This window comes from Armigeres subalbatus, chromosome 2 (assembly GCF_024139115.2).
Source record: "Armigeres subalbatus isolate Guangzhou_Male chromosome 2, GZ_Asu_2, whole genome shotgun sequence".
NCBI lineage: Eukaryota > Metazoa > Arthropoda > Insecta > Diptera > Culicidae > Armigeres > Armigeres subalbatus.
In genome coordinates, this window is record NC_085140.1 from 95623446 (window position 1) to 95745341 (window position 121896).

Below are 121896 nucleotides of genomic sequence, written 5' to 3' on the forward strand. Positions count from 1 at the left end.
CACTGATTTAGAAATAACTCCGTAACGCAATCACCCATCTAGGTAAAAATAAATGTGAAACATTGCAGAATTGACGTGAAAATATTTTCGGCAACCTTCTAGTATGGAGCCACCCCATACGGTACGTGGTACGAGGGAAAATAAGCTAAAAATGCTAAAATAAAATACATATTACACCAAAGACGAAATTGCCCTCATAATGTAGGCAAAGAAATCAGGGAAAAAGCGAAAATTCAAATCCTTCACAAAAATTTACATTAAAGACCGCATTGTACTAAGTCTCATGCAAATCTTAACTTCTGTTGAAATGAAACCACCCGACTTGGACGTTAATTTACAATGTTATGATAACTCATATGTGAATATGTATGTTATGTGGAAGATATTGATTTGGAAAATGTATTGGAGGTAACCACTTTCCCTTCGATGGGACTCGAACCCATGACCCTACAGTACTGTTCATAACAAAAGAAAATTGTTAGCTGAAGGAATGAAGAAAATCCATCCAGCTGTTTTCAAATTATGCGGATACGAATAGGGGGAGATTTCCCAGCGCCAAACAGCTCCTAATACAGGCCACTTCTCAAAACCACACCCAAAAATCAAATCTGAAAATTATTGTATAAAATCTGGGCATATACAATTCTGTAGGCTTTTTATACAGATATTGAATTAAAATAATACAAATCTGTATTATTTCAATACAACAATTGTATTAAAATTTTCCGAAATTGTAAATGTCCAATTATTATACAGTTTCTGTAAGATTCTTATGCAGAACTATATCAAAAGCTGCCATCCGCTAGTTGGATGGAGACTTGGCATTAGTCATCAGTTCTCTGTACACTCCCTCAGGGTAGCCAACTGTTCGTGCTCTTAGGGCCAATTTCTTCACATCCGCTTAACTCTTAAGCGGTGCTTACCAATACGCTTAAATCTGGTTTAAGCACTAAGCGGAGGTGAAGAAATCGGCCCTTAGTCAACTATCTGCCACCCATTTTCAAATCGTATGAAGTAATGTATGCAGATGATCCGAAAATCTACCGAGTAGTGACATCTCTACTGGACTGCTGTGCTTTTCAGATGGACATGGATGCTTTGCTTGGTGCGTAACAAATGGGATGGAAGTAAACGTCATAATTGCAACAAAAATATTGATTAAAAATCTTGCTCGGGTAGTTTTTTTACCCAACTGTCTATATCGTTTAGTTGATGGCAGCGTCGCCCTCTTGATCGATTTTAGTTCCTACTTGCTGGTTTTCTTTAGAACTCATGAACACATAGGGGAAATTAAGGCATTGGCAGGTTTTGTTCTATTATTGTCAGGGGAATTTTTTTTGACTTAATTTTATGAAATTTGGCCACAATATTCTTTGATAAGTAAACCATGTTTAGGCCAAATTTGAGCATAATTAGTTAGTTAACCCCTGACAATAATAGAACAAAACCTGCCAAAGCCGTTATTCCCTGGCATTTTTAAATTAGTTCAACATTCAACAAAGCGTTTTTGGTTAAATTGCTCCCAATTTTTTTTTGTAAATATCATCTTTCGACTTCTTCTTCATGCAACCGTTATTGAGCAAAATTTATTTAGGTTAAATTAGGGTCTCGCCGACATTTCTCAGCAAAACGAACGCAGGTTCGTGGTTGCAAACAATCCCATTTGATTTTGCCGTGACAGCTGCTCGTGGTTGCAAACAAACCGAGAAAAAGTGTGAGTGAAACGTGCGTGTACGTACACGATCGCTGAAAGCCTAATAGATTCGAAAAATATTCTAAAACGACTAAATATAGAAAATTGGTAAATTTCTCAGAAACGGCAGCACTTAGAAAAAAAAATACCGTTGGAGATTCAAAGTACTTTTATCAAATCACGATGATAAAAGCGTAAAAAATATTTCGACCATTTTTTAGAAACCAACTCATTTTAAAAATTTATAACTTTTTTGTCCATTTTGTTCAAAATGACCTATAGCAAAATCTCGAAAATTTGTTTTTTGAGCTAATCGATTTTTAGTTCCATGATTGAACTTTTTTCACAGTGTATATTTTTCCCATAGCCCCATTCCATTGGCGTAACTAAGGAAAAATTCTAGGAGGGGGGGAGGCTAATTTTTTTTTAATGTTTCTATTTTACAGTCAACACACAGAAAAGCTACTATTTTCGCTTGTTGGCTTATCAAGCAGCTCTTTAAACACATATTATATACGACTTGAATATTACAAATGATGTTCATCGATGGTCAACCCTCATGGCATATAAAATCAAGTATTCTCGAAAATAACAAAGAAAAAAATCTGTTATGTTTTGGAAATCCTTCCGGAAGAATTCTAAGTTTTCTCTCATTTAATGGTTAGTTTTTCAAGCCCAGAAATTAATGGCAAAATCCCTAGCAAACTTTCTTAGACAAATCTGCAGAAAGAAAGTTAGAGAACAGACGTTGAAGCTGTTCTCGCTATGTTGTGATAACTGTTTACTGTTCATTTTGAAATAACTTGGTATGAAGCCGTTCTCTGTTATATAGAGTCATATAATAGGTTGTATTTGCGACAGTACTTTATTGGTTCTTACAATAGAACAACAGAGAGGAGGGGATTGCGGCCATGTTTCACTCAAACTATGGCAGATAGTAATTGGTTTTCCCATATAAGGGAAGAGCAGAATATGCCTCGACTTCGCGAATTTGGCTATCATATTTCCGAAAGTATTCCATTGATAGGCTAATTGAATCATTTGTTTGAGAAACTGCATAAGTCCATTTTACACTATTTCGAGAAAACAACAAAAAACTGTTTTTTAACAAATTTGCACCGAATCTTTCGATTTCTTCGATATAGATCAATAGTTTTTGGCAAAACTCAACACCCTGGGGCACTTTCAGTGCAAAAAATGTAAGCATTACTCCACAATTGCTCTTCAAAGTACGTGGACATATGTAGTTTCTCAAACAAACGAAGTTTTTTTCATACATTCCTGAACAAATTTTTTTTTTCGTATTTTTTGCCAGAATATGTATTTTTGGACGAGGATTCAGAATATATAAAAATCTCATTTTGGCCAAAAATGTTACATATGCAGTTTCTCAAAAAAAACGGTTCAATTGCTAACGACACCCTGGAAAAACTTAAAAATCTTAAAGGATTCACTTGCTCACTTGCTGATAAAATCTATTAAAAACTTAGGATTTGGTTGAATTTTTTCAGTTACCTAAACATTCTGTGTCTCTGTAAATCTTCAATATTTTTATAAAATTTTATCTTGTCTCAATATAAAGACCATAGCAGCCTTATATCAATATTAAGACCATATCAGCCGTGGAGCTAAAGCCCCCCCTAGCCCCTTTGTAGTTACGCCAATGTAATTACCTAAAACAAGCCATTTTCAAGCTTGTTTGTGCTTAAGGAGTTTTTGCTTAGGCCCTTGTCAAACGTTAGGCAAGAAGCGGGCTTAGTCATATGGCTACTGCTTCTGCCTCATACGCAGGAGGTCGTGGGTTCAATCCCAGGTCCGTTCCATTCTCCTACTTTGTATGTTTCTCTATATTTCTCATGTTCTAGCAATCGCTAGAACTGGAAATGGACTTCCATACCGTTTCCATTCTATTCCTATACCTTCAACTTTAGTATTCTAACAGTAATCTTCTACAATTGGAAATAAACTACAGAGCTCGTTTCCTACATCCAATTAGAAATTCCATCAGTTGCTTTCTCCTATCTATCACATTGGCAGCTCGTTAACCAAGACGGACCTCTGCCTCTCGAACCTAACCCAAAAATTCCAACAAATTCCGCATGAGTACGTGGGAAGTGCAGAGGTATATTCGGGCGAGTGATTGCATCATCATTTCCTTCCCTTCCCTTCATTGACTTGCATTCTGACGTGGCAGGCGCCAGTATGACCTAACAAATTAGATCACCAGTACTTGTACATTGAAGATGTGTGCTAGTCCCAAGCAAACATCTGTTCGTTCCCTGTGCAAGAACAGCTGATCTGGTCATAATGGAGTAGCAACTACAAGCAGTCAATCGAGCTCAAGCTCAAGCTCAAGGCCTTTGTCAAACGTTAGGCAAGCAGAGGCGCGGCCACGTTCGGAGACGTGGGAAGGACAAAAAATGAATCAAATTTATAAAATACTTTTAGAATTTCAGCGACTCCGGACATCCTCAGATAAGTTATAAAACTCCCTATGACTATTATAATATTGGTCATTTGAAGATAACAAGCATAATTTTAGATTCAATACAGACATATTTTTGTCCGTGTAATCCGGTGAAAATGGTTCTCGACAACGATCCGACAGGAACAAGAAGGCGAGGTGCGGGCAAGGTGGATCGATCTGGTGGAGGACGAGGAGGACTCCGGCCTTAGTCTGATGATAAAGAAATAAATAAATATTCCTGTCCGTGTGGGACAATTATTACATTTCCAGTGTTTATAGAACATATCCAGGGTTCGTACTTTTCATATCGATGAGACAAAAACAAGCGAATTTCGGGTCGGAGGAGAATTTTTTTCGGAGTTTGTAGTGATTAACATCCTTCTCCCACTCCTCTTTTCTCTAGAGCAAACCTAGAAGATAAACGAAAATCGTGCCTACTTGATGAATTCCTTTTTTCGTTTCATCACTTTTACGCCTCACTCACTTTTCTTTTCCCGCAAACCGATTTCTCGGCGAAAATCAGCGTGAGGGAGCATTCTCTGCTCGTGAGAATGAGTGAGAATTACGATCCCTGAACATATCTAATAAGCATGTCTTCAAACACTTTTACGAATTTCCATAATTTCCATGAAATCCATTATGGATTCCTGTAAATTTTATAAAATATTGGATGGTTTCAACAATTATCACTAACTTCTAGGAATTCGAACCATTAGAAATCTTCAGAAATTTCACTATGATCCAGTAAAGATTATGATCATCCAAGCATCTGTAAGGGCGCTCAGTACTATTTACGGGTTTTCAGCAATCTCAAGAACAATGTTACTTCGAATTTCAGACGTTTTTTTTCTAACTTCTCAAATTTCGCGCTAACGTAGGTATATTTTTGATTCCTACAGATTCCAATAAACTCTTAGAAGCTTTAAAAATTCTTCTTCTCATAGGCCTGCTACCAGACATCCGGATGTGCTACTATCATCATAAACTGCTTCATATTCGCATATTTCTGCGATTGTTCTCTCATAATCTTTGTCTAGTTTCTCAACTTTTGGAGATGAGTTCAGCATTCTAGTGACAACCGCTTCTGCCTTATAGATAGGAGGTCTGGCATAGAATACATCACTTTTCTAAGGGAATCCTTGATCTACATTTCTGTTCATCTACCTTACCGAGTTAACGGAATCTGCTTTCCGTGGTATTGTGGGGATGCAACGGTTTTCTCGGTCTCTAGTAGCAACAATAACTACACACTAACATTCCTCCCCTCTCACAACTGACTGAAGCCCTAGTTAGTAAATATCGAACTTTATTCATTTGGATCGTAGAGCAATTCACACCAGTTCTAACCAGTCACGGAGAAGCAAGCATTGACAAGTACAGTCAGTCTTAGCTAAGCAAAGCTAAGCTATATCCTTGTTTAGATATTCAACTTTTGATTAATTTACACTTAGCCTGCCTCCCTGAACTAGCAGAAATAATTACGTACTTCCACAAAGTTTTCAATAATTTTATGGAAGAGCAGATACTATTAGAAACTTCAAGACTTGTAATAGAAACTTCAAGAAAATTTCAATACATCATTACGCACTTTTTGGAATAAAGATTCCTCATAGACTCTGAAAAGTCTTTCGGAATCGATTTCTCCTTTACAATCCCTGAAAAACCTATACGATTGTCAGTTTAATCTCTGATAAACTTTCGAACCTCTGATTAACTTGGAAACGTTTTAATATTATCTTTATAAATCTAGAAATTGGAATAGTTAAGATAGTATTAGATCTTTTCGTTATCCATATAGTATGTTCTTACCAAAATCATGGGTAGGACAATGCTTTAACTGTCCTACCCAGGTATTTTCATGCGTAGGACATGTCCTACATGTCCCACCCACTCCCGGCGCCACTTGGTAAGAGTCAAAATGGCAAACCAATGATGCAAATTATGTTTTTAGATCATAAAGAATGAAAAATTTCAAAGAAATTAAATTAAACAAGATTGAAATCTTGAAAAAAATCATAATTTCCGGGAGAACTGCTCAGTTGCGGAAGGTTATACACAGGAATCTGTTTTTACACGATTTTTTTCGCGTGACTTCAATTTGTCACCAAAATATTTGCAATATGTTTCAAAAAATCCTAAATAATTTAAAGAAAAAGCACATGGTAATTAATATGCGTATTAATTTAGAATGGGTGCAAAATTCAGAAAAAGTAAATCGTGTAAAAATGTTTACTACTCCAAATGTAATAAACTTCTTCAAAATCAAACATTTATTCCTGCGCTGAAGAGGAAAATTAAATGTCATTGACGCAGGGCGTTCAAAAACTTGCTTTGCGGTTTGCCCATTAATTTAGTGCCCATTAATTTAGACATATAAATCTCTGTGCTATGACTGCTATCGAGAAACAGTTTGCCCAGAGGTTGGAACATACTCTCAACCAAGAGAATGTTTTTGGTGCTTCTCCTTTCTGTTACTATTTGCAATTAAAAAAGATAACTACCTTTCATCAGATCCCGAATAACCTTTATCTGTCCGATCACAGATCGATCATCATAATTGTTTGCTTTTATTCCTCAAACAAAACTTCTCTCAACAGAATTCATCCTACTGCAATGTTAGTCGAAGCAACATCCTTCTGCAATTCAATGGGTATTCGATCGTTTGCTGTGTATCGAAGGGGTTCTGATTGTATAGAGCCCGAGCTCTGCCTACCCATCGAACCAACCGTCAGAATTGGCGCGCGCGCACACATGACTTCAATTTATTTCGATTCGTCGTACCGGACGGGTGTAGTTCTTCGATTGCTCCGGGCCTTTAGTTTGGCGCTTGGCGCTCAAGGCATTGTGATCGTTTTTGAACCATTATTGTTTGCAGACCGGTGACCTTGAAATCCGAAAATGCATCCAAGATCGCGATTTGGGATCTGTTCTGCACTATTAGCCGTGTTGCTGACACGTGCAGCTACGGCTTGGAGAAGAACCGGCACGGATCATACCGAAAGTGAGTGAAAAGTGGTTGTCTGGTGGTGTAACACGTTCCATGCGTGATATATGTTAAAGGAAGAACACATTTGTTGGTGATGGTCTCAAGAAGTGCTTCAAATTCAAGAACCTAGATCAAGTGGCAGTGTGCTCAAGAGGTGGCATGACGTTAACGACGGTCACCAAGAAAGGCAAACAGGGTGTTCACGGTATCATTGAGAATTCCCAAGTCATTAACTGTGTTTACGTTTTCGTAAGGTCGAAACACCACTGTAGGTTCAACTGTTGATTACTTTTTCTCGTGCTGCATTATGAATAAGCCAACAAAAAAAAAGTTTCCTTATAAGTATTCGTATACCCTGTAATCAATTATTTTGCTGTGACAAGCATCGATATTGATGTATTATGAAGTTTATGGTGATATTGAAACAAGTAAGTTATAATCGAACTGACTGTCCTTCAAATGCTTAACAAATAAATAAAACCATATCCAAAGGCTAAATTTACACAAATTAAAGTCATTGGATTAACAAACTAGCCCTGTATGCCACAGCATATCGTGCTGCGTAAAAAGCTTTCAATTGCAAAAAGAATTATTATATTTCAATCTGCACATAAAGTTAAAAAAACACAACCCTAAAATAGTTTTAGCTAGCTGGCATGGACTTTATCGACAATGTTGGAAGGCTCGATGTATATATTGAAGGAATATAATATTTTTCAAATTAAATCTTCCACGTGCTGTGCATTAAAGTTCGTCGTGCATTCTTCTTCAATGAATCTACATCCTAACTGGAACTTAAAAATCTTTTCTATGCCCGCCAAATGCATGAATATATATCCGGTGTGGTATAAACAATTGATACACTCATGCCCAGGAAGCCGAGAATATTTCCCACCCGAAAACATCCTAGGCCATCTCCGGATTGGCAATTCTACACAATTGCTCGTTAGGCTATCTGGATACCCTTTGAAATAGATATATTGCGATCAATAATAGATTGTTTGTAGAAACCTCAGAACTGTAAACGTAGATAAATTTTGCAATTTCGTTCGTTATTTTATTTACTTATCTGATATCAACGCTTTCGAAATTCAACATATGTAGTTAAGCAAGTTTTTAAACACAGATATCAGAACGTTAGTATGTCCCGTTTTTTAGCTAAACGACAAACAATTCTCAGTAGATTTCTGCATAAAAATGAAAGCAAAAAATCGTGCTTCACCCTATCTGCAATCCAATACTGTAACGTTTCGGAAGGGTGAGTATTAGTTAACAAAATTTTGAGCTATATTTCAATCATTTGTTTGAGAAACTGCATACATTCATTTTACACAATTTCGAGAAAACAACAAAAAACTGTTTTTGAACAAATTGGCAACGAATCTTTCGATTTCTACGATATAGATCAATAGTTTTTGGCAAAACTCAACACTCTGGGGGATTGCCAGTGCAAAACCTGTAAACAGTACTTCATAATTGCTCTTCAAAGTGCGTGCACGTATTGTGCCTTACGACAAAATGACAACTTTCGTGATTATTTTCCAAGGCTCTCAAAGATAAATATGTAAAATTTATCCGTAGTACAAATAGCATGTGCTATCAAAGCATTCACCGTCAGAATGCATCACATGGCGACCAAATTTCCAAAAAATATCAAAGTAGCCTTTTTTCTGGAGGTATGTTTTTCTTAGGCGACTATCTGGCGCTTATTTTTCGTTACGACTAAAACTGGGCGGAAGAGCAGATTTTATTATGAGCAATGCAATATGTAGTTTCCCAAAAACACGAAATTTATTTCATACGTTCCGGAACATTTTGTTGCCAAGATACGTATGTTTGGACAAGGATTCAAAAATCTTATTTTGGTCAAAAATGTTACATGTGCAGTTTCTCAAACAAACGGTTTATTATTATGATATAAACAACTTTAAACAATAAGTAATAAATCTTCCTGCCTACCCATGCTACCTTACAACAGCAATGAACCTGATTTATTACACATTTTTCTTGAAGATGCCTCGTTACCACAAAAAATTATCAATATTAACACTGCAAGTACCAACCCCTGCAAAAAGCGTGGAACGGCAACTTTGCCCCGATATATCTCAGGTGTTTTAAGTCCAATTGAAATGATTCTTTCCAGTTACAAACTGTAGGATATCAGGATTTCGCAAGTGACTACAGATTGTAAATCCGTACTTTGGCCGCTGAGAACCAACCGGAATGTTCCGTTCCACGCTTTTTGCAACGTTTACAAGTCGCAATATGTTGCCCATCTATTGAAAAACACACAATCGAGGCGTGAATCTTCTTGCCTAACGTCCTGGTTGTGGGCGGCGACGAATTTAAGAACTAAATAACTTAGAGATTTAATAGTTTAGGAATTCATGAATCTAGAAACATGGGAATTCACGATATTAGAAATTTAGAAATTTGGGAATTTAGCAATTTAATTTCATAATTATTTCAGGATTCAGGAATTTATGAATTTAGGAATTCAGGAATTTGGGAATTTAGGAATTTGTGAGTTTAGGAGTTTAGGAATTTGGAAATTCAGGAACCCTCGTTGAATACCTTCTAGTGTTCTTCCAGAAACCCATCGTGGAGATCCTCTAGGATTCCATTCAGGAGAATCCCACAGAAATTACTCCTGCAGTTTTTAAATGATTTTTTTCTGGAGTTCAACCAGGAATTCCTCCTGAAATTCCTGAAGGAGCTATACATAAAGATCTTAGAGAATTTACACATAAATTTCTTCTGCAGATCCTCCACGAATATCTCCTGAAGTTCAGCTGATATCGCTGCTGATTTTTTTTTCTCTCATTTGTCACTAAAAGTTGTAACCGATGTTAGTTATTCCAAGAATTCATGAAATAAGAATTTCTGGAGGAACCCCTGGTAGAATTCTTGAAGGAACTCCAAAAAAAATCGTGAAAGAACTTCACAAGGAAACCGTGGAAAAGCTCATGAAAAATCAAAGGAGAAATATTTGTAAGAACAACAGGAGTATAAGAGTAATTTCTGGAGGAGCTCCCAAAAGCTTGAAGCTTGAAGCTTGAGGAAACTTTTTTTAACTTTATTAATGGCTTGAAGAAACTCCAGGAAGGAATCCTAGATGAGCTCCAAGAAGAATTCCTAAAATTCATCCTGAATTTCCCCAGGAATTCATTTTGAATTCCCCAGGAATTCATTCTGAACTTCCACAGGAATTTATTCTGAATTCCCTCAGAGATTAATCCTAAATTCCTCCAGAAAATCATTTTGAGCTCCTCTAGGAATTCATCCTGAATTTCCAGGGAATTCATTCTGAATTCTTCCAGGAATTAATTTTGCTTCCTGCCCGGAATTCAATCTGAACTTTCCCAGGAATTCACTCAGATTTCCTCCAGGAATTCATTCTGATTTCCCCCGGGATGCTTTCTGAATTTCCTCATGAATACATTCTGAATTCATTCAGAACTCCCCAGGAATTCTGCTCAAATTCCACCAGGAATTCATTTTGAATTCCCCCAGGAAATCATTCGGAATTCCCCTAGAAATTCATTCTGAACTCTCCAAGGAATTTCTCCAGGAGCTAGTTTAAGAATGCCTTGTTGGAGTTCCTTCAAGAAATCGCACAGGATTTTCTTCAAAAATTCTTCTTGAATTTCACCAGATATTCCTACTGGAGTTTCTCCAGGATTCCCTTCTGAGTTCACCAAGAAATTCCTCCTGGGATTCCTGCAGGGATTCTATATGGGGTTATCCAGGATATATTTTGGAATTCCTACTGGAATCCTTCCTGGAGTGTCTTCAAAAAATCTTCGTAGAGAAGAAATCACTCCTGGAGTTCCTCCGGGAATTCCTCCTAGAATTCCTGCAGGGATTCCACCAGGAGATCCTGAAGCATTTTTCAGGGATTCCGTCGAGTGTCTCTTCGGAAATTCTTTTTTCGTTTTCCTTCGGGAATTATTCTTAAAGTTCCACCTCTTGGTGTTTTTCTATGATATACTTTTGGGGTTCTTACGGGAATCTTTACTGATGTTCCTCTAGAGATTACTCCTGGAGTCCACCAGGATTTTCTTCCAAATATTTCTTCTTCAATTTTCAGGAGCTCTTTCAGGAATTGCTTCTAAAGGTTTTAAAGTTTCTTTTTGGAGTTCCTGCAACAATTCATCTCGGATTTGATCCAGTAATTTCTCGTGAAGCTCCTCATGGAGTTTCTTTAAATTATATTCATCTCTGGTCTCTCCAGAAACTTATCTTGGAGCTACTGCAGGAATAACTCACTCCTGTTGGAATTCAGAATTTATTCCTGGAAGAATTCAGAAAGACTTTTTGGGAAATTCAGGACGAATTCTTGGGGAAATTCAGAGTGAATTCCTGGAGGAATTGAGAATGGATTCCTGAAAGAATTCAAAATAAATTCTTGAAGGAATTCTAAATGAATTCCTTGGGGAACTCAGAATGAATTTCTGGAGGAAATCAGGGCGAATTCCTGGATGAGATCTTCAGAAGTAATTTCTGGAGGTGCACCAAGTAGAATTTTAGGAAATTCATCCTTAACTTTTTCCTGAAAATCCTCCAGCTATTCTTCTTCAAATTTCTCTGAGAGTTCCTCCTGGAATTCCTGAAGAAACTTTTCATGAAAATCCTGCTGGAATTTCTTTTGGAATTGCTGCAGAAATTCACAAATTTGTCCTGGAATTCCTTCAGGTATTCATCAACGAGTTCCTGTGGTGATTACTTCAGCAATATTTCCCAGGAATTCCTATTAGAATTCTACTAGGTTTCAGGAGCATCACTGAAAAATCCTCCTGCATCTTCAATGGGAATCCTTCCAAAAATTCAACTGAAAACTCTTTAGGATCCTCACTGGAAGCCCATCCTGTCTCAATAGAATAAATTCCCCATAATTTCAAAAGCAACACCCTCAGATCATAAGAACAAATAATAAACTCGCCAGAATTGTAGAAGAACCCCTCGGCCCTTAGAATTTACTTTATTTAATTAGAAGATTTTCTAAAATTACTTCAGGAATTCCGAGAATTCTTGTAGAAGCTTTTTGAATTTTGCTTTTCCGTGTTTTCAGTTTTTTGGGGAGTTTTGAGATAGGTACGCTCGAAGCAAAATTTAATGAAAATCCGGTGAGTGGAATTACAACAAGAACCCTTCAAATTTAACCCAGACTGATTATTCATGTGCAAATTATGGTATCTGGTAGCATTCAACAAATTATGTGCGTAGCAGCGTAGACGAGTTTGCTGTTTGAAATCGATAACTCTAGTGCAGGAATAGACATGACAATTAGACTTGGCTTCATTCGCGTGATGTAACTAAACGTAAGGTTACGAAGACATTGATTAATTGGAAAATGATAAAACAGCTTGGGCCCAACACAACATATAGGTTAAAGATCATCCAATTATAGAAAAAAAAAAAGAGATTTTGAATACAACAATTCCGCAAAATAAAGAAGGGAAAAAGATAGGTTGAAGAACACCCATTGATTAAAAGAAGGCAGGTTACGCTTTGGAATACATTAATTAGGTAAATGTCATTTTTATAGAAATGTGATTTTCGGGGAAATGTTATTTATATGCTACTAGCTATATGTACCCGGCTTTGCTCGGGACTGAAAAGTAAATTATGCAATTAAAATGTCCAATGCTGTAGCACGAAACCCACAGAGGTAGATCTACCGCGCATCGAATTGTATCCATGTATCGATCTATTTTTATATATTTCTATGGCCCTTTTACCTTTTCAATAAACATCTTTCAAAAATAGAGAATATGTGTACCAAATCTGGTTGGAATTGGTCCTGGGGGTTGGGAGTTACACTGAATTGCTCGTTTTCTAAAGACAACTCCTTACCTTTACCCTTCCCCTTTTCTCAATGACAATCCCACCCCCTTTGTTATCTTCTCCTTAGGATTAAGAATGTGTGTACCAAATTTGGTTGAAATCATTTAAGGGGTTCAGAATTTACTCTGAATTGCTTGTTTTCTTTGAAATTTGATTGAATTTCTCTAAGGCCAATAAGCGTCAAGACATAGAACAAGCAACCCGCGCGTTTTGACATTTATTGGCTGAGTAAAATATGAAAAACTAAAATTAAGATTTGCATGGAAATTTCACATGGGCAGTTCACAACGCGCATTGTCGCCTACTATGCAGGACCAACGTCTGCCGGGTCAACTAGTAACTTATATATAAAATCAAATATTTGATAACCTAGTTACGGAATAAATCCCAGATTGCCTGCTGTTCGGACGCCAAGCAACGAACCCTGAATCGATCTTTGCACCAAAGCACATTTATAGTGGGAAAAATATATTAAAAAACATTTATAGTATTTTTATCCCAGCCAGACGGTGGACCTTGGACGATCTTGTCCTGGGAGGAGTGTTGAGGATCATCCTCATAAACTTATTTTAAACACTCTGGAGTTTCAGATTATGAGTTTTTCTGCAGCTCTCCCGACCGGTATGCCGTATTCGATCACACGAAGGATGTTTTACTTGTGAACAGCAAGCTTTTTCTTCGGGGTCAAAGACGACCGACGGTTGATCAAAGGTACAATAGCTTCAACAAAACGTTACACTTCCTCACCGTTTTGTCAAGCTGTTGCCAAGGTAGTCGGGCATGTGGGGATTTTGAGTGGGGGAGATGATGACCTGGGCCTTCCCCGCGTTGATACAAATTTTCCTGCTGATGAGGTACTCTGTGAGGACATCCAAGTCTCATTTGGAGTCTTGCCATTAGCGACCTGATCACTCTACCTTTGTAGACGAGAAAGGTGCCATCTGCGAACAGAGACAGAATGCCGCCATCTGGTGGTTCTAGCTTGTCGGAGTTGAACAGATTAAAAAGCATGTGCCCGAGGATACTACCCTGGGGGACGCTTGTGATGATGTCCTGCACAAGCTTGTCAGCAGGCGATAGTCGATGTTGTAGCGAAGAGCGACGGGCACACCTCTCCTGGTCGAGTCGTATGATGCCTAAATCCGGTTCAACGCACCTCCGGTTTAAGGTGCGTTTCGGTGATAAACGCCATATCTATTCTCCTTCTCCTCAAGAAAATCCTTCAGCTCGATTGTTTTGCTCTTGAGCGAGCAAGCGTTCCAGTTGTCCAGGCCCACCCTAGCAGCCATTTTCAATGTAGAACATGCAAAGATCGAAGACCTGGTCGAAACCACGTAGCCGAACTGCGAGAAGATCAGCATCTGTTACTTCGGAGTGTAGAACGGAGCAGTTTCTTCCGGTGGGACAGCGAACCGAAAAACAGGCTGTCGACGGAATTCAGGAGGAGCGAGCGGGGGTCATTCGCTGAAGGATGGAGCCGCCCGGTGGTGCAGGAGCTTGGACCGACCCTCCAACTCAGCGATTAGCCCCTTCTCGTCAATGTCGTTGATGGATTGGTGATGGTCCTTATTGGCCGGCATCACTTTCACACCCTCGCTGCAGAGCTGAAAAGTACATTTTAGCTCCTTCGCGATCAGTTGGCGAATTTTCGGGCGCAAATCCTGCGGATCGCCCTTGATGAACACAGGCGACCTTCCGCTTTGGTTGCACCTGCGGCAACTGGAGCTGCTGCTTTTTGTACTATTTTTTCGGCGGATTTTTATTTATTTACTAGCAAAAGAAACCCAGCTTTGGCCGGGTGTTGGAAATGTCACAATGAACTATTTGCAGCACCGCACTCTAGATCAATTTCCGTGCGTTTGTTTTGTTTTCCTCAACAGCTGACCCAAAATAGCTTACCCCCGTTAAATTCACCAACTTTTTGTATATACAAACCTTGCGGTTCCCAAAACGAATCAATTAGGGAAAAAATATCGCAAATCGGTCAATCCGTTCGTAAGGTAAATCGTCAGGAAGGAAATCTCAACTCATTTTTATTGGCTGGCTGGCTGTGCACCTCGCCTTTTTGTTTCCGTCGGATCGTTGTCGATAACCATTTTCACCGAATTAGTGTCCGACATTCTGGCTACGTGACCGGCCCACCGCAGTCGTCCGATTTTCGCGGTGTGAACGATGGATGATTCTCCCAACAGCACGTCGTCCAGGCCTCGTATCTGTAGAGAACTACTGGTCTAGTGAGCGTTTTGTTTGGTACGGCGGGGAACTCTATTCGATCGGAACGTTTAGTGGAGTCCAAAGTATGGTTTCCTGCCATGATGCGTCTCCGAATTTCTCTGCTGGTATCGTTATCGGAGGTCACCAGTGAGCCAGTGAGTACACGAATTCTTCAACCAACTCGATTTCGTCACCACCAATACAAACTCGTGGTGGGTGGCTTACATTGACCTCTCTTGAGCCTCTTCCTATCATGTACTTCGTCTTCAACGTATTGATAACTAGTCCACACCGGTTAGCTTCCTTTTTCAGTCTGATGTAGGCTTTTTCCATCTTCTCAAAGTTACGTGCCATAATATCAATGTCGTCGTTGAATCCCAATTGCTGAACGGACTTTGTGCAAATTGTACCACTCGTATCAACCCTGGCCTTCATATTACTCCCTTCAAGGCGATGTTTAATAGCAGGCACGAAAGACCATTCCCTTGCCGTAACTTTCTGCGCGTTTCGAAGGGACTCAAAAATGCCCCTTAAACTCGAACTACGCACATCACTCGATTCATCATTGGTTTGACTAATCGTTACTAATAATTCATTAAATCTCAAGTTTTCATCAGGAAAGCTTTGCCGATAACTAGACTAACATGAGTTATTCGTCCAACATGAGTAACTAAATCAGGGTATCAGAAAGTGGGTATCAAAAGCAGAAGTGCCAAAAACTATTAGAGATAGCTTTCCAATGTACCGCGTATGATAGACGTTACTCTCTGCATGTGAATACAGGATTCATTACTCGATATTGGAAGTATCATCAAGTTAGGTAGGAAATCGATTTCAATTTTATCCTCCAAAAATACTTTCCCTCGATGGGATATCGACCTTGTTGGTAAAATCGAATCGTTTTGTTGCTAAAATCGATTGTTTTCAAAACTGAGTTCTTACAATATCTTAATCATGCTGACTGGAAATAAGTTACGCGTGGAGAACCAAATATCTTAACTCCAGAGATTTATTGGATGACCAAGAACGTATTCCAATGATTTTTTTTTCCATCACTAGAAAAGATTGACTACAAAGAAAACTTTTGCAAGACCTTACCGCAACATTGAAGTTTTCCAAAATTAATAAGCTACATGTTACACCCGGTTCTTTTTTACACGGGTGGGTTGATTACGACCTTTAGCGTTGGTGAAACTATGAGTTAACCCAATGAAATAACTCACAAAAAAGTCAAAGAAAATTCAGGTGGTATTTAAAAAGCTGTGAGAAATCAGGTTAACCGGGAAATTAAAGAATACCAACCGTGTAAAAAAAAGATTAGGTTGCATAGATTGCCTGTGGGGTGTAACGGTGTGTGTAATATGCACCATATGAAGTACATACATTTTACTCACCGAAATTTTATTTTGAAATGTTCGAAAACGCTCAAAAATGTCAAGCATTCATTAGAAAATTTGAAATTCCGAGTTTTGTACCGACCAATGACATTTGTATGTGATTGTTATTGATGTAACATGCTTTTTTAGTAAAATCATTGTAGCTTACAAATATATCAATTATTTTCCAACATTTTTATTTCGAATGTATAGATGCTTGGCCTATGCATACAATTCATAAACTAAAGTAATTGTTTTAAGCTTAGTTTCTTTACATGTTCGTTCTACCCACACACTATGTCCATTTCATCCGCATACTTTTAAACCGGGGTTTTTTCATCCTGATTTTCATTGTCATAAAAATCACAAAATCTGATTGTTTTCCACTAAATTGACTTCAAGCCATCGTAGTGCTTCAGTTTAAGATTCACGTAAGTGGTTTAGGTCCCCAATATTACAACGTTTTCCATGTGAAAATGACGCGATTCCTTATGATATCCATATTACCCCAGCCCCCTACTCAAATATGTATCGGTAATCATTGAAGGTTCATGCGTTTACAGGAAGGCACTATGCTTGAGTATTTCATGCAATATCGTATCGTTTCACTCATTCGCCTTTAAAATCATTTCACTACAGAAAGCGTTAAAAATCAATTGTAACCAAATGCATCGTATATGTACATGCAAAAATATCCATTGTTCTAGATGAAGAACATCAATTAACTCAACCGTCTAAGACGAGTTTAGTACTCTCCACTACGTTTTGTTATCTTACGCAGATACGTATTTCGACTTCAACTGTGAGGTCGAAATACGTATCTGCGTAAGATAACAAAACGTAGTGGAGAGTACTAAACTCGTCTTAGACGGTTGAATACATTGCACTAAAAAGAGCTTAAAATATTTTGTCTATCAATTAACTTTATTTAACAATTAAGAATTCATAAAAAAAACATACAACGATTGATACCGATGAATTAATTAGTGTCAGAGTTTTTGATCGATTAATCGGGCAGGTTTCAATTCGCGCTTGATATCGTTTATGAGTTTTGCGATTTTTTATTTCTCCCAGCTCCGATTGGAACGGTGCACCACATTGAGACGGTCAACAACTTTTTCGTAGTCATTGAAAACCAAATAAAGAGGCTGTTGAAATTCGTTGATCTTTCTTTTTTTCTAGAATCGCACAGCCGGTTAGAATTTAATCCCGGTTAAAATTGCTTTGCGTAAAACTTTGAGACCGACACCCAGCAACATAATGCCTCACCATCAGGTCACCTTGTTTACCTTAAACTAAGTTGCGTCGACAAAAATAGTTGCGTAGTCCTAGACTTGTTCGGTATTATGTTTTGGATGGCAGTTTTGATGTTTTTTTTTTAATGATGAGTAGCCTTGCGAGCAAAGTAGTAGGATTGCCAATCCGGATATGGCAAGTTCAATTCTCGGTCCGGTTTAGGATGTTTCGGATGGGATTAACATTTTCGACACCCTGGGCATAATGTATCCACTGTACTTGCCACACAAGATACATACTCATGCAATGGCGGGCATAGAAAAGCTTTCAATTAATAACTGAGAAAATGCTAATAGAATAATATGTTGGAAAGCAGGCCAAGTTTCAGTTGGAATGTAAAGCCATTGAAGAAGAAGAAGATGATGCGTATAACACGTCGCACCCACGGGCGGATTTTGCCCGAGGTGATGGTAGCTTAGCTGCACCTGGCTGGCACTTATAAAAGTTTTTCGAAGTATTCAAACCAATCAACCAACTTATTTTTGATGATTGATGCTTAAATTGGTCTGATTCGGTCACAAGTGTGTGAATTTGTATATCGAACAATTCGAGTGTTAGCCCACCGATTAGGTTAGATATCTCGTAAACTAAGAGGCTCGTCTCGTTCTAGTAAAGTGAATAAAGATGTTTTGTCCTACCCATGATTATGGTAAGAACATACAATATGGATAACTAAAAGATCTAATACTGTTTTATTTTTTAGTTAAACTGACAATCGTGGAGGTTTTCGGGATTGTAAAAGAGAAATTTATTCTGAAGGGCTCTTCAGAGTCTGTGAGTATTTTTTTTACTATTCCAAAAAAAAGCTCAATGATATAATGAGATTGTAGAAAATTTGCTGGAAATAAGTTATTATTTCTCGGCACGGCACGGCAAATACTGGGTAAAGCGTACCATTGGTACTTCGCGTACCTGAAGGAATAAAATAGAGCCCATCTCGCGGTCTTTAGCCTCTTACCCAGCAACTCCTGTCGCTATCTCCCCGTGGTGCTGGTCGGGATATGAGCAACCTTAGGGAAGATCGGGTAACCAACCCCGGTTGGGCCAGCAAGGGACTCTAAGTGAAACTTTGCACCATGGTCTACCGGGAATAAGGAGGAATGGTCCTCCGGAAATTTATTGGGTTTGATGTCAGGCCCTGCAAGCCAGCCATTAAAAATCATAAGCAACGAACAATCAACAAGAGAGTACGGACCGGAACCATCGGCGAAGACCACTGCGACGAAAAGGGACTAGCGATTGGAAACTCGGTTCGTGGAACTGCAAATCTCTCAACTTCATCGGGAGCACACGCATACTCTCCGATGTGCTCAAGGACCGTGGATTCGGCATCGTAGCGCTGCAGGAGGTTTGTTGGAAGGGATCAATGGTGCGAACGTTTAGAGGTAATCATACCATCTACCAGAGCTGCGGTAACACTAACAAGCTGGGAACAGCTTTCATAGTGATGGGCGATATGCAAAGGCGCGTGATCGGGTGGTGGCCGATCAATGAGAGAATGTGCAGGTTGAGGATCAAAGGCCGGTTCTTCAACTTCAGCATAATCAACGTCCATAGCCCACACTCCGGAAGCACTGATGATAATAAGGACGCATTCTACGCGCAGCTGGAACGTGAGTACGACAGCTGCCCAAGCCACGACGTCAAAATCATCATAGGAGATTTGAACGCTCAGGTTGGCCAAGAGGAGGAGTTTAGACCGACTATTGGAAAGTTCAGCGCTCACCGGCTGACGAACGAAAACGGCCTACGACTAATTGATTTCGCCGCCTCCAAGAATATGGCCATTCGCAGCACCTACTTCCAACACAGCCTCCCGTATCGGTACACCTGGAGATCACCACTGCAGACTGAATCACAAATCGACCATGTTCTGATTGATGGACGGCACTTCTCCGACATTATCGACGTCAGGACATATCGTGGCGCTAACATCGACTCTGACCACTATCTGGTGATGGTTAAACTGCGCCCAAAACTATCCGTCATCAACAATGTTCGGTACCGACGACCGCCGCGGTACGACCTAGAGCGACTGAAGCAACCTGATGTCGCCACTGCATACGTGCAGCATCTCGAGGCAGCGTTGCCGGAAGAGGGTGAGCTCGATAGGGCCCCTCTTGAGGACTGCTGGAATACAGTCAAAGCAGCCATTAACGACGCAGCGGAGAACAACGTCGGGTATATGGGTCGAAGTCGACGGAACGATTGGTTCGACGAAGAGTGCAGACAGATTCTGGAGGAGAAGGATGCAGCGCGGGCGGTCGCGCTGCAGCAAGGTACCCGGCAGAACGTGGAACGTTATAGACGGAATCGGAGATAGCAGACCCGCCTTTTTCAGGAGAAGAAACGCCGCCTGGAAGAAGCGGAGTGCGAGGAGATGGAACAGCTGTGCCGTTCTCAAGATACACGCAAGTTCTATCAGAAGCTCAATGCATCCCGCAAAGGCTTCGTGCCGCGAGCCGAAATGTGCCGAGATAAGGATGGGAGCTTCTTGACGGACGAACGTGTGGTGATCGAAAGGTGGAAGCAGCACAACGAGGAACATTTGAATGGCGCTGAAAGTACAGACAGTGAAAGTCAAGGCAGCGGAGGAGATGACTACGTCAGTTCAGCGGACGATGGAAGCCAACCAGCCCCCACCTTGAGGGAAGTTAAGGATGCCATCCAACAGCTAACGACCAATAAATCAGCAGGTAAGGGTGGCATCGGATAAACTGATACGGTTGATCAAGGCGACGATGGATCGGGTGATGTGCGTAGTTCGTGTTTCAGGGGCATTCTCGAGTCCCTTCGAAACCCGTAGAGGGTTACGGCAAGGTGATGGTCTTTCGTGTCTGCTATTCAACATCGCTTTGGAGGGAGTAATACGAAGGGCAGGGATTGACACGAGTGGTACGATTTTCACGAAGTCCATCCAGTTATTTGGTTTCGCCGACGACATTGATATCATGGCACGTAACTTTGAGAGGATGGAGGAAGCCTACATCAGACTGAAAAGCGAAGCTAAACGGATTGGACTAGTCATCAACACGTCGAAGACGAAGTACATGATAGGAAGAGGCTCAAGAGAGGTCAATGTGAGCCACCCACCACGAGTTTCAATCGGTGGTGACGAAATCGAGGTGGTTGAAGAATTCGTGTACTTGGGCTCACTGGTGACCGCCGATAACGATACCAGCAGAGAAATTCGGAGACGCATAGTGGCTGGAAATCGTGCGTACTTTGGACTCCGCAAGACGCTCCGATCGAATAGAGTTCGCCGCCGTACCAAACTGACTATCTACAAAACGCTTATAAGACCGGTAATTCTCTACGGACACGAGACCTGGACGATGCTCGTGGAGGACCAACGCGCACTGGGAGTTTTCGAAAGGAAAGTGTTGCGTACCATCTATGGTGGGTTGCAGATGGCGGACGGTACGTGGAGGAGGCGAATGAACCACGAGTTGCATCAGCTGTTGGGAGAACCATCCATCGTTCACACCGCGAAAATCGGAAGACTGCGGTGGGCCGGGCACGTAGCCAGAATGTCGGACAGTAATCCGGTGAAAATAGTTCTCGACAACGATCCGACGGGAACAAGAAGGCGAGGTGCACAGCGGGCAAGGTGGATCGATCAGGTGGAGGACGACTTGCGGACCCTCCGCAGACTGCGTGGTTGGCGAAGTGCAGCCATGAACCGAGCTGAATGGAGAAGTCTTTTATGTGCAGCACAGGCCACTCCGGCCTTAGTCTGATGATAAATAAATAAATAAGGGTGACATCGGAGCTGAGCTCATCAAGATGGGCCCGCAGAAGATAGCCATTTGCCTGTACAAATTGACAGTCAGAATCTGGGAAACTGCTCTCGGAGGAGTGGAAGGAAGGGGTTATATGCCCCATCTACAAGAAAGGCGACAAGCTGGAGAATAGGGTGGCTCAAATTAGTATGGGAAAAACTTTTTTCAATTTTTTGATGGGCCGCCATCTTATTCGGCTCTATTTGATGCCCTGATGCTCTGGACAAAATTTCAGCCAAATCGGTCAACGTTTGGGCGGTGCTAAACTCGTTGGAAGTTTATATGCAAAAATGTATGCAGAAACATCCAAAAACAGTGATTTGCAGTTGGACGGCACAATTTACGATGAAGAACCATGATACTCATTCAGATCTTGGAGAATTTAATACAAAATGTTATGCAGAAAACCGCGAGAAGATTAGAGTTTGCCCGGCTAAGTTATTAGCATTTCTCTGAAGTGGGGTTTGAGCAAATTTCGTTTCTTTTACCTTTGAAAAGAAATAAATTCACCCCTACAACACTAAAATGCTAACATCTTTGTCTAATAAACTCTAATCTTCTCGCGGTTTTCAGCATAACATTTTGTATTTAATTCTACAAGAACTGAATGAGTATCATGATTCTAGATTGTAAATTGTGCCGTCCAACTGCAAATCACTGTTTTTGGATGTTTCTGCATACATTTTTCCATATAGACTTCCAACGAGTTTAGCACCGCCCAAACGTTGACCGATTTGGCTGAAATTTTGTCCAGAGCATGAGGGCTTCAAATAGAACCCAATAAGAGGGCGGCCCATCAAAAAATTTGTAAAAGTGTTTTTTGAGCCACCCTACTGGAGAAGTTATCAATCCGGCTTCGTTGACGGCCGCTCGACAACGGACCAGATCTTTACTGTACGACAAATCCTTCAAAAATGCCGTGAATACCAGGTCCCAACGCACCATCTGTTCATTGATTTCAAGGCGGCATACGACAGTATAGACCGCATAGAGCTATGGAAAATTATGGACGAGAACAGCTTCCCTGGGAAGCTTACCAGACTGATCAAAGCAAATGTGGATGGTGTTCAAAACTGTGTGAAGATTTCGGGCGAACACTCCAGTTCGTTCGAATCGCGCCGGGTACTAAGACAAGGTGATGAACTTTCGTGCCTGTTGTTCAACATTGCGCTAGAAGGTGTCATGCGGAGAGCGGGGGTACGATTTTTAACAGATCCGGTCAATTCATTTGTTTCGCGGATGACATGGACATCGTCGGCCGAACATTTGCAAAGGTGGCAGAACTGTAAACGAGCCTGAAACGTGAAGCAACAATAGTTGGGCGGAACCGAGCGCGACGGCTGATAACAATGTTAGTCGTGAAATACGAAGGCGCATCATTTGTGGAAGTCGGGCCTACTACGGGCTCCAGAAGAAACTGCGGTCAAAAAAGATTCGCCACCGCACCAAATGTGTCATGTACAGACCGGTTGTCCTCTATGGACATGAAACATGGACAATGGAAAAAGTTGAATAAGGATATAGTTTAGATTTGATTAGCCTGACTGTACTTGTCCATGGTTGAAAGATCAGAATTGGTGTGAATTGCGCTACGATCCAAGGTTGGGATTTACCATCTATTCTGGATGTACACAATTCATCAGCACTCAATTATTGATTAATAACGGTGCCAGACAGTTGGGAAAGGAGTGTTATGAAATCTTAGAAATTGAAAAGAAAGAAGTCTAAAATACGGAGTAACATTATTCTTGAGATTTCTGAAAACCCATGAATCCTACTGTACTGTACTACACCTTGAAAGATTCTTGAACGATCATAAACTTTACTGGTAGATCGTAGCGATGTTTCTAAAGATTTCCGAATGTTCGAATTCTTAGAAGTTTGTGATAAATGCTTGAATTCATTAAATATTTTATTAAATTTACAGAAAACCTTAATCAATTCTGGAAATTCGTAAGGATGTTTGAAGACATACTTCTTGGAAATGTTTTATAAACTCTGGAAATACAATGATTGTCTTAATAGTCATAGTGAGTTTTATAACTAATCTGAGGATATCTGAAAAATCTCTTGAAACCCGAGAGGATCTCCGGAAAGTCTCTGAAACTCTCTAAAAGTATTCTATAGAAATAATATAGATTTTGTCCTAGCCACGTCTCGCCGCACCTCTGCCTTAATGAATACCTGGTTGGCTACAGCTTCGATACACCTATGCCTGGCGTATTGTAGATCTCCATAATCGTCGGTCTTGGGCGATGTTCCTCCAGTTTCCCCGAACGTTTAGGGTTCCCAGGACCGATTCCACCGTGTGCAGCCAGCGTGCTAGTGGCCTTTGGCCGATTCTCTGTAGACAATTTATCGCTATTCTTTCTTCCGACATTTGCAATAAGTGACTTGCCCCGCCGTATTTTATACGATTCACCCCAAGCTACCAAAAGTTCCTTCAAGAATACGTTTTTCACTTAAGCAGCTCAGTGAAGCTGATTATCAGGTATCAGGTATCAGAACGTCGGCTCAGGAGGCACGTTCCCCTCAATTTTGGAGATTTGTGCCATCGCCTTCATTGGCCTTTCTCATCATTTACCTGACGGAAAAGGAAGTGAAAGGGGGAAAGGAAAAGGAAGTGAAGTTGGAAAGGAGAATGGGACCATTTATAGGAAAGCCAATTATGTAGACTCACACGCATTCAGCTAGGGACTAAAGAGAGGTGTCACAAAAACATAGAGGACATAACAATGGACGAACGTCAAAGACGAAACACAGAGTGCACTGTGAAAAACGCATAATGCGAATCCATATAGGTGGCAATTTGTTGAAAACTTAGTAAAACACATATTCATAACCCCATTCTTATTGAACCTCACGTTGAGATTGAACAAGAGTAGCCGAACCCGAACGTCAAGAACGAAACACAGAGTACACTGTGAAAAACGTATAATGCGAATCCATATAGGTAACATACACAAAGTACATTGTAAAAAAAAACGCATAATGCGAATCCATATAGGTGACAATTTGTTGAAAACTAAGTAAAACACATATCCATAACCCCACTCTTATTTAACCTCACGTTGAGATTGAACAAGAGTAGCCAAAGCCGAACGTCAAGGACGAGACACAGAGTACACTGTGAAAAACGCATAATGCGAATCCATATAGGTAACATACATAAAGTACATTGTGAAAAACGCATAATGCGAATCCATATAGGTGACAATTTGTTAAAAACTAAGTAAAATACATATTCATAACCCCACTCTTATTTAACCTCGAGTTGAGATTGAACAAGAGTAGCCGAAGCCGAACGTCAAGGACGAGACACAGAGTACACTGGGAAAAACGCATAATGCGAATCCATAAAGGTAACATACACAAAGTACATTGTAAAAAAAAACGCATAATGCGAATCCATATAGGTGACAATTTGTTGGAAAAAACTAAGTAAAAAAACATTTTCATAACCCCACCCTTATTCAACCTCAAGTTGAGATTAAACAAGAGTAGCTGAAGCCAAACATCAAAGACGAAACACAGATTACACTTTGAAAAACGCATAATACGAATCCATATAGGTGACAAACACAAAGTACATTGTAAAAAAAAACATAATGCGAATCCATATAGGTGAAAATTTGTTGAAAAACTAAGTAAAAAAACATATTCATAACCCCGCCCTTATTCAACCTCGAGTTGAGATTAAACAAGAGTAGCTGAAGCCAAACGTCAAAGACGAAACACAGAGTACACTGTGAAAAGCGCATAATGCGAATCCATATAGGTGACAAACACAAAGTACATTGTAAAGAAAAGGAATAATGCGAATCCATATAGGTGAAAGTTTGTTGAAAAACTAAGTCACATATTCATAATCCCAAACTCACGTTGAGATTGAACAAGAGTAGCCAAAGCCGAACGTCAAAGACGAGACACAGAGTACACTGTAAAAAACGCATAATGCAAATCCATATAGGTGACAATTTGTTGAAAACTAAGTAAAACACATATTCATAACCCCACTCTTATTTAACCTCACGTTGAGATTGAACAAGAGTAGCCGCAGCCAAACGTCAAGGACGAGACATAGAGTACACTGTGAAAAAACGCATAATGCGAATCCATATAGGTAACATACACAAAGCACATTGTAAAAAACGCATAATGCGAATCCATATTGGTGACAATTTGTTGAAAACTAATTAAAACACATATTCATAACCCCACTCTTATTTAACCTCACGATGAGGTTGAATAAGAGTAGCCGATTGTCTTGGAGAAGTAAAAAGTCAACTACGCCATAGCTCCGGTTAGCGCAGCGAGGGCTAAAATACTGTGAAGGGGGCCCTGGTGCTTCACAGGCTCCGTTTGCGGTTAGGTTCTTATTAGACCCCCCTAACCATTCATTCGTAGGCACGGTAAGCATAAAGCCGCATCACACCGAGAATTAGGGGTCACCTGTATGGTGGACTTTTACCACTGGAACAGGCAATCCGTAATGTTATTCTTAGCCAGATAACCAGCTGCCGACACCACACGGCTATCTAGGCTGTTCGTGGAGAGAAGTTGACATTGACTTCACGTCAACTCTCAATGTGGCCGAACAGCCGTGACAATTTATCGCTATTTTTTCTTCCGACATTTGCAATAAGTGACTTGCCCCGCCGTATTTTATACGATTCACCCCAAGCTACCAAAAGTTCCTTCAAGAATACGTTTTTCACTTAAGCAGCTCAGTGAAGCTGATTAAGCGAAAAACGTACTCTTAAAGGAACTTTTGGTTGCTTGGGACAATATTTTCTTCTTTGTACACTTGATACATCTCGTGGTTCATATGTCTGCGCCAGTGTGATTCAATTTTCCAATTTTCGTCAGAGTATTGTACACAGCACTTTTTGCTAGAAAACACCGAAAGCTTTCCAGTTCGCCTTTTTCAAATATCTTTATTAAATCTTTAAGTTTTCTATTTATAATTATCTTGACTTTCAGCTTCTATCTACAGTCGTATGCCACCCGTGTACCACTACGAAGACAAACTTCAGTGTCTCCATGAAGAGCCCACTAACGTGTACTGCATATCCAGGACATTGGTAAAGCCGGACAGCTCTTCTGAAAACTGGAATCTAATCGAGGTTTGTTCAGGATATCTAAATTCATTACACATGGTGACAATAAATTCACATCTCTCAGAAAAACTCTGCCGAAGATACAGACTTTCAACGTTACGTGCTGGACCGCGGATTCTGCGTCAAAAGCTGTGAAACATTGGTAAACAGCTTGACCCAAGAACAACAGAACCAATATGACCACGAGCCGGTTTCTGTGGATACTCCGGTAAATTTACACGTCTCTCTATTTACTAAAACATATCAAAATTCTTATTTGGTACTTCCCTTACACAGCATACCTACGACTCCAGCTACATTCCCGGCATGGACAGATACAGACAAAAGTACAATCGGCTGACCAACATCTGCCACAACTACCAACTTCGCCATAGCTACAATCTGTCTGGTTATTCATTCATTGAGCATTGCATGGGCGCAGATGATCTAAGAAAACCCATGACCTTGTTCCACATCCTCTTCGTTGCCCTCTCCAGCATCATCTTCTTCTTGGTGGTTCGCGCCACATATTATGATACGATGGGTGTTCGTAACCAAAACAACAATCTTGTTACGGCTAAGGATCATATTTGGATGGAGTTCTCACTAAAGCGGAGTATTCGTCGTTTGTTCGTCACGCCGCAAACTACGCTACATCGGGACTTCGCGTTCGTGGAATCAGTTCGGGTCATTTCGGTACTACTAATCACTGCTGTTCACGTGCTAATGGCATTCGGAGCCAGCCCAATGGAGAACCCTGAATCTGTGGAGCTGCTCTTCCGGAATCCATTGATGCGGATGGCTTCAGCAGTGTTTCCATTCTTGGTGCACACGTTCTTCACCGTCGGTGGAATATTGCTTTCGGTGCATTTCCTGGACTTTATGGAATCTGGTTCGAAGTTTCGCTGGCAGTATTTCTTTATGGGAGTGGTCAACCGGTACCTTCGGCTGTTTCCAGTGTACTTCACCATGTGGCTGTACCAGGTTTCGTGGTTTGATCGATTGGGGGATGGAGCAACCGTGCACTCGCTGGTAGGTGTTGAAATGCAAATGTGCAAAGATAACGGATGGTCGAACTTCCTGTTTATAAACAACTATTATAAATTTGATAAAGAGGTATGTGAATATTTTTAAGTATTAAAGAATTTGTTATAATAGATGATTTATTGCAGTGCATGCAGCAAACCTGGTATTTGGCGGCCGATTTTCAATTCTTCTGTATCGGAATGCTTCTCATGATGATCTTGTGGCGGTTTCCACGATCCATAAAGCTGATGATTTATGCAATGATGACCATTTCGATTGTCGTTCCCATAGTTAACAACTATGCTTACAATTTTGTTGGCGTAGTCTTGCTCAACTTCAAGTCAGTCATATATTCTCCGAATATGTCTTCAAACGTAATATCTCTATTTCTCTAATTCAGGCACCTACGCTTCATGCTTTACTTCTACGAATGGGTCAAGCGTGATTACATTTTGCCCCATCCGCACACATGCAGTTACTTTTCCGGAATCATAGCAGGAATTGCTTACCATCAGTACCGAAAGGATCCTCAGTACCTTGAACGACTCCGAGTTTATCAGGTTTTGAAACGGCTGGCGCCGCTCATGGTTTTGCTGCTGTCGGCTCCGGCAACGTACTTCTACAACATCAGACCTGAGGAACCTTCGCTTTGGATGGCATTCTATGCATCCGCTCATCGGAATTTCTTTGGAATCATGTGTGGCGTGGGGCTTCTGTATGGGGCAACGGATGGAAGCGTGAGGCTTCCCGCTATTATGCGGCATCCAACTATGTTGGCCATTGGGAGGCTATCGTTCAGCGTCTACTTGGCACAGTTCAATGCTATTCGTTACGTCTTTATGGATGTCAAAGAGTACGGATTCTATTTGAATGTGTTCAATTATGTGAGATTTATAACACGATTTACGACTTTCTTTAATTCTAAATGATATTTTCATTTCAGCTGTATTCGTTTATTATGAGTTATGTGTTATCTTACGCAGCAGGACTGTTGTTATGTACTACAATTGAATTGCCAATGGCAGCTGTTATTAAACGATTGCAAGGTATGTATATGTATTTTAACGCTCAAACCAAATAGGTATGGGATCCCAAGACCCAACTGTATCTAGATATAGAGCATTAAAACATGATTTATTCACTTCTAGGCTCTAAAAAAACGATAAAGAACGATGACTCCAAGAATGATGAAAACGGTAACGTGAGACTCAAGGATTTGTAGAATTATTGCTCAATACGTATGTGCATTTGTACAGTTGATGTAAAATGGTTATTACCCATGTAAATTGTTAATATTTAAGCTACTGTCTGTCATACCCGTTTTATAAATTTTATGAATGTTTTAAATCGAACATAAAATTTAGTAACGCAAGGTCTCATAATGTTCAACAAATTTTGTAATGCCATCTTATTAAAGACTAACTTAAATAATTTAAAACACTTGATCATACATTGAAAGAAAAGTCATGCAAACATTATTCTCAAAATTGTGCTGAATATTATATTTTAACTCTGTGTAAGAAAACCGGTAGGATATTCGTTCCATAGTGAGGAAACGTCAAACTCGAGCAAAACTGTCTATTTGTCTGCGACTATTGTCACCCTAACAAATCTTCTACAGAAGACCCGAATCCCAATAATGGTAAAGTAAAATAGAGTATCAGATATCAGAACGTCGGCTCAGGAGGCACGTTCCCCTCACGTTTGGGAAGTTTGTGCCATCGCATTCACTGGCCTTTCTCATCATTTACCTTACGGAAAAGAAAGTGAAAAAGGAAAAGTTCTTCAATATTGTAGGAGATTGCGACTGGTAGAAGGGATGTTTTGTTGTTGGTTTTCTCAGTATAGATTAATAAAGATGGCTAGCTTGGCATAGCCAACGTCAACACTGAAAATTCTTTGGAATACCCGCAGGAGACTGCAAGAAGTTTTCAGGTTAAGTTAAGTCCATAATAAAACACTAGAGATCTAATCAAACATATCTCTTTTAGGCTCGCAATAGTCAGTAAGAGTCAAAAACAATTCGTGGTAGATCCTAAAGATTTTTTTTTAATTTTGCTAACAATGCTTGAAATAAGAATAAAGGTACTCGATAAATTCACTGTGGTTTGCTAATATTCCAGCAGCTTGTAAGCACTGCACTGGTGAAAAAGGGCACCTATCGCCCTTCCAGAACAGCCACGCTCCTGTGTAGCGGGCTACTCTCTTGCTATTAGAAACGTCCGCTAGGTAAACTTTGAAATGGCCTTGTTATTGACACCGCACCATATTTGTTGGAGTTGCTGGAACAGATCACTATCACAAGAACACATAAGGTACCCCGGGGCAAGTAGGACCTAAAAAAAACGCTAGTTAAGCAAAATTGTTAACGCATACTTAGAAAACAGGGTTTTACAGAACATTAACCACGGATACATCATTATATACTTCCTTTGTGGAAGTGTAGACGTGTTGGAAGCCATTTATTCAATTACAAAAAATATTGGTAGTGAAAGAAATAAATTCACCTGTAGGACCCACTTACCCCTTCAAATGGGGCAAATGGGACCTATTCTGCTTTATACTATCGAACGAAACTAATTAAAGGAATATATAATATTCATATTTATTTATGAGTCGTAGTATTTTTAGATCATGGATGTAGGTTGGTTGCTTGTTGGACTTGTGTTTTAGCTTTCTTGTTGCTTATAATGTTAGAATGTTGTAATAAAAACAGGACAACAGCCGACTCACTGTTCAATTGTCTTGTCTTGCTATCCAATACCTTACTTTTGTATTAAATGTTTTAGGTGGAAAGGAAAAGCAAATCTTTATTCACCATTCGAATTAATATTTCTCTGTTAGGAACACAATTTTTACATAAATCAGTACTTCAAAAGAAACGTTTTTTTCAGGCAATGCGCAGTGTTCTAAATTTGTAATAGAACGAAATTGCCAATTTATGTGTCAAGCACTTTATTCATCGGAAAATCTGTAAATCTGATGCAAAGTTTGAAAATAACAAAACACAAAACAAAACCTGCTGACCTATTGTAGAATAAATTAATTATATGAAACTGTAAACGCAAAATATCGTATAGTCATAACGATTGCTCTTTTTATTCGGGAGATAATTTTTAGAATGTAAAATACACATTCTTTAATGAACTGTTCAGTACTTTTTAACAACGAAACCAACGATATCAAACTGCATCTGGTTCAGATCCGTATGATATATGAATGTCGGAGTGATTTTTCACTAGACAAAGATCTAAAATCAGTTTAAATTGTTCTATCAAAACTGTTGTTCAAATATGTCCCACTTGCCCCATGTATGTTAAAACTCAAGGGCAAGAGAAAATTGCAAATTTTGGCTTTAATTAAAATTTTTAAATCGTTTTCGATGTCACACAATCATTCAATTACTCAAACTATTCGCCTTCCACATCAAAGAAAAATTTAGAAACGACTATTCTGTTGGAAATCCATTGAATCAAAATAAAAGTATTAGCTTTTCCCGGTAGTTTAAAGTCATGATCAAGCAATTGCATTAGCATGGTGCCTCAAATGGTTTTGATTCCAAAATATTTTTGCGTCGGGTGGATTCGTTGATAGTCCTGCTTCATCTTTCTAGGACATTGTTACCATTAAAAACGTTCATCGATTCATCGGCAGCCATAGTACCCACTTACCCCGTATTTTCACTTGCCCCGGGGTACCTTATCCAAATACAATCTGCACACTTCACAGGTCATTTGGTTGAAAATGCCGTTTAGTCAAAAATGTCGTTTGAACGAATAGATAATTTGACCGAAAATGCCGTTTGGTAGAAATGGTCATTTGTCAGAAAGAACCATCAGGCCCGAAAATGTCTTTTCTGCAAAAAAGCCAAACATGCAATTTCTGCGAAATTACCTGTTTGGCCGAATGTTACTTTGGGCTGTTATTGCTATCAGCCAAATTACATTTTCGGACAAACCATTTTCGACCTGATAACAGTTTCGGATGGACGTTCAAATCAGCTTAATGGAATTTGGCTAGATAACCCTATACCTATTTGGCCCTATACCCAACGCCACCCAGTCGATACAGTCCACCCAGTTTTAGGCAACACATGACACAGTCTCCTTTAAATTCTTAAAACATAGCTGAGCAACTATTTCTATTACTATTACTTTTTGAGCAATCTTTGAGGCCCAAGGTTTTAGTTTGATGGCACACAGGAGCACTGTGTTTCATCAACTAACTGACAAACGCCATAACAACCGGACTAACAACCGTTTCTTTGTTTGACGAAAATCGTGGATACTAGAAATATCACGAAATACTATTGCGAGACGAGTAATATTATCGCAAAGTTTAGAGTTGCTTGCCCCTTGACACAAAACCCATACCACCCATATTATAATTTCTTGGTATTAATTGTTAGAGCAAAATGGTTCTTTAGAATTTAGCCTTCGCCATTGAACATTGAATTATTTTTACAATCGGACATTTAGTTTCAGAGATATTCGTGAAATCTTATGCGCATTAAAAAAAACTAACAAAATTATGTCACATAAATATCTCAGCCGTCTATGATCCGATTTGCACGCTTTCATTTTTATTCAAAAGCTACACGTAAAAAAATAACCTTATATGTTATGGCAAAACACCATTCGAAAATACTTATACTCTTCATTATGCCACTTAATGAATGATCGCATATCAAAAAGCTAATAACATTCATAAGTTAATGAAAAGTATAAGTTTCGGAAAAAACGAAAAAAACGAAAGCATTTGGTCATTGTTATGAAAAGTTGTTCAAATTTTGCGTGGCCATTAAAAAAATCTTTGGGAAGGTCAAAACATACAAACCGTCCTGCAGAATAAATAAGGTTGTCAATCCAAAAAATAACTCACCACATAAAGGTCATTTATTTAGAGGATCTATACTAAAAAGTACTTACTTACTTATGGATCCTGTACAACTCCGGTGGTGCACAGGGCCGACTTGAAAGACCTCCATCCTGAGCGTTGCCCGGCTATCGCTTTAACCTGTTGCCAGGTTAGATTTCGGTCGACTTCTTTTATTTCTTTATTGAGGCTTCGCCGCCATGAGCCTCTGGGTCTGCCTCTGCTGCGATGTCCCGCTGGGTTCCAGTCTAATGCTTGTTCACAGATATCATTTCTGCCCCTACGTAGAGTGTGGCCGACCCAGCCCCACTTCCGATCCCGAATTTCTGTTGCTATCGGCATCTGGGGACAACAACGACGGAGCTCGTTGTTTTAGATCCTGTTGTGAGGTCACCACGCCCGAATTATATACCGCAGGCATCTGTTAATAAAAACAGATTTCGTTAGAGTTAAATTGAAAATTCGTAGTTTGGTGCGTTCACTTATCTGCCTGTTTTTCCAGATATTTCTTAAACTCGCAAAGGCAGCCCTTGCTTTCTTGATCCGTGCGCCTATGTCGATGTTGGTACCGCCGTCTGACGCCATTTGGTTACCAAGATATTGGAAGCTTTCAACATTCTCCACTGGTTGCCCGGCTACTGTGAAACTGGAAGGAATCACCGTGTTTACATCCAACGATTTGTTTGCGCGAGGATTGCAACGTCATCAGCCAATTCGAAGTCGTTTAGGTGCTCCATGGTTATAGGGTGCCATAACAGCCCGCGGTTTGGTTCACGGTCAATCACATCTACCGGAATCTCGTCGATTACGATGAGGAACAGTAACGGTGATAGAATACATCCTTGCCTCACACCAGCTACGACCCGGATAGGGTCGGACAGGACCCCATTGTGCAGCACTCTACACGAAAAGGCCTCGTACTGTGCTTCGATGAGGCCGATGATTTTCTCAGGAACCCCCTTGCGTCTCAGGGCGCCTCACATATTCTCGTGATTGAGACGGTCGAAAGCTTTTTCGTAGTCAATGAATACCAAGTAAAGGGACTCTTGGAATTCGTTGACATGCTCCAGAATGATGCGGAGCGTGACAATATGGTCCATACAGGATCTTCCGGCACGGAATCCGCCCTGCTGCCACCGGAGAGTCGCATCGATCTTCTCCTGAATCCGGGCTAGCATAATTTTGCATAGAACTTTGAGAACGGTTCTCAGCAACATAATGCTTCGCCAGTTATCGCATACATTCAGGTCACCCTTTTTGGGCACCTTCACTAAGATACATTGCATCCAGTCGACCGGGAAAGTTGCCGTGTCCCAGATATTACGAAATAAACGATGCAGTAATTGAGCGGATGTCATGAGGTTCAGCTTTGAGCATCTCGGCTGATATGCGATCGACCCCTATTCGATGTCATGCTTTGGATTGCTGTTTGAATCTTTAGCAGTGATGGAGCTTCGGTATTGACGCGTGTTATACGTCGGATCCTAGGCAGATCATGCCGAGGTGGTAATGCCCTGGCTGGCACTTGAAAAAGTTGTTCAGTAGAGGAGGCGAATGTCCCCGGTTGCGGCGGTCCTCTCTCCTTCGTCGGCCAGAGAGTCTGCCCACGCTCGCTTGTCCTGTCGACATGAGCGTTTCACCTCCTTCTCAAGAGCCGAGTATCGTTGACGGGCTAAGACTTTGACTCCTCTGGTTTTCGATCGCTCTATCGCGACTTTGGCTTCTCTTCGCTCCTCTATCTTCCTCCAGGTCTTATCGGTGATCCATTGTTTTCTCTGGATGCGCAGTTCGCCCAGATTGTTCACGCTGGTGGCGATGAAGGCATTCTTGATGGCGGTCCATTAGTCTTTCACGCTGCCACTTTCCTGAATATCTGCAGCACGCGTCTCCAGTTCTTCAACGAAGGACCGTTTCACCGTGGCATCTTCCGGTCGACGTGTGTTGAATCATCGTCCAACTCTTTCCTCCTGCCGACGAATTCGCGCAATGCGCAGGCGTATTTCGCCGATGAGGAGGTGATGATCAGACGTGATATCGGCACTACGTTCATTCCGTACATCAAGAAGGCTCCGTTTCCATTATCGGCTGATGCAGATGTGGTCGATTTGATTTGTAAAGCCGTGACGGGAGACCCACGTGACCTTGTGAACCGGTCGAGGAGGGAAGAGCGATCCCCCGATCACCATGTCGTTATTACCACAAAATTCTGCGAACAGCTCTCCGTTTTCGCTCATTTCTCCGAGACCATGGCGTCCCATAATGCGCTCATGGTTCGAGTTGTCGGATCCGATCTTCGCATTGAAGTCGCCCAAACAGATCTTGATATCACACTTTGGGATTCTATCTACGACGGCATTGAGTTGACTGTAGAAGTTCTCTTTATCTTGCAGATCGGCAGCATCGGTTCTGGAATGGTTACATCTAAATCTGGCAACGATTATCCTTTCACTTATAGGTTCCCACTTCATAAGTGCAGAGTGTGCCTGAACGCTTAGTAGGAAGCCAACTCCGCGATGCCGGGGAGCGTTTTCACCTCGTAAACCAGAGTATAGCAGAACTTGTCCCGACGGCGTTCTGTGTTCTCCAAAGTTTGGCCAACGGACTTCACTCAGTCCCAGGATCTCAAGCTTCATGTGGCGTGCCTCATTGGCAAGTTGTGCTAATTTACCCTGCTGGGCTAGGGTTAAAACGTTCCATGTTCCTATTCGTGTCCGTTGTTTCGCGCTAAGAGTCGTCGCCGTAAAATCAGTCCGTATTCTTTCATTATCGGATTCTCGAACAAATTGATGTTTCGGGTACAGTAGGTTGTTGGCCCAAGGTTCCCTATCCACCGGGATGGGGCTGCCATCTTAGGTATAGCTTCCGGGGAATAGCATTTCATACTCAGCCGCTGGATGCCAGAACAGACGCTATTGCAGCCGCACCTCCTTGGCGAACAGACGCTCGATCAGTCGGGTCAAATTTGTTCAAAGTCCCACCCAACACCAGGATTAGGCTAGTGCGCTTTGAGCGGCACACGGTCGCTTTGATAGGGCCTGCTGGGGACACATGCAGCTTTTTATAGAAGTTCAACAGAGCCCACTGTCGAACCCCACCACATCTTAGGCAGACCCCACATGACGCACCCTCTCACTCTATCTGATTTCAGAAGGACAACAGTACCTAGGGTACACTACCAGTTATATACGCAACCCTTAGCTGGTGGTCAATTGTCATCGGAAGACCCGTGGAAGCGTGAGTATTGGAACTTGTGAGGACCAGAGCTATGTTATGCGCCCCTTCCTGGATGTCAACTTACCATTTCGTAGCCCAAATAAAAAATACGCTAGAACAAAACTACTTTAGTTCTCGGTAAAACAGGGGGTGATCAAGTCTCCCCACCTTCCCCTACAGATTGGTATATGTTGAGGTGGTCGGGGGCACCACAAGTTTTGTACAGTTTGAGTCGTTTTTCTTTTCCCTCTGCCATCAGAAACACAAATTTAGCGCTACATTTTGGTGCCTTCCACGACTAGAACAGAGCATTAGTGATTAATCATAGATTTAATCATGATTAATGAATAATGGGTGTTTTAATCATTATTCATTAATCATAATCATACAAAAAATACGATTCAATCATTAATCACTAATCGTTAATCATAGAATTTTACATTTAATCATTAATCACTAATCATATTCATAATTATTTTGAGTTTATTCATTAATCATCAATTTTAATCATTGCATACATCGCTGTTATTCATTAATATTTAATCATAATCATATAATTTTTATACCTTTTAATAAACCAATTTGAAATAAAGGTTACTTGCTTTTTGATCACTATGCAAATCATTCAATTTGATTATTCATAATCATTAATCATTAATCATATCGATCATTAATCATTAATCATACACATATTGTGTCAACATTTAATCATGATTGGTAATCGTTAATCACACTCCAAACGTTTTATTCATTAATCATAATCGTTATTCATTGTCAAAAATTAATTTAATCGTTAATCATAATCATTAATCATTGTCAAAAACGAATAAATCATTATTCATAATCTTTAATCATAGAGTTGAATGATTTAATCATAACAAATTTAATCATTCACTGGAAGCGTTATTCATTAACGCTCTGGACTAGAGATACCTGATGCCAACGGTTTCCTTAATTCAACTTTAAGCAACCCCTTCAAACGGTTATTGCTCACGCTAAATCCCTTAAAGAGCTACACCGTGTACATTATAGCAGTGATTAATCAATTTCTATCTTTGTCGCAAATATCTAATGCTTTTCGTCGCCGGTACCTATTGAGCAATTGGCTGTGTTATCTCAGCAAATGATATAATTCCTATCGAGTATATGAATTAAAACTGTTTACGATCCAAACCCTTAATGCAACTTGTGTTTTTTCCACAGATATTTTATATATTTAAAATAGATTCACAACCTTGTCAGTTTCGGCAGCGCTTTAAAATTAATTATAAATATTGGTCGACATTTGTTTATAGGCGATTTGGTTTTCGGGAACTTTATATGAACTCTTTCTTTTTTTCGGTTCTACTTTACATAGGAATAAGCTAAAATTACACAAGAGTAAGTAGGATACTTTCCTGCTTTCTTCAAAGGATGTTTATGAAACAGTTTATGGTTTACTATTTAACATATATATCTTATTTTGTCATAATTACATCGCGTGGGATTGGCCTCCTTCATTTTTGCTTTTGTTGATAACATATGCGCTTTACCCAAAAATAAAATTATCAATCGCCGACTTTGAGCGGTTGATTGTTTATCCTCGCGATTGTTGAACAATTAAACACCGATTCTAAAATATCAGGTTAGAAAATGCTAAAACTACTGTACAGTCAACTCTCCACATCTCGATGTTCTATATTTCGATATCTCTCCCTATGTCGATGGTTTCCACGCTTCAAACCACATAAATTTTTGTTTTCTACATCTGGATAATCTCCCTATCTTGATATCTCTTTATCTCGATGAGTTCTATTCTTATTTTGTTCAAAATTATCTCTAGACTTTATAATCGATTTCAAATTTTTCGGCCCCTTTCCTCGTTTGTCGGGTGAAGATCACTGCGTCCAGATTTTAGGACTATTGTGATATACCCTTTTGCTGTGAAATACGCAAGTTATCTCAGTAACATGTTTGTCACTGAGATACCTTGGTATCGACTGAACTCAAGACCATCTATTATTGATGAATAGAGATCCTGAGTTACAGTATGTGACTCCCCCATTCTGGCGAGACTAGCTTTATGAAGCCAACCACGTCCTTGGGGGATAAGATCCATATGTCAGCAGGCCCTAAAAAGGGCTTGCTGAGAACTTTGAACCTACGTTGGGTGAGTGCACTGCAATAGCAGAGGATGTGTTCTGATGTTTCTCTCTCCTCGTCACAGAAGCGGCAATTTGAGGTTTGGATTGCTCCGATCTTTTGTAGATGGTATCCGCAGGGGCAGTTTCCAGTTATTAGACCGGTGTAGATGTTGAGATCCCTTTGTTGAGACCTAATAGTTGTTGGGTTTTCTTGGGGTTAATCGTTACGAGCCTTTTGGATTGGCTCGTATGGGGAAGTGCATTCCAGTTTGATGTGATTTGACTGACCATATATTTGTTCAGTTCCATTTTTACAGAGCAGTCTGAGATCCCGCAGAAGGGCTCAGGGCCAATGAACCTTTCATTAGATCCATTCCTGGCTAGCTCATCAGCAATCTCGTTTCCCTCTAGACCCGTATGTCCTGGGATCCAATATAGGTAGACTCGATTGCGTATGGATAAGTTTTCAAAGCCAGAATGCATTCCCACACTAGCTTTGAGTTACAAGTGTAGTTATTAAGCGACTTAAGTGCCGCTTGGCTGTCAGAGAAAATACATATTTTGCAAATCTATACTTTCTCCTCAGGCATAATAACACGCATTCTAATATTGCATATATTTCCGCCTGAAATACTGTGGGCCACTGTCCTAAGTGGACAGAAATTTTTGTTGTAGGGCCATAGATTCCGGATCCTGTCAGATTATTCATTTTCGAACCATCTGTGAAGAAATTTATAGAGCCTGTTGGAACGCTGGGTCCACCTCCTTCCCACTCCTGGCGGGAAGGAATGAACACATCGTAAGGTAAGTCATAATTGACTACCGTTTCCATCCAGTCACTACAAATTCCTATTGCGGGATTTATGGCAAATTCATTTAATATGCTGAGGTGACCCGTAAGGTCTCCCGACAGCAGTGTTTTTGTTCTCTTTAACCTTAGAGCACTTTTTTCCGCTTCCAGCTTTATGAATTGATCTAACCGAGGCAGGTGAAGCATTGCGTCTAGGGCCAAAGTGGGTGTACTACGAACTGCACCAGTGATGGCTATGCAAGCGGTGCGTTGGATTTTGTTGAGCTTAGCCCTTGCAGCAGCCTCATTAGTTTTAGGCCACCAGACAAGGGAAGCGTAAGTTGTCCTGGGACGGACAATGGTTTTATATATCCACATGATCATACTTGGTTTTAGGCCCCATCTTTTACCAAGGGTTATTGAACAAACCCAAAGTGTATTGAGACCTTTCTGCACAACTGATTGGAGATGAGAGTTCCAATTGAGCTTTGCGTCGAGTATGACACCTAGATATTTTACTTCACTTGAATAAACTAATTGTGTTTGATTCAAGAAAAGGGGTTTCAGTTGTACCTTTCTCCGTTTGGTGAAAGGGATAATGGAAGTTTTTGTAGGATTTATGCCTAGTTGATACTTTTGACACCAGGAAAAAGTGTGATTTAGGGCAGATTGCATTCTTTCCACGATAACACTTTCGAATTTGCCTCGTACAATAATGACAACGTCATCAACATATCCAACCACTTCGAAGCCTCTTCTCTCTAAGCTGTCTAGAAGCTCATCCACCACCAGTGACCACAACAAAGGAGAAAGCACTCCGCCTTGCGGACACCCCCTTGTTGCTTTAACAGTGATGTATGAACCGCTAAGCTCAGAGGAGATTTTCCGATTAGCTAGCATAGCATGTACCCAGGTAACAATGCATGGGTCGAATTTTCTCCTCAACATTGCTGACCCTATAGACGAATAAGAAGCGTTATCGAATGCGCCCTCAATATCAAGGAATGCTACAAGAGCAATTTCTTTTGCATTAAGTGTTTTTTCGATTTTTTGAACTACCGTATGTAGTGCCGAGATCGTAGATTTTCCACTTTGATAAGCGAATTGGTTTTTTGACAAAGGCATTGCTTTCATAAATTTGTGATTTATGTACTCGCATAGTACCTTTTCCATAATTTTGAGCATTACAGAGGTTAAACTTATCGGCCTGAATGCTTTGGGGTTGGTTTTATCTCTCTTGCCTGCCTTCGGAATGAAGACAGCCCGGATTTGACGCCAATCGTTAGGTATGTGCCCCAAAATCAGACTCGCCTTAAAAATCTCAACCAAGGGTGGAACCAGTGTTTTCTCCTCTTTTGGATCAACGCTGGGAATATTCCATCCATGCCAGGAGACTTAAATGGCTCGAAAGATCTCACAGCCCTCTCAACCCTGGCCCGAGTGAAAGCTTCCTTTGCAACCTTTATTGCGTCTTTTTTAGATCCAGAAACCCATGATTGGATCTCTTGTGGATCTGAGACAGCAATTCCAGTGCCTTGGTCGCCGATGCTCGACTCAGGGATTGAATAAGGGAAGTGGATCTTTAACAATTCGCTCAGTGTATCGCTAGGCTCTACAGTGAGCGAACCATCCGTCTTTCTGAGGCTACCCACACCATTGGAGTGGTCTTTTGAAAGAGTTTTTTGGAGTCTGGCCACTACGGGTGTATTCTCTATGCTTTCACACATTAGAATCCACGATTTCCGTTTGGCTGACCTTATTTCTTTGTTGTAGTTCGTCAGGGCCTTTCTGTATAGGCTCCAATCGCCGGTTCGCTTAGCACGGTTGAACTCCCTACGCGCAGTTTTCCTAAGCTTCTCAAGAGTTCTTTCGACCCCTTAACTAGTACAATTGTTCTATTTCTCATACGGTGATTCTTGATTTTGGCGCCCCCTGAAGGCTGACGTCCTTAGCGAGGGCCAACCCGGCCAACCGTACGCTACGGCGCTGAATACAATGCAATGAATCAGATACAATGGTTGGTTTTCTACCCACCGCTGCCGTATCCAGGCGCTAACGTATATGTAAAAATAGCCAGCATAAGCTAACCACCTGAAGTTTGTATGGCAAAAGACATCTAACGCAGGTTCTTTCAACAGCAGGAACTTTTCACGAAAATCTATTTAGTACCAGTTATGTAGGAAAGTGTCTGCTACTACCTACAACTACTAAATATTTTTTCGATTAAAGTGATTATTTTCGAGATATTAAACTTTATATGCCTTTCGTTATACTGATTTCCGAAAGTTAACTCCTAGTGTGCCGCTCAAAGTAGGCGATTCATTATAAAGAATTTTCTGTTGCGAAGAATACACAGCAGCAACTCAAAAGGTCCTTTCCGTGGATATTCCGAACTTTTTTCTTATAGAAATTTGACAGAATTTCTTGTGAAAATCCTTGTGAAAATTCGGACAAATTTTACGATAAAATTTCAAAAAAAAAAATCTCGAAACTTCAAAGTAGTTCCTGTGGAAAATTCGAAAATAAGTCTAGCTCACTTTTTCGACACTTACCCTTATACGATTTGCTCGCAACAAGTTCCATTCGGCGTAGAATCATGTCCCATTGTTTCCTATTGAAAATTGGCCGGATTAGAAGTAATGACCACAAGATCACTGTTTATACTAAAAATGAGTAAAAAAGTTTAGTTCACTTTTCAAGCACTTAGGGGAAGAGGCCCCAAAACGCCCCCGGGGCAAAACGACTTTCTGGTATTCACTTATATTTACCATGTTTGATATACATGGTGTCTGCAAATTATCCGTACAGATTTTGATCATTTTGATAGTTTGCTTCTACAAATCAAAAACAAACAATAATGGACTGAATCGGTAGCTAGTGAGCTAATTCCCGTCGTAGTAGGTAGTGCTTGGTTTTTAAATCTAATTTATGCGCCAGCCCAACTACTTACTCTAACTAAGTTGTATGTAACACGTATTTTAGAGTTCCTAGTTTTCATTGTGTTCTATTAGCGCATTGAACAAATCATAGTTTATTGAGAATCGGCAATTAAAAATACCCTTCAAATTTTTCAAATTTGTCTTATGAAAATCTGTTTACGTCCATGAGAATTTTCATTCGTCCAGTCTGAAACTTCATGGATTGCTGTCAAATAAATCTGTTGGTATTGGTGCGCGATTTCTACAAGTACACCAAATTAGTTTTTTATGAGGTATCATACCGTGTCAAATAAAAATAACATAAATTCAATTAATATTGGCCTGTTCTGAATATGATATGTTTACATTGTGGAACATTGAATAGAATATGTGTACGGAGTTCGCGGCTATCCAAGAAATACCTGAAGTGGAGGTCTTCAGATCTACACGCGTAACCAATGATCTACAGGCCTGTTTTGTAAATGTAATGTTTCCATTGTAGTATATTGTGGTACATATGATAGAATCTGCGTATGGAAGATCTTCACGGTTATCCAAGAAATCCCTGAAGTGAAGGCCTTCAGGTCTACACGCGTAACCAATGATCTACAGGCCTGTTTTGTTGATGTAATGTACCCATTGTAGTACATATAACAGAATCTGCGTATCGAAGACGTTCGCGGATATCCAAGAAATACCGGAAGTGAAGGTCTTCAGATCTACACGCGCAACCAATGATCTACAGGCCTATTTTGTAAATTTAATGTACCCATTGTAGTACATATAACAGAATCTGCGTATGGAAGGCGTTCGCGGTTATCCAAGAAATACCAGAAGTGGAGGCCTTCAGATCTACACGCGTAACCAATGAACTACAGGCTTTTTTTGTAAATGTAATATACCCATTGTGGTACATATGATAGAATCTGCGTATGGAAGATCTTCACGGTTATCCAAGAAATCCCTGAAGTGAAGGCCTTCAGGTCTACACGCGTAACCAATGATCTACAGGCCTGCTTTGTTAATGTAATGTACCCATTGCAGTACATTTAACTGAATTTGCGTATGGAAGACGTTCGCGGTTATCCAAGAAATACCGGAAGTGGAGGCCTTCAGATCTACACCCGTAACCAATGATCTACAGGCCTGTTTTGTAAATGTAATATATCCATTGTGGTACATATGATAGAATCTGCGTATGGAAGATCTTCACGGTTATCCAAGAAATCCCTGAAGTGAAGGCCTTTAGGTTTACACGCGTAAGCAATGATCTACAGCCCTTGTAATATATCCATTGTGGTTCATATGATAGAATCTGCGTATGGAAGACGTTCGCGGTTATCAAAGAAATACCGGAAGTGAATCAGCTACGCGTGTAGATCGAAAGGCCTTACTCCAGGGATTTCTTGGATGACCATGAACATATGCAGTGAATGCATTCTGGTCTTTGTACTACAGAGAGCATGTACCATATTTGAAACCGGAAAATTGATCTTCTGTTACGCGTGTAGATCGAAAGGCCTTACTCCAGGGATTTCTTGGATGACCAAGAACATATGCTGTGAACGCATTCTGTTCTTTGTACTACAGAGAGCATGTACCATATTTGAAACCGGAAAAGTGATCTTCAGTTACACGTGTAGATCGAAAGGCCTTACTCCAGGGATTTCTTGGATGACCAAGAACATATGCAGTGAACGCATTCTGTTTTTTGTACTACAGAGAGCATGTACCATATTTGAAACCGGAAAATTGATCTTCAGTTACGCGTGTAGATCAAAAGGCCTTACTCCAGGGATTTATTGGATGACCAAGAACATATGCTGTGAACGCATTCTGTTCTTTGTACTACAGAGAGCATGTACCATATTTGAAACCGGAAAATCGATCTTCAGTTACACGTGTAGATCGAAAGGCCTTACTCCAGGGATTTCTTGGATGACCAAGAACATATGCAGTGAACGCATTCTGTTCTTTGTACTACAGAGAGCATGTACCATATTTGAAACCGGAAAATTGATCTTCAGTTACGCGTGTAGTACGGAAGGCCTTACTTCAGGGATTTCTTGGATGACCAAGAACATATGCAGTGAACGCATTCTGTTCTTTGTACTACAGAGAGCATGAACCATATTTGAAACCGGAAAATTGATCTTCAGTTACACGTGTAGATCGAAAGGCCTTACTCCAGGGATTTCTTGGATGACCAAGAACATATGCAGTGAACGCATTCTGTTTTTTGTACTACAGAGAGCATGTACCATATTTGAAACCGGAAAATTGATCTTCAGTTACGCGTGTAGATCGAAAGGCCATACTCCAGGGATTTATTGGATGTCCAAGAACATATCCTGTGAACGCATTCTGTTCTTTGTACTACAGAGAGCATGTACCATATTTGAAACCGGAAAAGTGATCTTCAGTTACACGTGTAGATCGAAAGGCCTTACTCCAGGGATTTCTTGGATGACCAAGAACATATGCAGTGAAAGCATTCTGTTCTTTGTACTACAGAGAGCATGTACCATATTTGAAACCGGAAAATTGATCTTCAATTACGCGTGTAGATCGGAAGGCCTTACTCCAGGGATTTCTTGGATGACCAAGAACATATGTAATGAACGCATTCTGTTCTTTGTACTACAGAGAGCATGTACCATATTTGAAACCAAAAAAGTGATCTTCAGTTACACGTGTAGATCGAAAGGCCTTACTCCAGGGATTTCTTGGATGACCAAGAGCAAATGCAGTGAACGCATTCTGTTTTTGTACTACAGAGAGCATGTACCATATTTGAAACCGGAAAATTGATCTTCAGTTACGCGTGTAGATCGAAAGGCCTTACTCAGGGATTTATTGGATGACCAAGAACATATGCTGTGAACGCATTCTGTTCTTTGTACTACAGAGAGCATGCACCATATTTGAAACCGGAAAAGTGATCTTCAGTCACACGTGTAGATCGAAAGGCCTTACTCCAGGGATTTCTTGGATGACCAAGAACATATGCAGTGAACGCATTCTGTTCTTTGTACTACAGAGAGCATGTACCATATTTGAAACCGGAAAATTGATCTTCAGTTACGCGTGTAGATCAAAAGGCCTTACTCCAGGGATTTATTGGATGACCAAGAACATATGCTGTGAACGCATTCTGTTCTTTGTACTACAGAGAGCATGTACCATATTTGAAACCGGAAAATCGATCTTCAGTTACACGTGTAGATCGAAAGGCCTTACTCCAGGGATTTCTTGGATGACCAAGAACATATGCAGTGAACGCATTCTGTTCTTTGTACTACAGAGAGCATGTACCATATTTGAAACCGGAAAATTGATCTTCAGTTACGCGTGTAGTACGGAAGGCCTTACTTCAGGGATTTCTTGGATGACCAAGAACATATGCAGTGAACGCATTCTGTTCTTTGTACTACAGAGAGCATGTACCATATTTGAAACCGGAAAATTGATCTTCAGTTACACGTGTAGATCGAAAGGCCTTACTCCAGGGATTTCTTGGATGACCAAGAACATATGCAGTGAACGCATTCTGTTCTTTGTACTACAGAGAGCATGTACCATATTTGAAACCGGAAAATTGATCTTCAGTTACGCGTGTAGATCGAAAGGCCTTACTCCAGGGATTTATTGGATGACCAAGAACATATGCTGTGAACGCATTCTGTTCTTTGTACTACAGAGAGCATGTACCATATTTGAAACCGGAAAAGTGATCTTCAGTTACACGTGTAGATCGAAAGGCCTTACTCCAGGGATTTCTTGGATGACCAAGAACATATGCAGTGAACGCATTCTGTTCTTTGTACTACAGAGAGCATGTACCATATTTGAAACCGGAAAATTGATCTTCAGTTACGCGTGTAGATCGAAAGGCCTTACTCCAGGGATTTCTTGGATGACCAAGAACATATGCAGTGAACGCATTCTGTTCTTTGTACTACAGAGAGCATGTACCATATTTGAAACCGGAAAATTGATCTTCAGTTACGTGTAGATCGAAAGGCCTTACTCCAGGGATTTCTTGGATGACCAAGAACATATGCAGTGAACGCATTCTGTTCTTTGTACTACAGAGAGCATGTACCATATTTGAAACCGGAAAATTGATCTTCAGTTACGCGTGTAGATCGAAAGGCCTTACTCCAGGGATTTCTTGGATGACCAAGAACATATGCTGTGAACGCATTCTGTTCTTTGTACTACAGAGAGCATGTACCATATTTGAAACCGGAAAAGTGATCTTCAGTTACACGTGTAGATCGAAAGGCCTTACTCCAGGGATTTCTTGGATGACCAAGAACAAATGCAGTGAACGCATTCTGTTCTTTGTACTACAGAGAGCATGTACCATATTTGAAACCGGAAAATTGATCATCTACGTTTTCTTTCTCTGTACAACGAGGAGCATGTACCATACTTAAAACAGGACTGCAAATCTTTGTTCCTGAGCTCAAGCCATTTCTTGGACAACTGGACGACTTATCTGTGACTTTATGCAGAATAACTATCATTTCGGTCCATTTTGAAAGTCAAACTTAAAAGTTTATTTTCGGTTCCAGTTAACAAAAATTTCCTTTTGCAATCCCATTTCGACCGCATAAAAATGGTTTCGATTGTGCTGCCATTCAGTTAAATGCCTCAGTCTGTCAAACAACTAACACACATGCTTAACATGTACGTGGGTAGTGCTGCCAACAGATTTCTGTTATGAAATTAGGGTAAAATGCCCAATAGTGGACCCCCTAGTAGCGGAATTTTGCTCTTCCTGTCATAAGGCTTCATAATTTTCAACATATTAACTCTGCTTGATATCTAACAACAAGCTCTGCATCCCCTCTTCACGATACATACATAAAACACCCAAATACACGAAGTTATTCGTTGAAATTAACATTTTAAAGTCTCACTGAATTCGCCCTATAGTAGACCCCCTGGGGGTCCATAATGGGAAATTGCTTCCCTATAGTCGACACTTCATTTGATTTTCATGTCCCGTTTCGGGACGTTCTTCTTCCCTATTATGGACCCCCCAAAATATTCCTATAATGGACACTCTCGTGTTTATTTTTTATAGAATTATAAAATTCTAATTTAACTTTCCATAGCATTTCCAATGCATGTAATCAAATCATAGGACTGTAAGGTAGATTCTCCCGATGGAGTTTCATGGCAACATGTTTACATTGTGCAGTAATAATGCAAAAATGGCTGGAGGGTCCACTATTGGTTGAGGGTCCACTATTGGACACTTTACCCTATTTCTCCTGTTTCAAACTTTTGGAATAGTGGAAAATTTTAGTGTGAATGACGAGTGTATATGAAAATTTTTTATTTGGAAGACTTTTCTTTTATTACACTAGCGGAAAATAATTGAAAACCCCACTTTTATTGACTGCATGATGTATTATCAGATGTGTAACATGAGATTATTTCAGTTCAAACCACCAGTTTGGCAACGCGTTTTTCGACTACAAACAAGGCGACGAAGAAAATAAATTTCAAACGCTCTAAAGTTTAAAAAAAAACAGATCATTTGAACGCCTTCCGGCATTTATTTTGCATTTATTATTCACTTGAGCAATAAACATTGCTTTTATTTAGTGCGCAGTGAGAAATTTATGTGAAAAAGTGCGGTGAAAATCAGTGAATTACGTTGATTTTGGTGACGGTGTTGCGCGTCTTCTACAGCAGTGAACGAACTGGATTTTCCTTCGTCCCACGGATAACGTAGGAAATTATGCAAAAGTCACAGCCGCAAAGTTAAATTTAACTGTATTTCAATTAAGTAACACCGGAATGTAATTTAAATGAGTGCAGATCGTAGTGTACACTTTTTTCTATCTCGCCAGATGATTAGTTCATTATTTTAGTTTACGATTCGCGAGTATTTCGTGATTTAGAATTTGATATGACGAATGCTGGCGCCATGGACGAATTAGCGCATAACCCTATATGGGCATAACAACTCAGCAGGCTGTAACAGATGTATATTAGACCTCTTCATGTTTTCAAAAAGTATCAAAAATTCAACCGGTCAGCCCAGAATCACAATTCTTATGCTAAAATAAGTCTCCTGTCAAATTTTTAGCTAAAGGCTACCTTACACCTCGGGAAAATTTTCCGCCGGATTTTGGTCCCCGTGCATTTTAAATGGACCCGGGATTTTGATTTTCCGTGCCCAAATCCCGAAAACATCGCATATACAAAAATACATGGGGAAAAAATCCGCGGATCAAATTCCCGAGGTGTGAGGCTACCTTAATTCGGATAAAATTTCGAGGTGGCTCAAGTCGATTTAGTGTTTTTGGGCTATTTTCAATATTGAAAAAAATCTAACAGGAGATATAAACGTTGAAAACTATCGCAACAACTCCTATACGGAAGCTTTTGGTGTGCTCTACAAGTCTTGTGAACATTGCGATTCGTTCCATTCACATTTTGTCCATGTTAAAGTGATTTTCAAGCTTTTAAGTGCATAAAAATACTGTTTCCCCCAAAAGTCGTTGTTCTACAAAATTCTTGAGTTTATGACAAATGATTGTTAATTTATTATTTTATAGTTCCTCTTTTTTCCCTGGAAAAAATGATATAATTGCCCATGTGCGATTTACCGTTAAATTCTTAAAAATCAGAAGCTAAACATTTGTCATAAATTTGCACGCTGAGATTTCTTCAAACAAGTTGTTCAAACAAAGAAGCTTCGATTTCACTTGTTACTAAGATGCACTCAATGTTAAAAGCATGCAGACATATGATGAAATTAACAAAATTTGGAAGTCGTTTGTTGTTAGCATCAAATATCATATGATTTAATTTATGTTTTGTTCGAACAACTTGCTTGAAGAAATCTTAACGTGCAAATTTATGACAAAGGTTCAGCTTCTGATATTTAAAAATTTAACGGTAAATCGCACATGGGCAATAACATTACTTAAATTTCCAGCGAAAACAGAGGAATAATAATATAATAAATTAACAATCATTTGTCATAAACTCAAGAATTTTGTAGAACAACGACTTTTGGGTAAAACAGTATTTTTATGCACTTAAAAGCTTGAAAATCACTTTAACATGGACAAAACGTGAACGGAACGAATCGCAATGTTCACAAGACTTGTAGAGCACACCAAAATCTTCCGTATAGAGGTTGTTGCGATAGTTTTCGACGTTTATATCATTTGTTAGATTGTTTCCAAAATTGAAAATAGCCCAAAAACACTAAATCGACTTGAGCCACCTCGAAATTTTATCCGAATTAGCTAAAAATTTGACAGGAGACTTATTTTAGCAGAAGAGATTCTGGGCTGACCGGTTGAATTTTTGATACTTTTTGAAAACATGAAGAGGTCTAATGTATATTCTGTGAACACGTCATTTCATGTATGAAAAAAATCTTTGTGGATGCTTTTTTTCCGGTTTTCCGAACAAAAAGGAATTGCCTACCTACTCACCCGATTTGGATTGAATTTATTATTCGGTATGGTCTGTCTTGAAATCACTTACTTGAAATCACAGCCTACTATCTTGAAATCAACAGCCATCAAAACACCGAACATATTATCGAGACATTTGAAATCATGTCACAATCGTCAAAAATGTGTGAAAAGTATCTGTATAGAAACGTGCGGCCATCGTGATTTTTTTCCTACACGATCGAAGGCATACAACTCAGGATACAGGGGTCATTTTAATGTGAACAAATTCAGCTTGGCTTATGTAGTCCTATTATAATAACATGCAATGCATGCTGGTTCTTTAATTTATTCCAAAAAATATTTACAAACCTGTCTTGGTGTACGGATAATTCGCAGACACCCTGTAGCCTTAATAAAACTAAATGTGAAATTATGTAGGTTAGGCGAAAAAAATGTCAAAATAATAGATAGGAATGTATTGTAATTTTGATGAAACATCTAACATTTCGGCGAGGCAAAACGCCCTAGTGGAACTATCCTACAATGTACTCGAGTTTCCACGCACTGTCCATACCAGAATGCTGATGTGCCGACGAGTGGTACGTGTTCCCTAAGAGCTACTGGCTAAAAGGCGTTTTGCCTCATGAGTTTTCCGGCAACGAAATATCGCCACTTTTTTGAAATGTGAATACAGTCGCCTCTCCACATCTCGATATTGAAGGGACCATCGAGATAAGGAGAGATCGAGGAATGGAAGGAAAATTGAAATGGGTACTAGATCCAAAAAAGCTCGTTGCTATGAAAAACGACAACAAAACAAATGTCGTTTCCTGTTGTTGATGTGTTTGTTATTGTCCAAAGATGGTCTAGTAGCCTAAAAATCTGACCATATCGACATAAGGAGAGTGAATCCTGAACAAAATATGATCAGAACCCATCGAGATAAAGAGATATCGAGATAAGGAGGTTATCGAGATGTAGAAAGCCCAAATATATGTAGATCGAAGGGACTGAGGAAACCATCGACATAGGGAAAGATATCGAGATATATAACATCGAGATGTGGAGAGTCGACTGTATTATCAATATGATTGAGATGTTTTCTAATTTTAATATGGCATCAGCTACCTGTATTGTTTAACTGTTGCGCGAGGTAGAAACACTCATGAAAATCTTAATAGCTAAGGCATAAAAGCAGTCTATGCTTAGCTAGGGCATATTGCCTTTCCTTCCCCTACATATTTTGAACCAATTTGTTCACAATAGGTTGCATTTGGGGAATTCGGTCTGATTATTTCTTATTGAAAATGGACTAGATTGGATAATAGGCTCAAAACATATGATCCAAATTCTATTTTCATAATGCACGAGGTAGGCATCATTGTCGCTATGTAGATTAATAAAGTTTTTTTTTTTTTATTTTTCATTATAAAGATTTTCAGTCCTTAGCTGGTTCGCTTCTGCGGACTGCGGGTCATTAACTAACAAAATTAAACTAATTCTAAAAGCACAATTCTTCATCTTGGCGCTCTTGGTGGATCAAGCCTCGGACTTTGTGTATCTGTTGGGATGCATACAAAATTATCTCATTTTATTTAATATGCAATATGAATTCGTCTTCCGCGTGCGGAAATAACGATATAGGGGAACTGTTCCATTTTTCATCTCACTAAAAAAAAACAATTCACATCTCAAAATAAATGACTAAAGCACCCATTTTATTTAAACTTTTTGCTGGCATGTGTTAGAAACCCTAAAAGGAATCAAATTGCTTTTCATCCCTTTGTATTTGATAGCATAAATATAAAAGCTATGAAATGCTCAACCGTAACAGCCACCCTACTGCGTTGGTGTCGAAGCAGCCTCCTTCTGCAATAATGCAATGGCCGTTCGATCGTGTTAAGTTATTTCAAATCAGAACATAACTATATAGAACCCGAATTCTGTCTACTCATTGGACCAAGCGCCAGATTTAGTCGAGCGCACGACTTCAATTTATTTGGATTCGTCGTGCCGGGTGGGTGTCGCTTTTCGATTGCTCCTTTCCGTAGTTTGTCACTTGGTGCGTCTGTCATTGTGATAGTTTTTTGAATCGTTTTTTTGAAGACCGGTTACCTTGAAATCCGAAAATGCATCCAAATTCGCGAATTGAGATCTATTCTGTATTTTTGGTTGTGTTGCTGGTACACGCAGCAACAGCTTGCAGAAGAACCGGTACGGGTGATACTGAAAGTGAGTGAAATGTGATCGTCTGGTGTTGGGACTAATTCGTGCTATGCGTAAAAGGAAGAGTAAATTCGTTGTTGGTGGGATTTAAATTTGGAAACCTAGACCAAATGGCAGTGTGCTTAGGAAGAGACAAAGGCTAACAGGATACTATTTTTACGTTTTCGGAAGGTCAAAAATTGAATTGAATTATCTTTATTTACGAGAGTTTCGGCCCTAGGCCGGTTCATCTCGTGTAGTCAAAAAGATAGCAAAGGTAAAATGTTGATAATTCATTCTCGTAAGAAAAAAAAACTAACAAAAAACGAATCCTTTTGTATATTCAATTTACGATTTTTGTCGAGTATGACCTCCAGCTGTAATGAAACAATGGGTTGAAACCTACAAAACATTTAATGCAACCCAAATTACCCCTTATGTTACCGACAGGGTACCAGGGTACCTTTTGCTATTTCAAGTATAATTTTTTAGTTTTTCTATATCAAGAAGAGCAACTCCAGTCGAATATCCTTCAGATTTGTTGAGCCGAATTAAATTCGTAACTCTTAATAACTGATGGGTGGTTGAATGCCCATGGCGAAAACCAAATTGCTTATCAGCAAAAATAGAATTGTCATTAATATGAACCATTATTCTATTTAAAATAATCTTTTTAAACAGTTTGCTTATTAAAGAAAGCAAGCTGATTGGACGATAACTATATAGAAGCCTCAGCTGGATTTTAGTCCGGTTTCAAAATTGGAACAACTTTGGCGTTTTTCCATTTATCTGGGAAGTATGCCAATTGAAAACATTTGTTGAATAAATTAAACAAAAACGATAAAGAGCTCTCAGAAAGTTTTTTGATAAGTATGTATAAAATACCATCATCACCCGGTGCTTTCATATTTTCAAATGTTCTAGTAATAGATCTCACCACATCCAAATTAGTTCCCAACGATGGGTCAAACACATTCTCTTGATTGAGAATGTCTTCGAAGCTCCGTGTAACCTGATCCTCAATTGGACTAGTGAGACCTAGACTAAAATTATGGGCACTCTCGAACTGCTGAGCAAGTTTTTGAGCCTTTTCGCCATTTGTTAATAAAATTTTATTTCCCTCTTTAAGGTCACTCCTGACGCAATCCAAGTTTCAAAGTGCTCGCGTTTTCGATGGCACACCACTCGATACGGAAGCAACGCACAATTATTCATTGCTTTTCACTGGGCAAACCAAGATTCCGATGAAGAGTAACAATTACCATTGCTTTATACCCAAATGTATGCTTTCTATGAAAGATTTTACTGATGCTGTTCATAAATATCCCAAATGCCTTCATGTCGAATGACTTCAGGCCAAATAATGTTATGTTAATGGCCAGCTTCATTCAGGGAAATGTCATATACTTGGATATGTGTATCGGGAACTATCGTTTTCGGGAAATATAATTTTCGTTACAGTCATTTTTCGGAGAATGTTATTATCGGGAAAATGTTATTGTCGAGGTCTTGGTATTTTTGATAAATTCGGGCAATTTGTTTTCGGAACATTGTACAATGTCAAAGAACCTCGGATGAACTAAATAAGACGGATTTTAGCCAAGGGGGTCAGAAGGTACACTGAGTTGATGGATGACTAAGCAATACACCCCCCCCCCCACCCTCCTCCTTTTCCGAACAGCATCCATAACACCCTTATCGTCGTCTCCTTAATATAAAGAATGTGTGTTCCAAATTTTGTTAAAATCGGTGAATGCGTTACGAAGTTATGCTGGAACATACATACAAACATACATACAAACATACAAATATTGAGTTTTATATATATAGATAGATAGATAGATAGATAGATAGATAGATAGATAGATAGATAGATAGAAGAAGAAAATAGATAGATTTTCGTTAATTTCCAAAAGGGTTTCGAACTGGGATTCAACTTCGAGATATTATTCTCAAAGTTGGAATTTCTCAGAATAGCGAAACGTTTTGCCTTTCTCGTACAACTAAGTTGTACCGAAAGGCTATCATTTCACTCCAAATTCGAACTTTTGATAGAAGTCCCGGAGACCCATAGTGTTATATACCATTCGACTCAGCTCGAAAAGCTGAATAAATGTCTGTCTGTCCGTGTGTGCGTGTGTGTGTGTGTATGTGTGTGTGTGTGTGTGTGTGTGCACAAAATGCCATAAAAAACATTAGCCAAATTTTCACATAGAAACTCTTAACCGATTTTCTTGCAACAAGTTGCATCCGACAGAGATTAAAACGCTGTTGATCACTATTGAGTTTCATAATAATTGCGAATTGCAAAAAATAGATAATATTAAAATAGTGATGAGACATAATCACATTGAACAATAATGTGTTATGAAAAATGCCTTGCATCTATGAATATTTTTAATGTTTATCCATGGCTTGCTCCCAATACAAGTTTCATCGTACTATAAAGATGCTCGTGTTGCGCGCATTTAGGCGTAAGTATGCTCTTCGTTCAGTTTCATAGTACTATGAAATTGTCCGAAAGTCAAAATTCGAACATAGGAAATTCGAGAAACTTTTGGCAGCGCCATCTGTCGTCTACTAGTGTAAATTTTCTATCATAACATTAACACCGTCTAATGTTTTGCCTTTCTTGTACATCATCGAGGTGTAAGCGTAAAGACTACATTTATTACCTTTTTGCGCGAGAAAGGCATCATCACCGCTAGGTGGATTAATCTGGGTTTTTTAATTTCATTTTGCAAATCTCGCCAAATAACTTTCAACGCGGGATCCTCACATTTTTTAGGCGTCGCGTGGTTTATTCTTTAACCTGTTCACCAAGCGGTGTAAAAAAAAAAAAAAAAAGCGGTGTATGTCGGTTTTCAGTTGTTTGATGTAGCTGTCAATGTATCAGCATTAAAATTATGAGTAAGCACGCGCTGCTGATACTTTTTTTTTAAACTAAATTTGTTATAAGTTAAGCAATCAATAATGTAAATTATGACGAGTTAATGATTGTTCGTGCTTCCCGTATCAAAGTTAAATATTTTTAGAAAAAATCTGACCTGAAAAGGGGACCTGAAATGACACATCCAATATGAACGATCTATCTTCTACCGTGTTTCCCATATGTTTCGTCTATCTGCTTTTTAACTACATCTAATTTATCGAATTAAGCTCAAACTAAACTTAAAGTGAAAGTGAGTTTAATTGAAAAACAAACTAATCTGGGGAATCATAATGCTTTTCAATATGACATATAAGACAGCTATTCAATGAAACGGTATCTTTTAATATTATTTCGTAGAATAAGACAAGTCTTAATAATTATGTGTTCATAAAATTGAAAATATATTAAGAATTATAAGACAGGTAATACACATTTGTAATTAGCATGTCATACATATCAGAAAAATGGGGTCTCTACAATGAAGCTTATACAGATATGTTCCGTTTTTATCAACACGGACCGTGAGTTTCAGTTGATAAAATCGGAACAGTGACAAAATTGGAATAAGCCTTTCGCCGTACTGATAAGAGAAAGTTAACTCCTAGTGTGCCGCTGTAAACACACTCAAAGCAGGCGATTAATTTATGTCTTATGATTGCATGAATATTTTTGGGCATATATCTCAGCTTAGGGCAATTTTTTTGAAGACATATTTCTTGATGCATTCGAGGATATGTACTCCAGAATAGTTTGTACGGCCTAGAACATCCGAAAAAGTATTTCAACGATTTTTCAGTTATATCAGAACGCTACATAACAATGTAATCCTTCGTCCTGAAGTAGAAAAGGGCAAACAAACCGGCATCTTATCACTTTTATTTCGATGAGGGGAAGTCGGTGAAAAGAATCTTCTCTTGTTAGTTACGGTCTTATTACCGTTAGTGCTTGAAATATTATAAATATTACATTGACCCAAAAACTAACCCAAGTTAGTTTATTTTAAAGGCTAAATCTCTAAAAAAAATGATTGGATTTCCTTGTTGATAAAAACGGAATAATTTTCTTGAATAAATCGGAGCGTGATAAAATCGGAACATGATAAAATCGGAACATATCTGTAATTCAAACGTTACTCAATTATTAAATAGTTTATTTCTTAGATGAATCTTTTTTTTTTTTCGAAGGGCTGTTTTCATACCACGTGGACAGATGTCGAACATTTTTAGATGTGTACTTTCCTCCATCAGCGTACACATCTGATCATGCAATTTTTCATTAATTTGTATTAACTATGGACATTTTTCCTACCTTTCTACCCGCTAAGTTGTCCACATGGCATACGAATAGCTTTTGGATATTGGATTTGACGAAAAAATTCATCATATGCCATAATCCCAATGAATATGGAATATTAAAACGCTTGTGATCCAATGTGCTTATTCAAAACCGGACTTTCGCCATGGAACGCTTTGAGAGAGCAGAAAATTCATGTAATTACCGCCTCTTTTCTTTTCTTTTTCTTTTTTTTTCTTTTCTTTTTCTATTTTGTTCCGATTGCGCGCTCTTCAACCAAACGCGCATGCGCTGTTTGAAGCGGTATGGGTTAGGGGAGAACAGTCCAAAATGCACCCCTGGCCTCAAATGGCCTCACTCATATAATCTGTTGAAGTACATTTATGAACGAATATTACCATTACAATTCATAATTAGTTATCCATTATTGAGCTCCATTGGAAAAATTAAGCAGAATCCCTTCATATTCACTCAAGTTTAACGATATGCTATTCTTCCACCACATCCGTAAGATTGTAGGTCAATCCATTAAGAAAAAACAAACAACCATGCGTCCACCATCATTTTACATGCAATTGAGTCATTTTAGACCACCATTCGGGCGTTTTGCCCCAGGCCTATTTTTAAAACATTTTTTAAATGCGTTAGAAAGTCATGAAAACCTTATTGTTTTGAATAGGAGATCATTGTGAAATGTAGCTGGGTTTGTAAGTTTTGCACCTATACGTTGAAATGGTTGGGTATTTTTGTTTTTATGGGCGAAAACATCGAAAAAGCTTAAGGGGTGCATTTTGGACCGTTCTCCCCTACCTTCTCGGTAGGCACCAAACCGATGCACAATGGGGAAATCCGATTTCAAAGGTGGAAGAAATTGATAACTTTCTTCACGAACAACTTACAGAAAAGATCAAGAGCTTATTCGAAAGGAAATTTTGCAAAGAATTCAGTGAGCGCTGTTTCATGGACGTGGGACGCTTCTGTATGTAGTTATTGAGCTCGTTTTGCCCTAATGCCCCATATATCGCGAGTTTCCACTATTTGTCATTTTATCTTTAAGACATTGTTCTAAAATTGAGTTTAGCTCTTCACTATGGATCCACAGAAGGGCACTAAATATATTTTGTTGGTAAAAGTTGAAAATTTAAGGGATTTTGGGGTCAAATACGCATCAAAGTGCATTTTATGTGAAATTTTCATGTATTCTGTAAAAAATAGTAATATTTACAGATAAGTGTTGATATTATTGTGTCAAAGTGTTGCACGGATATTGACAAATGTTTGCGAACAAAAATTAATGAAATAAATCGTTTCACAAATGTTTTATTTGGTTATTTATGGAGTAAAAAACGATTTTTAAAAACTTTTGAATAGCACCGATGCCAAACATTTCCAAACCATACCCGATAGCACAACTAGACAAGAATAGTCATATGTTATGAGTCTTGATGTGATCCTGGATAGGAGGTGATGGGAGATACTCTTTTTCTTACCTTTTTGCCCAAATTCCCCTATGAAATAATATAGCTCAATGATTCTGAGCAAGGAAATGATGTTTTAATGTTTATTTAATTGATATTTTTTAATGATATAATGAAAATAACTAATAATCATATGAATCATTAAAAATATTGAATTATAGGGGATTTAGGGGTCATACAGCTCATTTAATGTAACTTTTTATACAAAATACTATAACTTTTCTCACGAGCGACTCACAGGTAAGGTTAAGGGCTTATTCGGAAGCGAATTTTCCAAGAAATTCAGTGAGAGATGTTTCATAGACGTGAGACACTTCTGTATGTAGTTATTAAGCTCGTTTTGCCCCAATGTCCCATACATCACAGTTTATCATATTTTTCGTGCTTTTATCTTCCAAGTATTGTACTAAAGATGCGTTCTCCTCTTCATTATAGATCCATAGAAAAGCACTATACATGATTTGTTGGTAAAAGTTGGGAATTTAAGGGATTTTGGGGTGAAATAAGTTAAGAAATTAAATTGCACTTTACGTGAATTTTTCATGTATTCTGTGAAAATTAATAGAAATATTATTGTTCTCCCAAAATGTTCTACAGACATTGATAAATATTTGCGAAACAATTGCTAATGAAGTAAATAATTTCTCAAGTGTTTTGTTTTGTGATTTATTGTGTAAAACCCGATTTTTAAATGCTTCTGAAAGTTCCGATGCCAATCATTCCCAAACCACACCCGTTTGCACAACTAGATAAGAGTAAATATATTAGTCGATGTGATAATAGATAGGAATCGATAGGAAATATTCTTTTCTCATGACATGTTTTTTTTATGGTATCAATTTTTGTTAAAAAATTATGACAATAATATCAACTATTATCTGTAAATATCTGAATAATCAATAGGCAGTAGCCAAAATTGACTATATGTAGAGCTACATCAATGCTTACAAGTTTTTAAATCACCGTATATTAACCCTAAATGATTATTCGATGTAATATAGTCTAAATGATTTCTTGGGTATTATTATTTTTTACAGAATACATAAAAAATTCACATAGATGCACTTTGATGATTATTTGACCCCAAAATCCCTTAAATTTCCAACAAAATATGCATAGTGCTATGTATGGATCTACAATGGTTCTACAATGAAGAGGAAAACAGAATTTCAGTGTAATTTTTGAAAGATAAAAGTACCAAAATATGAAAAATTTTGATGTATGGGACATTGGGGCAAAACCAGCTCAATAACTACATACAGAAGTGTCTCATGTCTATAAAACGTCACTCACTGAATTTCTAGGAAAATTCGCTTCCGAATAAGCCCTTAACCTTACCTGTGAGTCGCTCGTGAGAAAAGTTATAGTATTTTGTATAAAAAGTTACATTAAATGAGCTGTATGACCCCTAAATCCCCTATAATTCAATATTTTTAATGATTCATATGATTATTAGTTATTTTCATTATATCATTGGAAAATATCAATTGAATAAACATTACAACATCATTTTCTTGCTCAGAATCATTGGGCTATATTATTTCATAGGGGAATTTGGGCAAAAGGTAAGAAAAAAGAGTATCTCCCATCACCTCCTATCTATGATCACATCAAGACTCATAACATATGACTATTCTTGTCTAGTTGTGCTATCGGGTATGGTTTGGAAATGTTTGGCATCGATGCTATTCAAAAGTTTTTAAAAATCGTTTTTTACACAATAAATAACCAAATAAAACATTTGTGAAACGATTTATTTCATTAATTTTTGTTCGGTAAACAATTGTCAATATCTGTTCAACGCTTTGAGACAATAATATCAACACTTATCTGGAAATATTACTATTTTTTACAGAATACATGAAAATTGCACATAAAATGCACTTTGATGCGTATTTGGCCCCAAAATCCCTTAAATTTCCAACTATTACCAACAAAATATATATAGTGCCTTTCCGTGAATCCATAGTGAAGAGATAAACACAATGTCTTAAAGATTAAATACCAATATGGGGCATTAGGGCAAAACGAGCTCAATAACTACATACAGAAGCGTCCCACGTCCATGAAACAGCGCTCACTGAATTCTTTGCAAAATTTCCTTTCGAATAAGCTCTTGATCTTTTCTGTAAGTTGTTCGTGAAGAAAGTTATCAATTTCTTCCACCTTTGAAATCGGATTTCCCCATTGTGCAGCGGTTTGGTACCTACCGAGAAGGTAGGGGAGAACGGTCCAAAATGCACCCCTTGACCTTTGTGCTTTTCTGCATCGGCACCAAACCGTGCACTGCAAACGATGAACGCTTTGGCTACCTATAAATCGCCGATTGCGGTTAAAGCGGATGACCTACACATACAAAATAATGCGTGTATGATGCATGGCAAACCGTTCTCTGCTGAAAGTGCACGTGTTGGACAACATGTGGCGGTGCGTCGTCGTTTCGGTATCGTAGAGTAAAATATAACGCGCCCCCATCGCAGCATTTCGGTTGCCTCATATCGTCATATCACATGTCGCCTGTAAAAAATCCGTGGGGGAAGGAGGGGCAATATGCCCTAGCTAAGCATAGACTGCTTCTATGCCTTAGCTATAACGATTTTCATGGGTGTTTCTACCTCACGCAACAGTTAAACAATATAGCTAGTTGATGCCATTCAAAAATTGTCAAAAATCTCAATCATATTGATAATATTCACATTTAAAAAAAGTGGTGATATTCTGTTGCCGGAAAACTCATGAGGCAAAACGCCTTTTAGCTGGTAGTTCTTAGGGAACAATGCACCACGCGTCGGCGAATCAGCATTCTGGTATGGATAGCGCGTGGAGGCGCAAGTACATTGTGAGTTAGTGCCACTAGGGCGTTTTCCCTCGCCAAAATGTTAGATGTTTCTTCAAAATGTGGAAATTTTTGGTTTTTCCGACCTTTTCATACACTATTTTGAAACTTTTTTTGCCTAACCTACATAATTTTAGATCTAGTTTTGTTACGGACATCTTAATGACGGTAAATATGAGGGAAACCACAAAAGGCGTTTTGCCTCGGGGGGGCGTATAGGGGCCTCTTCCCCTGCATATTTTACGATTATGTATTTATACTCAATCGTTAAATTTGTACTAAACATATGCCAAATGCACATGATCCAAGTATTTGTATAAGAATGACAAGAAATCTATTGAGAATTTAAATGTTAGGGACAAAATTGCTACCTGTGCAGTGCACAGGTTGCACATGCGGACGCGACGCCTCTAAGACGGATCAGTATTGCAATGCCTCTGGCTTTGACAATTAAACTTGTCAAAGATTCAAGAGCATCATCAATATCACTTGACAATATCATATCAACATCGATATACGTTTTTATATAAATCCCAATAAGCTCTATGATAATTGAAAGTAGAGCTGATTGGATTGTTAATGGCTTCTTGTGAGATTTCAAACGTCACAGGAAGATGATCAGAGTAAGAGGTAAGATATGTTCCAGTGGTGGTTCGAAACCCCTCCCCCTTCTGGAAAGAGGAACTCCCATACAAATGAAGCATAAATTTCTGTATAACTCAAGAACTAATTTAGCTTCCTGCATCCTGTCTATGGGTTTGTCCGTTGTCGTATCTATGCCGCTAACTAGCATGGCATTCCAATAATTTGAGGAACTTGGGCATGTTGATATGACGTGCTCCACCGATTCTACTTCAGACTTTTTTACCTATGAATTCCGTATATGTAGCCCGGGAAGTCTGCAATTTCGAACCTATGCAAGAACTTGCACTTTTCCAAAAAGAATAACCAAATTTTCTTCAGAAATAAGTTTCAGTATTTTTTATTTATATAAAATTTTGTGTTAAATTCACTACTGGATAAAAATATATTACACATATTCATATTACGCGGTTTGCTATCGTTTTTCATTAATATTTCAAATTTTGCACAGAATAATTGCATTTTGAACTTTTTTTTCGTTTCCTTTTTAAATTTAATAGTTCTATCGGCCTAATAGTAATTCCCTAGTCCCAAGTGTGTCGGCATGGATTAGCAGACCTCATGGAGAGCTAAACTTGGGCTTGGCCCCCAGTTCTTAACAGGCCACGGATGTTTAAGGCCGCCTGTCCGAAACGTCCAGATGTGAGAGATACGGCTGAGCACATCCTGTCCCCGGTTAGTAGTGGAGAAGAGTGCGATGTTGGAGGCGTAGCCGCAGAACGTGGGTCGGTTTCGGGGCTCCCACTATCGGGAAACTTCTCGTCGGAGAAGAGTAGATCCACCGTCAAGAAATATCTGCCCAGTCAACACAAAATCGTATGTTATGCCGTACAAGATGCTAAAGTGGAGGCGATATACGTACATGTTGTATGGGGAAGGTACGTATATCGCCTCCACTTTATCGTCTTGTACGGCATCATATACGATCTTGTGTTGGCTGGTTGAGTCTTCCGCGATATCACGATGGTGAGTCGTACGCGGGAAGCTAAATGAATCAACGACTAAGTTGGGAGCTGAATGGCTCAAGGGCATCGAAAATCGGTCATCGGAGAAGGCTAGGCCCACCACCGGGGATCAGTTGGGCATAGCCCAGTTGGGCCTAGCCTTCATTCGTCGAACTGAGTTGATTGGTATATAACACAATAGGTCTCCAAGCTTTCTATAGAAAGTTTGTTTTTAGAGCGAAGATATAGTCTTAACGTATACAGCCAAACCTTCATGAGTCGATGTTCTATGACTCGATATCAACTAATGTAAGCAAATTATGCCATATTAAAATATTTTCTTCAATATCGACTTATGGAGGTTTGACTGTACTTAGTATACTGCCTATGATCTCATATCAGTTCCATCTTTGCTTGATATCAATTCATATGGAACAAATATGCGATTGTGGGCAGTATTCGAGAAAGGCAAAACAAGTTGATGTTCGTACGACCGCTCATCACTCGACAATGGACCGGTTTTAGCTGTTTTATAATTATTATAGAAATATATAAATTATGATACTATCATAACTACGCCAGCAAACTTTCGAAAATCAAATAATTTTAGACGGTTTTTACATATTTTTGAAACGGTCTTGGCTTTCAGCTTCTGCCTACAGTCGTATGCCACGCGTGTTCCACTATGAAGACAAACTTCAGTGTCTCCATGAAGATCCCAGTAATGTGTACTGCATATCTAGAACATTGATAAAGCCGGACAGATCTTCTGAAAACTGGAATCTCATCGAGGTTTGTACAGGATGTGTAAATTCATTCAGCATAATGGCAAATACTTCACATCTTCCAGGAAAATTCTGCCCAATGTACGGACTTACAACGATACGTACTGGATCGCGGTTTCTGCATAAAAAACTGTAAAACATTGATGAACAGCATGACACAACAGGAGCTGAAACAATATGATCATGAACCAGTTGAGGTCGATATTCCGGTAAACTTATCAGTCTCATATATTCATTCAAAACAAATTAAATTACTATATGCTTCTTCCATTACACAGCATACCTATGACTCCAGCTACATTCCCAACATGGGCAGATACAGACAGAAATACAATCAGTTGACCAACATCTGCCACAACTACCATCTTCGCCATAGCTACAATTTGTCTGGTTATTCATTCATTGAGCATTGCATGAGCGCAGATGATCTAAGAAAACCCATGACCTTGTTCCACATACTCTTTGTTGCCCTTTCCAGCATCATTATCTTCCTGGTGATTCGCGCCACATATTATGATACGATGGGTGTTCGCAGCCAGAACAACAACCAAGCTGCGGCTAAGGATCATATTTGGATGGAGTTCTCACTAAAGCGGAGTATTCGTCGTTTATTCGACACGCCGCAAACTACGCTACATCGAGACTTCGCGTTCGTGGAATCGGTTCGGGTCATTTCGGTACTACTAATCACTGCTGTTCACGTGCTATTGGCGTTCGGAGCAAGTCCGATGGAGAATCCAGAATATATGGAGCTGCTTTTCCGGAATCCATTGATGCGCATGGTTTCAGCAGTGTTTCCATTCTTGGTGCATACGTTCTTCACCATCGGTGGAATGTTGCTTTCGGTTCAATTTCTGGTCTTTTTGGAATCAGGTCCGAAGTTTCGTTGGCAGTATTTCTTCAAGAGGGTGGCTTATCGATACCTACGGCTATTCCCAGTTTACTTTATCATGTGGCTGTACCAAGTTTCATGGATTGATAGGTTGGGAGATGGAGCAACCGTGCACTCGCTGGTAGGCGTTGAAATGCAAATGTGCAAAGATAACGGATGGTTGAACTTCCTGTTTATAAACAACTATTATAAATTTGATAAAGTGGTATGTAGAAGCATATTATATTCATTAGAATGATGTTTTTATTCTAACCGAAAATTTATTACAGTGCATGTTGCAAACTTGGTATTTGTCGGCAGATTTTCAATTTTATTGTATTGGGATACTTCTCATGATGATCTTATGGCGGTTTCCACGATCCTTCAAGCTGATGATTTACGCAATGATGTCCATTTCGATTATCGCTCCCATAGTTAATAACTATGTCAACAATTTTGTTGGAGTAGTCTTGTCCGACTTCAAGTCAGTTCCATATTACTCGAATATTTCTAAAAACATGATATTCCTCACCTGCCATAACACGAGTTAATGCAACCACTCGAGTTGAGTCAAGTACGAGACACTGTTGAGGTCGAAATACGTATCTGTATAAAGTTACAATCAAGTGGTAGAATAGAATGGGATAGTACTAACTCGTTTTATGACAAGTGAAGAAATTCCACTGAACAGTTCAAAATAGTTTTTTTATATTATATTTCTATTCGTCTAATTCAGGCAGCTTCGCTTCATGCTATTCTTCTTCCGATGGGCCAGGCATGACTACATTTTGCCCCATCCACACACTTGCAGTTATTTTTCCGGAATAATAGCAGGAATTGCCTACCATCGGTTCCGAAAGGACCCTCAGTACCTCGAACGACTCCGAGCTTATCTGGTTTTGAAACGGCTTGCTCCGCTTATGGTTTTGCTGCTGTCGGCTCCGGCAACGTTCTTCTACAACATCAAACCAGCGGAAGTTCCGCTTTGGATGGCATTCTACGCATCCGCTCATCGGAATTTCTTTGGAATCATGTGTGGCGTGGGGCTTCTATATGGGGCAACGGATGGAAGCGTGAGGCTTCCCGCCATTATGCGGCATCCAACTATGTTGGCCGTTGGGAGGTTATCGTTCAGCGTATACCTAGCACAGTTCAATGCCATTCGTTACGTCTTTATGGATGTTAAAGTGTATGGCTTCTATCTGAACGTAATCAATTATGTGAGACTTTGAACATAAATTGCAAGTTTCTTTATTCTGACATGACAATTTTTATTTCAGTTGTATTCGTTTACTTTGAGTTATGTGCTATCTTACGCAGCCGGACTGTTGTTATGTGCTACAATTGAATTACCAATGGCAGCTGTTATTAAACGATTCCAAGGTATGTATATACATTCTAAGGCATAAGCCAAAAAACTATGGCGCATTTCCTATACAAAATCCATCTTAGGCGCGTTGTATTGTTCGAGACCCGACTGTATATAATAAAATTAAAACAATATTTTTACATTTATAGGCTCTAAGAACACGATAAATAACGATGACTTCAAGAAATATGATAGCGGTAACGTGAAAATAAAGAATTTGTAGAATTAAAGCCTGCATTTGTAGGGGACACTGGGGAGACTTGATCCCTTTTCTTATTACCGATGTATCACATCCAAAAATAAATAAAAATTAACGTGGTTTTCACTCAGACTGTTTGAAAAACATACAATTAAAGTTCAATGATGAGCAATAGTATGTAAATTGCTGTTCTCAAAGCGTTGTAAATCTTGAATTTTAAAATATCTAAGGGGAATGGATCCTACTCCAAAAACTTGCTTGATTAAAGCACTGATAACAGATATTTAGGCTGGCATGCCATACGTGTGTAAATATCCGCAACCGTTGATTTAATTGCATCGAACATTTGGAACGCGATTGGCAATCGTATGGAGATGGCGCAATGATCATTACTTTGTAAAACGCAGCCTCAATATTGTTGAGAATCATAGTAATCGACGTCTCAAATTTATTCCTAACAGAAATACGCAGCAACCAACTTTGTTACCGATGTGCTGGAACACTCGTTTATTTTGCACTCCTGTACTAGCCACGAATCAATCAAGACGTTAACTTCCCTCTTCAGTCTGATGGAAGAGCGGAGCAGAATGGATTTTCCCATGGCAAAACTGTCAAAACGCACGCAAACGTATCCATTCTGCTCAGCTCTGTAGGCTTCCTCCATCTTCTCAAAGAAAATATGATATTAGTGATTATTACTTATAGTTAAGCCATCATCAGTAAACTGTTTGTCATGATGACAAATATTTGTCAAGTCAGCCTGAAATCCATGGCGATTTTTTGGCTGCCCCGAAGGCTGCCCTTACCAGTCGTACTCACCACGGCGGCGATGAATGCGACCGCAATTTACACTGAGATCCATACTTTACTGCGACAATCCGGTCTGATCAGTGATCACCGGTCCGTACATTTCCTCCCTCCCTATAGAATCCAGCTTTTTACGCTAGCCATAAACTTACTTGTGTAGCCTTAAACTGCACCAGGAAATCACCCACTGCGTTCTTGATACACTTCTTACCTGACGGACAGCTTGGCTTACACTGATGACTTGCCATTAGGCTCTTGTCCATGTACTCCGCCGGTACTCATATGTACCTAGCAAGCTGACAGAGTATATAATGCAGGAGAGCATCGCATGTTGGTGGCTTTCTCTACACATCCTCCTCCTTTCCCGGTTTGAAAAACTAGTATAAAGTATAAATTTAATATATTAACAAATATTGAAAAAAAAAAAAACTTTGCAAGCTGTGGCATTTTCCCCATGTCAGATTTTCCTAATCAAACGTGCAAAAATTTTTGGAATCAAACCTAGTAAGCCATGGAAATATTGACATGATCAACACATTTTTCCAAGTAAATCCGAACCAGCTGGACGCGTTTTTCTCAAGAATAATTCAAGAACCAAGCCTCGAAGTGAAAACGAATCAAGCAGCTTTTAATGATGAACATACTTAGAATAATGGATATTAATACAGGTATATTGAATAAATGAAAGATAAACAAATTACTACATTATTCATTATCTTCTATTGTCACTGCTCAACTGCTAGGGCGTACTCGGATAGGTAAGAAGGAAGACGTTTTTCCCTCTGAGGACGATCGTGGTGACTCTCTCCAGCAGGATTTATGGAATCGGAATCCCTTCTTGGAGCTTCAACCGACTTTTCTCCACGCTAGTCCCCGACTTTTTTGGTTTGTGAAACGTGACGCCTAAGCAGCTGCCCCTCTGCATCACACAGGACCAAATGACCGTTTCGCTCCTCCGTAACAGTGTACCGTTTAGAGCTGAAGCGGCTATCGCCTTTAGTGCGTGATTGGCGTTCTACAATAACGGTATGTCCAGGTTTCACTTTATTCTCTTTAGCTCCACGTCGCGCATCCTCTCGTCGCTTTGAAAGCAGTTTGGCCTCACGATCTCTAACGTCCAATAATTGTTCATCATGAAAAATCCTACCGTAATCCAGAAGCGGAAGCCCGCGCTTAATTTTTCGGCCGACCAATACTTCCTCTGGTGGCATTTTTGTTATGCTGTGGTCTGCTGCATTGTAGGCCTGTACGGCTGCTTGCAATTCTTTTTGATAGTTTGTTCCTGCTGATAATGCGACAGACATAGCTTTATGTATAATTTTCATAAATCCTTCTACCAAGCCGTTTTGTTGAGGATAGAATGGCGTTGAAAATACCGTTTGTATACCTCGTTCAGAGCAATATTTCGTATAGTCCTCGCCTTTGAATGGAGGCCCCTTGTCCGACTTTATGGCCCTGAAACCTTCCCTTTCAAATACTGAGTCGAACACTGCTCTGGTATACTCGAACTTCGTTGATTTTACTGGACGAGCAATCGCATATCTAGATCTTAGGTCAATTATTACCAGGATAGATATACCTCCCAGCTTCATGTATGGCCCGTTGAAGTCAACGGCGATAGTTTCCCATACTCCCTTTGGGGCAAAGCTCCTTTGCATTGGTGGGGCTTTGCGGACGGCCATTCACTGCACAGACAACACAAGACTTCACCCAGTTTTCTGCATCAGTAGGCATGCCCGGCCACCATACGCGCTTACGTAGTATGCTTTTCAATTTAGCCTCTAGTGGATGACCAGCGTGAGCTATCTCCAGGGTTCTTTCACGAAGATTCTCAGGTATCACGATACAACCCTTTTTTACAAGAATTCCATCAACGAAAACTAAGTCGTTTGCAATGGATTTGAATCTCATTAAGTTTCTTGGCCATATTTCTGTTTCCAAGGCACGACTTACCTACATATGTGAGAGAAATAATTGAATTTATGTTAGCCTAAATTATATCGGACAAGATGAATTACCTGTACCAAGGTGTCGTCTTTCTCCGTGCATTCCCGAATTTCATTTTCAGTTAGAAATTCAATATTACGTGGTTCCAAGTGACAGACTTCCCATGGGCTTAGCTCTTCATTAAATGCTTCATCTTCTCCGCGATACAGCCTCGATGATGGATCCGCGATATTATCATGTCCTCTAATGTACTCAACATCATAGTTGTATGGGCTGAGGCGCAAAGCCCAACCATCAGCTCTCGTTAATGCTCTTTTGGATTCTTCTCGAGATCTACTCAAAATAAACGTCATCCCTTGAGCGTCTGTCCGCAAAATGAAATATCTGCCCAGCAAGAAGTAGGAGAAATGCTCCACCGCCCAAACTGCGCTCAGCGCTTCACGTTGATTTTGCGCATACTTTTTCTCGGTTACCGTTAAAGATTTGGAGGCGAAACTGATAATTCGCGAGATTTTTTCATCGTTCTCCTGAACCAACACGGCTCCTAATGCGTTCGGAGAGGCATCGGTATATAATATTGTTTTATCTGACTCCGAAAAGAACCCCAATGCAGTAGTCGAATCAATAATACGTTGTTTCACGAGCTCGAAAGCGTTCTGCTGCTCATCCCCCCAACTCCATTTTAGCGCTGTTGAAACCGACCACAAGGGAGCAGATATTTCGGCGAAGTTTTTGATATGCGGACTTACAAAAGATGCAAGTCCAAGAAAACTTCGAAGCTCCGAACACGTAGTTGGGTGTCGAAATGTCTGGATATCCTTTACTTTAGACGCGTCGATATTGAAACCCTTTTCGCTGACTTCGTGTCCCAAGAAGATAAGTCGTGATCGATCAAACTCGCACTTCGACGTATTTAAGGTAAGGTTATTAGACCTCAACACTTTCAAAACATGAGTAACTGTTGCTCTAAGCTGTTCAAGGGAATCTGCAAATAGTAGTATGTCGTCGATGTACACTATTTTGTTCTCAACGTCCTTCAGAATGCGCGACATCTCGCGTTGGAACACCTCTGGTGCGCAATTGACGCCAAACATTAGGCGTGTGAAGCGGAACATTCCGTTCTCTGCCAGGAACGTAGTCAGCTCGCGCGATTCTTCACTTAGCTCCAGATGATAAAATGCATCTGATAGATCGAGCTTAGTGAAAAATCTAGCTCCATGCAACTTGACTTTCATCTCATCGATGAGCGGCAACCGAAAATACTCCCGTTTGATGGCCTTATTTGGCGCCCTCATATTCACCACCAAACGGAAGTCTGTCTTGCCCTTCGGCACAGCGGACATACCACTGATCCATTGAGGAGCTGAAATTACCCTCTCAATGATTCCTCGTGTTTCCATTTGTTCGAGTCGCCGACGAGCTTCCTCCCGATAGGCGGCTGGGATATTATAATAGGCATTCCGAACTGGCAGAACAGTAGGATCGATACTAAATCTGATTCTTACGCCAGGTACTTTTGGGAACGCTGATAATTTCTCGCAAGTATTTACCATTTCGCCGACCTTCAATAACTCCATTTCACCGGCCGTAGCTCTACCCAGCAGGGACCTTCTACCTTCTTCTACGACTACAAAGTCAGCCATAACTATCGGCTTCATCAATCCGACTGCTTCTATTTCAGCACGGAAGCAGTGTTTTATCTGCATTGGCCTGTCCGTTGCATATGCTCGAATATCGGTGCACTGAGAAACTGGTTTACGCAGAAGTGTGATTGTATCCAAAGCAGCTTGTTGCTCCAACTTATGCCAGTCTACCCCCTATAACATTTACGTCTGCTCCGCTATCAATCAGAAATTTGATCGGGCTTGACGAGCCGATACAACAGTCCACAAGAACATCTTGGATTGATAGAGCATTGATAAACTATAAAAGAACGCAACATAATTACTCCATAATAAATTCATCTTTATTCATTTGTATATTATACATTATGACTGTTTTACCTGTTCCTTTCGATCTTCTTCCACAGGAATCTCTGAACATTTGTCCTTCAGCGTGCTTATACGACCTACTCTGCATGCTACGGCGAAATGGCCTCGCTGGCCGCAGGAATTGCATGTTTTGCTTAGCGCTGGACAAACCCCATCTCTGTGACCAGGCCTGTGGCATCTGGGACATCTGTAACGACGGCTCAAGTTCTGCTGGTTATCCGACGACCTTTCGTATTTAAAATTCTTCGTCAGATTTCCCGACGCGTGATGTAATGCTGACTGTCTCTTGCGCTGACCTTGCATGGTCCAGTACCCTTTACTGCTTACCGCTAGAACATTCGTCTCGGAGCCAGAAATCGAAAATTCGGATTGGAACGCATTGGAGTCATGTCCATATGTTCGTGCCATCTTCTTTACCTCCTGATTCCGGAGGCCTCTCAAGAGTTGCGTTCGGACGAATCGCTCCTGATCCATCGGACTATAGTCGCATAGCAGCACCTTCTCTGTTAGCCGAGCATGAAATTTCACCGCGGATTCACTTTCTTCCTGACACATTTTGGAGAAGTCTTCGTGTTCTGCCGCCGGATCGGTCAAGGCCTTGAGGTATTGATCGATGTTATAAACCAAATGGTTATAACAATCATCATCATCGTTGGTGGGTCTCAGCTTCGCCGCTCGCACAATGCTTTTCAGCTCATCACCCATCGACAGTAGGAGGAGCTCGACACGCCGCCTTGGGTCTTTGAGGTTCGAAAGTGAAACCGCCATCTCGAAATCCTCCAAGAAGCGGATCCATGCTTCCCACATTTTGGTAGCTGGCACACCTTTCGGAAATGGCTTAATGTTTTCCCATCGTACGTTACCGCCACTGGTGGATGGCACAGAAGGTGTGATGCTAGGGTCGGTCAAAGGAGCAATGTATGGGATGGCCGGTGGACTTGTCTCACAATCCGTAGGTTCGCGTCGAGAACCGCGTTGTTTATCCTTCAGATCATTGATGACGCTTTCTAGTTCCAACACCCTCGCCTCCAGCCTTTTCTTGTAATCCGTTCTGGATGAGTAGTGAGCATATTGGTCATCATCCTCGATTTCTGCCATAGAAGAATGAACAAGCGGGGCACGTACAAACCGCCCGACCTCAATTTCATCACCAGAAGAATCGCCGTTCTCACTCACGGATGCATGGCGTGGCGCACGAACGTATTTTCCAGTACCAGACATTTTGGATAAATGTTATTTCTATCAGCAGAAATAAAATTATGTTTATCAAAAACACTGTGCTAATCTGAGTATTGATTACTTTAATTTTCCGGTTTAACTAATTACCTTTAGATGCAATATTGAATACAGGTCCTTTCTAGTGTCCTGATAAATCACTAACTATATTCAACTGTTATGTCTCTCAAACTCAAGCTCTTCAACTAGGAACGCTCCCTCGCAACAAAAGCAACAGAATGTAACGTCGTGTCTGAAAATAATTTGAAATCAAATTTTGGCGCACAAATTGATGCTTACACGCACACAAATGTTTTTTTTTTTTTCTATATTTTCGTCATCCTATTGATATGTGCGTTCTTTCCTGCATTTTCATTTTTCGTTTATATCAGTATGTGTGCACATCATAGTCGTACATAATTGAAATGTTTCAACAGCAACTTGATAAAAAAACACGCATACTCGTGTGTACTCATAGAGAGAGTTGGCGTCACCGGTGAAGAGCTATATATGGCTAGTTCGCTTTCTCACTTGAGTTGACGGACACGGAAAAGGTTAGTAGTGCAGAAAACAGTCTGTAGCTTTATCTCTCTTCCTCGCGCTTACTTATTTATATTCTGTATTATTCACTCATTATGAACCTCGAGCTCTTCAATCGTTCGAAGGTTTTCGTTTGTTTTTTTTCCCCAGCTCATGAGCTGACGTACCTTATGCACTTTTTCGTCATCTGTACGAATCACTTTTTAATTGACATGTGCAATTCAAAATAAATTAAATTCGCGACCATTTTAGATCGACATATATGCGGTCCTCAAGACGCGCTTTTACTTTTACGATTTGTGGTCCTCAAGACCCGCTTTGTCTGCGCTTTGCGGTCCTCAAGACACGCTTTGTCTGCGCTTTGCGGTCCTCAAGACGCGCTTTTTTTTCTACGATTTGCGGTCCTCAAAACACGCATATTCTTTTTCTTCCAACATGCTCAAACTTGTCAACATATGCGGTCCTCAAGACGCGCTTTTTCCATTTTTTTGTTCATATATCATTTTTTTCTCTGTGGTCCTCAAAACACACATAACTTTGCAACTGTGCGGTCCTCCAAATTGGCCTCTCTAGCCAACATGGAGTATCTTTCGTTTCACGCATTGCGGTCCTCAAAACGCGCTGCTCTTTTGGGGCGATCTTCTAAATCCGCCATCTTTTCAATAAGTTTTCGTTCTTCCACGATTTTTTTTTTTTTTGGCGTTGGCTTTATGAAACCCGCACTTAACACAGTGGGTGATTTCCTGTCCTGTCACGGTCGCCAAAATGTGTGGCCTTAAACTGCACCAGGAAATCACCCACTGCGCTCTTGATACACTTCTTACCTGACGGACAGCTTGGCTCACACTCATGACTTGCCATTAGGCTCTTGTCCATGTACTCCGCCGGTACTCATATGTACCTAGCAAGCTGACATAGTATATAATGCAGGAGAGCATCGCATGTTGGTGGCTTACTCTACACATTACTGAGGGGTGATTCGAAAATGACATAAGCTGTGTACATAATTTTTTATCTGCATCGCAGTAGCCTTGGATTTTAGATTGTTTTGGTATCTGTCAACAATTTTCACTAATGGATGAATGTTTATAAATCACGCTAACGTAGTTTGGGTAGGTATTTATATGATTATTTTATAAATATGTTACATTCTAGCGGGCTGGCGACACCAGAAAGGACCATTTCCAAGGCTTCGGAAGGCGTCAACACAGAGAAACAGACGTCTCTCTTAGAACAAAATGCAATCAAAATCATCGTCACGAAAACATTACCGCCCAATTCTAAATGCACTGTAGATGGACAAGCGGCAACCAGGTGGCGGTAGTGAGCAAACGTCAAACACAAGTAAAACCGATGGAAGCGCCATCGGTGGCTGATCGACCACCTACAAAAAATTGAATCCACCGCTAAAAAGATGAACGATGGAACATGTGTAGAGTGAGACGTCTGTTTCTCTGTGGCGTCAATGTTCGCAATGAAGTGTTCGGTGCGACAGTAATCCAGGAAAAAAAATATAGCTTTCTCTCGAATCGTTTTCGCAGATTAACAACAAACGGTCTACACTGAAAACATTATACACGCCCATCCCACTGGTTACACACATACATTTTCACTAGTTGAAATTCATAGTAGAATAACGTGTAATTCCAGTTCCAAATGTCAAAAAACAAAACGTTCGATGCATTTGTAGAACATAAAGAATAAAAATGAAAAACACGTTAAATCTCTATGAATTGTTTTTGTAGGAAACGTCTGGAAGGGTGCTATTGGGTTGTATCAGCTCCAAATTGTAAGCAATGTACGAACACAAATAAAACACATTTTAGAATTAGCCAGTTATCACATTTTTACCATTATTTATTTATTTTTGCATGCATGTGGCGGATACCTTGTTTAATTTTCAAATCACAAATTAAATCACACCAAAACCCGCACAAAATGGGCCGCCGGTAAACTTATGTCATTCCCCTCGAGACCGTGCTGGCTGCGTTCACTCGTTTTAGATGTACTTGTATACCTGAAATTCGTCCATAATTCATAAGAATTCAGGAAAAAATTGACATTGAACCTACCTTTCTAGTAAACTAACTTGTGTTGATGTTCCTGTCCAGTTTGGATACGCTGAATATCGTCTGATGCAGTATGACATCTCAACAAGGTTTTTCTTTTCTTATTTTAAAACAAGATTCAATATACTAAACCGATAGGAAACGATGTTCAAAACACGTTATATTGAACAGGATCGGCAAGTGGTGTCGATTCAATTGAAATTACGATGAGTTTAACGTGGATCGCTAGTCAAAATGAACAATAATAAGACACGTTAGATACACGTGACAAAGAATATTGAAACTGACGTGGAATGTTAGTGAAAATGGCGGGTTATAAAACACGTTAGATCTACGTGGAAAAGAACATTGAACAAGCGTGTAGATTATTTTCAGTGTAAGAAAATATCGGTATCATGTGGTGTACCTCAAGGGTCTATACTGGGTCCCCTGCTATTCTCAATGTACATAAATGATCTACCCTTTGCACTGTAATTTTATGAGTTCCATTTATACACTGATGATATAGTGATCTTCCGGAAATAGTAAGGAAAATGAACATCGACATTAATAATGTGGTCAGATGGTGTAAAAATTTTGGACTAACACTAAACACCAAGAAAACCCAATCTATTATTTTCCGTACAAAGCGTATGTGTGTGCGAGATGCCCCGATGGTAAAAGTTGGGAATAACATTATTGAATATTCTGAAACAGTTAAAAACCTTGGAATTATCATAGATTGCAATATGAATTGGAATGCTCAAGTTAATGCTGTGTGTGGTAAAGTATACAACGCTCTCCATAGCTTAGTAGTATTAAGACATTACACCCTTCAACATATTAGACTAAAAATGGCTATATCTCAAATTATTCCACTTTTGGATTACGGAGATGTACTATTTGGACTTGTTTCTCAAAGAAACCTCAGAAATTGACACTAGTTTTTAACTCTATTACAAGATATGTATTCAATTTAAGAAAGTTTGACCACATATCAAATTACGCCAATCTACTTCTTGGATGCAGTTTTTCTAACCATCTTAAGATTAGAACATGCACACAAACGTTTAAAATACTTAGTAACCCTCCTAAATATCTCGAAAACTTTTTCACTTATACGCGTTCAGCAAGAACACCGTCACTGATTGTTTCGAGGTATGTACTACACAAATTACTTGAAGGATTCATTTCGTCACCGCGCGGTCAAATTATGGAACGAGTTACCGCCAAATTGAATGAAAGACATTTTCATTCGTTTACAAATAGAATTACATCATTTTTCAACCGTAGTTTTGTTGGGCAGAGGTGGACACAGCGCAACGGGTAAACACAAACGGAACCGGCCGCGGGAGAAAGAAAAACACAACACGGGAACTTTCACGGGGACAACGAAATAAAAACAACTACACGGAAAAAAATAACCTTATATGTTATGGCAAAAAACCATTCGAAAATACTTATACTCTTCATTATGCCACCTAATGAATGATCCCATACCAAAAAGCTAATAACATTCATAAGTTAATGAAAAGTATAAGTTTCGGAATGTATGTGACTAATGCGATGTATAAGTTTTTTTTATACCTATCATTAAGCGCCTGCTTTGGCAAAAAAGTATTAGAAATATTAATAATAAATAACATTAAATTTTTTTACGTGTACGCGGTACGAGTCATGGTGGCATAATAAAAAATATATGTTTATTTACATACTCTTGAGTTCATCTTGTCATCACAAACACACACACTCACACTTAGTACCCATGTGGTCAATTTGCAATCCGACTATTTTTGGGTACCGTGTTGCCAGATCGCCTGTTTATACGAGGAACAAACATTGTTTAATCCAACACTCCTTCTCAATGGTTGGCCTCGTATACACATTTTTCACCAGAATTATCGTATGCTCCTCCGTCACCAGTAATGCATTCTTGTCGTCACTGCTCACCATTATTCGTCACTGCTCCAATGCTCCAATCATGTTTACTTCACCGTCCTCTGCAACTTAGGCCAACTTCAGCTTGTAGGAACATTCCGACTTCTCTCCTGCCACAACTCCTTTGCCGGTCGCATCACGAATCATACAGCTGTCTCTCTTAAAGTTGACTGCAAAGCCTTTGGGCGTCAGTCTGTTCACAGAAATTAGTCCACTCGTCAGCGACGGGATGTACAGCACATTCCTCAGATTCACTTGGATCACGTTGCCGTTTTCATCAAAACCTTGCAAAGAGCCTTCACCACATCCCGCAGTGGCAGCAATCTTCCCGTTGGCCAAAATCACATCGGGACCATCCACGCTCTTCAGCGACTTGAAAAAGTTTTTATCACTAGTCATGTGATAACTGGCACCACTGTCCACAAACCACGACTCTTGTTGTTGTCCACATCCAGCCATAAAACACACACCGGCACCATTGTTGTTGTTCACTTGCTTGGCATTTTGCTTCTCTCTCGATCTGTTTTCCGGCTTATTATTGTCTTCTTCTCCTTCTTTCTTCTTCGCCAAATACTGCCGGCAGTTTCGAATATAATGCCCCGGCTTTCCACAGAAGAAACACACCCGCTCCGATGTTGCCGCACGTTGCACTGTTACACTTTTCATCGCTATCGTTTCACTATTGTCCACGTTCGATTCACTTTCACGTTCTTTTCTCCTCTCGAATTCGTCGAGGAGCTTCGACTTCACCAGCTGCATGGTGATGTCGGCATCGGCACGACTTTCCAAAGCCGTCACTAGCCCACTGTAGGAATCCGGCAAGCTCCGGAGAATCATTGCGATTCGAAGGGTTTCTTGTAACTCCAAACCCGCGTTCGTTAATCGATCGAACAGATCGTCCAACACCATGAGATGATTCTCGAGATCACTTCCTTCTTGCAGATTCAGTCCGCAAAGCTTCTTCAACAGAGACACTCGCGAGGTAACCGTGTTCTTCTCGTGGTATTCTCGCAAGTTGTCCCAGAACTTTTTCGCACTGTCCGCGTTTTTCACCAAACCGAACTGATTGTCATCAATAAACAATCCGATAGTGGCACGAGCTTTCTTGTCGTCTCGCGTCCACTGTTTCGACACCGTTTCTGGCTTTTCGTCTTCGATGACGTACCACAATTCTTCTCGCGTTAACATCATTTCCATTCGAAACTTCCATATTTGCCAGTTTTGATTATTCAATCTGGCAAACGAAATCTTGTTCACGTCCGCCATTTCGTTTCACGGCACGCAACACTATAGTCTTCTAAACTCGAACGAACACGCAATTTCTCACAACTTTTTCTCCTCTATCCGGAACTTGCCTGGGCACCATAACCTGTTGGGCAGAGGTGGACACAGCGCAACGGGTAAACACAAACGGAACCGGCCGCGGGAGAAAGAAAAACACAACACGGGAACTTTCACGGGGACAACGAAATAAAAACAACTACGCGGTACGAGTCATGGTGGCATAATAAAAAATATATGTTTATTTACATACTCTTGAGTTCATCTTGTCATCACAAACACACACACTCACACTTAGTACCCATGTGGTCAATTTGCAATCCGACTATTTTTGGGTACCGTGTTGCCAGATCGCCTGTTTATACCTGGGTGGTGCGGATAGAATCGATTTGGTTGTCAAACTGAAGCCAAAATTTTCTATTGTGCCGGAGCCAAACATTGAAGATTGTGGTTATGTTCGTTTTAGATCTTATATTGAGAAGTATTGTTATTATTTTGGGGAAAAAGTAAAAATAAACTCAGTTTGAGATTTGCATTCTTTGTAACAAACATATTCACATTATATTTCGAGTGGATAATTAGTAGGAATGCAATTAAAAAGCACTCGTTACGAGATATCACAAGATTAAGCAGCTGATTAGAGCATGAAAGTATGTAAACCATCGTAAAGTCATGTAGCGTCTCGCGCATTTGTGCGCCTTCATGCAGCATGGAAAGAGAAATTCGAAGAGCGGGAAATGTTTGACAGCCGGAGAACTGCAAAATAATTCTGCTTATGCGATTGGTTTCAAAATATCCCGCTACTCGCTTGAGAGCAGAAAAGCGGCTCTATCCGCAGCACCCAGGTTTATACGAGGAACAAACATTGTTTAATCCAACACTACCAAAAATAACTATATAAAGTATATGTGTCGCGATTATACATTTTTGCAATAGCGCCACCCTAATATAATCGATATGGATCCACACATAAATCAAATTATTGCCTATTCGTGACCACACATAAAGTTTATTTCGATATATATTTTATAAGTGGTTTGCGTGAAGAATGGTTATGTGTGCGCTTATATACATTATAACTTAAATCTATGGATTTTTGCCAATAAAAATGTGTGGGTTTTTGGTAGTGAACAAGTTTGAGTACAATGGCATTCTGCAATTAGTTATAGTTATGGTATCATATACTTTGAAAACCTTTAAAGGTTATTTATGTTACTATATAGATTATTAAATAAATAAATAAATATTCGCGAAGTCGAAGCAAATTCTGCTCTTCCCTCCTATGGGAAATCCCATTGCTATCTGTCATAGTTTGAGTGAAACATGGCCGCCATCTCCTCCTCTCTGTTGCTCTACTGTAAAAACCCATAAAGAACTGTCATTGTTTGTGTGAAGAATTTTGCTTCGACTTCGCGAATTCGTGATGAATTGCTCTACGATATACCTACTCAGTCAGCAAGAACTATGAACTTCGCTGTCAACAATTGTGAATTTGAAAAAAAAATCTTTCTTTTAAGGCGCCGTCAGACGTTGCAAGCAAACCACTTGCATAGAACATTTTGCTCGCAGAAAGTGAAATGTCAAATATTTGCGTGTGTGACTACACTGAAAGCGATTGCATGCAAACAAATGACAACTCGCATGCATTGTGTGACTGCAAAGCATTCAAAATTTGCAACTCGCCGAAACTATTTAAATTGCGCTTGCTAGTGCAGCTAGCACTAGCATATATTTCGCTCGCAAAAGTGAACATGTTTTCAGGTTGCAGTGTTGCTCTGCAAAAATAGCAATGAAATTAGATTTTTTGGCCAGGAAATGTGTTATTCACAGTCTTCAAGGTGCAGCCCCGCGCAAATGTTTATCCGTGCTGCCGCACTCGAATGAACATTCGCTTCGGGCTCAAACGTGCACTCGTAAAAATGAGCATGAACCCGAGCGTAGGCTGGATGCTCATGTTTTGCACCGCGCTCACAGCGGCGCTCGAACATTGATGTTTTCAGCGCGGCTGTGAGCGCCGCTTTGAGCACGGTACAAAACATCGGTTACAATCAACAGACATTGCTTGGTTGGCTTGGGTTAGCATTTTAGTGTTGAAACTCTAGTTTTAATATAATTGAATTTCAATGGTTCGATGATACTTTGTTCGTAAAAGTAAAAAGGAACTTATTTATCATCTTGTTATGCGCGTAGATATTTAAAATATCCTCAATGACAGAGTAAAAGGACATTCTACGAAAAACATAAGCATAAGAAAAGTCCAACTTTGTACTTCTAACCATTTTCAATTGAATGTCCTTTAGACTTGTTTAGAACAGTTTCAAAAATTCTTTCGGTTGCTTCCCTGTGCATTTTTTTTTAAATATTGTCTTCGACTTTGAAAAAGGTGGAAACTTTAAGTTTTATGTAATTTCCTTTAAAAGTCGCACTACTTGCTGACTTATCTTTACACAAGTTAAAAATTGTCTTATGAATGTTTATACTGATTCAAGCGAGTAGGAACGGGGTTATATTTTAAAATGCCGCTAAAGTTTACGATATTGGAGGACAGTTTTGTAGTCCGTGATTTTTTTACCTTCAGTCATTATCAAAGTATACATCATCGGAAATCATGTTCAAATAATTAAATATGGATCGTATATTTTGTATATGCAGGGTACCTGTCACAGAACCCGAAATTTATAGAATTTTACGTAATGTGACTAAGTTGTCCGGCACTGAGGGATTTCTCTCTACTTGGGATGGAAATGTGTGTACATATTTTGGCAATGCAATAATCAACAATCAGAAGTATTCAATTCACGATTATATAAGCCTCCATGTGAAATCGGAATTATTGAACAACTAATGCATAAATTTTAACTCACGTACTTTACTATGTATCTACCTACTATAGAAAAAAAAAACAATTCTATATGTTCAACACAATTTGTTGAGGGTCTGTGGAAAACAAAATAATTTGACACACAGTTTACAATATCGAAACATTTCTTCTTCAATGGGTCTACAGTTCAACCCAACGACTATGGCGAATACGAAACGTGCCGCATAATCGTAAAGCATCGCGCTCGGCCCAAAACCTATTCTCACAGCCTCAGTTCTCAGCCTAAGCACACAGTCTGAGCACACAGCATGCTGGATGAGCACACAGCCTGAACACACAGCCCACGTTTTGAACTTGAGCTCGAGCCTAAGCTGAGCCGCACCGCGTTCATTTTTCGCACCCATGTTCGATGCTGATGGTGAACACGAGCTTGAAGGAGAACGCGCGCTCGGGATGAACATGAACTTGCAAAAACTGCACTCAAGCTCAGCGCCGCTCATGTTTTCGTGAAGACTGGTTATTCATTTATGTTTAAATTGGCATGAGAGTAAATCTGACATTTGCTAAAAGGGAAAAGCTGATTTGTGTGACTGCAATTACGAGCGCTCTCAGAAATCATTCGCTCGCACGAGTGATTTGCTTGCAAAGTTGCAACGTCTGACGGAGTCTTTAGTCAATTAGGCTATCCATGAGGACATTCAGCGATGGGACTGACAATCGAAATCAAAACAAAGTGTGTATGCAGTTGACCCGGATAAAAATTTACAGTACCTTGCATGGTTTAATCCATTGGAATATCTTAAATTGTATGGTAAACAATACAATCTACTGTTCATTGAATGTAGATTATTTACGTTTGAAAATCATCTATATTGTACTTACCTCAAAGGACCAATACGCCCAAATGTCCCCAATGCATTTTATAATATTTGTATTATTCACTAATGTTAGTTAAAAACTTGACCGAATTTTGAAAGTAAGTCCATTTCATTGATCAGATAATTATTTTTTAAGATAAAAATCTGAAAAAATAATAAATTTTTAAGTTTTTAGCGACAATTGAAAACTATAAAACAATAATAGTTTCCGTTGTTGAGTAAAACTTGATTTTCCTAATTTTTTATATGTAATTCATTATTGCAGATCTTGAAATGTTGAAATGTTCGTATAACTATAACAATTAAAATTAATGAAAAAAAGTTTTAATTTTTTTTTGCTCCGTGGAAAAAAACTAATTTCATTTGAGCGTGTAATGTTTTGTTTGCGGTTAGGGAAAAATAAAGAAATCAAATGGGCAAAGTGCAGGACGCTTTCTTTCGTTGTTTTCCGCTCTTTTAAGTAAATAATGTTTGATCATTGGCTGCTGTGCCGTGTAATGGTGGTAAGTACCTAGGCTCTGTCTCAATTGGATAATTAAACTGAAATTAAACTTAAAAGTGACATTTCAATAATTATCAAATAACCCTGCTCGCAGAGCAAGATTACTTTTGACAGATATCGAATCATTTTCCATCGATGTCCTATTGGAATTGCTGGGTAGCACCAGCCATTCTTATAACGGGGTGATTTTTTAATTTTCGAACTGTCACTTTTAAGTTTAATTCTCCAAATGAGACAGACCCTTACTAACCATGGGGAGATATCTTTAAAGGACTTTCCGGAGGGTTACTGTCGGAGTAGTTCTGACTAGAGTTGGGCCTTTAGAACAGGAACCTTTCAAATGATCGGGATCTTCTATGTGAGTGAATGATTAGTATCTAATTTGACCGTTTTAGTTAAAATATTGACTTGTTGACTCTTTTCAGAAATATGAAACTAATTGAAAACCGCTGCTTGTCATTCATCGTGACCGTTTCCAAAACGGAATAGCACTTGCCATTCGTCTGTAACATCAATCGAATATAATAAGAGCTGAAACAGGTAACTTTTCCTCATATACTCAGCACAGACAAACAGACGTAACAACTAGAACAATTTCCTGAACAGCCCTGCCGTCCTGATTAGTCACGCTTAGTCGACAACTAAGAAGCTTTCTACTAAAGCAAAAATTTGTTTTGGTCTATTTTAGCTAATTGAAACTCAGATTCGCCTACATAGGTCTCAGTATGATAGTTACTATCAACTGTGTGTACAAAAATAGTAAACCAAACGGTTTTACGGTACGGCTTCGCACTACCGGCGCCCTCATGTGTCGCAGTTGAGCGCTGTTAGATACTATCAACTCCCCCAAAGCCAACATGTTGTGCATCCGCGAGTACGGCTTCGCACTACCGGCGCCCTCATGTGTCGCAGTTGAGCGCTGTTAGATACTAGCAAATCCCCAAAGCCAACATGTTGTGCATCCGCGAGTACGACTTCGCACTACCGGCGCCCTCATGTGTCGCAGTTGAGCGCTGTTAGTTACTGTCAACACGCCCAAAGCCAACATGTTGTGCATCCGCGAGTACGGCTTCGCACTACCGGCGCCCTCATGTGTCGCAGTTGAGCGCTGTTAGATACTATCAACTCCCCCAAAGCCAACATGTTGTGCATCCGCGAGTACGACTTCGCACTACCGGCGCCCTCATGTGTCGCAGTTGAGCGCTGTTAGTTACTATCAACTCCCCCGATGCCAACATGTTGTGCATCCGCGAGTACGGCTTCGCACTACCGGCGCCCTCATGTGTCGCAGTTGAGCGCTGTTAGATACTATCAACTCCCCAAAGCCAACATGTTGTGCATCCGCGAGTACGACTTCGCACTACCGGCGCCCTCATGTGTCGCAGTTGAGCGCTGTTAGAGGCTATCAACTCCCCCAAAGCCAACATTTGTTGCATCCGCGAGTACTGCTTCGCACTACCGCCGCCCCCATGGGACACAGTTGAGCGCTGTTATATACTATCAACTACCCCAAAGCCAACATGTTGTGCATCCGCGAGTACGACTTCGCACTCCCGGCGCCCTCATGTGTCGCAGTTGAGCGCTGTTAGTTACTATCAACTCCCCAAAGCCAACATGTTGTGCATCCGCGAGTACGGCTTCGCACTACCGGCGCCCTCATGTGTCGCAGTTGAGCGCTGTTAGATACTATCAACTCCCCAAAGCCAACATGTTGTGCATCCGCGAGTACGACTTCGCACTACCGGCGCCCTCATGTGTCGCAGTTGAGCGCTGTTAGATCCTATCAACTCCCCAAAGCCAACATGTTGTGCATCCGCGAGTACGACTCCGCACTCCCGCCGCCCTCGTGGGTCGCAGGAGAGCGCTGTTAGATACTATCAACTCCCCAAAGCCAACATGTTGTGCATCCGCGAGTACGACTTCGCACTACCGGCGCCCTCATGTGTCGCAGTTGAGCGCTGTTAGTTACTATCAACTCCCCCAAAGCCAACATGTTGTGCATCCCCAAGTACGGCTTCGCACTACCGGCGCCCTCATGTGTCGCAGTTGAGCGCTGTTAGATACTATCAACTCCCCCAAAGCCAACATGTTGTGCATCCGCGAGTACGACTTCGCACTACCGGCGCCCTCATGTGTCGCAGTTGAGCGCTGTTAGTTACTATCAACTCCCCAAAGCCAACATGTTGTGCCTCCGCGAGTACGACTTCGCACTACCGGCGCCCTCATGTGTCGCAGTTGAGCGCTGTTAGTTACTATCAACTCCCCAAAGCCAACATGTTGTGCATCCGCGAGTACGACTTCGCACTCCCGGCGCCCTCATGTCTCCCATGCGAGCTCTTTTGGTTACTATCACCTCCCCAAAGCCAACATGTTGTGCATCCGCGAGTACAGTTTTGCACTGCCTTCTCTAATATGGGTCTTGATTCTGCATCGAAAGTTTCTTATTGCTCACCTAAAATCGCATTCCAACATCCCCTGAAAACATATTTAATTTTGTGATACTCGGATCATCAGCCCTGCCGTCCTGATTAGTCACGCTTAGTCGACAACTAAGAAGCTTTCTACTAAAGCAAAAATTTGTTTTGGTCTATTTTAGCTAATTGAAACTCAGATTCGCCTACATAGGTCTCAGTATGATAGTTACTATCAACTGTGTGTACAAAAATAGTAAACCAAACGGTTTTACGGTACGGCTTCGCACTACCGGCGCCCTCATGTGTCGCAGTTGAGCGCTGTTAGATACTATCAACTCCCCCAAAGCCAACATGTTGTGCATCCGCGAGTACGGCTTCGCACTACCGGCGCCCTCATGTGTCGCAGTTGAGCGCTGTTAGATACTATCAACTCCCCCAAAGCCAACATGTTGTGCATCCGCGAGTACGACTTCGCACTACCGGCGCCCTCATGTGTCGCAGTTGAGCGCTGTTAGTTACTATCAACTCCCCCAAAGCCAACATGTTGTGCATCCGCGAGTACGGCTTCGCACTACCGGCGCCCTCATGTGTCGCAGTTGAGCGCTGTTAGATACTATCAACTCCCCAGATGCCAACTCGTTGTGCACCCGAGAGTACGCCTTCGCACTACCGGCGCCCTCATGTGTCGCAGTTGAGCGCTGTTAGTTACTATCAACTCCCCAAAGCCAACATGTTGTGCATCCGCGAGTACGGCTTCGCACTACCGGCGCCCTCATGTGTCGCAGTTGAGCGCTGTTAGATACTATCAACTCCCCAAAGCCAACATGTTGTGCATCCGCGAGTACGACTTCGCACTACCGGCGCCCTCATGTGTCGCAGTTGAGCGCTGTTAGATACTATCAACTCCCCCAAAGCCAACATGTTGTGCATCCGCGAGTACGGCTTCGCACTACCGGCGCCCTCATGTGTCGCAGTTGAGCGCTGTTAGATACTATCAGCGCTCAAAGCCAACATGTTGTGCATCCGCGAGTACGACTTCGCACTACCGGCGCCCTCATGTGTCGCAGTTGAGCGCTGTTAGTTACTATCGACCCCCCCAAAGCCAACATGTTGTGCATCCGCGAGTACGGCTTCGCACTACCGGCGCCCTCATGTGTCGCAGTTGAGCGCTGTTAGATACTATCAACTCCCCCAAAGCCAACATGTTGTGCATCCGCGAGTACGACTTCGCACTACCGGCGCCCTCATGTGTCGCAGTTGAGCGCTGTTAGATACTATCAACTCCCCAAAGCCAACATGTTGTGCATCCGCGAGTACGGCTTCGCACTACCGGCGCCCTCATGTGTCGCAGTTGAGCGCTGTTAGATACTATCAACTCCCCCAAAGCCAACATGTTGTGCATCCGCGAGCACGACTTCGCACTACCGGCGCCCTCATGTGTCGCAGTTGAGCGCTGTTAGTTACTATTAACTCCCCCAAAGCCAACATGTTGTGCATCCCCGAGTACGGCTTCGCACTACCGGCGCCCTCATGTGTCGCAGTTGAGCGCTGTTAGATACTATCAACTCCCCCAAAGCCAACATGTTGTGCATCCGCGAGTACGACTTCGCACTACCGGCGCCCTCATGTGTCGCAGTTGAGCGCTGTTAGTTACTATCAACTCCCCAAAGCCAACATGTTGTGCATCCGCGAGTACGACTTCGCACTACCGGCGCCCTCATGTGTCGCAGTTGAGCGCTGTTAGTTACTATCAACTCCCCCAAAGCCAACATGTTGTGCATCCGCGAGTACGACTTCGCACTACCGGCGCCCTCATGTATCGCAGTTGAGCGCTGTTAGTTACTATCAACTCCCCCAAAGCCAACATGTTGTGCATCCGCGAGTACAGTTTTGCACTGCCTTCTCTAATATGGGTCTTGATTCTGCATCGAAAGTTTCTTATTGCTCACCTAAAATCGCATTCCAACATCCCCTGAAAACATATTTAATTTTGTGATACTCGGATCCAGCCCTGCCGTCCTGATTAGTCACGCTTAGTCGACAACTAAGAAGCTTTCTACTAAAGCAAAAATTTGTTTTGGTCTATTTTAGCTAATTGAAACTCAGATTCGCCTACATAGGTCTCAGTATGATAGTTACTATCAACTGTGTGTACAAAAATAGTAAACCAAACGGTTTTAAATGCCCCACCCCCCTCCCCCCCCCCATGGCTTTCTCCTGGATTCGAACCAAGAGCATCAACAAAACCGTCAAATTGATGCGTGTACGCTATCCACTCGGTCACGGTTAACTTGAAAGTTATTACTGTTATAAAATGAAGCCTCTCTTGTCTGAAAAGTCAGAAAGTCGGTGAGCGTTGGTTCTGCGCTCTCCACCCTCATTCGTGTTAATTGCTTCGGGTAGTGAGCTACCATGGTCTAGCTAGAGAGAGCGAGTACGCGCAAAATCGATGTTGCAACTCACGCGATGCAAAGTTTATAGTACGATCTTGATGTGCTTGACTACAGGTGTGGGCAAAAGATATTTTAGTTACCAGATAAAGATTGTCGCTGTCGTCGCTGTCCGGAACATCTTTTGCTGGCGAGGATATGGGAACTAAATGTCAAAGAAGGAAAATCCATACGATTTGACAGCTTGGTACCCAACATGTTCCGGACAGCAGAACAAGGGGAACCGAAGCGACAATCTTTATCTAGTAACTAAAATATCTTTTGTGTCGGCACCCTAAAGTAGTATTTGTTCAACGAAAATTCTTTCTTTTGAGGGAGAAACTCTCAGCTGGGTTGCCGACGATGGCCAAAGGCGACCGAATGTGACGTCACGTCTGGTATACTCAGTACAATTTTTATAACAAACGTGACGTTTCACTACGCCCATCCACTACTGTGGGTGGCAATGTTTACATTTTGTTAAGAAAATTATTTTGAGCATTAAGTGGAATGTCTTCACTTGTCATAAGACGAGTTTGTACAATCCCATTGAATTCCATTCAGAATTATTGGATTCATTAATCAGAATTATTGGAGTACATTTAAAAGTTACAGTTTCTTATGGAATTTTTGAAGGTATTTGCAAAGGTATTTTGGAGGATATCTAAGGCAATTCCTGAATGAAGTTCTTGAGCAGCAACTGGGGCTTAAGAATTTCTGAAGGAAGTCACCTGAAAGAAATTCTCATAAAGTTGCTGGATTTCCAAATCAAATCATTCATTTCTTCAGAGTAAGTGTCAAATCAAGACATCGTTCAAAAGTATTGAATACTTTGAAGTTTTAGAACGTATTCCCGGTAGAATTTCTCAATCAATTCCAGCAAAAATTTGTTTAAAAATCAAACGGAATCATAGTAGAAACTTCCGAAGGTATATGCGAATATTTCCTAATTAAGGTAATTAAGAACTCTTTACGAAGTTCCGAAAAAAGGAAAGAATTTCCGATAGAATTCCTGGAGAAAATGTCGAAACAATTTCAGGAGAAATTTTCTATGGAACTTCTCCTGAACACCTGAAGAAATATCCGAATTTTTGGAATTATTCCCCACATAATGTCTGGAGCAATTTCCAAAGGATTTTGGGAGGAAGCAGATTCTGGAGGATTTTCAGAGGTAACTCCTTGAGAAACTTCCGAAAAGATTCCTAGAGAAGTTTCTGAGGAAATTTTCGAAGGAAGTTCATGTGCAACATCTAGAGATTTTTCCGAATAAATTTTGGTAGGATTTTTTGAATGAATTTCAGGAAGAAATATTCGAAGAAATTTCCGAAGGAATTGCTGGTAGAATTGTAAAAATGGAAGAAAAAATATCTGGAGAAATTCCCGAAGGAGTTTTGGAGGTATTTTTGAGGCAATACCTAAGGGAAGTTTAAAAGCAATATCTGGATCATTTTCTCATGAATTTTCTGGATGTATTTCCTAAAGAATTTTTAGAGGAATTTCCGAGACAATTTCTGGGGGAAGTTCATAAGCAATGTCTGTAAGATATTCCGATGGAATTCCTGGAGGATCTTTCGAAGGAAATTCAGGAGGAACACCAAAGGAGAATTTTTAAAGTAATATTCAGAGGAATTTTTGGAATAATTTCCTATGGAATGTCTGGAGAAATTTCAAAAGGTTTTTTTGGAGGAATTTCCGAAACAGTTCTTGGAGAAATTTTTGAATAAATCCATCAAGACCTTGTACCTACAAGCGCTTCGTTATGCATTATGCTAAGTGTGTGCGTAACATGTTGCTGTTTATCAAATCTTCATTGAAGTTTGATTGAATTTCTTTTAGTCCGAATCGTGAACAACAAGGTCAGTTAACGTCAAAACTTAGAAGAATATTCCCTTGCATTTCCAAGCATCCGACATACATTCAATTTGCAAAAAAGAACTAACCGCGGTGGATGTTGGTATTCTGATTCTGACGCAAACCGCAAACCGCAAATGTGACTTTTAAGTGCTCTTGTTGTAGGGGTTATCACGCTTATCTAGAGAGTAGGAGGTGGGTTCTTTCACAATTTACGTAACATTTAATTTGATGATTTTGAACCCCCACCCTCCCCCTAATAACATTACCCACCATTTATTCTTTCTTGATCCTCGTCTACTCACATAGCTACACATTTACAAACATTGAAAAAAAAATAAAGAACCTAAAAAAAGTTAAAGAACTCAACTTTGAGTACGAAGTTCAAATTTTTAACTCAATATTAGGTAGTTTTCTTACTCCTTCTCATGAATGATATTATAAGCAAAGAGAGCTACATCGAACCAACGTGTGCTGTTCCGAAGAAGCCAAATTTGAGTTATTTTCATAATAGTCTCGGGTGAGTGAAAATAACATAAATTCGACTTATTTTTGGCTTCTTCCACGCAAGGGCGGATTTGAGTGAAAGGAACCATAAAGTGAGTTGTTTCGCGGTTCCGTGTAAACAATGAATCGGGCAGAATCAATTTAGGCTGTTACGCCCTTTTCAAATGTTGATTTTATTTTCAAAAGTTTATTTATTGAGGGATGCGGTAATTCTATCGCTTATGTCATGTGCGAGTTGTATTTGGTGCTTATGTATATTTAGAAATGCACAATTCAGGGTTCGTAATGCTCACTCAATCTCAGGAGCACATGATTTTCCCTCACGAAAGTTTTCGGGAGAACTCGCTTTTCGGTAGAGGAAAACAGTCTGGATGTGATAACCATTTTTCGCTCACTTCGATTACCGTTAAACGTTGGTTTGCTCTTTTCTTTCATAATCGAGTCTTTTCGTGGCCTCATCAATGCAAATGGTAGTAGCTTATGTGGAACAAATAACTTACCGCTTTCATACATATAGCGTGTTGGTGTAGCTTAAGTAAGCGCATCCCCACAGCTATTATTGTTACTATTCTGGGTTCAAATCCGGCGCGGCCATACAATTTTGTAATTTGTTCTGCGATAATTCTCGCGAAAAGCGAGTGAGAGATAAAAGCCATGAAACGAAAAAGGATTTTCATTTAATAGGCAAGATTATCGTTCATCTTCCAATGCTAATTCTAGAGAAAAGATTGATGGGTGAAAGATGCTCCTCAACATAAACAACGAAACAAGATTTTCCCTTGGCCAGAAAAACGCTTGCTTTGGTCTCATTGAAACGAAAAGTCGAAACCCTGACAATTACATAAGGGTTCATTCACAAATTACATAACGCATCAAGGGGTGGGTGGGTACCCAATATTGCGTTACAAAATGTCACGCACTGTTAGATGACTTTACCCATTAATGGGTACTGTGTTATTGTTGATATTATTCCACCGTGAAAAATTCACCCATTTTCTTGAAAAAGTGCCACTACCCATTTTAATGAGTAGTGGCGCTTTTTGAAGAAAATGGGTGAATTTTTCACGATGGGAATAATATCAACAATAACACAGTACCCATTAAAGGGTAAAGTCATCTAACCGTGCGGTTTGTCTAGGGGGTGGGTGGGTTTGTTTAGTTCTGTTACGTGCATTTATGATAATAAAATAATATAAAAAACAAAATTTCTAATTAAATTTAAATTTGAAGTATTATTATGTACTATGAATGAAGTAAAGGAAAAGTTCACTAAAAATACCAATTCAGCATTTTAGTGAAACTTTAATAACACGTTATGCGTCACAGATGGGGGTGGGTGGGTATAAAGCAAATGTTACAAACAAGTCACGGAGGGGTGGGTGGGGGCTCAAATCTGTGTTTTTTTGCGTTATGTAATTTGTGAATGAGCCCTAATCATTCTGGCTGAGAATGCTGAGGAAAAGTTCGTTGAAATTAATGAACATTCAATACTCATTTGGCCAAATGATATTATCTACGAAAAACAATTAGAAAAACTTACTTACTAGATTGCGGGAGACGGTAGAAATTCATTCAGATCGATAAAAATTAATAACCACGTTGCATTTTCCGAGATTGAACGCTAGCTATTATACACCAAGGCCTTTTGTGACAAAATTGGTACATGATTTGCTCGGCAACTTTCTCATCTTCTCCAGAAATATTTGCTAGCGCTTTTCAAACACTAGCCTTCAAAACAACACTGTTGGCTCACTGGAAAGCCATACAACTAAATTCAAGATCAATGACAACGATTCAGAACCAGGTCTTCAATGATTGTTTTTGCCTCTTCTATAGGTACTCATTCAAATTTGAATTGAATTTCACTGGTTTGCTCTAGCCATCTGATGCTTTTATTTATTTTCTCTGGCTTTTCCGAAGCGGCACTTGCCAACCAAAACCCCACAATAAAAATGGAGTTTTCATGGATGATCGATAATCACAAACGGTCAAACACCATCCGTAATTTTCTTAGCACTTCCTATAGCAAATTCTTGCTATTTTATTTTACTTAAATAAGCTGAAAACATTCCACTTCACATTATTGGGCAACCGCCTCTGTACCAAGTAACACATACACTTTTATTGCTATATTTTTCTTTATTTCCAAAAACTTTTCCCCGTCAAACACACAGAATATCGCGGATAACTGGGAAAGAATTCAAATAGCAAACTAACTGGCAGCAGCTTAGTCCCACGATACCGTAAAAAAGTAGAATATTTTCGCACCTTCCGCGTGTAAAACACAATTACTGTTAGCTTAACTTGAAAGTAGACTTTTACCGGAATAGAAGTGAGAACGACAAAAAAAATCCGAATTACGAAAAGATTCCGAATTATGAAAAACAGCAGACATAGGTATTTTGCGTATTTTCCACTGCGAATCAAAGCAAACCGTCAGATGCACTAGCCAGCGTAAGGTTCAAACGCTTCGATCAAACGTTTATTTTGTTGCGAGAGAGCGCCCGTCGCCACCTGGGAGGGAGCTCTCGATACTACACATCAAATAAACAAATACTGTCGTCAGGCAACAAGCAAATTTTCTACAAGAATAAACAATCAACGTAGGCGCCACTTGAAAAGACCAAATTTTGTTTTGTGTGTTATTGTTGTTATATTGCCTTAGAAAATTTTCTTGTCGAGAGTTTTGTTCTCGGCTCGCACTGACATGTCATGACAGCTAGATTTCGGCTCGGCTTGACACACACATTTTTTGAATCTGTTTCTCCCTCCCAGGTCGCCACCATCTGATTTGAATTATGTGTTTGAATTCAAGAGACAGTGAACGCAGTGGACGGTTGGTTGCGCGCCGGTGACACGAGCGGTGTCATCATCATTAATAGACATAGACCGTTGTCATCATTGAAACTCATGGTTGGGCTATAATTTTTTTCATACTGCAGTATGAAAAAATTGTAACCAGGACGTCCTAGCTACGATCTACGTCAAATCGTCGTTTGAATCTTTGTTTACAAAAGCAGATAAGTCGTTTTGAAAATTTTGTCTATAGGGACACGGCAGGTATTTCCGTCCATCGTCGTAGGGTCTAAAACCAATGAAAACAACGTTCATTTGCCATAATTTCCCTATAGCTGAACGTTTCTCCTGAGCTTACGATTTGGTACGGATGAGTTTTACAAAAAAGTGTCTCTTCTATTGGTTTTTGAGACTATGACGAAAAGACGAAAATACCTGCCTTAACCCTATTGTCGGCGAAGCACCAACTTAGAATCTGAAGTTCTATCTGTCGAACTGATTGATGCGTTGTTTAGCGCATCTTTAGGCGAATCCAGCGCACTACTTCCGAAGTTGGGAAGTTGCCTGTACGTAGAGAAAAACCCATCTTCGGTATAAAAGCGTTCTTCCTTTGACAATATAACGGGTCAACTTGCCTTAACATGCCATCGACGAAATCCCGTGATACACCGTGTGCAAAAAAGAGGTAACAAAAGATCTTAGGCAACCATCATTATCATTATCATGATCTAGACTAAAACGCCAAACTCAATAAACTATCTAATAAAAATATCTGGTGTACCGATATGATGCCAAACACACATTTTCGGTCCTTATTTATAGAGTTTGCTTGATGCATATATATGCTATGCTATATGTGTATACTCGGTTGAGGGTATCGCTAAGTCGGTGACCTCTTGAGTATGTAACATGTTAAAAGTTCGATGACATTTTCAACGAATTAGATCGTAATACTAATTAAACACTGATGGTATTCGTAAAATGGTGCAAACTATTAGTTTGAGTACGAATACCACAGATCAATCTTTAGTTTAACAATACGAATGGTAATGCCCATATTTGTCTACATCCTTATGTTACGTTTTGACAGGGCAAGTGAAGTGAATTGAATTCAATTGACTTGCCAAAAGTTGAACATGTTCAACTTTCATTTCAGTCAAGGGGATTGAAGTAAGGTGGTGACACGTAACGCGTTCGATGCGCGTGCGATTCAAGCGACTTGCTCAATTCACTTGCCTTGTTTAAACGTAGCATTAGGGTGAGGCATTTCTATCCACAACGCTTGATTTTGCGCGCATATGCTACAGCTTGATAGAAAAATTGTTTAGAATTTTCATCCAATTTTCAATCTAAGTTTCTTTTATATATTATACATATTAGGATATTAGCTTACATCTTAACAAATAACACTGAATCAGCAATTTACGATTACACACAACGCCACAATACACGATTCGAGCTCGCATCTCTCCATCCTCGAATGCGCCCCACGCTCACCAAGTCACGGTGTGCCTGTGACGGTTATTAACGAAAAAAAATGTCCATCCATTCTGAACTCGCCTTTCGAAAGATATAATATCCAGGCGTCTGCTGTGAAAATTTCAAAATATTTCATCTAGGGAATCGAAAGTTATTACAGTTACAAATTTAATGATTTTTGCGTTCGATATTTCACTAATATGCAACCATGTATACCGTGAATTGCCTCCTGATTACATCCAAATAAATTATTATCAAATATTGCAACCTCAATCAACTATAACCTAAAACTTATTCTTCGAATAATAGAAAAAATAGCAAATGATGTTAGAGATGACATTGTTCTAATATCAATGACATAAAATACAATACAATACAACAACAATACAGTATTCAAATTACAGAATTATTGCACTTCAATCTCCTAATCATAACAAAATGTGAATATTGTCTATGACAGACAAGTAACTACACTCTGTATAATGATTCTGCTTTTATTAAATATGATAATAGTTAGTAACATAGAATACCGCGCTGAAACAATTTTGTCTTTCATGGGTACTGGGTAGTTAGTAAGACTAGTAACCAACATTTAAACAACAATGTGCATCATTTGTTGTCAGTTATACAACCATCATCCAGTTCGATTCAAGCAGTGGTACGAAAACGAGTTCCATTTGGAAAAAATGGAAAAGGGTAGATCACGAGGAAAACCGCCTTTTCCGAGAACGGTGGAACGGAAAGAGCATATATGCCCCACTTCGGAACGTCTGAACAATTTAACTGACTTGTTGAACTAAGATGCGTTTACTTCATAAATTAATGCATTTACTACATAAATAAACTGACATAGGGAATACTAGTATCCGACTTAGAACTAGAAAACCATCGCGTTTCCATAAAGCCAGGTAAGAAAATGAGAGATTTTAGAAGACTGAAACTATTTAAGAAATATTTAACTGTCATGAGACGAGTTTAGTACAATTCCATTTAATTCCACCAAATCGTATTACTTTTACATATACGTTTTTCGACCTCAACTGTAAGGTCGTCTTCAGTGTCTCGTACTTGACTCGACTCAAGTCTGTTGACTTGTAAGGTCGTCTTCAGTGTTTCGTGAGTCGAGTCAAGTACGAGACGATCTTACACACTTAATTGTTTTAACCAGGATCTCAGCAAAATGGTCAACTTTTACCGAGATTCGCACAGCTGTTATCAAATTTGTCAAAAGTGCTGAAAATCAGCAAATGATTTGCCAAAAATCAGTTAACAAACATCATTTTTGCCGGAATATCAGCTTTTTATTTTGTTGGCGTAAGGCTGAGCGGGTTTTTGCCGAGCTGCAGAAATAAAAATAAAGTGTGTACAGTTAAGGTCGAAATGCGTATATGTAAAAGTAATACGATTTGGTGGAATTGAATGGAATTGTACTAAACTCGTCTCATGACTGTGAAATATTTCTTAAATAGTTTCAGTCTTTTAAAATATCTCATTTTCTTACCTGGCTTTATGGAAATGCGATGGTTTCCCTCTTCTAGTTCTAAGTCGGATACTAGTATACCCTCTGTCAGTTTATTTATGAAGTAAATGCATCGTAGCTCAACAAGTCAGTTAAATTGTTGAGACGTTCCGAAGTGGGGCATATATGCTCTTTCCGTCTACCGTTCTCGGAAAAGGCGGTTTTCCTCGTGTGGTCTAGCCTTTCCCATTTTTTTTCCAAATTGAACACGTTTTCGTACCACTGCTTGAATCGAACTGGATGATGGTTGTATAACTGACAACAAATGATGCACATTGTTGTTTAAATGTTGGTTACTAGTCTTACTAACTACCCAGTACCCATGAAAGACAAAATTGTTTCTGCGCGGTATTCTATGTTACCAACTATTAGCATATTTAATAAAAGCAAAATCATCATACAGAGTGTAGTTACTTGTCTGTCATAGACAATATTCACACTTTGGTATGATTAGGAGATTGATGTGCAATAATTCTGTAATTTGAATACTGTATTGTGGCTGTATTGTCTATTTTGTCATTGACATTAGAACAATATTATCTCTTACATCCTTTGTTATTTTTTTTCTATTATTCAAAGAATAGGTTTTAGGTTATAGTTGGTTGAGGTTGCAAATTGCATATTTGATGATATTTTATTTGGATGTAATCAGGAGGAAACGGTATCACGGTATCACGGTATATATGGTTGCATATTAGTGAAATATCGAGCGCAAAAATCATTAAATTTGTAACTGCTATAACTTTCGATTCCTAGATGAAATATTTTGAAATTTTCATAGCAGACGCCTGGATATTATATCTTTCGAAAGGCGAGTTCAGAATGGATGAACTTTTTTTCGTTAATAACCGTCACAGGCACACCGTGAAGTCGTTCTTTACCTGTTAAGTCCCACTTCGCTCGCTACGATCCACGCCGTCTTGTACCTGCCAATCCGGAAGCGAACACCATCTTTGTACGGTATTCTGGCAACATGCCTTGCCCATCGTACCCTACGAGCTGGGCGAGCTCGTGGTTCATCTTTTGCCGCCACAAACCGTCTTCTTGCACACCGACAAAGATAGTCCTAAGCACCCGTCTCTCGAATACTCCGAGTGCTTGCAAGGCCTCCTCGAGAATGGTCCACGTTTCATATCCGTAGAGGACTACACGGCCTTATGAATGTTTTGTACATGACACATTTGGTGCGGTGGTGAATCGTTTTTGACCGCAGTTTCTTCTCGAGCCCGTATCAGTCATTGGCAAGGATCTAAGATAGACAAATTCACCGACCACCTCGAAGATATCCCCGGCTATCGTTACACTGCTTCCCAGGTGGTCCCGCCCAAGCATATACTTTGTCATCGATGCATTCACCAGTCCAACTTTTGTTGCTTCACGTTTCAGGCGGATGTACAGTTCTGCCACCTTTGCAAATGTACGGCCGACAAAGTCCATGTCATCAGCCAAACAAATACATTGACTGGATCTGTTGAAAATCGTACCCCGGATCTCCACATGACAGCTTTTACCGCAATGATTAACAACAGGCACGAAAGTCCATCACTTTGCCTTAGTCCCCGGCGCGATTTGAATGAACTGGAGTGTTCGCCCGAAATCTTCACACAGTTTTGCACACCATCCAAGCTGTTCTCGTCCATATTTTTTCATAGCTCTACACCAGTGATCCCCAACATGCTTACTATCAAGAGCCGCACAGAAATTTTGAGCTGTTGGAGCAAAAGATATTTCAGTTACATTGTTAGATAAAGATTGTCTTTTCGGTTCCCTTTGTTCTGCTGTCCGAAATATGTTGGGAACTGTCAAATCGTATGTATTTTTACTTCATTGACATTTAGCACCTTTTGCTCGCCAGCAAAAGATGTTTCGGAGATGTAGCGGTTAAAAACACAGAGTCCCTACCAAATAAAGAAAGAAATAAAACAAAAAAATCAAATTTGCTACATATTATCATAACCCGGGGCGATAAGACCGAAGTTTATTTGCTGTCCGTTATAACGTCCGTGTATGAAGTTATGAATTTATTGAATCATAATGATAAAATTCTTCACGGTATATAAGTAGCGCAAAAATCGGAAGACTGCGGTGGGCTGGGCACGTAGCCAGAATGTCGGACAGCAATCCGGTGAGAATGGTTCTCGACAACGATCCGACGGGAACAAGAAGGCGAGGTGCACAGCTGGCAAGGTGGATCGATCAGGTGGAGAACGATTCGCGGACCCTCCGCAGACTGAGTGGTTGGCGAAGTGCAGCCATGGACCGAGCTGAATGGAGAAGACTTTTATGTATCCAGCATTTCGCGCACGGTAATGGCTGCCGTTTTTTGACACTTGACTGCCTAGAAAAGTGTCAAAAAACGGCAGCCATTACCGCGCCGCTGCTGGATTGCACAGGCCACTCCGGCCTCTGGTAATAAATAAAATAAAAAAGTAGTGCTTCAACATCATAATAATGTGAGCTTTACCGTATTCCGAGTACTCCAAAATATTGGGAATGATAAGTTTTATGTTTATCAATGTTGTTTATCAATGTATGTTACAGAACTTGCATGTTTCTTGAGAACTACACAGCTGTTCCATATCTTCGCACTCCACTTCTTCCAGACGGTGTTTCTTCACCTGAAAAGGCGGGTCTGCTGTCTCTGATTTCATCTATAACGTTCCACGTTCTGCGGGTCCCTTGCTGCAGCGCAACCGCCCGCTACTCAAAGTTAGATTGCGTAATTTCAGGACGAACGAGGTTGGGTTGGGATTTAGGTTTGAGTACATCCTACTATTGATGGTACGTAAGACTTTTCTTTCGATAACTCAATATACGCGTACTTTATAGGCGGCGTTCTGCAATGCGATAACGCGGTGTCCAGCTTGTCATTTTTTGTAGAAGAGGCACACGACACTTCCTATCTACTCTTACAGCAGACACACACATCACACACACGCGAGGTTTCTAAGTCTAGTTATAATTTTTGCATTCGTATATCATGAGGCTAACACGATGATAGTTTTTATGCCCAGGGAAGTCAATACAATTTCCAAACCGAAAATTGCCTATACCGGCACCGGAAATCGAACCCAGCCACCCTCAGTATGCTTTTGCTTTATAGCCACGCATCTTACCGCTAAGCTAAAGAGGACCCCTTAGTCAGCATACCTCCATCGTTGTCTGTCACATCGATACTGATGCTCCGCCTCTTAACGGTATCAAAATTCCTGCTGACGTTTTCGTCTGGTGTGCAGTGTAGCAGCAATCTAGTCCATGATGCCCATGTTTACCTGTTCTGAATCGACATCTTCACTACAGGGACGCTAACATTATTCCTACCACAACACCCAACAATTCACCTAACAGTTCACTTAAAAAAACACATAATCTATTTTAGAGATTTTTGTGAATAACTATACTTCCAGTTTTGTATTTTAGTTTTGTTTGTATATCATTCTTATGTAGGAGGAAAGACGGCTTTGGCAGGTTTTGTTCTATTATTGGCAGGGGGGTTTTTGTCGACCAAATTTTATGAAATTTGGCCACAATATTCTTTGATATGCAAAGAATGTTTAGGCCAAACTAGTCAGTCATAAAAAACCCCCTTGCGAATAATAGAACAAAACCTGCCAAAGCCGTCATTCCACCTATATGTTAATAATTATTAAATTCAATACCTTCGTTATTAAAACGGAACCATATTTTTCCACTCCTTCACATACATTAAATTTTGTAATTATCGAATATACGCCCCCACAATCATCCTACTATATCACCGCCCTCCCTAAAAATAGACGACTAAGTACCCCATATTTTACGACGACAGGGCTGTTCCTGAATAATAATATATAAATGAATTATTCATCGCCCAGTTACTTTACCACCATCTCGCGTGCATGTTGCTCAAAAAGTTGTATAGTATGACGTGGTATGACCTGGGAGCTGCGGATAGAGTCAAAACGAGTGTCAACGAATCTCCAAAGCAAGCTGTCAAAAAGTATCCATCGCATCGAGAGAGGTTTTGTGTATTTTGAGCACAGCCGAGAGAGTACACGTATAAATCGACTCATACTAAATATAGCTCATTTTGAACAAATTTCAATTTTCTGGCGACATTTTAAATATATCGACGGATTCAATGTAAGTGGAGGGTATGAATTAATTTAATATTCAACATGTTAATTAATACGAGGCAGTAAATTTACGAAATCTTTTTAATGAATTTTATAAAGAAAAACACAATGATAATTCGTTGTGAGAAAATCGTAACGTGTACATTAAACACCGAGAGGAAATTTTCGAGTTTCAAGCAAAATATCTTGAAAATTTGATTCGATCGAGTCCGCAGCTCCCAAGGGTATGACTATGTCGCGGTGCTAATGTGATATGTCAAATCTAAAGGTAAACGAAGCGTGAAACGAGTAATCAGTGTAATTTAGAATGACCGTTCAGAGCGTGAACGATGGGAATTTCATCAGTGTTACGTCTGTTTGTCTGTGTTTTCAGTGTGCTCTCGAAGAACATTGACATACTAATGTTCATCTTCCATAGGTGCATACTTTCGGAAGTTCCTGATAATGGTTATTTTAAATCAACCCAAGTCCTGAAACGGATGCCGGAAGATAGCGATAGCAACAGGGCCGCCATTATTACCACGAACTCCACTACTCCTAATCAACAGCAACATGATCGACAAGTGGCGTGAAGTGGCTTTGAAAACCCAACATCAGAATTAAATCAAATCTAAAATAAAATTAAAATCAAATTGAAATTGAGTTGAGTTGAGTAAAAATTGAGTTTAAACTAGATTAAAATTCAATTGAAATCGAATTAATAAAATAAATTGTATAAAATTAAATGTATTGTAATTATATTGTAATATTTGAGTAAAATGTATTCCAAATCCTATTATATTTCTACTGTAAAACAATAAAAAATGTAAGAGAAAACATTTAATACACATTGTTTTCTATTTTTTGTCCCTCGAAATCATCCCATTGAAGAACCGCAAAATCAATTGTTTTGCTCTGAATTTTGTATGAAAAATTTTCGATTTTTTTATTGTAAAGATACATAACAACCCCCCTTTTTTGTTGTAAAAGTCCCATTTACCATTCATTTTATCGTGGAAAACCATTATTTCTTATGTGATTTAATTGTTCAAATTCCATTATATTCAATGGTAATTACTTTGTTATAAATGGTGCTTAAACAGTAAAATTTATGATATTTTAATAATATTTTTATCCGGGGAAGGCAACTCATTTCTGGTGTAAACCGCGCTTAACAATTTCCTTTGGATTGTTCTGTCAGTCCGGCCAGAAACTGTCAAAAAATCAAGGTAAACAAAAATCGTCAGCTGATCGCAGCTGTCTCATGGATTGCCTTATATTTATTGCAAAAATTGGACATCTCTACTCGCATTGTGTTTGGTTGATGCTGACCGGTTTTCCCGTCTCTATTTATTTAATGGTGTCTTTAGCAGAGGCGTTACGTTCGCAACAAACGTCAACATATCAAAATCGCAGTCGCATCGCAGCTCAGTGAAAAGTTTTGCAGTCTCAATTTTCTGTTTTGATGCTTGAATTATGTTTTTGAACTAAATAGATTACTAAATCGTAACAATGGCCGGACTAACTGATGTCGATAGGTAAGAGGAAGGTGATATTCAGTTAAATTTCTTCGTGTTTAGGATACAGTAAAAGCATTTAACTGTGAGCCTCTCAGGAGATGTTCGCCAACTTCGCCGGATTGATTTAGTGCCTTTTATCAACTTATTTCAGCCCGTTCGTGAAAACGGAAAAAGCGTGCAAAATATGCGGTGCTTCCGAGGGAGACATGGAGTCAATTTTTTGCGATGCAGATGACACCAGAATGTTGAACAAAATCTACAAATGCACCAAAGTTGAGGTAAGATCGTGAAACGCTGCAAGATGGATAGGTAACAATTGCAGTACCAGATTATTTACATCTCGACACTTCGACAGCGCTGAGCAGTACCACGAATGGCATAGAATAACGAATGTAACGCTTGAGTGGGAATTCATTGTTTTGTCAATATTTATACGCGAGGGGCGAATGGACGCTGAAAATATTTTTTTTAATTCGACATGCTCAGTCAGTTTTTGTACGAAGAATAATATAAATCTTCCAGTAATCGATTTTTGATTACACTCGATTTTGTTTATTTTGTAATAGTGTTCGAACATTTGCAATGAAACTTAATCACTACTGATTTTACTCTAACTTAATACAAAAGAAGTATGGTAGAAAATGATACATTCTAAAATATTTCCCCATCTTCTAACGAGGAGAATAAAAACTATAAACCCTAAAATTGAAAATTGCAATAGTTTAGCATTTATATTTATGTGGAAGAATCAAAAAAGATAAATAGATTCGAGAAATTGTTAATAAGTTTATCGAATACAAGAAAAGCAAAGTCACAAAATGTGAAATTGTAGAAATTACGAGTTGAAAATTTAAAGCAAAATAGTGATTATGAGCTAAAGCAAAAGTTTGGGTTTTAGAGGGTCAACTCATTCCACAGAATTCGGTTAGTTTCAACAGCAGAACTGTTCGGTAATTATTTCACAGATTTTATGTGACTTATTCCATTGTAAATAAGAAACATTTCATTGCATCCCAACCAGGGGGAGAAGGCGGAGTACTGAATCCCTACACCAACATGTGCGACATCTGGATTTGGTTCTAAACTGTAAACAACAGTGTTAATTCTCTACCACCTTTTTGTTATGGCGAGGCAATTTTTATGCACACTTTTGTTTTCGCTAGTTTATTAAAATTAAACACTCAATCATGCAGCAATATAACGATGTGGTATGCTTGAGATACCTGCTTGATTATAGGGACTCGAATAAGAATTTATTTGCAGTAACTAACCGAATATAAAAATGTTCACATTAACGATTGCGCCCTAACAGCGGTTCTAAGCTTCGATGCAGAGTACACGAGCTTTGTTCGCCAGTGACAGGCGCATGAGGCCCTTGATCCCAACCCAAGATAAACACTCAGATCATGATCATCTCAATAAGCCTCCGTCTAATCGCACTGGAGCGCGCCTACTTTACTTACGGCGACTATTAAGCTATGGCAACCCCATTCAGCGGCTTATTAAATTTAACAGCACAGACACGCACCCTGTGTAAAAGCTTATGGGCGCGCTGCTGTGCAATCTTTGCTTGCGTATTACCACCGCGAAGAGCTGTATGTTTTATAAGAGCACGACAATACTGACATTTGGTGATAATCCGCAGAAAAAAGTATTGTAGAAATAAAAAATATTCGGTGGAAATCTTCTATATACATAAAAATTGAATTTCTGTCTGTCTGAACTTTATAGACTCGGAAACTACTGAACCGATCAGCGTGAAAATTTGTATGCAGAGGTTTTAGGGACCAGAGAAGGTTCTTAAGATGGTTCGATACCCCTACCATACAAATTAAACACTAATTTCTTCATAACTCGAGAATTAATCAAGTAAATGGAACTAAATCTGGCATGTCCGATGATAATAACAGTAGAAGAGCTTGATGAACACTAAACTGCGAGGCGGCAATGTCCCAGTGCGAGTTGTAATGCAAAAGAAGCTAAGTATGCCAATTAGCCATGAGTATCCGGGCATCTGTGGGGCCCTCCTTAGCGGTGCGGTAAGATGCGCGGCTACAAAGCAAGACCATGCTGAGGGTGGCTGGGTTCGATTCCCGTTGCCGGTCTAGACAATTTTCGGATTGGAAATTGTCTCGATTTCCCTGGGCATAAAAGTATCATCGTGTTAGCCTCATGATATACGAATGTACAAATGGTAACTTGGCTTAGAAACCTTGCAGTTAATAACTGTGGAAGTGCTTAATGAACACTAAGCTGTGAGGCGGCAATTTCCCAGTGTGGGATGTAATGCCATTGAAGAAGAAAAAGATCCGGGCATCTGTACTGGAAGTTGGTGTTTGCGTAGTACTAAAGAATGCTCCATCAAAGACTTAGATACCTATATATGTGTATATGATTAACGGACCTGTGTTACAGGTTACTCCCGTGTGCGGTTTGATATCTCCAATTTGTGAAACGTGTCGGAAGCGTATCGATGCATTCGATGAACATGCGAAGCCCAAAGTTGTTGAGTTTGTTATCAAAAATGAACCAGAACAATACGGCCAAGACTACGATCCCCTCAACTGTCAGGATCCCATGGCCGTCGATACACTTGAAGAATCAGACGACGATGTCTTCCAAGATGTTAACGTTAAGTTAGAAATCAGTATGGAGGATACAGAATTAGACAAAATTGTTCCCACAGAGGACAAGAAAAAAGGAAAACCTGGTCGAAGGAGGAAGAAATCCGTTGAAGTTAAAAGTGTATCAGTCACAGAAATCGAAGACAAAAAAGCAGAGCCATCTGAGAATGAAAAGGAGAACGTTCCCAGAGCCCGAATGACCAGAAAAGCAACGAAAAAAACACAGCAAAAAATTGATTTTGGTAGTGATTCAAGCGACATTGAGTTTGCCGGTGCAGATGATGATGATGCGAAATTTGATAGTGATCACAGCAAAGCAAGTTCAGAAGATGAAAAACCTTTGAAAAAGCGAAAAACAACTGCCAAGAAAAAGCCAAACCCCACTGGAGAAAAACGGAAAATCGGGCGGCCTAGAAAAATTCGACCGGAAGGCAAAGAAGTGAAAGTCCCACAAGAATGCAAAGTCTGTGGTCGTGTTGTTACTTACATGAGAGAGCACATGCGAATGCATAAGATCGACAAGCAGCACAAGTGTCCGCATTGCGATCGGATGTTTGTGCAAGGAAACAACTTGAAATATCACATTCGCAAGCATCTAGGAGAAAGACCGTACTCATGCGAGCTATGCGACAAAACTTTCTATTGTGCACCACATTTGAAATCGCACATGGTGAGTTCGAATGTTAGTCAACTGAGGTAGAAAATCTAGAATCTATATAATTTCAGAAAGTACATGGACCTCAAGGACTGTTTCAATGCGACAGATGTTCGAAAACTTTCAACCAGGAGTGCAATCTTAGAAAACACATTCGTGTACATACGGGTAAGGGAATTTATGCTTGTCGATTAGACTTGTTTGATAATCCTTTTTGTTTTATTAGGTGAAAAGCCATACAAGTGCACTAAGTGTGATAAAGCATTTAATAGTACTTCGAATTTGAAGAACCATCAAAGATTACATGCTGATGAGCGTGCGTTTACTTGCGATCATTGCTCTAAGAATTTTGTTGACATTATACATTTGCAGCGGCATATACGGGTTCATACTGGTATGTATATGCTTTTTTATTTCATCTACATCGAGCTTTCACTATTTTATTTTTAGGATATCAACCATACATTTGTCATGTGTGCTGCCAGGCATTCAATTGCCAAAATGGAGTTATCGAACATTTGAAAACGCATATTTTGGAGCGTAAAGACCTTTGGTCAAAGGGTACGAAGGTTTAAAATAAAACTATTTCGATTATAAAATTCCTTATTTGCTGAACTATGAATGCTGTCCAATGAGCAACTCGAAGTAGCTCGAAGTTATTCCCATCCCTCTCATGTCCGTTTGTTGACAAAAAAGAATGAGCAGGATGGGAACAACTTCGAGCTGCTCATTGGACAGCACTATCACCACCTGAGACGAGACCTGCAAAGACGCTGCTTCTTTTCTCTTGTTTTGACACTTGTTCTTCTTTTCATCACAGTTGACCATCGAGTTTCAACTGTTTACTTGACTGTTTTACCCAAGCCCCAGGTGGACCCTTCTGAGCACAATAAAAGTGTATCCAATTCACGAAATAGTTAATTCATTTTCATAAGGATTTTTATACCGGGAACAAAACACAGGTTTATTACTGATTATTAACAAGCTAAACGGAAGGTTTGGAATACTCGTTAAAGAAAAAAAGCCTTGGTAAAACAAAAATGATGTGTAATAATTTAATTGGGATACCAATACTTTCACTCAAAAAGCTGCTGGTTGCACCTGACAGTTCGTGACAGCAGTTGGCTGACAGCAGCTGAAGTTACATTTTTTCCTCTTTGCAGGTCTCGTCTCAGATCGCCACTATTTAGTCCGAAATTGGCCATAATATATCGCTGATCTAGCCACATTTATCGATTGCAATTCATCATTCTCGTCAAAAATTGTTAGCTCATAGCATTCATGCCGAGGCAGCCGTCGCTGGTAGCCAATAGTGTTGAGGGAAATGTAACGTTTAACCACAGACAGACGTCAAACAGACGTATCACTTAGAACAAAATGCAATCAAAATCATCATCACGGAAACATTGTCGCCCAATGCAAAATACACTGTGAATGTACATTCGGCAACCAGATGACGATAGTATACGAACACCAAACACGAGCAAAATTGATGGTGGCCGATCCTACAAAAAGTCAAATCCACCATTGAAAAGGAGATTGAGTTGATTTTAGGGCCATGATTGGTCCTTACGTCGTGATGGCGGAGAAGTGCCGTCTATCAATCAGAACGTAGTCGATTTGTGATTATGTCTGCAGTGATTATTATTATTATGACACAAGTATTAAAACGGCCAGGATCGTGCAGGCTTGAATTTGGGAGATAATCCATAACTCCCCGGCAATCAGATTATTTAGTAATAAATAACATCAATGAAGAGTTTTGAATCTACGAAAGGAAGAAACGGGGACAGCCGTACCAACCGGTTCACATTCAATGGGAAATATGATTGATGAATCGTTGGGAGTGACTTTGCTAAGAAGATTAATGTACACTCCTTGGGTCCTCGACAAAACAATTTAAACAAAACCCGTCTCAGCTAAACCTTCGCTTCCACAAAATTGTGATCCTCAATAGAACCGATTGATTTTCAATCTCCTCCCCAATCACAAACTGCAACAAAACCAAATAAGAATGTAGAGAAAATTTCACTTGGCTGCCACTGATGCCATCCATGTAACCGATGTCAGGACCGCTACCAACGCCATGGTTCTGTGCGCTCTCCGTAATCATCGTACAGAAATGACGCGCGAGCTCGAATAATGGGCTTTTTAAAGGCTGGTTTACAGTTCGGAAAACGAGTCCGCGGGATTTGTTACGGGATTTTGCTCCGGGTTTTGTCAGGGAAAATTTTCCGCCGGGAAGTCTCCACTGTCAAAACATTTTCCGTGATTGAGTTTACACTCCAGGATTTTGCTTCGGGATTTGAGAATCTGCGTATCTCGCCCGTGCTTGAGTTTACACTTCGGGGTTTTGGTTCGAATTTCTTTATACAAGAGTTGGAAAGATAACGAGAAGAGGGAGATATAGCGAGAGAAAGGAGAGAATGAGTGAGAGAGAGCGATTGAGTGGGAGAGAAAGAGGAAATGAGTGAGTGAAAATGAGTAAGTGAGAGTAGGTGAGTAAGTCAAAGTGAGTGAGTGAGTGAAAGCGAGTGAGTGAGAATTCTTGAGTAGAGTAGAGTGGGGCAAGAGTACGCACTTAGTTTTCAATCGACCATGTAGCCCTTATGAAACAAGCTTCTGCATATCAAAACTACACGGGTAGATCAAACAACCCAAATTTTGAGTTGTTTTTGATTTGGCATCTCTTTCATTCCATCCTTTGATGTCAAAAACAGAGAAAGAAAGCCACTCAACGATAGCAGTTCGATTGGGGAAGCCAACGCTAGGTTAAAGGGGTTGAACTCAAATTTAGGTTGTTTGAACCTATTTGAACTTAACATTAGGTGGAAACAACTTAATATTTAGGTACTTTTTCACACGGGATCAAGCGGAAACTACTCAAATCCGAGTTGGGCCATCCAACTCAAAATTGGCTTCCCCCACCAATGGTCCAAATTAAGTGAAATGAACTTAATTTTGAGTTGTTTGAACTTCATTTTTGGTTGTCTGATCTAACCGTGTATGTCGACGATTCGTACACTCTTCCTCTACGTTACCCAGCGGAAAAATATTGAAATTCTTGTAATTCATTTTAGTAGAACCCTTATTGTAAGACACGTGAAAAACGCACTCTTACCCCACCGGTGGGGTAAGAGTGCGCATCGGGTGGGGTAAGAGTACGCATTTTTCCAATCATGTGTTTCAAGTATATATTAACACAAATAAGAATAAATAACATTTAATTGATGTTTATTGAAAGTATATTATGGAATGTTTAAAGATTACGTAACTCTGAAAGGGGGAGGGGGTCCTAGAAATGTGTACTTTCACACGAAAAAACATTGTTTTTTTATTATATATGAAAACCCAGATTAATCCACCTAACGGTGATGGCGCCTTTCTCGCGCAAAAAGGTAATAAATGTAGCCTTTACGCTTACACCTCGATGATGTATACAAGAAAGGCAAAACAGTTACACCGTCCAATGTTATGACAGAAAATTTACACTACTAGACGACAGATGGCGCTGCCAAAAGTTTCTCGAATTTCCTATGTTCGAATTTTGACTTTCGGTCAATTTCATAATACTATGAAACTGAACGAATAGCATACTCACGCCTAAATGCGTGCAACACGAGCATCTTTATAGTGCGATGAAACTCTTAATGGGAAGCCACGGATAAAATATTCATAGATGCAAGGCATTTTTCATAACACATTATTGTTCTATGTGACTATGTCTCATCACTATTTTAATATTATCTATTTTTTACAATTTGCAATTATTATGAAATTCAATAGTGATCAACAGCGTTTTAGTCTCAGTCGGATGCAACTTGTTGCAAGAAAATCGGTTAAGAGTTTTTATGTGAAAATTTGGCTAATGTTTTTTATGGCATTTTGTGCACACACACACGCACACACATACACACACACACGCACACACGGACAGACAGACATTTGTTCAGCTCATCGAGCTGAGTCGAATGGTATATAACACTATGTGTCTCTGGGACTTCTATCAAAAGTTCGAATTTGGAGTGAAATGATAGCCTTTCGGTACAACTTAGTTGTACGAGAAAGGCAAAAAGCTATAGAGGTAAAAATATACCTGGTTTCGCGTGGCGTAAGCAAAGGAATTTTTCTTAAAGAAACTTCACTAATTACGTATCGCAAAATTTGACCATTTCATCACCCTTAACCCATATCTTACCCTTTCTATATGAATTCTCTAAAAATTATTTGAATTGTTATACATCTCGCAACCCCTCCCAGCTCAGTATTGCGTTATTTATAGATGTTTATTTCGATTAAATGTGTGTCATTTAGATGGAATTGTGTTTTCGGACTATGTTTAGGTGTAGAACAATACAGTGAACGTTCGCTAATTGGGGTTTTTCTAGTTGGGGCGCTTTTTAGTTGGGGGTTCGCTAATTGGGGTGAAACCCAATTAAAAAGCAGCTAAACGTCAGAATGTGATGTCAAAAACGCGTTGACGTTTTGTTTCCGTGTTTGGCGGGATCGATATTTTCTGGCGCGTAAAATTTTATTTTGTTCAATGCAAAAAGTAAACAACATTGACGCTTGTCAAACCGCCCCAATTAGCGAAAGGCATTCGCTAGTTGGGGTGAGGTCGTGCCCCAATTAGCGAACGATCACTGTACCTAATACAATTTCTTTATTTCACTTCAGTGCTTCGTTCGTCCTTTCTAACACCAAATTTTCAACTTATCCTTAAAAGGAAAACTTGTGATAATTTTCAATTTCTGTCCCTTTTTTCTTTGTTGCGGATCTTTACGATTTGGCAGTAGTCTTATTATGGACGAAGATATGGGTTTAACATCAGAACTAAAAGATTCACATGCGTACTCTTGCCCCACCCGTTCCTGCGTACTTTTACGGCTTTAACCTCCTGGAAAACCAACCGAATTAATGTTCTGCACCATATAGTACTCTATAAATAGACTATCGAAATGGTATATTGTTCACCTGATCAAACGTGTATAAGGTAACGGAATACTAGTTGCGGAAATACAATTATTTTTAGCAAAATGACCAAAAAATTAACTAACTCCATATCTCCCTTGTTGTTTACTCAAATCGTTTACAATTACACATGACAATAGTTGGTCAGAATACCTATCAAACTGATGCAGTGCTGCTAGTTTATCTTTTTTATAACTTCAAAAAATCGAAAACGTACTCTTACCCCACGCGCACTCTTGCCCCACTCTACTCTAAGTGAAAATTCGTGAGTAAGTGAGAATGAGGGTGTGAGGTTGAGTGAATGAGTGAGAATGAGTGTGTGAAAGTACGTGAATGAGAGAGAGAGTGAGTGAGTGAGAAAGAGTTAGTGAGTGATTGAGTGAGAGTGAATAAGTGAGTGAGCCAGAGTTAGTGAATGTGTTAGTGTTAGTGAGTGAGTGAGTGAGAATGTGTGTATATGAGTGAGATTGAATGAGAGAGTGAATGAGTGAGAGAAAGTGAGTGAGAATGAGTTAGAGCGAGTGAGTGAGAATGACTTGGAGCGAGTGAGTGAGAATGAGTTAGAGCGAGTGAGTGAGAATGAGTTAGAGTGAGTGAGTGAGAATGAGTTAGAGCGAGTGAGTGAGAATGAGTTAGAGCGAGTGGTGAGAATGAGTTAAGGGAGTGAGTGAGAATGTGTTAGAGCGAGTGAGTGAGAATGAGTTAGAGCGAGTGAGTAAGAATGAGTTAGAGCGAGTGAGTGAAAATGAGTTAGAGCGAGTGAGTGAAAATGAGTTAGAGCGAGTGAGTGAGAATGAGTTAGAGTGAGTGAGTGAGAATGAGTTAGAGCGAGTGAGTGAGAATGACTTAGAGCGAGTGAGTGAGAATGAGTTAGAGCGAGTCTTACTATGCACTATTCCTTAATTATCTCTGCTCACTTTGCACTTCTCACTTCTTAGTACTCATTTCTCACTTTACTCTTTTCAATTCCCACTTCTCACTATTCATTTCACTTCTCACAACTCATTTTTTCACTTATCATTAGTCACTTTTCACTTTTCTTTTCTCACTCTTCATAACTCACTTCATACTCTTCATTTCTCGCGCCTCATTCTCACTACTCATTTCTCACTACTCAACTCTCACTACTCAACTCTCACTTCTAATTTTACACTTCTTACTTCTTATTCTCACTACTCATTGCTCATTGCTTACTTACTCATTTTTTTTAATTTCTCGCTTATCATTCGTTAGTTTTCTTTTCACACTTCTCACATTTCTCAATTTTCACTATCCACTTAACTAAATTCTTCCCATAAAAAATTTCCGTCATAGATTACACATTTCCCGTGCGGAATCAATTCAAACGGAATTGTTTCCCCGCGGGATTTGCATCTCTACACACGGGATTTTTAACCGTACACTTTTCCCGCGATTGGGTTTACACTTCAGGAAAATATTTTTTCGTGTAGACTTCTGCTCCTGTCACGGGAAACGCAAATCCCGCTCCCATTTAAATTACATGGGAGACCAAATCCCGGGACACGTTTTCCGAACTGTAAACCAGCCTTTATACCCGGAGCAACTTACAACATTCTGAATTCCGTGTCTGGAATGCATAAACGGGATTGGTTGGTTCCTGATATTTTAACTGGGTATAGGACAAGAATTTAAATTTTCAATAGTTATTCGTGAGTCGTCAAAAGTTTCAATAAAATTGACCAATTGCTGCAAAGTTCCCCACTCGATTGATCTATAAATCTCGAGAATGCATCGATAGATAAAAGGCTCCATTAACGTTCAAAATCTAACATGATTTCGTGACGGTCTCCAATTTGAGATTCTCTGATTTGACACCCAGTCAGGTATCTGGCACCCCCAATCCTACCCACTACGTTTGACAATAGCCAACATCTTTGAGTTTCCCATTGTTCTATTGAAATTGGGTTTCCCACTGACAATTCTATTTTGTAAACAAACCATTATTCCGAACTGATTTTTTCCAAATGGACGTATATATTTTTCACCATTTTTCGAGAACTTGTGCGAAAGTATGAATGCGAGGTGTGTTTGAACAAGAATATTGATGCCTTTAATAAATGTTCATATTTCGATCGGCACCAAGCGCTCTACTTCGCCAAAATATTACGATATTTGAAACATATTTTCATTGGGAGGTTTTCGATGACTATAATTACGTCTTCGTGTTAAATTAATCGATGATTTTGATGCTGGCATCAAAAACATGGCCGCTTCGCAGACCCCTGCACCCAGTACCTTCCGATAAAAGACGTTGTCCAACGTCAAAATGTTGGACGTTGAACAATCGCATAACGCCGTGTAACGCATTCTTTTATATCAATCTTGAATAAAATGACAATCATGTAAATGTCAAGTGATTGAAGTTTTGGTGGTGTCACTTGCTTTTTCACGTCCAGGGATGCCAGATATACAGACATGTCTGTATTTATACAGACTTTTGGTCTTGCATACAGACGTCGTGCAGATTACAGACATTATACAGACTTTTGATTGATGTTACAGACTTTTACAGACATTTGTTATCTTTGGAAAAAACCAAAGCAGAAAAAATCATGAAAACCTGAGAATCTCCGATGATGATTCCAGTATAAATTATAACCTAATGTTGCTTCTGAAAACATTACGTAGGGAATCCTGAGAGAACAACACCAAAGAAAATCGAATGAATTTTTCTGAGGACCCCGCAATTTTAGTTCGGAATGCTTGAAGTAAGCCTGGAATATGTTTAAATGTATATTCTTTGGAATCATTGTACAAACTTCATAAATATTTTATAAGTAATTCGAAGGTGAACTTGGATACTTGAATGGAAGAACTTGATTTTACAAGCATCCGCTGACAAAATGCACCTCAGAGTTGCTAACGTCACAGACATTGTAGATAGTACAGAAAGGGTTCCTGCCGAAATTATGCAAGAACCTTTTTTTTTCGATTCGGAGCCGGGAGATGATCTGCTGTTCTTTAAAATAGGGAACATGTCCACGCCGATGTGGTCCCTTTAATTTTCCGGAGGTAAACGGATGTAGTTGTCCAGTTTTTCCCAGTTTTCTCAAATGATTTTCTTCATGCAGGTTTTGACATCACTAAACTGGACGGATGTCGTGAAATGTTGGCGACTTCGGCAAGGAGATCTGCCTTGTTGTTGCCAGGCACTCCACAGTGCCCCAGGATCCAAGGAAAGGGAGCATGTTCGCTAAGATGCTTTGGAACCTGTTGTGCTTAGGCTTATCACTCTGGAATGTGGAGATGGTGCTGGCAGAGTCTAAAAGTACGAGGATGGGTTCCCTGGTCGGGTAGAATACGACGCCGTGGCTGCTCGAGCCACGCCGAGGCAGTCCGAGATAGTGAAACCAGTCCCAGTGACCAAAACGCCGACTCCCCTCATCCGTAAAACTGTGTTCATAGTTGTGGAAATATCTGTGGCTCAACCACCGACCTTCTAAGAGCCACAGAATTGTCACCCCCCCGGGAATTGCAAACTATTTATATTCGCCGCAGGCCGTAGTGTGTCGATTCCGGCCCCCTTCAGCTAGGAGAGGAATCTTGTATTCTCCAGCAGTGGCTGCGGCGAACTAGCCGCACGGTGGCAAAAAGGCAGAATGCCAGCCTCGGCACAGGCAGACTCGTCTGGTGTTGCGAGTAACAATTCAGAGACAACTCGAACGTAGGAATTGAAGGGCCTCCTGTTGTTGGTTCGATGAGGATGAGGCAAGGTCCGAACCACGTTGTCTCTGCTCCGACAATTTACTTTGAGTTCGCGGAAGTGCGAAAGGAACGAGAGTCTCCGATCAATGGTGACTCCGAGAACTTCCACAATCTTTTTGTTGGAGATGGGTTAGTCACCCAACCAGCGGAATGGTGACGTGTCCTCGAACGCATTTGCTGGTTGTCAGAGTCTACCAAGTTCCGGACAAAAGCAAGGAGGTTGCCGGAGAATCCCCATTCTTGCCACTGTTAGCAGTCCTGATGAAGGCCTTGGAATTGTTCTAGATCCGCGTGCTTGCCGTCGTTGTAGGCGTTGTACCGTACATCTTCCAGATATGCGAAGTATGTGCCCGTGCCGTATTCCGGGCGGAACGCTTGTTAACGAAAGCTGAACCTATTATCGACTTCTAATTTACAACCGCTGCCTGCCAAACCTTTCCACGGCTTTGAAGACACCTCTTGTCAGAAATAGGCCGGTACATTTTGACATCTCGAGAGGAAATGTTTTTTTGTGGATGGGTACAACGAGGCTTTTCCGCCATTCATCCGGAAAGATTCAATCAGACTATGCTTGGTTGATCAACCCCAGAACCAGATTTTGGCGGAGTTGGGAATATTTTTGATGATGCAATAACCAACAGTCTTCCCAAACGAACATCAAACACGCTAAGTACAGCTGTTCGTATACTCCATCTGTACCCTTGCTTCGTGTTTGTACGCATACGCACGAAAAGTATACTTGTACCCGAACTTGCGTTCGAGTTTCATTTTGTACATATGTACTGTACATCTGTACAGCACACTTGTAAAATCTGGCTGTAAAATTGGCTGTTGAATAGAATTCCAGAAGCTTCTCGAACAAAACAAATGTAGACAGTGAACAAAATCATAGATGTGCGGATACAAGAATATTTGGGTTCTCAATATTTGCATGAGGATTGCTACTGTAGAACGCTCAGTGAACTGTTCATGCAAAAATTAAGTTTATATCTATCAAGTGTTGCCCTCTTCACTTTGGGTAAATTCATGCCTTGAAAATGCCCCCTCTCCCTAAATACGCTATTTTTTGTCAACATTTTGACAACCATTAAATTCTTGACCGAAAACACCGTCAAAAATCGGTCATCATGTTGTCCTATTTTGTTGCACTTTCTTGGTTATGGCATGTGCAGATTACGAATATAGTCATCTTTCTTCTTCTATATTTAAAATGAGTTTTCATTTCCTTTGAGGCAATAAAACTCACGAACGAATGGACCGATTGGCAAAATTTTCTCACTACTAGATTCGTTTTGGGATCATCTGTGTTTGTATATAATAAGAGTTGATTAATTAGAGGGGGAAGATGAAAAATTGTCAAAATGCAACGGTTTCAAAAGTTCCGAAGAAAACCATCAAACTTGAACTGAAACCGATCTAGAGTACGGCGCTGCAATCAATTAAATGATTGACAGTTATGGATGTTTCCCGAGCAAGATCGGGCAAGTTCGACTAGGTTCATATAATTTTAAAAGGAAATGAGGTGTGTGACCTTTGATATCAACCTATACTCTTTATTGAGTAATAGAGCGCTATTACGTGCCTAATATGTTATGTATGGTAGTTTCTAACACGATGCCGGTTTTTGACAATATAATGCGATGCATCCATGAGGGGTGTTCATGAATTACGTGACGCTATAGAGGGTGGAAGGGCTTAGCGTCAAGCGTTATGACTCAGACAAAATATTTAAATTATCCATACGCAATGTGCTACAAAGGAGGGCCTGCATACGCCCGATTTTTTGTTACGTAATTTGTGAGCGGCACCATACGGCAACGAGAAATGTTCTCTTCCGATAGACAATAGACAATTTAGTTTTATTACGAAAACTTTATCGGAGAATCGAGAAATTGTTCCGCTGATCTATGAGTATACATAGTATTTATAATTATGCGCTTTCTATTCCTTCTCTATGGAATGTACACGCTCAAAAAAGTTGTATAGTGGGATGTGGATCGAGGTCAATTTTTTCAAAATCTTCTGTTCTCTTTATTATTCTTACGTAATGTTGAAAACCCATGTCAATTGGTCATTAACGCCATGAAAAAGTTTTGCTCCATTAGAAAAATATTCGAATAAAAAACCTTTCAGATCCACCCATCACTGCGCATCTTCATATCAGCGTGTACAGTTTCCGAATTCCATTTTGTCCTTTCTCTTCGTCTCTTACTCGATCGACTCACGGACCGCTCGGACCTGAAAGCAAGTTTGTACATGTGTTTTGTACTTAAGTACAAGTTTGCTTAGGCAGGTACTGGGTATCGCGTTGTACTCGAGTACGGCAATAATTCACGTTCAGTGTTCAACACGAGTTGATAAAAATGTACTTGAGTTGAACTTCACACATGTTCGTGGGAAGACTGATAACCAACCATATCGAGACCTGATGATTTTCCATTACTCATTGAGAGAGCGAAGGCAACTGTTAGGCGGAAAACGCAGAATTGAAATAGGCGTTTTGTGAATCCAGGGGGACTAGAAAAATGTAGAATGTGCGCTGAATCTCAGCTAGATAATCGCTAACGGAAACTAAATGAATTGCAATCATTTTTATTATACATTATTGATAATTTCATGGAACGAAAAATTATTTCGAATTTCAGATTATTGAAGCCTTGATATTCAATAATATCAAAAATGTATGGTTTTGAGTAATTTTCTATTTCCAGTATACCTCTGAAGCCCCATACAGACAAATACAGACATTTTACTGAGATTAACACAGACATTTAAAAATTGTATCTGGCATCCCTGTTCACGTCCATTATTCAACGAGTTTGTTCTTCAGAAAAGCACTGGTAAGTTGTTTGAATTTACCTATTTTTGCTGTAATTTTCATCTATTTTTGTAATATTGCAGAAAATGTTCGCCCGCGCAGCCGCTATCTCCCGTTCCGGAATGACCAACCTTGTCCGGTACTCGCACTCACACGGCGGAATCCCCGGTGAGGTAAGTGCAATCCACATTATATAATATGGCAGATTCTTAGCTGGAGCTAAATGCATTACAATCAGTTCACAACAAAATTGAGTAATCCAACGTTTCTCATTTGCAGAACCTGCCATTCAGCTTGACCAACCGCTACAAGCTGACGGCGTTGTTCATCGTTTTCTGTGGATCCGGCCTGGGAGCTCCCTTCTTCATCCTGCGGCATCAGCTGCTGAAGCAGTAATTTATTAGAGCTATTCTAGTACTGCAATGGCCCCTACGTTAGTGGTAGGATGGGCGATTGCGACCAGTTTGATAACTTCTCTGGTTTAAATCCTTATTCGATTTGAATTAATTGTGAGGCCGTGAATAAAACAAGGATAGTTAAATATCAATTTGTTTTTCTTTTACAGGAAAAATCGGTTTGAATTGGTTTTCTTTCTATTCTTGCCATAAGACACGAAACTCACACGCCCAAAAAAAAATCCAAGTACATGCAGAATTTGTATATAACGGTTGCAACAAACAAGCCATTGGTATGGTTGTTCTAGAAATAACGAAGCAGATATGATCAGGATATGAGCTAATTGTGGAGCATTCATTAAAATTCCTATGTTCAGGCGTATAGATGTATTTATGGAGTACTGATTTCTATTATTCGGTAGTTTTGCAATGACACTATTGAAACTGATGAGCAAAAGGTAGAAGGTAACTCTTTTCAAAATTAGAGACGAAAGAGAAAGAAAAACAGTTTCAATCATTCGTCATATATTGCTGAAAACTTCGGATCAATTATTGACATGCTTCCATTGATTTTCCTCTAAGTTTTTTTTTATTATAGATGACTCATATTGTCTATGTCTAATAAGCTATCTTCACATCCGAATTTCCAGTCTTCAATTCAGGCTGTCGATTACATTCGATCAAATGTTGCAACTTTAGCGCTCTGGAAGGAAAAGCAATATCACACTTCCGACACTGCTCAAGCCTCTTTCGTGCTCCCCTCAGCTGCCCCAATAAGACCCCAGGAATGGGTTTGACCCGCATATTTGTCTTGATGCCATGCTTAATTAACATGTGCCGATTGTACTGCGCGTGATTTCGCAAGTCCTTATTGCAGCACATGTAGTCTTCTCGATAGGTGATGCACAGGTGGTCGTCGAAGGTATCCTGGGTGGTATATATCGAGAGGCACACTGAGCATTCCAAGGGCTTTGGATTTCCATGCCGCATTTGGTGAATGTTCAACTTTCCCTGGCTGTCAAATGTTGCCACGCAGATGTCACAAATGAAAGTGCTCTGAATCTAAAAAGGAACACGAAGATTTTAGTAAACTTTTTCAACGCAATCAACTAATGATTACTGTTACATGATGAACTCGTTCGGTGTGATCCCGCAGAGCAATTTTTTGGTCGAATGTTTTTTCACAGTGTTCACAGGGATGACGAATAGCTAAATGGACACGCGTCGTGTGGTTCCTCAGTGTGTTTTTAGTGTTAAATCGTGCCGAACACTGCGGACAAGAGTACTTCCGTTCATTTCTATGCTGCTCCATGTGCCGTGTCAAACGGCTTGCCCTGTATGTCGAACGATTTACATATTAAACAAAAATGTCATATGGGGCAAACAAGAAAACTTCTCGCATAACATATGATTACGGCTTATAAACCAAAACCATGATTTTTCATTTTCTAGCATAAACGATTGCTTTGTAAATTATTTTTTATCGTAGGTAAAACTCCGTACTTAATATCTCTTAAGAAACACATTTATTGCTATTTTGAGTGAACGTCTCATGAACAATTTGCACCATAGTGGTTTTTAAGTCCTTTGTTGGCGCCCTTAACTACCATGCGGAATGTTTGCTTTGGTTTTTAGGCCGTTCACTTTATATTGTTTATTTAGAAAAACTAGCTTCAAGTTATTTAAAAATGTAGATTCTTACTAGGTTTTTGATATATCGCATAGCAGAACTTCTCTGGCTAACAAATCAAAACAAACCCGATGGTGTTACTAGCTTTGAGCAAACGGCTTAAAAACCAGACGTGTTGCCGGTAATGCGAGTAAACGGCGCAACTTTTGTTTTAGCTGAAATTTTGAAGATTTCGAATAGTTTTTCAATTAATCTTTATCTGCTGATATAATATAACCATTTACGTATGGCATTGACATGGTTTTTGCAATGAAATAAGCTTCTACTTCAATAAATGAATTAAATTACTTGAAAACTTGAACCTCATTTTTCTCGGTTCAGCATTGTTGGTTTTTCGGCCCTAATCATATGTTGCTCGAGACTTTATGGTTTGATTTACAATTAATTTTTTTTTGAATCACAATTTAAAATTTAAAGGTTTTCTAAATTGCCCAAAAATTAGAAAATAAACTTGGAAATGTAAAATTAGTTTTGGTCTCTCATGGCAAGGTTCATTATACTTACGTCCGAAAAGACAAGCCACATACTTCGCATTTCTTCTTCAAATTATCGCTCTTGTGGAACAGCAAATGCGACTTGAAAGCCAAACGCGTGAGAGAGGTGTAGTCGCAGTACTCGCAAGCATACTTTGCCGTTTCGCCATGTCGTTCCATGTGCACCTTCAATGAATAGGAATTTTTGAGCGATAATCCACATACCTCACACATCGCCCGTTTCGTTGCCAGCGACTGAGGGTGCATCGAGCTGTGGTGCGAGCGCAATTCCTCTTTTGTCTTGCACACCAACTTGCAATCAGGGCACGAGTAGATTCGATTTTCACGCTTTTCGTGAACAGCCTTATGGCGATCAATTGTCAATCGATATTTGGTTTTAAAATCACACTTGTCGCATGACCACGGTTCTGGTAGATAAATGCCATCCGAATAAATTTTCGGACGTCCACGAGGTCGACTGTCTGGGCTTTTTATCTTGGTTGATTTCGCTTTGGGATTTTTTCTCTTTTTGAGTGGTCTATCATCTTCACTGGATGATTCCTTGAAATCAGGATTATAATTAGCCTCTTCACTTGAATATACTTCAGGTTTAGTTTCCAAATCACTTCCTTCGGGACATTGATAATCAAAGTATTCCTCTATAGTTTCTTCCTGCAAGCTCTTACATTTTATCTCTTCTTTAATAAATATTTCCAATTTAGCAAAATTGTACGATTCAAATTCCTGCAGAATATCTTCGACGCTTGGCTCCACCTTGTTACACAACGAAAGCTCATTGAAGAGAGTGTTGAGCTCATCTTTACTATCTCGGAATAGAACTTCTAATGGCTCAGTCTTTGAATGCTTGAGATCAACTAGCGCTTCCATAAAACGATGGATAAGAATCAACCTTTTCCGGTATACTGCGAATTCCGTAAGCTGATCCAAACAAACATCACACACAAACTTAGGAAGGTAAATCATCTTGTCCTGCAGGATAATATAGAATACAAACTTAAATATATTAGCATTACTTAGTAGCTCACTTGCAAAATTATCGAATCCAATAAAAACGTACCAATAACAACTCCGAAATATAGAACCGCACGGTACCTGTAAGCTCCAAACTTACCTCAGCGATACGAAACGTAACTTCATCCAGAAAAGTTTCAACCCGCATTGTGATCTGTTCGAAGCTGCCATTGATTGGATATAATGAACTGCATTCCGTTTTCATACAAAGTCGGCAAACATTTGGAAAATTCATTAAATTAAACACCGTCATAGTTTAGCTATCGTAAAGATTTTCTCAATTCATACAATGTTTTGAAGATGAAAAACAAAAACAATTTTGCAAGAGGAGCGAAGACGCGGCCCTGCGGTGCATGTTGTTACACCGTCATCAGTAAGTAGCATTGGGCGATTGTGTGTCTATATACACGGAGAAAAAACAATATAGTTTGAAACAAACAAAATGTTAATGATATGGAAATGCTAATAAATATCATCTTCCACACTTAGACGTACATGTTCATGATAGAATAAGGCTCCGTCAGACGTTGCAAGCAAATCACTCGTGCGAGCGAATGATTTCTGAGAGCACTCGCATTTGCAGTCACACGTAGCAGTTTTTTACTTTAAGCAAATGTCAGATTTAGTCTCATGCAAATATAAACAAAAACGAAAAACTTGTTTTTCGGCCACAAAATCTAATTTCATTTCTATTTTTGCAATGCAACACTGCCACCTGAAAACGTTTCCACTTTTGCGAGCGAAAAATTTGCTAGTGCTGCACTAGCAAGCGCAATTTCGTTTCTGCGAGTTGAAAATTTTTAACGCTTAGCAGTCACACATTGCAAGCGAGCGTTTGCTTACGAGTTGTCATTTGTTTGCATGCAATCACTTTCAGTGTAGTCAGACAGGCAAATTTTTGACAGTTGTCACTTTTTGCGAGCAAAATGCTCGTTGCGAGTGATTTGCTTGCAACGTCTGACGGCACCTTTTAGAGGCGTAAGTATAGAATATATAGAGTAGAGTGGGGCAAAAGTACGCACTTAGTTTTCAATCGATCATGTGGCCCTTATGAAGCAAGCTTCTGCATATCAAATCAGTGTCGATGATTCATATACTCTTGCTTTATGTTACCAAGTGGAAAAAATATTGAAATTATTGAGATTCGTTTTAGTAGAACCCTTACTGCAAGACAAGTGAAAAACGCACTCTTACCCCACCGGTGGGGTAAAAGTGCGCATCGGGTGGGGTAAGAGTACGCATTTATGAAATCTTGTGCTTTAAGTATATATTAACACAAATAAGAGTTAATAACATTTAATTGATGTTTAATGAGCATATATTAGGGAATGTTTAAAGATTACGTGACTTTTAAAGGGGAGGGGTCCTAAAATGTACACTTTCATACAAAAACCATTGTTTTTTATATATATACATAAAACTAAAGAGGTAAAAATATATATCAGGTTTCGCGTGGCGTATACAAAGGCATTTTCCTTAAAGAAAGTCTACCAATCACGTAACGTAAAATTTTGCTTTTTTTTCACCCCTCCCCCCTATCTTACACTTTTTGTATGAATCCTCTAAAAATTATAAGGAATGTCACACATCTCGCAACCCCTCCCAGCTAAACGTTGCGTAATTTATGAATGTTTCTTTTGATGAAATGAAATTATCGTTTAGATGAAATTGTGTTTTCGTACTATGTACAACTGATCTACAACAAGTCCTAATACAATTTCATTATTTCGCTTCGGTTCTTTGTTCGCTAAGTCCTTTCTAACACCGAATTACTTCAATTTATCCTAAAAACTTGTGATAATTTCGAATTCTGTCCCTTTTTTCTTAGTTGTGGATCTTTACGCTTTGGAAGAAGTCTTATTTCGGCCGGAGATACGGGTTTGACATCATAACTTGAAAATTCATATGCGTACTCTTGCCCCACCGGTTCCTGCGTACTTTTACCCCACATTCCCAAAAAATATTCAAGTAATGGTTTTGACTTCTTTGAAAACCAACCGGATTGGTGTTCTGTACCATGAAGTACTCTATACAATAGGTTATCGAAATGGTATAATGTTCATCTGATTGAACGTATATATGGTAATGAAATACTAGTTGCGGAAACCCAATTATTTTTAGCAAAATGACCAAAAAGTTATCTAACTCCATATCTCCCTTGTTGTTTATTCAAGTCGTTTACAATTACACATCATAATAGTTGGCCAGAATACCTGTCAAACTGATGCAGTGCTGCTAGTTTATCTTTTTTTATTACTTCAAAAAATCGAAAACGTACTCTTACCCCACGCGCACTCTTGCCCCACTCTACTCTATAGTATATTCGACTAGATGCTGATATCATATTAGAAATTTGGAGACAGTACTCGTCGATAGAAAATCCTTCCGCACGCGATGGCATATGAGCAAATCAAACCACCTTCCTTTTGCCAGTGTAGATATATCAGCAGAGGGGAAGACACTCGAATCATTTTTTAAATCATTCAAAAGATTAAAAAAAAATCAAAAAAAAAATTTGAATGGTACGGCGGGATGAATCTTTTTTTATATAATTTCTCGCTTTCAGAATTTTTTGTTCAGTGTGGCGAGCCTGATGGCGAGATTTAATAAAAAAATGTATATTTATTGCGGAAGATGCGGAAAAGATGCCACTGGAACAAAAAGGAGTTGCCATTTTCACTCGCATTTTCAGCTTCATCCCAACAGGGCAAGAAATTGCGCAGATTACTTTCGGAATTTGAATAACATGGTCACCTCACGTGAGAGTAGCTATAATCGACTGACATCACGTCACTCTACTCATAGAATAAGCCCAAATATTTGTTTTAATTCTATCACATCTAACTGATTATAATGTTTCTCTTAACGATTGATTATCGACGAGACAACTGTTAGGTCAGCATACTGCAGACCGATCGATCTCGTCTGTTGATACTTGCTTCTGCTGTCCAACATATGGCTTAATTCTCTGAGCCAGCCAATCCGACTGAATTATGACCATTCAAAGCAAATCGTCCAGACGTGGTTACTGCTGGTAATGAATATCTCCTTGAAAACACAATATTATTCCGAAGTACCTCCGAAAGAATATGGTGAAATATAGGGTAGGCCTGGGCTACGCTAGGCCAGAGCTGACGTCCTACTGCGAGTATTGACTGACTGTTGTTCTTATTATATTTATATAGATATGTATAAAATTCTGCTTGTACAGGGTGAAAGTATGTCGATGACGCAGAATGGTAATTCAAGGGCATATTATGCTGGAGCCTGTTGATAAAATAACATATCGTATGGTAATTCCACAGACAAACAGACATAACACATTGAACATTTACTCATCAAATTCATCGTCGTTCAAACACTAACGACATCTGTGGATTTCAGTTAGTTGGGCAAATCACGAACCAGATGGCGGTAGTGAGCAAACGTCAAACTCGAGCAAAAACGATGCGCGCGCCACGAGTGATCGATTGGCCAACTAATGACTATTTGAATTGACCAGTAATTCAATGAACGATGGAAATTTGACGAGTGTTATGTCTGTTTGTCTGTGGTAATTCCGTTGTTAAAAAGCATTTAGATTCTACGGCTGATTGATTCAGAGCTGAGACGAGACCTGCAAAGACGCTGCTTCTTTTCTCTTGTTTTGACACTTGTTCTTCTTTTCATCACAGTTGACCATCAAGTTTCAACTGTTTACTTGACTGTTTCACCTAAGCCCCAGATGGACCCTTCTGAGCACAATAAAAGTGTATCCAATTCACGAATTAGTAAATTCATATTCATAAGGATTTTTATACCGGGAACAAAACAGGTTTATTACTGATTATTAACAAGCTAAACGGATGGTTTGGAATACTCGTTAAAGTAAAAAAGTCTTCGTAAAACAAAAATGATGTGGAATATTTTATTTGGGATACCAATACTTTCGAACAAAAAGCTGCTGGTTGCACCTGACAGTTCGTGACAGCAGTTGACTGGCAGCAGCTGAAGTTACATTTTTCCTCTTTGCAAGTCCCGTCCCAGATTCAGAGGAACTTACATTGAAAGGAATAGTACACACTAAGGTGATGGTTATCCTGGCTCGTTCGGATGACAGTAACGATGATGGTCCACTAGTAAATTGCGACGGAAGAGTAAAGTTATTCCACGGGAGCCGGGATACATTTCTTACTGGTCTATCTCTTTTTCCATAACATTCTTGTAGTCGTCGAATTTAAATCGGTGCTGCTGTTTCATG

General features: G+C 39.7%; 5 protein-coding genes and 2 long non-coding RNA genes across 9 annotated transcripts; 5 read left to right on the plus strand and 2 right to left on the minus strand.

The window, feature by feature from the left end:
* The first annotated feature begins 6903 nt into the window (after positions 1 to 6903).
* LOC134210134 (O-acyltransferase like protein-like) lies at positions 6904 to 29224 on the plus strand. The gene is made up of 8 exons (XM_062686158.1): positions 6904 to 7161; positions 26645 to 26787; positions 26846 to 26989; positions 27058 to 27876; positions 27933 to 28126; positions 28187 to 28670; positions 28730 to 28832; positions 28935 to 29224. Exons 1-8 carry the CDS (start codon positions 7059 to 7061, stop codon positions 29006 to 29008), a joined length of 2064 nt encoding a protein of 687 aa, XP_062542142.1. The 5' UTR covers positions 6904 to 7058; the 3' UTR covers positions 29009 to 29224.
* Positions 29225 to 51176: 21952 nt separating this feature from the next.
* Positions 51177 to 64747, plus strand: LOC134214740 (O-acyltransferase like protein-like). The gene is made up of 8 exons (XM_062694064.1): positions 51177 to 51373; positions 62121 to 62263; positions 62322 to 62465; positions 62535 to 63353; positions 63418 to 63611; positions 63864 to 64347; positions 64408 to 64510; positions 64646 to 64747. Exons 1-8 carry the CDS (start codon positions 51271 to 51273, stop codon positions 64717 to 64719), a joined length of 2064 nt encoding a protein of 687 aa, XP_062550048.1. The 5' UTR covers positions 51177 to 51270; the 3' UTR covers positions 64720 to 64747.
* Positions 64748 to 72181: 7434 nt separating this feature from the next.
* On the minus strand, positions 72182 to 74651 carry LOC134210136 (uncharacterized). Its single transcript, XR_009978805.1, has 3 exons — positions 74519 to 74651; positions 73268 to 73489; positions 72182 to 73212 (listed from the first exon to the last, which is right to left on the minus strand). It is a non-coding gene; the product is annotated as an uncharacterized LOC134210136 (long non-coding RNA).
* Positions 74652 to 80490: 5839 nt separating this feature from the next.
* On the plus strand, positions 80491 to 98534 carry LOC134210135 (uncharacterized). The gene is made up of 3 exons (XR_009978804.1): positions 80491 to 80664; positions 80935 to 81203; positions 98192 to 98534. It is a non-coding gene; the product is annotated as an uncharacterized LOC134210135 (long non-coding RNA).
* Positions 98535 to 99131: 597 nt separating this feature from the next.
* On the plus strand, positions 99132 to 113985 carry LOC134210138 (zinc finger protein 184-like). 2 transcript variants are annotated; one of them, XM_062686162.1, is made up of 7 exons: positions 99132 to 99290; positions 99424 to 99550; positions 101688 to 102566; positions 102623 to 102719; positions 102778 to 102945; positions 103002 to 103112; positions 113960 to 113985. In XM_062686162.1, the coding sequence occupies exons 1-7, from the start codon at positions 99265 to 99267 to the stop codon at positions 113968 to 113970; spliced, it is 1419 nt and encodes a 472-aa protein (XP_062542146.1). In that variant the 5' UTR covers positions 99132 to 99264; the 3' UTR covers positions 113971 to 113985. The 2 variants fall into 2 exon arrangements, with proteins under 2 accessions (XP_062542146.1, XP_062542144.1); XM_062686160.1 differs by lacking the exon at positions 113960 to 113985 and having other exon boundaries at positions 103002 to 103166.
* On the plus strand, positions 109844 to 114613 carry LOC134210139 (cytochrome c oxidase subunit 7C, mitochondrial-like). 2 transcript variants are annotated; one of them, XM_062686163.1, is made up of 4 exons: positions 109844 to 109928; positions 114045 to 114088; positions 114150 to 114239; positions 114346 to 114613. In XM_062686163.1, exons 3-4 carry the CDS (start codon positions 114153 to 114155, stop codon positions 114460 to 114462), a joined length of 204 nt encoding a protein of 67 aa, XP_062542147.1. In that variant the 5' UTR covers positions 109844 to 109928; positions 114045 to 114088; positions 114150 to 114152; the 3' UTR covers positions 114463 to 114613. The 2 variants fall into 2 exon arrangements, with proteins under 2 accessions (XP_062542147.1, XP_062542148.1); XM_062686164.1 differs by lacking the exon at positions 109844 to 109928 and having other exon boundaries at positions 114027 to 114088.
* Positions 114614 to 114756: 143 nt separating this feature from the next.
* LOC134210137 (zinc finger protein 425-like) lies at positions 114757 to 117997 on the minus strand. The gene is made up of 4 exons (XM_062686159.1): positions 117757 to 117997; positions 116656 to 117614; positions 115588 to 115795; positions 114757 to 115523 (listed from the first exon to the last, which is right to left on the minus strand). Exons 1-4 carry the CDS (start codon positions 117907 to 117909, stop codon positions 115080 to 115082), a joined length of 1764 nt encoding a protein of 587 aa, XP_062542143.1. The 5' UTR covers positions 117910 to 117997; the 3' UTR covers positions 114757 to 115079.
* Between the last annotated feature and the right edge of the window lie 3899 nt (positions 117998 to 121896).

What these genes read in the sequence shown, in the direction of transcription:
- LOC134210139 (XM_062686163.1), top strand. Translation starts at nt 114,153, where the DNA reads ATGTTCGCCCGCGCAGCCGCTATCTCCCGTTCCGGAATGACCAACCTT. An exon ending in ACGGCGGAATCCCCGGTGAG is followed by an intron (nt 114,240 to 114,345) that starts GTAAGTGCAATC and finishes TCTCATTTGCAG; the next exon opens with AACCTGCCATTCAGCTTGAC.
- LOC134210134 (XM_062686158.1), top strand. Translation starts at nt 7,059, where the DNA reads ATGCATCCAAGATCGCGATTTGGGATCTGTTCTGCACTATTAGCCGTG. An exon ending in ATTATAAATTTGATAAAGAG is followed by an intron (nt 27,877 to 27,932) that starts GTATGTGAATAT and finishes GATTTATTGCAG; the next exon opens with TGCATGCAGCAAACCTGGTA. An exon ending in TGTTATTAAACGATTGCAAG is followed by an intron (nt 28,833 to 28,934) that starts GTATGTATATGT and finishes ATTCACTTCTAG; the next exon opens with GCTCTAAAAAAACGATAAAG.
- LOC134210138 (XM_062686160.1), top strand. Translation starts at nt 99,265, where the DNA reads ATGGCCGGACTAACTGATGTCGATAG. An exon ending in GGACTAACTGATGTCGATAG is followed by an intron (nt 99,291 to 99,423) that starts GTAAGAGGAAGG and finishes AACTTATTTCAG; the next exon opens with CCCGTTCGTGAAAACGGAAA. An exon ending in CACATTTGAAATCGCACATG is followed by an intron (nt 102,567 to 102,622) that starts GTGAGTTCGAAT and finishes ATATAATTTCAG; the next exon opens with AAAGTACATGGACCTCAAGG.
- LOC134210137 (XM_062686159.1), bottom strand. Translation starts at nt 117,909, where the DNA reads ATGACGGTGTTTAATTTAATGAATTTTCCAAATGTTTGCCGACTTTGT. An exon ending in TTACGTTTCGTATCGCTGAG is followed by an intron (nt 117,615 to 117,756) that starts GTAAGTTTGGAG and finishes ATTATCCTGCAG; the next exon opens with GACAAGATGATTTACCTTCC. An exon ending in ACACCGAACGAGTTCATCAT is followed by an intron (nt 115,524 to 115,587) that starts GTAACAGTAATC and finishes GTTCCTTTTTAG; the next exon opens with ATTCAGAGCACTTTCATTTG.
- LOC134214740 (XM_062694064.1), top strand. Translation starts at nt 51,271, where the DNA reads ATGCATCCAAATTCGCGAATTGAGATCTATTCTGTATTTTTGGTTGTG. An exon ending in ATCTGAACGTAATCAATTAT is followed by an intron (nt 64,348 to 64,407) that starts GTGAGACTTTGA and finishes TTTTTATTTCAG; the next exon opens with TTGTATTCGTTTACTTTGAG. An exon ending in TGTTATTAAACGATTCCAAG is followed by an intron (nt 64,511 to 64,645) that starts GTATGTATATAC and finishes TTACATTTATAG; the next exon opens with GCTCTAAGAACACGATAAAT.